At 39.3% G+C, this 143196-nt stretch overlaps 9 protein-coding genes across 12 annotated transcripts; 3 read left to right on the top strand and 6 right to left on the bottom strand.

Annotated features, from left to right (window-relative positions):
• The first annotated feature begins 2135 nt into the window (after nt 1-2135).
• On the top strand, nt 2136-16225 carry bcorl1 (BCL6 corepressor-like 1). The gene is made up of 11 exons (XM_062425552.1): nt 2136-2169; nt 2265-4874; nt 5133-5265; nt 5605-6081; nt 7692-7879; nt 8101-8367; nt 8480-8646; nt 10952-11097; nt 12387-12464; nt 13680-13857; nt 14666-16225. The coding sequence occupies exons 1-11, from the start codon at nt 2164-2166 to the stop codon at nt 15003-15005; spliced, it is 4590 nt and encodes a 1529-aa protein (XP_062281536.1). The 5' UTR covers nt 2136-2163; the 3' UTR covers nt 15006-16225.
• A 15478-nt stretch (nt 16226-31703) lies between these two features.
• On the bottom strand, nt 31704-33624 carry mid1ip1l (MID1 interacting protein 1, like). 2 transcript variants are annotated; one of them, XM_062426090.1, is made up of 2 exons: nt 33485-33624; nt 31704-33104 (listed from the first exon to the last, which is right to left on the bottom strand). In XM_062426090.1, the coding sequence occupies exon 2, from the start codon at nt 33012-33014 to the stop codon at nt 32505-32507; it is 510 nt and encodes a 169-aa protein (XP_062282074.1). In that variant the 5' UTR covers nt 33015-33104; nt 33485-33624; the 3' UTR covers nt 31704-32504. The 2 variants fall into 2 exon arrangements, with proteins under 2 accessions (XP_062282074.1, XP_062282075.1); XM_062426091.1 differs by having other exon boundaries at nt 31704-33099; nt 33481-33592.
• Nucleotides 33625-35950: 2326 nt separating this feature from the next.
• Nucleotides 35951-42647, bottom strand: tspan7 (tetraspanin 7). The gene is made up of 8 exons (XM_062425946.1): nt 42413-42647; nt 39425-39613; nt 39267-39341; nt 39085-39180; nt 38600-38755; nt 38403-38486; nt 36844-36928; nt 35951-36669 (listed from the first exon to the last, which is right to left on the bottom strand). Exons 1-7 carry the CDS (start codon nt 42497-42499, stop codon nt 36860-36862), a joined length of 756 nt encoding a protein of 251 aa, XP_062281930.1. The 5' UTR covers nt 42500-42647; the 3' UTR covers nt 35951-36669; nt 36844-36859.
• Nucleotides 42648-44864: 2217 nt separating this feature from the next.
• On the top strand, nt 44865-53787 carry srpx2 (sushi-repeat containing protein X-linked 2). Its single transcript, XM_062426229.1, has 10 exons — nt 44865-45127; nt 47903-47980; nt 48238-48429; nt 49166-49342; nt 49544-49667; nt 49765-49886; nt 49974-50153; nt 50256-50389; nt 50505-50626; nt 52456-53787. The coding sequence occupies exons 1-10, from the start codon at nt 45082-45084 to the stop codon at nt 52634-52636; spliced, it is 1356 nt and encodes a 451-aa protein (XP_062282213.1). The 5' UTR covers nt 44865-45081; the 3' UTR covers nt 52637-53787.
• Nucleotides 53788-53858: 71 nt separating this feature from the next.
• On the bottom strand, nt 53859-64813 carry sytl4 (synaptotagmin-like 4). 3 transcript variants are annotated; one of them, XM_062426226.1, is made up of 18 exons: nt 64482-64498; nt 63945-64040; nt 62733-62922; nt 61834-62049; nt 61215-61324; nt 60900-61011; nt 60627-60794; nt 60022-60136; nt 59846-59936; nt 59645-59739; nt 58853-58945; nt 58144-58322; nt 57622-57724; nt 56989-57150; nt 54850-54955; nt 54658-54766; nt 54355-54563; nt 53859-54007 (listed from the first exon to the last, which is right to left on the bottom strand). In XM_062426226.1, exons 3-18 carry the CDS (start codon nt 62849-62851, stop codon nt 53859-53861), a joined length of 2136 nt encoding a protein of 711 aa, XP_062282210.1. In that variant the 5' UTR covers nt 62852-62922; nt 63945-64040; nt 64482-64498. The 3 variants fall into 3 exon arrangements, with proteins under 3 accessions (XP_062282210.1, XP_062282211.1, XP_062282212.1); XM_062426227.1 differs by lacking the exons at nt 63945-64040; nt 64482-64498 and adding an exon at nt 64632-64813; XM_062426228.1 differs by lacking the exon at nt 63945-64040 and having other exon boundaries at nt 64482-64542.
• Nucleotides 64814-66774: 1961 nt separating this feature from the next.
• On the bottom strand, nt 66775-70992 carry trmt12 (tRNA methyltransferase 12 homolog). Its single transcript, XM_062426224.1, has 7 exons — nt 70885-70992; nt 70331-70499; nt 69502-69697; nt 69263-69413; nt 68900-69009; nt 68578-68735; nt 66775-67192 (listed from the first exon to the last, which is right to left on the bottom strand). The coding sequence occupies exons 1-7, from the start codon at nt 70935-70937 to the stop codon at nt 66815-66817; spliced, it is 1215 nt and encodes a 404-aa protein (XP_062282208.1). The 5' UTR covers nt 70938-70992; the 3' UTR covers nt 66775-66814.
• A 3404-nt stretch (nt 70993-74396) lies between these two features.
• On the top strand, nt 74397-100691 carry zdhhc9 (zinc finger DHHC-type palmitoyltransferase 9). The gene is made up of 9 exons (XM_062426223.1): nt 74397-75125; nt 85193-85353; nt 89921-90079; nt 92437-92574; nt 93026-93074; nt 94475-94577; nt 98238-98341; nt 98640-98751; nt 100491-100691. Exons 1-9 carry the CDS (start codon nt 74962-74964, stop codon nt 100689-100691), a joined length of 1191 nt encoding a protein of 396 aa, XP_062282207.1. The 5' UTR covers nt 74397-74961.
• Nucleotides 100692-105967: 5276 nt separating this feature from the next.
• Nucleotides 105968-115462, bottom strand: sash3 (SAM and SH3 domain containing 3). The gene is made up of 8 exons (XM_062426222.1): nt 115276-115462; nt 113223-113318; nt 111700-111834; nt 110413-110548; nt 110167-110324; nt 108782-108991; nt 108530-108674; nt 105968-106992 (listed from the first exon to the last, which is right to left on the bottom strand). The coding sequence occupies exons 1-8, from the start codon at nt 115330-115332 to the stop codon at nt 106739-106741; spliced, it is 1191 nt and encodes a 396-aa protein (XP_062282206.1). The 5' UTR covers nt 115333-115462; the 3' UTR covers nt 105968-106738.
• A 2763-nt stretch (nt 115463-118225) lies between these two features.
• On the bottom strand, nt 118226-133377 carry xpnpep2 (X-prolyl aminopeptidase (aminopeptidase P) 2, membrane-bound). Its single transcript, XM_062426221.1, has 21 exons — nt 133154-133377; nt 132480-132541; nt 131962-132072; nt 131797-131860; nt 130953-131057; nt 129203-129289; nt 128890-129033; nt 128076-128177; nt 126728-126809; nt 126325-126526; nt 125535-125624; nt 124951-125060; nt 124671-124748; nt 124176-124247; nt 124033-124093; nt 123726-123795; nt 123417-123521; nt 122794-122853; nt 122561-122637; nt 122350-122439; nt 118226-118890 (listed from the first exon to the last, which is right to left on the bottom strand). Exons 1-21 carry the CDS (start codon nt 133200-133202, stop codon nt 118693-118695), a joined length of 2019 nt encoding a protein of 672 aa, XP_062282205.1. The 5' UTR covers nt 133203-133377; the 3' UTR covers nt 118226-118692.
• Nucleotides 133378-143196: the final 9819 nt, after the last annotated feature.

The following is a 143196-nucleotide window of genomic DNA, read 5'->3' as shown; positions in this document are numbered from 1 at the left end:
TTTTCTGCTGTGTGCCACAACATGCATGTGGTCTCATTGTGCACTGTTCAGATGTGGCACTGGGACACGTGCCGGACAGTGAGCTGACCGGTGTGTTGGAAGTAAGTGACAGGATAATTTGGGTTTCTTCGAGGCTGTCCCCCCTCTCAAAGGTAGACACATGTCAGAGTTGACTTTGTATCGTCCGTGTGTGCGCGGACTGCTGCATACATTTATTGGCCTACATCAGGAGCGGGTGGATTCAAATGTTGTGGCGGAGCAGACCGCGTATGATCGCAGCACAAAGACAAACTAGCTGTGAGCAACTGTTGTGGTAATGAATGCGGACCCTCCTTAGCACTGAGCGGTATCTGCATCGCTGGACACCCCCCCCCCCTTTTTTTCAGTCCGGGTTCGCGTATTTTTTTCCCAGCAGATATGGTGTGTGCCAGTATTATGTGCACAGTATTTGTTATGTTTGACTGACTCTAGGGTGAAACATTTTCCACCACCCCCCACCCCCAAAAAAGCTTTGACATAGATTTTATTTTTGTGGCTCGTCCTTTTTTGTTGTTGTCTCATTTACTTGAAGATGCGCTTGTCTGCGCTCACCTCCACTTTCATACCAGGGGCTGTAGTGGCGTGTGTCACCCCTGAGTGTTTGAAAGCTCGATTAACTGTTTGTTAATTATTATTATTGATAGTTTTGTGGATGGTTAGGATTGTTTAAGGTTGCTGTGGGAAATGTCTTTTGTGGGAGTGTCAATAGAGAAGCAAGTAGGTGGAATTTTATGTCTAATTTTAGACATAAAACTGATGACCTGCACATTAAAAGCTGTATTTAACTGAAGTGTGCAGCTTCATTGTAATCATAAATAATCCCCTAAGCAGACGTGCCTCCAACTACCCAGTAATATACAGTATATCCCTGAACCACACAGGCAATTAGCAAAACTTTTGTTTGCTTTGGATGGTCTACTTTGCACCACCATTCATTGCTTGATCGGAGCAGAACACAGAGAGGCGACAGTAAAGGAGCATTTGAGCTGATTGCCACTAATGGATTGATTATGAACAGGCACAGAGCACAGGCAGAGTGGCCCAAGGGGTCACATGACCCCAAGCAAGACCCTCTGTTTGAAGTGACTGTTGTCTTATTCGAAAATTACAGGGTTAAGTAAAAACTAAGGGCGTTACGGTCACCTTTTTTATCCCAGTCTTTGACAATTGAGTATCTTCTAATGAAGTGTCTCGTCTACTATTTATTTTTGTTATATTTTTGTTCATTTTTTCCTAAATCAGCTGTACTGAGCACAATCAGGCTACAGTAATCCTACATTAAAATTAGCAAAGCAAGGTAAATATTTCTGACAGCTACACAAGTTAAATAAATCGCATCCCACGTTCCTTTTGATGTTTTCCTCTAACTTTTTAACATTGTTTCCAGTGGTATTTTGTGTGATATAAAACTGTGGAGAGGGGTGTCAGTGTGCATCTACTCTGGCAGGAGGGTTTTGGGAGGATTTAGGCTGCTTCTCTTCATCTCCAACCTGAACAAAATAGTTTTAACCAACAGACTTACTGAGTCAAGGGAAAAGTAGAGTCAAGGGTAACCTGCAAAATGACACTGAAAAACATGCAGAACAATGTAGAGGATGATCTGGTAGTTAGTAATGGTTGGCTTTTATGTGTCTGTGCCCAGGCTGATGCATTCTTATTTCAATCGCTGAATATCCCATTTTTATTAAAGATAATTTTTTTTCTGGATTGATCAACACTGACACGCTGTTGGTATTCCCCACTTGTAAACAAATAAAACCAAAAGTAACAACACATAACATTCGTTCCTCAGTTAACCTCCTTTCTCTTTGCCACTCTGATGTATCTCCCTGCTCGGAGGAAATTGTAACATATCTGGCCTCCGAGCCATTCTCAAAGAAGGGAAGTTTTCAATTGCCCAATGTTGGTTTCTCAGAATCAATTACTGTTGCATAGAAAGACCTTTTTTCGTCATGGAGGATTAAATGAAAGTCTTTTGTGTAATTGGAACGAGAATGGCAATATCACTGATCACATTAAGTGTTCTTTTTCTGTTTTCTGCAGCATATCACTGTATTTCAAGGAAAAACTCTCACTTGACTGACTCAGCTACCCTCTGAGGCATGTTGTGATAAAGAAACACCTATGCAGGTAATTGTTTTTTATTACAGTTAGATTACTAGATTAGAGCATTATTTTCTCTTATCTAATTAACACTGGCCTCATGAACTTCTCTTATTACTCAGGTGGATCCTACACTAATGAATGTTGGGGATGGAGGCACGGTGAGCAGAGAGATCAGTGCTCCAAATAAAGCGTCTACTAGTATGGTGGGAAATCCCCCCCAGACGCTACCTCCTGAGTTTCGAGGAGATGTTACCCTCAGTCAGCAAAACAAGACCACTCCAACAACAGACTGTAAGACAGTGAAAGCCTGCCCGGACACTAGCAATTACAACCACAGCCCTGAGCTTCTTCCACCTCAACAGCCCAACAATGCACCAATGTCAGGCTCAGCCCTCACCAACTCAGAGAAGAGAGCAGAGAAAAGGGCAGATCCACCTAAAGTCAAGGCTGATGGTGCTGGGGTCTTCCCAACTCCTCAGTGGTCAAGTGGTGTAAAAGTCAGCCGGGAAGACTCACTCAGTCCCTGTCACAGCAATGTGACATCCAGTAAGAAATCACATACACAAACACAGTCTTTGCAAAGTGCTCCACCTGGGTTTCAGTGCTCGACCATGTTTAAACCAGCCCAGCCTGTTGCCTTCCTTCCCTCCACTAATTTTTCCTCTCCAATTTGTAAAATCACTCTTCCACCAGCATTGGGTCAAATTGCAGCACTAAGAGAAGCCACAGCAAATCAGTTTCAGAAAGAAATTCAGCCTCAAAGCTCAGGTGTCGGAGGGACACCTCTCATGCGGACCTATCCCTATCCGTTCTCTGTCGGCCGAACTCCAGCTGCAGAGAAAAAAGCATCAACATCTAAACTTAAATCTAACCACTCGTCGAGTAAGAATGCCAAATCTGTTGGAGAACATAAGTCTTTAGCCTCGGTGGTAGCCTCACCAGCTATTGCCCTACCATTGCAGCACCCATCGTTACCTTCTGCAGCACCCACCCACTACACGTTGTCTCCCACTGCTGCCATTTGCTGTGGCTCTGCACTGGCCAGCATCACCTCTCAGAGCAGACTGTTGAACCATGTGGAGAAGAAGGGCAACAGCTTAGAAAAGACAACCATGGGCTCTCTAAAAACAACACCTCCCTCTGCTTCAGAGGACCATACTGTAGCATGCTCGATCGAACCAAGGGATGTACCTCTTGATTTGTCTGCTAAATCAAAACGTCCAAAATGCATAAATGACCCTCCAGTTTCTATTATGGAGCCTCATAATAATGAGTCAAATCAGAGAGATTTTCTGAACTCAAAGAGGACTCATTCTACATCTTACAGTTCAGCTGTGCAATACCCTATCTTACCCAATACACACAGAAATGGATCCCATCAAAAGCAATTAAACAGGCCTCAGAATCACCAGGTCCCTGAACCTAAGCCATCTTGGGGAAAGGGATCTTCACAAGACCCCATAAAAAACATCCCTGGAACTTACGTGGGTGTGGCTAGCCCCATATTGGCTTCTACCCTTCGGGGGAAAGATGGGAAAGGGACTTTTGCTGATGAATTTCAGAGTTTTGCTAAGCAGGAGTTTATATCTATAATTGACCAAGGAGAACATCTGGCCTCAGGAGGAAAGAAGCCATCCTGTCTGATGAAGGGCAACCAACATGCTCATAGTGTCAAGCATGTTAAAAACACCAGCACAGCCATAATTAAAAACAGTCCCATTAAAGGAGCCCTAACGACTGCTCTGTTGAGCTCTGCCAATGCTCAGATTAATCAGAAATCTGGAACTGGCAAAACAGCAGTACCATACTCCACCACTTCTGTCAGTCTGGCATGGCAACAGCCGTCTCACCTTCCACACCAAGCATCCTCTGTTCAGAGAAAACTGTCACAAGGATCCGTAAAATCCAAGACCACCGCAGCGGAAGAAGGATCTAAGTTTCAGAGTGCCCATCAGAGCCCGTCCAACACTGAGGATGATAAGTGGGAGAGAATGTCTCCGCTCTCCAACCTTGCGTCCATTGTAAAGCAGCAAGCTCTTGAAACAACAGCACTGACAGGCAAGGGTAACAATCAAGCGCCACCTGTTGCATCAAGAAAAGCTGATGTTCTAAATCTGCTCACGGGGAGTCAAGATTCCCTGTCCAAACACACTTCCGCTTTTGAATACCCACCATACAGGTCTGTGGAAAAATGGACTGGTGTGCCATCTCAAGGGGATTCAACTCAAGCTATGAAAAGACTTGAAAAGGCGAATGCCACTGAGCCTTCGGAGAATACTACTGAGATTCACACCAGTCAGGGAGAACACATGGGACTACAAGCAAAGCAAAGTTCCTCCAAGTCCACAGGCCAGTGTCATATCTTTGGAGGCAATGCATCAACAAATGGGAACAGAATGGAGAGCAAACTCGCCCAGGTGTTAGAGGGGGAGATATTGAAGAAAGAAAGTGGGGCTTCAGAAAGTCCTCCCAGTGAAAAATTGGAGGGCATGGTGGCGTCTATCCTCACAGGCCAGTGCACGGGGGGAGGCGACAAGTTTGAGAAGAAAACAAATGGAACCAAAGAGGAGTCGCCAACCAAAGCAAAAGCTGCTGCCATCAAAAAAAAGAAAAGCAGTCCTAAGAAGCCAGCGAAGGAGAAGTCACCAACGGACCTGCCGAAAAAGGCTGCAGGAAAGAAGAAGCAAGACACGGAAAGTACTCCCACCAAAGTGTCCTGCCAAAAGAAGGTAAAGCATCATATGTGTATGGGGTTTAAGTACTTTTAATGCCTAAATGATCTTTGTGTTTTTCTTGTTATCTCCCTGTGGTTGAATTTTCTATTTAAGCAAATCTTTAATAATGAATCTCACAAATACTATTGTGCTTCCTTTGATAATATGAATCCATGACTGATGATTTAACTTCCAAGGGATTATGTGAGTCTGATGTGATCAATAGTTTCCAATACGGCGTGCTCACTCTGTCCCCTGTGTGCTTTCTTTCAGCAGAAGAAACGATGTGCACCTGTGCTGGAGAAGAGTCTATCAGCAGGTAAACTTTCCCCACAGACTAAAGAGCAGACTCCAAGGGACAAGATCAGTCCCAAAAAGGTTGAGCAATCAACCCGCAACAAACCAGGTACAGTCTTTGTTTCTTAAAAACCAGTGACATTTACTGCCTTGAAAAGTTCACACAGCATACACAAGTTTCTGATATCAACTCAAATGTAGCAATGCTCTCAGTTGTATCAGACATGTAACCTTCTATTGGGCTTACAGTAAAATTGCTTTAAATTCTCGAGATAAATACTTTGCCATCAGCCCATGTTGTATAGCAGTTTGTGTGTTTAAAGCAGACAGAAAATATTTCTCTTATTGTCTGAATGGAATTCTTTTGATGCCTCCGAAGAGATGTCTCACTCATAGCGGCATGTGTAGAAGCTGGTGTGAGAGTAACAATCAAATGTGATTTAATCAGTTGCAGATAGCGACAACGGTCCTCAGAGTGTAGAGACTCCGGTCTCTTTGAATAGCTCTGCCGTATCAAGCAAGGAGACTGAAGCTACAGACAGCTCCTTCCCAAGACTGAGGAGAGGACGACGGCGAGCTGATGAGGCCAGACTCGACCTCTGGGGCTTTGCAACACCTTCTCCTCCACCCCCGCAAATTCCTCCTCCTCCTCCTGCAGATTCCCCATCACCCCCTTTAACTAACACCCAGCCAGCCCGCCGTCCAAGGGGGAGGCCTCGCTCAAACCCCTTGCCAGAGCGAGTTTTTCAAGGCAAGGGCAAAGCAGGTGGTGCGGAGGGTGACACCCCTGCTCACAAGAAACGCCGGCGCTGCCGCAGTAAAAAGTATCAGACAGGGGAGTACATCACTGAGAAAGACAAGTTGGAAGATGGAGAGCACCTTGAAGAATCTGACACCCTAAGACAGGACAGGGGAACTGCAGCAGGTATGTAGCGTCTCTCCAGGGATCAGTTGAGTTTCAAGTTAACTATTTCCCGCCCAGTTTTAATTAAAACTGCAGCTGTTAGTTACAGATGTAATGAGAACAATATGGAAAGAAAGGTTAGTTTAAGTTTGAGTGTGGCAGCTTCTCAGTGTTAAATTCAGGCCTGAAAAGTTGATTATTAATTATAAGGATCATTTTTATTATTTATATAGTTTTTAATTATTTTAAATGATAAAATATTCAATTAGTCATTATCAAGTAAACACACCAAACATGAGTTGGTAAAAGCTGTTCTGTTTTATGCAATTTCGTGGCAGCTGACCAGACTAAATGACAAAATATTTGCATTATTTCTAACATTTCATAGATGAAATGATTCTGCGCTTCTAAAATAGTAACTGATAAATGAATCTGTACTGACAATAGTTGAAGCCTTGTTATGATTTGTGGGTCAAACAGACTGTCAGCTGATTTAAAAAAAAAAAAAAAGCACACAAACACAGTCTATTAACCTTGATGTACTATAAGTGTGTTGTCATGGTTTTTTATGCTGTCTAATTGCCAGATTGTATTTAATAGTCAGATTCAATTGTTAAGAACTATGTTTTAAACATAATTACTGCCTTTATAATTAAGGTATAAAGAAGGCTCACCAAAACAGTATAAAATCTGTTTACACTGTCAGTCAATAGTGGGCCGATGATATACACTGACTGTGAGAAATGAAACATATTATATATTAAATACATCAAAGAAGATATTCAACAACACATTTTCATAAAAGCACAATGGAATAATTAAAACAAATATTTCTGTATTGATATTACTGTTTGTATGTGTGTCAAATATAAAATAGGGCTGCCACTAGCAGTTATTTTCATTATCAATTAATCAGTACATATCACATATCAGTATCAGAAGCTAGTGAAGAATACTCGTTATAATTTCTTAGAGGTCACGGTGACATCTTCAGATGTCTTGTTTTGTCTTATTCCAAGATATTCAGTTCACTGTTGTGTATGACACAGAAGAGCCTCTAATCTTCACATTGGAGGAGCTGCAGCCAGCAAAGGTTTATCATTTTTACTTACAAATTGACACTAACACACAGCTGTAATATTGAGTTCAGTTTAACTTCTAAAGAAGACTTATTATAAGTAAGACATAAGTTAACACATTGTGCCTTTTGAATTTTATATTTATGGGTGCTAAATGTTTGTCATAAACATGAGGCCATACGCACAGTGAGTACAGAAAGTGTTAACGTGTACGAGCAGAGAACTTGCTGTATGACAAACCTTGCCTGACACAGATTAGCCCAGAGCACAGGATTGCAAAAAGCACAACAGAGCAGCTCAGATACTCAGAGAAGGTCTCCTGCTTCAACACATAGATGGCTAAAGCTGTCAGCGCAGGAAGCACAGTCGCATCCGACATTGGCACAAAAGGGCACTTAAAACTACCAAGAGGCTCCGTAGCTGGGTCAGTTTATCAGAAATGAGATGGGTGATGTTTTGCGTGAGGTTGAAATGTAAAGATAGTATAGTTTATGTTTTTCATTTTTTTCGGTACAGCACAGCATAACCTCCAAATCAAAACTGTCATTTCAGATTCACAGACGGATCAGTGTCCGAGTCCCACTGCCTCCAGTCCAGAACCTCCTCCACGGAGACCCTCCTTCACTCGCTCAGGGTCAGTCCGCTACCAGGAGAGCGAGGTTTCTCCCGAGTCCAATGACAAGCCTTCAGGGAAAAGGAAGTTCAAAAGCAAGCACTTATGTGACAGTGATGAGCAGAAGGTAAGATGCTCGCTGATGTCGGCCCACAGCATGTTTCAAATCATACAGAGTTGATAGCAGCGAGGTCCAGTGTGCAATGAATATATTAGCTAACAATGCCCCCCTGTGGCTGGATACATGCTCTGTTTGTGATTTCTTATGATGGCAGCTGGTTTTACACAGCACAGGCTCATAGTAAGACTCAAGTTCTCAGTGCTATAATCAATAAATCTTTCTTTTAGATTAAGACCAAACGCAGCAGCTTGGGCAAGCGTTGTGCTTCACTCGCCCTGGATGATGATGGCGCTGATGTGAAAAGAACAGAAAGCCCCCTGCCCACTGCAAAAAGTTTGCCATCATCTCCATCCAATAAGAAAAGCTTTTCAGGAAGAAGCAGCGGTTCAGAGTCTCCACCCAAAAGGCCTGTTCCCCCAGAAGTGCGTCGGCTGATTGTCAATAAAAACGCTGGAGAGACTTTGCTGCAACGCGCCGCCCGCTTAGGCTATCAGGTAAAATCCCACCTGGTTATTTTGGCAGTAACGCTATAACCTGAATTTTAAATGTGCTTATGTGACAGTCTGTCCTTTATTCCTCTGGTTTTTTTTGTGTTTTTTTTTGCAGGATGTCGTTCAGTACTGTCTTGAAAAGGACATCAGGGAGGTCAATCGGCGTGACAATGCCGGCTACACAGCGCTCCACGAGGCGTCCTCTCGAGGCTGGACTCAGATCGTCCAGATGCTGCTGAAACACGGAGCAGATGTGAACTGTAGCGCCCAGGACGGAACACGGTGAGGCTTCATGGTGTATGAGTGAGAGCTGTGAAGTTACATTATGAAACAAAAGCAGAGTAATACATATTTTAATATATATTCTTTGGTCAGAATATTAGAGCTGCAGCAATTAGTTGATTAACCGTTACTCATTGTATTCATTTTTTAAGCAAAAATCTACTCAAATGTGATTTAAAAATAAAAGTTGTTTTTCTGTCACACATGATAGTAAACTAAATATATATTTGAATTTAAGAGATTTTGACGATATTACTTTGAGCTTTATGAACTTATATCAGCATTTTTCACTATTTTCTGACGTTTTATAGACAAAGCAGTGAATAATTCCTCCGTTGTAATCTTGACTTTCTTTTACGATCACACCTGCAGCAGGTGTGAGGGGCTGTAATTAACCTAGTGACAGACTTATTAAGAGATTGTTTTTTTATGATATAAATGAAAATGATAGATTATATTCTGGTTTAATATCTTGAGTCTAGTAAAGAGTCCAGTCAATTGAGTTTATCTTATAGTACTCAAATAGTGACAAAAATGTAAAAATCCATAAGCAAGTATTTGAAAGTTAATCTTATTTTTAGTGTTTATATTGTTAATCCCACGCATCTGACACTTCATATTCAGTAGCTCTGCAGGTCTGGTTTACAGTTATATGATTTCTGAAAGCCCCTCTTCAGTGTATTTTGGCAGTTTTAAGATATTTTGTATATTTCTAAGTCATTTCATGACAATGTTGATAAGCCACACTGTTCGCCAAATATTTTTTGCCAAATAACTTAATTTTGCGCTCAAAGATTCCAAAATGTAGCTGTTGCTAAAACAGAGTAATGACATTTAACAACAGTAGATCGCTGCAGTCATAAGTCATCCTCATAAAATCCCTTTGTTTTTGTGAATGTAACACAGGCTACTGATAAAGTATCAGGTGTCTGTGTTTCAAACTAAATAACTGCTGCAGATATGCTGCAATAACAATATAAATGATTTATTTAAATTAAACTATCTCCGACCTACATCTGCACAGAAAATAATGTTTAATGTGGTTAAAGCAGGAAACTCAGTAAATTAGTCTGCATGGATAAATTAATGAATGTGGGTGACCCTCACAGTATATGCTATCCACAGCTGCTTTATACTGTATGAAAAGCTTCAATTTCAGTTCATTAAATCTCTGCAGCAGGACTGATATGTTTATAAATGTGAAGCTTCTCAGAAGAGCCGCATCAGAGTGCAGTGCTGTTACATACAACCGTTCACTGAGTTTACCTTCATTAAATCAACTGATGACACCAGACTGCTACAGAATAACCACACACACCTTTACACACATCAGACTGCACTGCAAAGTGTTTCAAGGATAAAACATCACATGTTACTTTGGATCAAAAGAAAGTTGGAAAAGAGGCTGATGAGCTCTGCTTATCCGACGTCTCCATAAAAAAAGCAGAATATGGAGATATGACTGACCAAACACTATTGTGTAACATTAATTAAACTAGGTGACCATGTTTGAGGTAAGACATGTTACTGCTGACATAGTGTTGGTCTGATATAATCACATAAACTGCTTCATCAGAACAATTTCTTTATTTTTTATTTCTATTGTTACTATAGTAACTAACAGTTACTGTCTTTGGCTGCAGATTTGTGGTGATATGCATTCATGTCGTAACACTCTGAACCATCCAGACATTTCCTGAAGAAAAGCTTTCTGATTGCTGGGTCGTCGTTATCACATTTAACTGTGATTGTTACAACTGTCTCAGAGTTATGAGAGCTGTGATGTGATTGGCTGAGACAGTATATGTTAATCACCACACCTGCGGGTCTATACTCACCTTCACTCAGTCATTTTGCACTTTGCGCTGCTGTACATACGTGAACCAAAATAACAGGTGAACATGGAGACGTCCACGCAGTCTGTGCAGCTAATAGCTCGCTGCACTTGGCATTTATTATTCAAATTACAACTGATGGTGCAAAATATTAAACTGAGTATGCTTTTGCACCCTCGCTGAACCAGGCCTGGCCACAGAGGAGGAAAATGTACCAACATTTACGACAAAATAAAGCATGATGTCATTGTTTAGGATAGATGATCCATCAATAAAGGAGCCGTCATGACTCCACATATCTCTGTTACTAACATGTAAGCTGGTCAGGCTACAATATTGCCAGTGTGCTAAAATGGCTATCTGGTTGCCATGGTAACGGATAATGTCCAACTATTAACTACACCCCCCAGGACGTTAACCGTTAAACGGGAAGAAACACTTTAAAGGTGTTTTGTTTGTCGTGTCCGCAGGCCTCTTCATGACGCAGTGGCGAGTGATAACCTACCAATAGTCTGGCTGCTTCTCAACCACGGCGCGGACCCGACTCTGGCGACCTACTCCGGACACACTCCTGTCAAACTGGCACACAGCCCTAGCATGAAGACCTTCCTCACAGGTAAGCGCTTCCTGCTCCTTTTTGTCAGCCTCATCTTCCATCACTAGAACAAGTTTTAAATAAATACACACATTTTTACACATTGTGAAAACACTGTTTCGCCCTCCGGTTAAATTCATTTCTCAGATCATCAACAAACACTTCAGACACAATAAACAGCGCAGCACAAAGGCTATAATAAAGCTAATTGAATCGAGGCATGAGAATAAACAATACAAATATGGGCCTGCCAGCTTCACAGTCACCCATCATGCAATTTGTCAACACATGAGTCAAAGCGTGCCCACACCACCATCCGCATCACATTTTAAACACTGAGCAATAAACAACAGACACACACACACCCACACGCAGGATATAAGAGAAACTTGCTGAGAAAATCTAACATCCACTCAGGTCTCCACATTGACGATTCGAGACACTTTTTGGTTCATACGTGCGGTTCTTGTTTAGTTCTATGAAAACTGAAAACGTTGACATCGCCGAGAAGGTGTGTGATTGATAAAAAGCAGACAATATTTGTGTTTTCAGTGGATTTCCGTACAGTTAAGACACCTGCTGGTCGAAGCTCACCTCGATGACGTGTTTTATTGTGGCATCTTCTTCTTTCACCGCTCCTCCTCCCATTGCAATATTATTCCGCTCAAAACTTATCTGCTGAATTTCAATCAGCTAAAGGTGACGGTGAAGAGCAGCTGACTCACCCGTAACTACGTCAACACATTTGTATTCATAAGTAAAAACCAGCAAACTTCATGAAATGTCCTCGTTAGTTTAAATAAAGCTTTGGTTAAAGGAAAATGGCCCGTAAACGCTTTTGATCATTTGGCCAATGAATGATCAGAGAAATTGCTTTAAAATTGCTCGTCTCTTACTCCTTGTAGCGGACAGAAGGGAAGTCCTCGAGCCAGGCTGTTACAGACGTTTCCTCTCTGTCTGTCATTAATTTTCACGCCGTTGTCGACGGTGTTGAACAGTTTTGAGTATCTTTCTGCGGCACTCTCGATGTTTAGTGGAGTGTGTTCGTGTCACACTGTGCGTCTCAGGTGAGGGGAGTGAAGATATTCGTTAGCTGCTACAGAAACTCACACACGCAGCTCCTGTTTTCTCTATGAGATTGTAAAAAAAAACGTAAAAACAAACTTTAATCAGCTTTTATGATGCTTATTTCTCTTATTTTGTTCCATTTCCCTTTTAGATGATTGCAAAAGCCTTTTTTGTCCTGACAAGCAGGCAACTCTGGTCAAAATATAGCTACGTGACATTTCTTTTTTCTCTTTTTTTTCCAGAGTATTTCACAGACCTGGAAGGCCGCAGTGAGCAGGATCCCACTCTACCCTGGGATTTCTACAGCAGCTCCTTGTTTGGTAAGAAACCATAAAAGCTGGAACTTTCTGTCTGTCGGTCAATCCTTCATTCAAATTCTCTATTTTAATTTGTAAACATGGTGGTTAAAAAATGCGTCGGAGTGCATTCCTTCTTCTTCCTATTAGAAGATTAGAAGGGCGGCTGTGGCTCAGGAGGTAGAGCGGTCGTCCTCCAATTGGAAGATTGGCGGTTCGATTCCCGGCTCCTCCAGTCTACATGTCGATGTGTCCTTGGGCAAGACACTTAACCCCTAGTTGCTCCCGTTGCTGTGCCAACGGTGTATGAATGCGAGTGAATGGTTAGGTTCCTCCTGATGTGTGATATGTGCCTGCCATCAGTGTATGAATGTGTGTGAATGCGGTGAATGAGTTGTAGTGTAAAGCGCTTTGAGTGGTCGAAAAGACTAGAAAGGCGCTATATAAGTACAGTCCATTTACCATTTACCATATTAAAATAATTGAAAATGTATGCTTCCGTAATAATGGAGAAAAGGAGAGAAAGTCTTCATCAGTCCATTCATTTTTTTAAATTATTTCAACTGATTCAATTAATCATCACCTCTCTGCCCCTTTCCCATCTAGCTGCATTTATTTTATACTTTGTAAAATAAAGTTTTACACAATGTTTTCACAGTGTTTGCAAATCAATGTTCTCATTGGAGGTTGAACATTTTTTCCTCCCTAACATGCATGTGTTTCTGTATAATCTGTATGTTTAAATAGTAAATGAATCCCTTTAATTTCTATTTCTGGTAATGTCTGCTGACAGTCTGACAGGTGATACCAACATTTTTTTTCTTTCTTCAGAGGCCAGACTTGAGCTTTTCCACGCATCGATTATCACCTAACAGCAAACACTAAGCTTTCATTTGGTTTTGTCAAAGTTTGTTGCATTTTGTCCAAATTTTCATATCAGTACTTACATTAAGTTGCACTCTGCTGTCGTTACTGAACACTCAAAGGAAGAAAATAATTCCCCCTGGTAATAATCCCTCAAAGTGTCACTAATTAACTTTTTTTTTAAATTTAATTTTATGTAGGATGCATTAACTTTGGGCTTTGACACGATAAAGTTTGTCTCACTGACCGAGACGCTGTAAATCATGTATCATTGTTGATGTGAAGAGTCTGGCCACTAGAGGGCGTCCTAACTCTGTATTAAAACAGCTCATTGGCAGCGCTCCTCATCTCACCTCAGCAATCTTCCCCTCTCAGAGACCGACCAGGAGCCATGCTGGGATTTCCTGCTGTCGGAGCAGGAGCAGAATCAGGAGCTGGAGGACATCACAACAGCCAGCTCTGATCGGGACTCGGACAAAGACTGCCTCGTGTTCGAGTTCTCCTCCGAGCCTCTGCTACCCTGCTATCATGTTCAGGTGTCATTAACCCAGGGGTGAGTTCACAAAGATGAGAGACGCTACTGGAAAGAATTTTTCTCTATAAATAGAAAGTCCACAGCGATGCAAACCTCTGCCAAGGCCGCACGATTTTCTAAATTTGTTATTTTAATAACAGAACAAAAATAAACATGTTGATAAATGAGTTTGGAGAAGGTAAAATTAGGCCTTTAGACAAGGATGAAATTTACAAGTAAGTCACACACTTGACTACTGAGCTACGAGTCATTTAAATTCATGACTCTATACTGCCACTTATAAGCTGCTGCCATCTTTTAATTTAGATGCCGCTGCAGCGTGCGCTCCAGTGATAGGTTGTAATGACAGAAGATACTTGACTGAATAATGATGATACCGCAACAGTTTCATCTTGGAGATCCAATTTTCTGTGTTCAGTATTTCACTGAAATACAGTTTTCAGCTTCTGTCTGAGCAGCTGAATTATGACATTCAGCCTGTTTTCATTTGTTTTGGAGAAACTGGTTGTTTCACTTTTGCGTTTTGTGTTTATACATTATACAAAAAAAAACTGGATCCTGCATTTATCACAATACAAATCAGTTGCATCTTTTTAGGGCTGCAGCTGTCGATTATTTTTGTAATCGATTTTTCTATCGATGTATTTCATCAATGATCCTTGAAATATTGGGTCCAGCTTTAGATGAGGGACCTCAATCGACACATTAGCCCAAAGAAAAGAGACAAAAATGAAGACGTTCCTTAAGGAGGAAATTGCAGCCATGAGTATTAATTCATCGAGAATCAATTATAATTTCAAATATCTTCCACGTTTCTCTCCTGCAGCTTTTGCAACTGGTTCCTCCTGACAGACGTCCTGAAGCGTCTGAAGATGTCGTCGCGGATCTTCCGGGCGCGTTACCCCCACCTGGAGGTGGTGAGCTTGTCCCATGCCGAGCTCTGTCGGCAGGTGTCCGTCAGCCAGGTGAGCTCGGCTTTAGCTCCGCCCTACAAAGGCAAAAACAAGGACGAGGGCGAGGAGGAAGAGGAGGGACTTGTGGATCTGGTGCGTTGCGTCCCAGAACTCCAGAGACTACTGGGCTCCTCTATTCACATCCTGCAGGAGGATGAAGAGGAGGGGGAGGGGAAGGTACTGACAAACACAGGGAAACCATGCAGCCGATAGACTCCCCTCCACCGCGCTACTCCACCGAGCAGACAAACTGTTGAACGATTCAAGTATGTCGACCCGAGTCCTGCCTGCAGCTCAAAGGAAACCTCTCCGTCCATTGTAATGAGGGTTTAACTCCAGATACGATAAAGACTTGACACTCCACCTATAACCTTTGACCTCAGACAGAAGGTGATTAAGTGATCACAGTGACACACCTCAAGGACCTGCACATGGGAGTGGTCAGTGCTGGAAAGCAGCTTTCAGGTTCCTAACTATAGGTATATTTGAATACATGATAACTATTGAGCAAACCTTTTTTAATGATTATGTATGTACATGGTAGTGTATATGTATATCTTGCCATCAGGTTTAACACATTTGGTTATATAAATGTATTCTTGTGGCAAGGGATGGATTATGTTAAGGACTTTTTGTTTGTTCCTGAGGGAAAGCGATATTCTTTTCGACGGGAGATAATCCGAGGCTTTTATCTTGGTGAACTCTTGCGTAAGGCCAGCTTAAGGCCAGCTAACAGAGTCAGGGAGGCCACCGGCCCAGACGGTTTCTCTGTCAACCTGGGAGACCTGCGGAGAAGAGACCACAGCACATAATCTTCACACATAATCACCCGCCTAGTTCATAGTCTCATTTCCATCCTTTCATTTGTCACTTTATTATCCTCATGAGATCATTACTGGACAGATCTAATAGTTATGATTGTGTTTCCTTCACATTTCACAAAGAAAGCAGTATGAAATGAAATGATGACGTTCTTTTGGACCTTTGAGATTGAGAGTTTGTTTACAGAGCTGGACAGATAGTGCTCTCCACTCCCCAGGTTGCTCTCCTCCTGAACTGATACAGAATCCTGTGGATCTCTCTCAGAGGAAAAGTATCTCTGGAGTCCAGAGCCTGCTCCCGCGTCTGAGGAGCGAGACGCCCTCTTTAACTGCAGCCACGACTGTCCCCCCTACGTCCCGATATGGTGTTTCCAGATCCCAGAGTGCTTTGTGTTGCAGTGTTTTATTTACACTGTTTGTTGTGCTTAATTTAAAAGTCATTAATATATTTGACCTCTTGTGTATCTGACGAGCCTATCTATGAAAAAAATTGCTTTGTATGGTTGGTGCTTCATTTTGAAATGTACTTATTAGGATCCCTTTATTCTGAGATTTTCCTCCCTCATTGAAAAACAGTATTTAAAAAAAAAAAAAAAAAAAAAAAAAGCAAAAGTACAGTTTTATTGTACTGGTGCTAAGATAGATTTTGTGTTGACAATCAATGAAGTTTTTGGTTTGAAGTCACAAACTAATAAAAGATATTTAAGATGAAGAGACTTAAGGTGTAAAGAAAGTATAGTTTAACGGGATACAGCAAAGACTGAGCAGCGTGTGAGATCCTGAGAGAGCCTTTTATTTGATTCTTTTATAAGAAATCAACAAGAATAAAGCATGATTGTGGATCATAGTTTTTATCTCTTTGTTTTGTCGAGTAGATAATTATAATGACGGCCGAATTTGATGTTGAGGGCAAAATATTTCCTCAGGTGTATCTCAAATTATCACTTTCGCCTCAGATATTTCACTGAATAAATATTTTTCTCAATCGCAGATAATCATCACTCAGAGATGAGATCATTATGTTTAACTGTGGGGTACCTGAGAGAAACCTTTTTATCACATTTTTCTGACAGTAGTGTTAAAGCTACCCTTACCTTTGTTACATTTTTACAATTTTTTTTTGTTTAGGTTAAAATGCTATTAATAAGGTAATGGCACTCTAAAATGTTAGAGAGATCCACCAGGCATAGAAACTCATCATTATTCCATTCTCATAATATTCTGTGAAAACTGTGATCAATCATATCATTCGGTCCGAATGATATGATTAGCCTAGTGACCTGCCTGTTTTCCCCTTCCGCATTACGCAATCGCGCGCGCACACCCCCACCCGGAAGAGAGTCTGTTGTGGATCCACAGCATTATAATACATCCGTGATCCATGGAGATAGCCGTAAACAGACAGTAGCGACTGACAATGACCGACAAAAGCGGGCCACGGATTCCACCTCTAGCCGCTCCCGGGGAAAAAGAAAACTATATCAAAAAAGGTGCACGTTCGCGGAGGCTGGGGGGGGGTGGGACATAGGAGGGAGGAGGGGTTGTTGCTGTTCAAGTTTTTTCAAAGTGCTGTGTGAAATGCAAGAAAGGTAAGAGTCGATTTAACAGTTCTGAATCAGCAGGTTAAAGGACGGATTCGCGGTTTTCCAGGTGCGTCTTAAAGCGATGGTTCGGTGTAATTGCGACCTAGCGTCATATGCAGCATGAGGTCTATCTAATCACCGCCTCAGCCCTTTTTTTCATTTGATCGCAAATCAGTGGAGTTAAGCTGCGTTCAGACCAAAAGCGTCTGACGCGAAAAAATCGCTTGAATCGCCTCTATCGCGCCGCTTGATCATAAATATACATTTTTGGATCATCGCTTCATTTGCGCTTGTGACGTCGGGAGAAACTCGCCGCTGATTGGATGTCGCGGGGCGAGGCCGCCTGAAAAGTTCAAATTTTCCAACTTTATTCGCGCCGCTTCAGACGCTTGATTCATTCATTCATTCGCTTCAGACGCTTCATTCGCGCCGCCTGATATAAAATCGCGTGTGATCGCGCCATTTACATTCATTTTCTATGTGGACTTGCTGCTCATTTCGCGTCAGACGCTTTTGGTCTGAACGCAGCTTTAGAGCCATCAGCCGAATGGCTTAGCTGCTACTGCTAAAGCTGTAAACATTGTCGAAATCTCGCGCGACCACTGAAATACTGTGTAGTCGCAGATGTTTACAGCTTTAGCAGTAGCAGCAGAGTAAAAGCCATCAGGTAAGTGTTTATTTTAATAAACTCCTGGTGTACTTACAAACTTTCCAATGCATCGATTTATGAGTAAAGACCCTATTTGTACTACTGTAGAAGTTTGATAACAATCCAGGCATTAGTAGTGGAGTAATTTACGAGATACACTGGTGGTTCCGTTAGCGCCTGTACTAAGCCATTCGGCTGATGGCTGTAACTCCACTATTTTGCGACCAAATAAAAAAAAAAGGGCTGAGGCGGTGATTAGATAGACCTCATGGTACATATAATGCTAGGTCGAAATTACGCCGAACCATCGCTTTAAAATAAATCAGGTGTCCACATGATTGGTGAAAGAGGTTTTCCTCACTGTAATCATTCCTCCTGTTCATACTGACTATTAAAATGTGCTTTCAGTGTGAGTGATGGAGGCCAAAATCCACAGTGTGTCCACACAGTCATTAAAGGTTTATCTGAAGCTTATGAGGCTTCAGCAGTCTGAGTTAGTCATATCAAGTGGATATTTGCCACATTTACAATCTTTAAAGTAAAGTATAGGGTGACTTTGGCTCTAAAAAAGACTGTAATGTGGAGAGTTATCTATTTGATTTGACTAATTTGGACAACAGAAGCTTCACATTAGCTTCAGATAAACTTTTAAATAAACAGTTCAAAAAAATGAAGGGAACACAAGTCACACATCAGATATTGAAGAACTAATTATTCAAGTTTAAAATCTTTAGTGATGTACATTGTGTAATGTGTTGAGAAATTGTCTACAAAACATCAAAATCTGGACTCAAGGTTGCTTGCTTGTTTTGCAGAATTTCGACAGTCTTCCGCAGCAGCAGATGTAGTTTGATAAGTTGTCTTGAACAGTCCCACGGTTCTGCCGTGTCAAACATTTAACGAACACGTGCAAACTCAATCTGCTGATGATTACTGTGTTTTATAATATTCAAACTCAGGAGTAGATTAGTTCATGTGTTCTACCTATGGAGTGTGGTTCTACCGTGTGGTTTGACTTTATTTTATCCACTAGAGGGAACCAATGACAAAGACTCTGTTATATTCAATCTGCTGCCTGCTTCTCTCTGTGCATCTGATCTTACTAAGAATAAGTACATGAGTTAATAGTTGCTTCACTGGCACCACTGTTTCACTTCACATTCATCAGTGTCTTGATACCTGAAAAATTCAATCATACCACATAAATAATTCTGCTGTAAGTCCACGTGAGAGCAAACCGCTGCCTGTTGATGTGTCTCCAGTTGCTTTTGGGATCAAAGGAGCATCCAAAAACACACACAGAAAACATAATGAAGTTAACAGCAGCTTTTTACTGTTCGCCGGAGGTGGCATCATGTGAGACATGTTACGACTGCTGTTGCTCCTGCAGAGCAGCTGCTCATGTTGGGAAAGTTTGCTTTTCATATCTAAAACAAACAAACAAACACATGAAGTCTACCTAAAATTCCCATGTTTTTTCTCACTTTTTCTGAATTTAATAGTAATTATCATTGCAGTAAAGGAAACATGCATCTAGTAGCAGCATAAATGCTTGAAATTGATGCTTAAAGTTCCATTAAATCACATTTATTAATGCATTAAAACTTGTATTTGTCTCACATTTTGCAGCTTTGAAAAAATAATAATTAAATCAAACCTGTTTCTATAATTAGAAATACCAGTGTAAAAATGAGCTGCATATTTGTCTGGGCCAATAAAACATAATTCAACATTTGCTCGGGAGCACACGAGCCCACTGCTTGATGTCCCCGTGTTAAAGTGAGATGCCGAGATGTTTCATTGTACTGAGACGTGACATGCCAGCCCCTCGCTGGGCCCCTCGGTACAGACTGTAACCTGTGTAGTAGCCTACCCAAGAGGTTACTCCAGTTCAGTCTCTGCTGCCACTGGGTTTCAGTGGCAGCATGTGGCTGCTGCCAGGTTTGAACATGTTTCATGGAAACTTTTATCAACTACAACTGTAGATGAAGACTGGATTTTAAAAAATAAAAAATAAAAAAAAAGGTTAGTTCAAGATTTAAAGTTAACTTTTGTTGATTTTTGGAACCTTTCCACTGGTGGTAAAGCACAGTCAGAGGATTTAAGCTGTTCCAAGTGAAGTGAATGTGCTGATTATAGGTTTAAGAGTCTCAGGGAAATTTTGACTCCTGTAAATCAAGCCTCATTACGTCATAAATACCGTTGAGCTTTCAGGTCCAACCCCTTCACCAAGCCCCTGCCTTGCCTCTGTGCTCATTGGCCTCCTGTTGTGGGACAGTGGGTTGTGATTGGTTAAAAATGAGGGCAAGTCTGCACAAGACCTACTGACAGACTGACATGGAAAGAGTAAGGGAGGCCAGACAGTTGCACTGTTCTTTCATGGAGACACAAAAGGAAAGGAACGTAACCTACATTTGTCTAGTGTGTATCATTTGTACAAGACGTGTATTAAATTAAAAGTGAGTGTAAGAAAGGAAAGTTATTGCTCTTCATAAACAACAAACATTTTCGCCACATCTAAAATCCTATCTTTTTAATCAAATCCAAACTGTGCCAACACCCTCCTGAAAAGCCTATTCAGAGTGTTCATTATTTCGTGCCCATCTGTACATTTGTTTTGAAAATGAGCTTCTCTCAGCGCCTCCTGCATTGGGTTCACAGAGGACATCTGTTGTCTGTGGTAACGGTGCTTGGACCAGCTTATGTAACTCTTCTTTAGAGAAAAAAAAAACCCTCAGAAGGGGGAAGTCCTGCTCACTCAGCTCGCATCTAAAGCTAAACCTAGATACTTCCTTTTCTCTAGGTCCCCTTTTGAAAACAGCTCACCGTATTGCCCTGTCGACTGCTGACCAGAATCTTAAACAAGCAGGAATAAACACTGTAATCCGTCTCAATTGTCTTTTGGAGAATTTAGTGCTTGAGAGACAGATCAAACTTGCTTTCATCCCATGAGACTTCACAGAGCTCTTTTGTTATGATCAGCAGGATTTAGATGAACGTGTTTTCCCTCTACAGGCACGAATGTCTGCAAGAGTCTGTTGTGTGTGTCTGTGGCTCCAAGTTAAAAAACACTGTAAATCAAACATGTACATGTATGGGTGTTAAACTGGCCTTTGTTCGTGCTGATATGGTGTTTAATTCCCACAGCACTAAATATAACTCAGGGGGAATATAACACATTGTCACGCATTGCCCCTCTCTGTGTTGCAAGGGGCTTGACCTTCTGTAGACATCTGAGTTAGCTTCTGTTTGCAGCCAACATTTTCAGCCTGTCTGCACGTGTGCAGCAAAAGCAGTCAGCCCGTTAAACTAATGAGGTCTGGCTGAAGTTGAGAAACTTTGCACTATGTCTCTAGCTACATAAAGGTTAAATAAAAGAGACAAGGCAACATTTTCAGGAGAAAAATGAAGTGTGGTCAAAATTACAGGTGAAATGTTTTCTTTGCATGTGAAATATGATATGACAGTAACAGTTGAAGCACTAAAAGGAGCTGAAAACTGTCAGCTGAAGTTTAAGAGCTGTAAATGTCAGTTGATGTCTGAGACATGCACGACATGACAAATAAAATCTGTTAAAAATTGATTCTTCACACTGACATGCTCAGTGCACACATCTTAGAGGAGAAGTACACACATTCACACACATTATATGCATGTATAAAATGCATATATTCCCATAAAAATACTTGTGCATTTATGTATCTATATATACATGGATGAAATTACTATTGCTATTATAATCACCAGGTGTATAAAATACAAAGAACAATTGCAGGGACACAAAGATACACTGGACAATTTGTGGGTGTATTGAATTATTAATGAATTGCAATAAAAGTATGAACAAAAAGACCTTGCACTTTGTATTTCAAGCCACATAAAGATTAAATAAACAAGAAAAGGCTAAAGCGTGGTTATGTACACTGAAAACTCCATGTGCAAACACTGTAAACAGGTTTCCTCTTTACATGTGAATTATTGAAATGCGCTTACAGGAGCTGAAGTTGAAGCACTCCAAGTCAGTTGAAGTATAATCACTAAATTCATGTGAAATTTTAATGTAAGCACTGTTTGAAGTTGTGTCACCAGTTTGCATATAAGTGCTGAAAAAGATGAATAGATGAAGTGGCAAACTTACACATAACCACAGACGGCAAGTGAAATCAGATGACGTGTAATTGCTGCCAAATTGTATGTAGGCCGAAAGTAGTTTAATCAACAGTTGAAAGGTCACAACTGAGAGCAGTTTAAGTGTTTAAGAGTCAAAATGTCAGTCAGGATTTTACAACTCTGAAATGTTATAATACTAACAACTATTTTATCATTCGTCTTGTCTATCGGGAGGTCATTAGTAGAAATTACATGAATGCAAATATTGTCTGAAAGCATAAAACAACATAAGGCTTTATGCTTTTTTTCACATCAAAGTTGGGATCATGGTGGCTTCTTATTAGCAGTAGTGTAAAGTAACTAAATACACTGACTCGAGTACTGTCCTTTAAGTACAGTTTGAGATACATGTACTTTCCTCGAGCGTTTCCATTTGATGTTACTTCAGACTTTCACTCCACTGCATTTAAAATACAACACACTGTTAAAAATTAAACCAGTCGTTTTCAACCTTTTGGGCTTTTGACATCCTATAAAAACCAGCGTGTAGTCGGATCATATTTCAGATTTACTAGTTGTTAATACCTAACCGTACAGCTGATTCCCCCTCTAAGCTTCTTACATGGTTTCATTTCTATAAAAATGATCCAATATTTCACAAAAAATCAAAGATTAGAGAAAAAGTCCAAAAACTGAAAACAGATTTGTGTATCAGAACTTTGATTTTTCTTCTTTCCTCTCCCATTAATCATCTCACGACCCCTCAGATTTATCTGCTGACTCTTTGGAAGGGTTTGACCCCTAGGTTGTGAAGCACTGGGCTGAACTAGCTAACGGAAGTTACGAAGGTAACTGTGGCTCTGGCAATCCCTGGATGACTGCCAGAGGCAGTAAACAAAGAGGATGACTCATACCAGTACTGTCACAAGGAACAATACCCATTTACTGGTCAACTGTAGCCAGTGGTGGAATAGCTGATGTTTGCGTCGACCCAGAGGCCAAATTAAGGCGGTAGAACCTCAAGAATGTGCATGGTGCTGTCCAGGATGCCGCCACACAGATCTCTGATAGTTACACCCCACTCATTGCAGACCAAGATGTGATCACATCCCTGGCAGAATGACAGCTATCCTCTGCAAGTTTGCCTGCTACTTTATAAGCCTGTTTGATTGTTTCAACAGTCCAGTGGAGAGCTTTTGTTTAGACAGTCTAGTTCCTTTGTTCTTTCCGCTGTAGCAGTCAAAAAGCTGCTCTGAGTGTCTAAAGCTCTGCGTTGCCTTAGGGCATTTTCACACCTATAGTCTGGTCTAGAACGTGAACATTTCAAGCAAACCAAAATGTGTCATTAAAAAGCTGCGTAGGAACTGTCACTGTACAATGATCAGAAATCTGGTAGGTGGAAAAAGTAGAGTTTTTTTTTTTTTTGCAGGATATTTGACCTCTTTATGTGTTGTAGTCATCATTTGGGTCACATACCAAGCCACAATATATGAACAAAATGGCACATTTGAAGACATTTCAAGGCAAGGTGTTGCTTCATGTTATGTGAAGATGTGCTGCCTTTAGGTGGCTGATAAGGAGAAGGCATCATATTTCGTCACTGCTCCAGGTCAGCCCTCAATTCATGATTACAATACAAAGCTCTTCTTCAACCTGGCTACAAGAGCTGGTTTAGTCCAAAATGTGCAATGTGTTTCCAGCAGTTGGGTTGGATCGAGGTCGGATCACATTCGCACCAAAAATGAACCGTACCAGAGTTTGCTTCCAACCTGACCGAGACCACCTCTTCAACAAGGTCTTGGTTTGTTTGTTTTGGTCTGAACCTGAGTGTGATTGCTGCTTTCACACCTGCCCAAATTAACCACACCGAGAGGGAAACACACAAGAGTTTGATTCAATTTAACTAAACAAGGCAGGTGTGAAAATGGTCTTACTGTACAGCCACAAGCCTGAACTGGACACAGCAAACTGACCCCCATCTGCCCCTGGGATCTAAACGGGGGAAGGATGGTATGTCTCTAGTGCTATGGCCTGGTTAATATGGCTGGCGGATAAAACCTTTGGCAGAAACATTTGGCCACAGTGTCACCCAAGATCCATCTGTCTTCTAATGAAAGCACATAGGACTGATGGAAAGTACAAGGAATTCACTCCCACTTGGCTATCATAACTGCCTACTTTGCGTTACCCTGGGAGGGGGGGGGGCATAGTCTCTTGACACCATGCAGAAACTGTGCCACCCAGTAATGTGCACCAATTGGCCTGCCATCAATGTGGCCAAGGTTGAAAGAAATAGCTCCCATGTATACCGTCAAGGTTGAGCAGCACATTCAACATCAAAAAGAAACCATAACAAATACCACATTATATCCTGTAAAGGGCAGGAGACTGTTGCTGTGTCTCAAATTGTGTACCTCTGTACTTACTCTTCATATTTTGAGTGCATAAGTGCGTTCACATTGACAAGTATGGAAAAATGCAGTGCACTATGAGTACCCGGATGGTGCACTCAAAACGATCAAAAAGTATAGTGTGGAACTATGGACACTGCTCGCCCTCAACAGTTGCCATCTTACAAGGGGGATGGACCACTTTTCAATTCAAATGTGTTGCGCATGAAGGCTAGAGTCCTAACATCCCTGCTATTGTGGTCAGACACACTTGGGTCCTCCGAAAAGGCAGGTGAGGGTGGGACTTCAAGGTGGGACTGCAGGAGTCCGTTAAAAGAACAAGTTGCCAATAAACCAGTGCGTCATCCGGTCCAACCTTAGCTAAAGCAGCCTTGGCAGTGGGCAGGGTCCCTCCTCCAGCTCAGTGCTCCTAGAGAGTTGCCACTTTGTTTAATGATTCCCTTCACTGTTATCAGATGTCTTATGGAAATGTTTCTTTTTTTGAGTATGTGTCTCTTAAGCTGAATTCCTCATCTTGAGCTTTGTTCTACAGGCCACATAGATACCATGCAACCTTTTTTGAGGATTTTGCTGAACTGCTCTCTATAATCTGACTTTGACTGTGTAGGTACTGTTGGTAATTGTAACATCCATGCTGACAGCCCCCAGGACAGGGACTGCAGAACTGTGCTGAATTGTTGATAACTATGGTCTGACTCAGCATGTGACAGAGCCCACACATAACAAGAAGCACACTAGACTTAATCATCTCCATGGGTCTGAACATTTTGTGGTGACTGATGTTGCTCTCTCTGATCATTCCCTTCTTTTCTTATCTCCGTCCACACACATATTCACAGATAAGAAATACAAATGTTTGTGATGCCATTGCACCCAATAAGGTGAAGGTTGTCTCTGGTAAGAAAAGATCTCCATGGAGAAACACTGCGCTGGTCAGAATAGAAAAAAAGTGTTGAAAAGCTGAATGCAGGTGGCGAAGAACAAATATCCAGGTTCATTATGACATCTATAAAGGGAGTTTTCTATTCTCTTAGCTCTTTAGTATCAGTTTTAATTGTATTTAAATGTTTTAAAGTGTGTTTCTTTTGCACTTTGTCTCATTGGTTTTAATGTTTTATGTAAAGCACTTTGGATTGCCTTGATGCTGAAATGTGCTATATAAATAAATTTGTCTCTGTGGGGTAAATGCATGCTTGAAACACAGAGTTTGCCCTTGTCAACATAATTCGTCCCTGTTAGTATCTGGATCCCAGGCTATCACCTGAGGTGGGGAAGGTGGAGCCTGCACCAACACTTTTAGCTGCTCTATTTCTGCTCCGAAAGCTTCCATCTCCTGGTGAGACAGCGTCTCCTTTGCCTTTTACACTCAGGGCTACTGTTCTCTTCCTGTGGCCTGCCTCTACACTTCTATGAGGAGTTTGTGGGGACTAGAGCCTCTATGAGTGAGCCCAGAGATTGGAAGGTCATCACCAAACAATACTGACTTTCCAAATGTTTCAGTCTGATAACATTTGGAAAGTCAGGAGGAGCCGCACAGTTAAATTATTTGATCCCAATTCAAGTTAGAAGTGTGCTAACAGGAAGTTAGCCAGGCATGCGCTTCATATACGTACATATACATATACAGCACGTTCAGTGTGCATTCATCGTACCAGCTCAGGAATGTCAAAACCAACACCAGATTAAAAACCCCAGTATACTGTGAGATACAGAAAGATCTATCTGGCAGTGATAAGCTTAATCAGCAGTGTGTGAACTCGTTGGGCTTGAATGTAACAGATGTTCATTTACAAGAAAAATGTCCCCACTGCAGGTTTAAGTACGATTTTTTGCAGTGCAGGACTTTTACTTGTTGCATTGCTCTATCAGTGCTTTACTCAAATAAAGGATCTGAGTAATTTTTTCACTGCGGTTTACTAGCGAACAAGAACACTTAGTAACCACAAAAGCCTCATGTATAAAGATAAGCCTCACCTACATGCAGCAAATAAACACTGCTGTGGGAAATATGATCTGTGTGTTTTGTGTTGCTTGCAAAGCTTTCCAGTTGTTCCGCTGACAATACAAGCCTTTATGTTAGTGAACAAACACACACAGCCATGCCATTGTCTTGCTGCTGTCTTGCAGATTAGATTAAATGCAGCAGCCGGCCAGAGATGGACACAGGCACTGACCTGCGGAGAACTAATCTCTTCATCTTTGCCTTGCTGCCCACCGATGGCCACGTCACTGAGGGATAACCTGATTGTTATCACCTATGCTGCTTTTCCACTGCATGGCACAGCTCGATTTGTATTTTCTTGCTTGGGGCTCTTATTTAAGTGCCTGGTACATTTTTGATGATTGCTGAGCTGGTACTTTTTTTTAGTAAATCTAAAATACTGCACACCACTGATTGGTCAGAAAGAGTCGTCACTTGAGAGACACGGGACATCCTGCACAAACCCGCCAAGTTACCATAATGGCCACAGTTTTTTAAAGTTCACTGGACTACTTAAACACAAAACTCTCCTGTTTCTTTTCAGCAGTCTTTTGTCTCGCTGTCTTCAGCCTCTTCTGAAACTAAAGTTTTCTCTTTGCTGCAGCAAACGGCCAAAAAAACGATAACTAAGAATACAACCCTTTAGATATACTCCATTGTTCCTGTGTGTTGCGATGAAGATGATGTCACAGCAGTTTCATGTGGTGTCACCATGACAACCAACTACATGAATCTGATCTGCAGTGGAAAACAAAATCCAGGAAAGTACCCGATACTGAAAGTGAGTAGAGTCAAGTAGAGTACAGTCTAGCTGAGCTGAGCCAAGCCAGTACCATGTAGTGGAAACACAGCATACATACTTTATAATTAAAGTAAGCTGAAGAAGTGGCTCACAGAGACTGCCTTTGGAAAATTATAAGGCACAAACACTCAAAAGTAACACAAGATGTCTTAAAACCATCATGCATTGTGTCCATAATGTGCATGACAGAAGATTGCCTTGACCTATATAAGCAACACATGAAATAGGACAGAATTTGAAGTGACAGACAAGGCCGGGCTGAGGGGATTGTTCGCTCTTAGAGACACTCTGTGTCAGGCTGTAAGCTGCTCCAGCTGGACTCCACGCCCACTCGCCTCTTACATAACCTCATGCATTCCTCTTCTATATGTTCTGCACGGAACGGGCAAATACTGATCATGGTGTGGTCAAGATATCGAAGTGACGTGAGCTCTGTGTGAAAGTGTAACTCTGAAGATAGATGGTTTCTCTTCTAGGAAAAAAACAAAAAAGACCCTCTTATCTTATGGATTCAGCACACTGTCCTCCCATGTGAGAGGAATAAGTTTCACCAGTGAGGAAGGCTTTTGTAATCCAAACTGATTTATTTTCTCCAAAACAAAAAACACATAAAATACCAGTCCAGCCCAGGTCTTATCAAAAAGTCGAGGGAAAAAGAGTGAGAGGGGGTGGTGCCTTTGTGTTGGAGGGGTTCAGTGGGAAAGCCTGCGCCTAAAAGGGAACATGGTGTTCCCGACTTCACAGCTGCGTCTCCATGCTGAAAACACAAAAGAAATGAGGTTGAAAGACTGGACAGCAGCTTTCATCTTTGATTTAATACACAGGGGCAATATTTGAGGTAATACTATTTTGTGTGTACAATCAAGGGTTAATACAGACTTCTAGTACAAATTTTAAAACAATATTACAGGAATAGTAACCTCCCCAAAATCCAGAGAACATGGTCCATGAATGTCAGTCCATCATCCACTGGTGTCATAAAACACTTTCAATTTCTATCTTTGCAATGACTTTGTATGTAATTACACCAAATCTAAAACTCACTTTGCGTTCTGTGAATATGTATTTCAAAAGTTTGCCTGCTGGTCTCTTACTTCACTGTAAAGTCCGTTCTCAGTATTTGTGCACTGTCTCCACATCACATTGTGTCAGTGGGATGATAATTGGCTCCAAAATTGTTGTAATGTCATAAATCATGCTCATAGATAGACAGCTTAAACTCAGATTATCAGAGAGCACAGAGAGACTTTCCACTTTCAGCAGATTAATGTGAAAAACTTTGCACAGTTATCTTTCTGTACAGTGAAGCTCAAAACATCCAACTGAAGAAACAAGAAGAAAAACACATTTCTGAGTGAAAGGGGACTTTAACTCCTCACAATGCCCCTCTTCCTGATATCAGGAACGGCCAGAGGCACTTCCTGTGTACTGGAGTTACATAACAAAAACATATGGTCTCATCTTGCAACTTTTAAGTTAAAGGCAGTCAGGCATTAGGTAACACATTACTAACTTAATTTATCACAGTGCAAAGTTTACCTGGAGTTAAACATAAACAAAAGCAAAGCACAGGTCTCCTTGAATGTATTAATCTGAGCTGGGACAAAATGTTGCACAATATTTTCTTTCTATTAACTAAATTCTGGAAAACACATGGATAAATTTCCTGATAAGATTACTTTCTCATTATGTTACATCATTCATATCTTTAGGACACATCATGAGTTATGGAGAGAAATCTCACAAAATCCACTTTCTAAAGAAGTCCTTGCAGAGGTTTTCTGTAACACTGGTGCGGTTGAGGAAGAACAGAAATGTTAATGACATCAGTGGGCATGCTGACTCTTGTTATGTCTGCAGCACAAGGCATCATATTGTATGCTTGAGCAACACACAATGATGTGTGTTTCACCGTCTCATTTTTACGCCATGGCAATGCCTAGCAACACTAACTCCACTGCATGCAGGCGTTATACGTCACAGTACACAACACTAAACCTGATTTAATCACAAGCACAAGCAACTCGGGACCAAGATACAAACACACTTCAACTTTTGTAAATGTTCTCTTGGTGCTGTCCAGTTTCACCTGCAGTTTCAAACTGTAACAGTTGCATATTTGTCTCTCAGTTTCTCTGAAACATGCCTAGATATTAAAGCAAACAACACAATGAATGGTGTTTACCCAGGGAGCAGTGCTGTAACCATAGAAAAGTGCAGAGAAACCAGAGTGGCCAGGTGATAAAGACCAACAGGGTGGAGGCCTGCAGCCAGAATATCTGTACGTGCAGTTGCACTGGTGAAAAGATATTAAGATTATTTATTTAAAATGATTGATCCTTCAGACGTCACCTCCCAGCACCTGTATCAGTTTGGCTTGACCTACCTCATAAAATAATCTCTGCTCCGTCTGCTACTCTGTGATTTTTATCTGTCAGGTAGGACTTTTACAGCCATTGAGCAACAGACATTGCTGCTGGGGTGATGCGTGCGTGAAGAGTCGACACCAGACGCTGACATTGTCTGCCAAGTCTGTGATCACGCAGCCTCATGCAGGCAGGCAGTGTGGAGCGGAGACCTGCCAACCACAGAGAGCTTTGAGAGGCCTTTCAACACCAAATGTATCTCATGTCCCAAGATCTGCTCGTCACATTGCACTGAGCCCGAAGCTCTTGTGTCACCGTAGCTCACAATTCAAGCCAAGACAGAAATATCAGACATCTAACTTTTCACATTGCGCTTTTGTAATTTTTATGGGGCCATAAGTTCATATTGCGCATAAAGTGTCATTAAACATTTTAGAATATCGCCCTGCCAGTGGACTTTGACGCTTCACACTGACTTTTCTAAACTGCTGCTGCTGCGTGATGAGACTTCCTCACAACTCTGGAGACATTTCAAGTCTGCAACGGACTGATTGATTGCAACCATTTGCTCTCAGGTTTCTCAAGTCATTAATGTGACTTGGAAGACTCGTACATGCCGGCAGTCAGATCTGTATTACAGAATATCAGTGTCGCGGTTCACGCCTTTTGAGATTTGTTTGGTTAGAGTGTGCAGGGGAAAACAGGATTTGAAAACAAGCAAATGTAGTCCGAGGAATGTTTGAGGCTAGATTTGAAGTTACTTGATTCACTGCCAAAATACCTGTATAAATAAATAACTTAAATAACATATCATATGATATTTTTCTCATAACCATAAGAATATTACTAGTGGTTGTTCTCAGTGGACTCAATAAAAGATTAAATGATATGAAATATGGAGATTTGTTTTTTGTGTTTTGCAGATTTCAGTTTAAACTCTTTAAATAATAGAAATCTATTTTCTACTGACACTGTCTGTCTGGCCAGCTGTCACCAGTTTGGTGACCCAGTTTATCTGAGTGGGTTGAGGCGCTGACCAGCACAGCCATTTTGATTTGCAGCCATTTGTATGGTCCATTGTGAGGAGGAAAGAGGAGGACTGCAGCTTCGCACCACAGGGCTCATGCAGCACTTTTTATGCAAACTCTCAACCCCCGGCGCCCTCGCTGCTGGTGAGAGAAGCACCAGTTTGTTCTCCCTCTTTAACCGTGTCTGCCCTCCAGTCGCTTCCTGGATGCCCTTCATCACACCACAATCTCTTAATCACTGCTGTGCCTTTGAGAGCAAAAAAAAAAAAAAAAAACCCTTTGCAATCCGGATTGGCTACTCTTGGTGAAGCTGTTGCTAAGGGGAGGGTTGCACACAGTGATGGATAAATGTGGCAGCTGGTGGGGGCGACCACTTTGAGCAACATATATATCAATTTAATGTTTCATTTATACTGCATTGACATCATGTTGATGGTGTCAAAGTAGCAGAAATCAGTGACTGATATCCTTTAAATCTCCTCAAAGAGGTTTTAAAGGGCATGTTCTCTGTCCCAGCAGGGTGCAATCTATTCTTTATCAAGTTCACGCACCTAAATAAAGTCTTATCATATCTAACCGGTCAATGAGCTAGGTTATGGTCGTATTGCAGCCATAATTTCCAACACTGATGATAAGCAGACTGTGTCAATATTAGTCTAAGAAGGTTAACTATTTGTGCATTTTATATCTTAAAAACATGGAATCAGTAAAAAAAAAAAAACGGTTGCTTTTTTGAGTTTGAGTGCTTACTGCACTCTACACTACTGAAGAGCTGCAGAAACTAGTGCAGGAGATTTACTTATCAGCACAACTTCCTATTTGCATTAAAACAGCAATGATATGAAAATAGTGTGAAGTGTTTCAGAGCATGACCTCTTTTGCAGCTTTACACACACACGTACGTCTCCTTTAGGTAAATCCTCAGTAAATCCCCTCAACAACATTACATAAGCTGCTAAACTTGGCTGACTCAAGAACTGAGTAAAGTAACTGGTGTTTCCATGTTATAGCATGTTTAAATACACATTCCTGCCAAGCCCTTGAGGCACCTTACAAACTCCTTTTTCTCAAAAACACGTTTCTACCTGAGTGACAAGAGGAAGAGTAACACCTCTGACATGCTTCCTGTTGACAGTGACAAAAATCAGACAAGCCAAAAGTCAGTTTCCAATTATTTATTTCAGTTTTACTGCTTTATAAAAATGGTTTTGAAATATCCAAGGACAAATAAAATGATTTAATTCATTGCAACACCTTGAAGTTTCCATTTCCGCAGTGAAGACAATGGGAGCCAACTGAACAGGGCATCAGGATATAAAAAAAGTCAAGGCACGCCATGTTACAGTAATACCAAGAGGACAGATGCAGTTAGGAGCCCTTCAGCTCAGCATTAAAATAATGTATGCAATTTAAGGAGGGACAGAATAACCAGCATTCAATTTCTCCTACAGTCAGAAACCTTCTTTTTATTCACAAATCAGACAATCTGGTGACAAATTCATGTTTGAAAGAATTCTTGAAATGAAGACGAGGAAAAGTTTCTGCATAAACCAGAGCTGGGCTTCATCTGGACTTGATTACAGATTCAATAAAACCTCTGCCGAGCACAAAGTGTCTGCACTGACGGACACGCAGGCGACACGTGAAGGCGTCACTGGTTTCAGGTATCTTTGGAGGGGCAGCAGGGAAGAGGAGGAGGAAAAGGAGGAGAAGTTGGAGTGTAGCTACTCAGGAGTGACAAGTCACAAAGTGGTTGCCCTGGTCAGTTCACCGTCCATTGAGATCCATTATGAAGAGATGGGGGACCCCTTCTCATAACACATCCCATTGTTGCAAGTCAAGCAGTCCGGGGGGTGGGGGGGGATAAGGGAAAAAAAGAAGTTATCCAAGGAGGGTTGAGGGTCGTCCAATCACCCTAGTTTCAACCTTCCTTGGATAAACACAAAGAAAAGAATGGAGACTTATCTCATGAAGTTTCCGCCTCCGATTTCTCTCTTGTATCTGTTGGTGAGGTGGTCTGCTTGCATCGTGAGCTTGGACAGAACTCCGAACAGTCCCCTGAGGTGGTAGTGGAACTGATGCTCCAGGTCCGAGTTGTCGTCCAGCAGCAGATCCCCGGTGACGGGCTGCTGCTCCTCCTGCTTCACCGCCATCTCCAGGAAGCTGGCGCCGCTGCTCATCTCCCTCTTCAGCAGCCCCCACTCCATGTCGTTTTTTATGGACTTGAGCAGCAGGTAGTGCTCGTACATGTCCCTCTGCTTGTTGGGGCACGGCGGCTCGTTGTTGTTGGCCTCCAACTTGCTCACCTGCTGCTGTTCCTGCTGCTGCTGCTGCTCGTCCAGCGGCACGTCTCGCAGCAGGCTCGGCACCATGATGGTTTCATCCATGTTGTTGGCGGCTGCGATGAAGCGGTGCATGACGTTGATGAGGGAGTGCTTGTTGCTGGCTGAGTCGCTGCTGATCTGCATCATGTTGAAGGCTTTAGGTTGGCTTGGTTACAGTGTAGCTGGCAGGTGGAGTTACAGGCAGAGCTGCTTGTTGGTTTTTTTGAAGTGGCTGATCTACAAAAGAAATAGAGGAAATGATTGATCAGATGCAGCATAAAAAAACAAATAAAACACAAGAGGAAATGCCAGATGTGAGTTTACACACTGAGCACTAATTCATAACCTGACAGTGTAGCAGAGCGAGGCTGCAGGACAGATGATGAAACAGAGGCAGCTTGTTTCACACATCATCCACAGATCTCTACCTAGGTCTCCAGCACTAAAAAAAAACCTCCCCACAGTGCATTTCGACTGCCACATAAATAACCGCCTTCATTTTGCCGCATTGTGATGCCTCTTTCACATCAGTATGACCTTGACTTCCTGTTGTTAAAACCCTGATGAGGGAATTTTTAAACGATCATTGAATAAATTAAAAAAAGATGCAGACTGACCTGAACCACGAGGTAACCTGAGGAAAATGTCTCTTGGCGGTGCTGCTTAGATTAACCAAGTCGTCTCAGGCTCCGCACACCACCCGCCGGGAAGGAAAGTAAAGATTTCCTTAGCTGACAGTAGGCTGAACCCAGGTTTTATACCACACAGCCGGGTCGGAGTGGAAACAAGCACTAACCCCGCCCTCCCCTGCTGGTTTCCTACAGAGCCGATTGGACAGCAGGGAGGATGAAGGCGGACTCTAATAGCGTCTGATCCAAAACCAACCAATCCACACAGCACATTATCGCTGCCGGTCAAATGTCTTTGTCGACGGCTCTGCAATTAGCTGCACCCTATTTACTGCTCAGGTTGTCCGGCAGTTTGCAGCCTGGAGGTAACAAACAGTGATGTAAGTCTGCACAGCTGTAGGGCTGCACGCTGAGGTTTATCATGGGTGTGGTTTAATCTACTTTAATGTAAAACACACACTCACACACACACAATATAAAAGTAGAGGAATCGGGGTTTTTTCTTCAGTCATTTTCCAGTTTTCAGTTGCCTCCGTTTATTTAGTTACACAACACCGCCACCTGCTGGCTGGATAAACCCCCAAAATAATCTCCAACATTTATCCGTTTTTTAGACAAAACGCTTCATTTCATTGCACTCTTGAGTTAAAGGCGTTTGTCTAACCTGAGAGTGTTTTTTTTGGCTCCTCTTCAGCACATAAGCATGAAGGAAATCCCTCACCTTGATCCGCATTCATGGAAAAGCCAGCAGTGACCAGGAAGCAGCACAGGGGTTTTTAATGATGCTGATTAACGATGAAGTGTTGAGCAAGAGCTATCTGTAATGTTACACCTGTGCCCGCCAGACATCTTTTCATTGACTGCATGTTTCTAATGTTTGTGCCAAGTTTATTTTTACTTGGATATTCTTAGACGAGGCAAAACTGTCTATTTGAGTACAGAAAAAGCAAAGATTTTTGTTATTTAATTGTTAAAGATGTTTTAAGATGCAAGTAAAATACTACTGTGAATAATGTGTCTAATTTGTGTTTTTCCCCTCTCAAAAATGTTCAATTAGGATGTTAAAATCCTTCAAATTTAATCTCAAAATTACATAGAAAATCCAGCAACTCTAAACATGCAAATATGTTTTATTTCACAAGTTGGGTACAAGATGCCTCCTACAGTGTTTGTGCACAGCAGCCTTCAAGTTTCCAAAACCGAAGGAACAAGAGGAAAGAAAAACAATATTTAATGGAAGGTGATTTTAATTACCTGGTGACCAGAGATTTCACTCACCTTATGAATCTGAATGGATCATCATGAATATAAAATGTTGCTCAGAAATCAGAAAAAAGGACTCGCCTGAGAATCATTCAGTGATAGTCGTCCATACATTTATGAGAACACTGCAAACTAATTACTAATGGCTGTTTTGGTATGATAATGCCTGTAGAAACAGGTGGTAATTATTTGTATACATACAGCATGAAAATGACATTTTTCATCCATCTGATGGGGATTATTTGTAACATGCAACATTCATTGTGGCTCCAGTCGACGTCATCTAACACACTGCAAGTGAGCAACATCTATTTAGACCCTTTTTATCCTCAACTGTGCTGAGACTTACTAACTAAACTAACTAAAGTTAACAACAGTGTGATCACTATGACTGGATCTCATCTGGGATTTTAGTCATTATGAGTACAGACTTTCTTCTCTTAAAGGCTTCATTACTGGGATGTTTCTGAGCTCATGTGACTCACACTGGGTGAAATCAATAGTCAATTAGTTTTTGGTCATAAAATACCAAATTTCTATGTTGGCATATATAAACAGCTTCTCAATTTGTCAGTTATCAACCCCCCAATTTACTTGTTTAGTTTCACTCAATTTTCTGATGCCTGTTGGATCATGATTATGTTATTGATCACTTAGACAATGGAGCCAAGATATCCTGATATTGTTGAACATCAGATTACACCAAATACATAAAAAAGGCCTTAAATGAAAGGATTTATTGGTTTCTGACTCTGGGAAAAACATTAAAATCCCCCCAAACTACTTTATCACTGAACCAAGTCACTCACATTTATCTGTGTGATAACTTAATGTCCTATTTTCACTTCTATTAACTGAGCCTCCACTAAAACTGTATGCTTCCCACCTTCAAAAGCCTTTGGTTAAATATATCATAATATTTGATACATTTAATAATACTGCCCAGCCATATAATCAAAGTTAATACCAATATACTGAACTACAACACTAAAACTCCACATTCAAATGTTGATATGCTGACATTTATATTGAATCTTGTCTCGCGCATCGGAAAAGTTAAATGCCTTTCACATTTTGTGTCTGTATAAATCCCTCACAAGGCCTCAAAATAACCGAGTCGTGTTTCTCTGCTTCAGCCACAATATTTTCAAAATATCTTCAAAGCTGTGCAACATACACACACACACACTGTTCAAGATGCTGGAATTCATCTTTATTTTTTTCAAGTATTTCACATGCATCCACAAAAAGAATAACAATTTAACACTGAAAACTGTGATATGAAGTTGGCTGGGCTGCTGTAATTGGCACATATGAATGCAGGCTTTCAAACGACGCTGCGCCCACATGATCAATCGGTACGTTTCCACAGAAAACCGCAAATACTTGATTTCAAGGATGGCGACCTCAGTCTGTCTGCGTTTCACACACACAGAAACTCATTTAGTGTTGAAGTTTGTCAGCTTATTGTCTAGATTTCATCTGCTTAGCTACAAACTAAGTTTAGCAAAATTACAAAAAAAAGCTGCGTTATATAAAGACACAAGAAATGGAAATGTTGACATACTGGTAGAGTTAATTAACTCAAATGAGAAGATAACAACATATATTCTTGATGGATATTCCCTAATTAAATCCCAAGAGTAACAACTTATCTCTGAACTGTCCTTGAATCTTGAAGGGTCCCTTTTCTTTCTTTTTTTTTGGTCAAACTATGCTGCAGACTTCCCTTTTAAATTCCTTTCACATATTCCCTTCTGCTCGTTTGCCAAAAAGTGAGATTGGATAAAAGAAGCAGCGAGAGCGTTTCCCTCTCTAAAAAGTATAATATAAACTAACACAACACAATATTAAAAATCACAGGAGATTCTTTTTGACTTAGTTTGCATCAGGAGCTGCCCGTCAGTGACCTAAAAGACAGAAAACAGATTATTAACGTTGGCATTTGAATGTGAGCTCATTCAATCACTGCTGCAGTTTGTTAGAAGGTAAGTTCACAATCTGCACAACGGTAATTAGTTTCCCACTTGTGTTTTCTTCCCCAATTTTGAATATATTTGACAGCATCGTATTAAAAGTCTTACCTGTGGAAGGTCACCGTTAGACCATCTCGTACTGGTTGTTGGTTATGTATCGAGACAAGCAGCAAGCCAGGAATATTCCAATGAGCTGAGCAGAAAAAATACATTTTAATTTAACTTAAGACAGATTAGTCCCAACAAAACCACATCCAAATTTAATCTTTGTTCTTCTTTCTTTTCTTTTTTTTTTTTTTTTTTACAATCTGGATATTCTGGTTTTAGCTATCAGTTATGATAATATTTTGGTCAATGATAAACTGCTCAGATATGCAGATGCTGCCTCTTTGAACTGGCAGAGCTTAAACCTGGATGCACAAAAATAAACTGATAAATAGGAAAATAACTGACATAGATCCAGATATAAACACCAACTACTTTAGATGAGTTTGCACATTTACCTCCTTAACTGGAGCCTAATTGGTGTCGATTAAATGTATAAAATACTACAGTAACAATATAAAAGCTGCCCTGTGGTCAATATAATTAGTTATACTGGAAAATATGTGATTTTTCTCCTTTTCTGGTTAGTTATTGTGTGGTTTTGACTCAGATTAGAGCTCCAACGTGACCATTGAAGTCAAAATCACTTCTCTTCAGACACATTTTGTGTCTCCTTAAAGTCAAATTATCTGACACGGACATTGACTTCTTTTATACTTGAATGTACAGTTTATAATGACCCTTTTAAAAACCCACGTTACTAAGTGCTTCACAAGGACAGCAAAATAAAACAGACAAATCCTTTAAAAAACGGGCAAAACCAACTTAAATAATAGAATATTTAAAAGAAACTGCACACTAAAGTAAAATCTTGATAATGCACTGTAGATAATGTTTCGCGTCAGCCTCCTAGCAGCGTGTCATCCTGCGTTACCTCCGTCGTATGGAGGAGTGCACGGAGCCTCCAGCTTCTCCAAATAAACACACTATGTTTTCAGTGTGAAAATATTACTCGCTGTAAGCGTCTGGTTCAACTTTGACCTGCGCTCAGTTTTACAATGTGAGGGCCTGATTAGGATCAATATGTGATGTTTGTTTTACTGAGGCGTGTCTGAAATCGCTCTCGCTCACTCATTAATACTCTCATATAAAAAGACACCAGTTGAGTTTACTCCATAGTGAGCAGTAAATTGAAATTTTGGAGATTATAATGTGACTATTTGTAAATAGGGAGTGACTTTGGACACACTGCTTCTTTGGTTAACAGGTTTAAACTGCGGATTCATTCATTTTTTATTTATTTTTGGGAATTTTTGCATCAAAAACACTTTAATATGCAGTATAGAGCAGACAACAGGCCGCATCTTCAGTAGAGGAATGCTGAAACTGAAGCAGCTCATTGACACCTGTTTTTTTTAATGTGACATTTCAAAGTATCCACTGTGAAAACGGGCCTGTCGCTGCCTGTGTCACTGCATACTCCCGTCTTAGTAATGACACCTGGGAGTAAAATATGAACGTAACTGAAAGGAACGACAGCCAACGCTACAAGAACAAGACTGGAAACAGCTACATTTGCTTTAAACCACCATTTAACTCTGAGACAAAAACATTACGTGTACCTGGAAGAATGCAATTCCAAAAGAGATCCCAGCAATGATTCCCAGGTTGGCCTCCATCACAGTGGTCACCAGTGCGAAACAACCCTACAACAACAGGGAAACAAATATATTAGAGTGACTTTTTTAAACCCCTTAAAAACATGGCTGGACAATGTTTGAGCTGAACTGATTATCCTGTTGTGGGGGTGTAAACTCACCGTTGTGTACACTTCGTTCTTAGCCTTGTCGAGGTCTCTCAGGGTCTCCGGTGAGCACTTAGTGCTGTCTTTACAGCAGCTGGTGGGGATGCCTTTCTCTTTAAAGTATGGTGTATTTTCCCAGTCAGTGTAGTTTTTCATCCCACAGCAATGCAGCTGCAAGTAGAAGAAACGCCAACAACAAATTTAATGCAACGGAAAAGTGGGACAGAAATATTTTTAATGGTGTAAAAACATGACGGGTTGTTGCTCTTGGGTGACATCATTACAGATGTTTTTGATTATCTGTTGGGGAAAACAGCAGTGACAACAGCTGGATAGTTTGCACCAGCGCGGTTTCTCTGCTCTACGTGCTTCAGCGTTAGTCGGCCTGCTCTCTAAAGTGTCCTTACATAAGCGGCGAGAATTCAGTTTGAACAGTGAGACACAAACAAAGGTCAGATAAGAGCCACAGCTTCGGGTGTGATGCCAAACCTCCCACTTACAGTCCTCTGGATGGTGTCGACTGCGGCGCTGCTGCTGCCGGTGGTGTTGTAGGTCTGCAATGCGACTTTGTAGGCGGTACCTAGAGTGGCTTTTATCTGGGAAATTAAAAACAAAAGTGTGTTACTGAAGTGTTACATTTCACTCAAAAATATTTTAATAGTGTTTGGCTCCAGGATCTCACCTCATGCCTGAAGATGAAGCCTGACACCCCGGCCACAAGCTCAGCCAGGAACACCACGGTCAGGAACATCGCATACTGCAGGATAAAAAAGAAAAACGTATAAAAAGGGGTCACATGTGAAGAGGACATTTTTAAGGATTTGCTGCGCCTCCACTGACCAGTTTGAGCATCCACGGGCTGCCGCGGCATGTAGCGAAGCAACCAAACAGTCCAAAAATAACGATGGTGGCTCCAGTCCCAATGAGGACATATGGTGCATTGGTGCTCTTCTCAGAAGCCAGGGAGAGGTAGGCCTCCAGGCTCACCTTCCCCCACACCCCCACCGCCAGCAGGAACATGCCTGTGATCTGAGGAGTCATCAGAGAGCCGAACACAAAGACGACAAGACTTTTAGAGCCAAAACCAAAAAGATTAAAAAGGCTCAAACCTGCATGCTTCATTACACACCAGAGCGGTTAAAGTTCAACAACGTTTGAATCCATAATCCTGAATGTTTTTAGTTGCTTTTAATGATTTGAAGTAACACAAATGATAAATAATTCACTGTTTAAGACTTAAAAGTCAAATTTAGAGCGAGGAGCTTCAACATTTCATCAGTTAGACTCACAGCTCAACAAATACAGGAAGTGTTTGCTGAAATGACGAGCCGATCAATAAACGAATCAATCACCAAAAACTGATAATAATAATAATAATAATAATAATAATAGTTAAAATAGTTTGTCAAGTAGAAATATTATAAATTTGCTGTTTGCAACTTCTCAACTGTGAAGTAAGGCTGCAACTAACAATTATTTTCTTTATTTATTAATCTGCAGATTATTTTCTTGATTGATTACATAAAAATGTGAAACTAAATTGCAATCAAAATTTCTTAGAACTCAAATTAATGTCTTCAGTTTTCTTGTTTTGTCTAAAAAATGGACCGCTTTGGAAATATTATGTTGAGAGTCACATGAGAGCAGCGCAGCTAGTCGGAGAAACCAGTCACTGAATCTGGCAAATAATACTCTTTTAATTAAAAAGGAGCACAAGGAGGTGAATCCAGAGAAAACAGAATTTCCATTATTGATTTCCTTTATTAAATCGCTGCTCTCGAGGGAGGAAATGCAGATGAAGAGAAGCAGATGAGTCAGTGGAGAATACTGAAAAAAAAAAGGATGTACATTTTCCACAGTGAGCGTAGGTGATAAACTCTCCTTCCTCTAATGTCACTCATAAAATATCATTTGTTATGTATCCGTCAACATTTCTGTGAAAACACACCTGGGATAAGTCGCTATCCTCGGCCTGCGGTTTAATCATCTCAGCATCTTTTTGCTCCAGCGCTGCCCACACAGTCATTAGCCTGCAGGGACGCATCAGCCCAACCAGCCGAGAGCAATAAATTGACAGATAAGCACCAACCTGAACTTTGCTGCAGCGGCCTGAGGTGGTTGTTTGCTTGGTACAAAGATTAACAGCTGCGAGGGGAGCGACAACTACTCCTCATTTTCTTCTGAAGACTGTTTATATTTTTTCCTTTCATACAAATTGTTCGTCCGCAGCTGACATTCACGTTCATTATCTGTTATTCTGACTGTTATTTACTTTAACTCGATCATAAAATGTTTGTTCTTCTGTAATTCGACCAACAGTCCAAATTAAAAAAGAAAATCGACAAAAAAAGCAACTATCTTCTTCTCTTATCTATTATTCATTCAAGTTGTTTTATAATCACAAATACCAAAGATTATCTTGTTCCAGATGAGAAGATTTGCAGCTTTTCTGTCTCATGTGATGATAAAACAAGGTATCCTTGGGTTCACAAAATGAGACATTTGGAGATGTCGCTCAGGGCTAAAGGAAACTGTTCATACGTTTTTCACTGTTTACTGACATTTTGAGACCAGACAACGATCAGTAGCAAACGTTTGGGATTTTTCCTTGATAAAAGAGCAAGCGATAATCAATTACCAGAATGTCAGTAATCAGAACTTTCAGTCTAATTTCATTATCATTTAATCTGCCAATTACTTTCTTGATCAATCATTTATCCTTTGAAAGGTCAAACATAATATTCAATATTCACAATCTCCCATAGGGTTAGGGTTCCCCCATCCCAAGGTGATGTCCTCATAATTAACTAATTACTTTCATAATTGATTAATCACTAATAGAGAGCTATATGAAAAATATCCATCCCAGTTTCCCAGACACCGAGGTGTTGTCTTCAAATGTCTTGTTTTGTTTGACCAGCGGTCAGAGATGAAATTTACTGTCATGTAAAGTCAAAAGGAAGCATCAAAGTCTCACATTTGAGAACCTGGAACCGGTGTCGTTTTGATATTGTAGCTTTAAAAAATTACTTAAACGATTCATTGATTATCAAAATAGTTGCCATTTAATTGTGTTTTGCAGCTCTACTTCATGTATCTTATTTTATGACAAACCAATCAATCAAACAATCAAAAACCCATATAGCCTACAACATATTAGTGCTGAAACAAACTATTATTTTCATTATCGATTCATCTTTTGACTATTTTCTTGTTTACCTGATTAGTTAATTGGTTCATAAAGTATCAAAAAATTGTCCTCAAATGTCTTGTTTTGTCCACAATCTAAAGTTTTTCTGTTTGTTGTCAAAGTGGCATAAGAAAGACTTCGTTAATTTAATAGTGGTAACTCGTCTAATTGATCAATCCACTAATTATTGCAGCTCTGATTTAGTCAACCACAAAACCACATAATGGAGCCACAACATTTTTTTGCACTTGAAGAAAGACTGATACAATTAATGGATTAACCAACTAGTCGACTGGTCTGATTTCTTCCATCAGTGACACAGAAAACTAAAGGCTCCTTTTCCCTTATGGACACTAATGAGACGTTGATAAAGTAGATCCTCCCAGCAGCGGAACAACACAAACATCTGCTCCAGTGATCTTTTCTCCAACAAGTGGTTCTTTAATTAAGAAGAAAACTAGGCGCACTTTGACTCGTGTGCATTTATCCGGATGTTTTTTTTTAATGTATCTCCGAGTGTGTCCCTGTCTGTCGTGATTTAAAGGACATGATGTGGTTAGCCGTGTTGTGCATCGCCGCTTTTAGCCCATTGTTGCTCCTTTAGCTTGTTGTCCCCCATTACATGTCATGCAACTCACCCAGAATATGAGGCTGTAGGAGATGAGGAAAGTCTTCAGGCAGGTGATCACAGGCTTCGTCTGAAGCCGGCGAGACGGCGGCGACATCGTAGCTTATTTTTCTTTTTACTTTGGCCAGAAAAAGAAAGGAAAAAGTTCACTTCGCAGCGCCCTGGAGGGGAGAAGTGGGGGAGAAAACTTCGGGGGATAAATCCAGGGACAGCGAGGGAAGTGTCGTCACTAAGCCAGATGCCAATTTTTTTCCTCCTAGGATGGCGAAGTCATGACCCACCCTCCTCTTCCTCTGATTGGCTAGTGCTCATTTCCGTCGTTTGGTAGGAGGAGTGTGATTGGTTAGAGACGGGGCAATAATGTGAGCGTAAGCCAATAACAGGCAGAGTAAGGCGGGTTAAGACTTGGCCGTCCTATGGAAAAAATATCGCAACCTAGATTCACTTTCCTGTAGGGATAAACAGTTTTCCTCAAACCAGACCAGCGTCAAGTCAGCGGCAATGTTCAAAGAAACCACCCTCAGCTACAGAGGTCACAATAAAAGGGTGACCTCGGGGATATTAGTATTAGTAAGTGTTTTCATGTTTGCAAACCAGTCTTATAATGTCCATGTTAACCATTACCCAGGGCTACTAAAACCACAGCAGCAGCTATAATTATGGAAGATGAAAATATGATGAGATAAGCTACTCAGTCAACAGTATGAGTATGGAAGATATAGGTTAAGTCTGGCCATGTCATGATTTACAATGGAAAAAACTACATTGTGACACACATTTTATTATTTTGACTCATTATCTCATTGTATAACCAACAGTAAATCTGGTTTGTTACTAGCACATCATTTTGACTTATTATTTATGGGTTTTGACTTTCCATCTCACATCTTATCTTAAATGCAACTTCTAAATCTAATTGATTTTGACCAATGAAACCAACATTCTGAGATATAAGGTCATTATTTTAATGCTGTATGTCATTTGTATGACAATATTTTTGAACTAATTGTATCCAAACTTATTTTTTCTTTTCCCAGCTAAAATTGACTTCCGTGTGCACCATATTTTTTTCCAACATGATGTAAGTAATCCCTTTCAACAACTAATTGAGATACAGCCATCACTTAATGTTTAAGAGTAACAGTTAACTTAACATCATATAAGAAAAATCTTTTTAACTTGATAAAATACTTTTATGCAGAAGGCAAGGTTGTTGACTTCCTGCCTAATGCTGTGTGACTTTACACTCCTTTGCTGTATCTGACGTGACCTAAATCAGTGGTTCTCAAACGTTTTCACTTGGAGGACCTCAAGTGTGACACGAATTAGACCTCCTTTTGATTTGATATTGTCCCAGGTCACCTCTGATAAGATTTTTGCTTTAAGATTTATTTTATTGCCCCATTTTGAGAACCACTGAGCTAAATTACATCATTACTGAGCTCAATTAAATGAAATGACACGTCATTCAATAAAATATATTATTCATTTTATACCATTATCTCAAGATAATCAGATAATCAACCCGTAATCACCAGAAAACTAAAAGTTGTTTCTTCTTATTTCCTATGTTCATCAGAGACGAGGAGTGTCATGCCAGCATGCATACATGGCGTCTTGCCAACTGTAGCAACTAATTTAAACTGAAAATGTAAAATCAATGTGTACCAATTGTTGATCAAAGCCTCAGACTGTACTTCAGTCAAGGTCTAACACAGACAGGAATTGTATTATGTATTATTTATTTCTTTTATCTCATGCACGCTCACATTTTCAAGCAACTAGCCTTCAGCTGGCTCTTAAGGACACGGGTTCAAATCTGTCGTATGCTGGTTCTTATTCCCTCTCTCCACCCTACGTTCCTTTCTCTCATTAAGTCTAATAAAATGAACATGAAACATCCCATCAAATCAAAGTTAGCAAACAAATTGAAATGGGTTACCTCATGAACTCTTTCTTTCAAAGAGCGGCTTATAGAGACAAAGAGTTCTTGATATTTTTCTTAATAAGAAACAATAAGAGGAAATAAATAAACAAATAAAGAAGAGGAAATGACCTTCTGTTTTCTTGTCATAATGGGTTGATTATCTCGTTATCTCTGCATTCAAAAATAATTGCAAGCATGACTTGAAGATTGTTTCCTCACATCTAATTTACACTATAATTATGTTCCACAGTCTATTAGATAATCATACAGACTTCCTATTATGGGACAAATCCTAATCCAATTTGATAATACTTTGAAAACAACTTACTGCATTAAAATAAAATAAAAATACAGCAAATCTGTGATAGCTTGATAATAACATCATAGGAGTAATAATATTCCTAAATGATTTGGGGAGGTTTCAAGTTGTGGTGGGAGGAAACAGACACACATGAGAAGTCCGATGGTGCCACCAAGTGGTTTCATCTTTAACTATGAACTAAACGAATTCTTCTGTGTCAAAAGCTGCGGAGACTCTGCGGAGACAGGAGCACTCTACTCTCCAGCTGGGACAAAAAACAGTGACGAGTTTTTTAAAAGCCTTTTGAGGATCATTTGTTAACTTTGTTTGGATTAAAACTTTGTTTTCTTGTTTGACTTTCGGATCAAGAGAAGCTGTGCAGAACTTTTTTAATTTTTCTTCCCCTCCAGCTGTGTCATCTTTCTTTGTGTCTCTGATTTGAAGTTTGAGTATGACACTCAGCTGCAGTGTTGCTGTGCTCATTTTATATCTCACAGGTGAGTTCATGAGTCTAAACAAAGACGGTAGGTAAACTTTTTGACTAAAATGTCTTCAAATATGTGTCCAAGTTTGTGAATTCTCAGTATTATTGAATTTCAAAATGTCATTTGATATTTTTGCCCCAAACATATCTAATATAACACATCAGTTTACTAGAAGCAGTTCACATCACTGAAAACATTCATATCCCTTCCCTGCAGTTGGGAAATACCTTCACCTCAAAGCAGTAATAACAATTGTATTAGATGCAGATGTGCTGAATAATGGAGCCGACTGGATGAATGCAAATGGAGCCCTGTCCTCCCAGTCAGGAATGAAGAGCTGAGACTGAAGCTCCAACACAACATCTCCCAACATGCAACTGGCTCGAATCCAGTGAAATGAAACCACAAAGGCTGTAGCTGAGCTTCCTTCAGTTCAGGTGCTTCTCTGCGTGCTGACCAGGCAGTTTAATTACAGCTCGACTCCAATCACTGACAGTTAATTACTGAGGAGTCCCCCTCTGGGCTAAGTGTGTTAAATCCTTCATTTAATCCTGCAAGATAATGACGTGACCTCAGATCCACACAGAGAAATACAAACATGCTCAGATGATAATGCAGAGAGACTGAAAAAATGCTGGTCATTATCTGGCCTTAGTCTGAAATAGATGAAACCTCAAATAGGTGCCGTTTGTCAACCATCAGGGGCTGAAAACCACAAACTTGCCTCCAGTATGATTCATCGCTGCTACAGAGACACACATAGAGTTTGCATGTTTTTACCTGAAGTCAGTACTGTGAGTGGTGCCTGGTGTGTGTCGTTGTCTGAGTGTTCAGATTTACTGGCATTGTAAAAATGTACAAGCAAAGGTCCTTCTCACAAAATACATTAAAACCTTAAAAGTGCAGCAGCAGTATTAGTGTAACTGTACTTAAAATATCAAAAGTAAGAACAATGTCCTCTGTAACAGCTACAATTTTTAGAATCAAATCAACATTTGAAAAGTGGTTACAGCAGTGAGATGAATGTAGTGGAGTAGAAGTATGAAGCAGCATAAAATGGAAATACTCAATTGAAGTACAAGTCTCTCAAATGTGCACTAATGCATTTACTTTTCCCCACTGCAGTAGTTTTACCCGCATATGATTAAACGTTTTTTAACTGCCGTATGCACAATGATGCATGTCAGCTGTCAAACACCTGAAATAATGTGTCTGCTTCAGCACTGCAGCGCACACCATCAGACTGATGAGCCTAGCTTGTTTCATTTCCTCTGTGACTAGTTCTCTTTGAGGGGGACTTGGGAAATATGAGTTTGAGGAAGTTTTGCAAAGTGGAACATTGGGCTCATTATGAGAAAAAATGCTGACGACCGGTTTAATTTGCAACATCTCCGAAAAACCAACCTGGAGCTGCTTTAACAGCAGGGAAGTTTCTAATAAAGATGTGATGCATACTTATTAGAAAATGTGCTTACACCTTTAAGTGTTTTGTTGACTTTACTTCCATCTTTTTTTCCTTTACTGTAAATATTTTGTTCATTTCTTCTGATTTTAACCCAACATGTAGAAAAGTGATTTCCTTTACAACAAAATGGGATTGCACATTTGATACATGGGAAAAAGTAAGAAATTACCATAAAACATTGTTATTTCATTTCCTATTTATAGCCAAAAGTCACACACAGATAAAGAAATCTCAATAATGTTATGTCACATAATGATGTTACTTAAGTTTCTTATCAATAAACTGTCATAAAATCTAACAAAACAGCAGAAATTAGATAGGCTTATTTGATATTCAGGAAGCGTAATGCTGCATAAAAAGTAGTGTCAATATTAACCATGACTATGGGGAGCTGTCAAAAATTCTTTGTATTAAGCAATTCTCTTAAAATTAGTAAAAGATACGAAACATCAAGCAAATAAAAACAATGTTAAGTATGTTTTTTGAGCTAATAAAGATGTCCTAGAATCTCCAGTACCCCAAACACATTCAGGGTTTAAGGGAAGTTTATTTGGGAGAGGCATCTGTGTAAGAAAACAGCCAGGGTTGAGCTGAAAGCAAAGGAAGCAAATACAGGAACTGACTTGAGATGGGGGTGGAGGTTGACCGACTGGAAAGTTTGGCACTCAGCTCTAAACATGGAGTTATTTGAGGGGATAATGTGTCTGAACCACAACTGCTGAGACACAAGGGTAACATGAAAAAACAGGATTCACTGCACAGAAAGTCTGATATGGAGACAAAGTTGTGAATTAAGGACATTGTACACTCTGCTTAAAACATAGAGGAAAAGAAATGAGTAAGAGAGCCAACGTCCAAGTGGTTAATGAGAACATGCTGTTTGTCCTAATTTAGTTAGTAGATAAAGTTGTGTAATAATACAATGAATTATTAAGTCTAACATGCTTTGTACTGTAAAACATTGTAACATTCACAAGATTTTAATGCTTTTGTGTTTAAAACCTTGAGGAGTTTCCGTTCGTGCCACTGATTGCAAATCCAGGTGTCGATCTGGAATGTTACTGAGCTGTTGTTAAAGGAAACCTGAAAGGAAGTTATGGAAATGAGATTTTGTGGGGAGATTAATTTTCATGTCAGCCTGTCTGTCTATCTATCTATATATAAGTAATATGCTTGATACAGACACTCAAAGTCATAACGAGTCATAATGTTTTTCCAACCAGACAGCCAAGTTTGGCTTGTGCCAGCTTGGTCTCGTAAGTCCTGTTACACTTCTGTTGCTTTCTGTTTCCACATGTCTCACAGATGTTGTGTTGTTTCAGCTGGCTCGGGGGACACAGTGTACGACACCTACACTGATTTTGTAGAAGAGGACTTCACGCCTCAACTAGACTACAAAGGTACGTGTGAAATAAAAACGCAGACACACACAGGTTCAACACAAACTCAAATATATTGTGTAAGTGGACTTGATCAAATCCTAAACTCAAATCTGCGTAGGCCTACAGTCTGACATCAAATGATGCTGTCGTTGTATGAGGGACATCACCAGGCACCAAAGACAAGTTAACAGCAGATAACCAGTTCAGTATCTTGCTTTTCATGATTAGAAGCCAGGTTTGACACAGATTTGGGTTTGGTTACTCTTTAAAAACAGATCCGCACTGGTGTCATTCTCCACATCTGGCCAATGGGGAGTTGATCTGCCACTCCCCTCGAGGTGGAGCTCACCGGAGCACGTTGGACACCCGCTGCGAGATGAGCTGCGACCGAGGGTACCGGCTGATAGGGAAGAACTCGATTCATTGCCTCGCCAGCCGTCGCTGGTCTGGGACTGCTTACTGCCGCAGTGAGTGGAAGTTCCCATATGAGGATTAATCTGACCAACAATTTATCTACTGAGTGTTGTCTGTGCTGCCAAAGAAAAAGTGCCTTGGTCCTAGGGCACTGTTAATTTTAAGATGCTTTTATTGTCACTGTACTTAAAAAAAAATATTAAATTGCTAGTGCCCATCATAATGGTATTTTGACATACTACTGCATACATACATACATACATACATACATACATACATACATACATACATACATACATACATACATACATACTTACATACATACATACATACATACATACATACATACATACATACATACATACATACATACATACAGCTTCACACAATATCAATCACGATCCATCATAAAACTATACAACAAAACAAAAACAAAGGCAGGTCGATCCTCCATCCTGCTGCCATAAGTGTTAAAATGTGTATTAATCCGCAGCTGAAAATAGTCCCGGTCAAATGCATAATTTACCCCTGTTTGAGTAACATTTGGCGAAAGCTACAGTGCCCTGCTTTGTGAGTAAATTATTTTGGCTTTAAAGAAAGAAATAACTAGATATTTTTGATGTTTGTGAAGATTTACAACTTCAGTAGCAGCAATGGGCTGGAGCCACAGACAGAAGTAAGAGATGGACTAACTGCTGGTTTTGTTGGGGTTTTTTTCATAGGATTCTGTGATTGTTTCAACCCTTTTATGTAACACACTTTTTTTCCTTTATGATGATGTTTCCACAGGGATGCGTTGCCATGTGCTACCCCTCATCCCATATGGCAGATACACCTGCACTGAAGGCTTCGTGGTGGACTCCAGATGTGACTTCACGTGTGACACCGGCTACCGCATAGAGGGGGAACACTCACGCACCTGTCAGCACGGGGGGTCATGGACCGGGGAGCAGCCAGTTTGTTCAGGTACTGGCCAGAAGTTCGAAACAAAAAAAATCTTGTGTGCAATCAAGCTTATTTCCTGCTTGCCTGTTCTTTGGACTGGATCCAAATCTATAGTCTGTTGTATTTTAGTCTTCATACTCAGCTATTCACAAAGCCATTCAATTCAATTTCCTTTCTGTAATGTCACCCATACTGTTGTACTTTTCAAACTGATTGTTCCAGATACTGATCCTCCAAAGATTAGGTGTCCTCTGTCCAGACTCAAGATTGCAGAGCCTGGAAAACTCACTGCCAGTGTGAGCTGGGACCCCCCCACTGCCTCGGATACTGCTGATAAATCACTTGAGTATGTCACTCCTTTCCTTTTGCTTACCTTTCCTGTTCACTTTAAAATAGAATTAAAATTTTGGCCTGTTTTTTCTTTTTTTTTTTTCTTACTGCAGTGTGATATTAGTAGGCCCAGAGCCAGGCAGTGACTTCAAAGAGGGACCTCACATTATCCGGTACAAGGTGTACGATCAAGCCAGGAACAGAGCTGCCTGCAAGTTTATCGTTCGTGTTGAGGGTAAAGCTGACAGAACAGTTGAAGAGAGTCAAACTTTTTGTCTTGAAAAATGAACGCAATTAATTTCCACTTTGTTCTCCTTCCAAGTGAGAAGATGCCTTCAACTTTCTCCACCTCTGCACGGCTACCTTACCTGCTCCTCTGATGGGAATAACTACGGAGCAACTTGTGAGTACCACTGTGATGCAGGATATGAGCGGAGGGGGGTGTCGAGCCGCGTCTGCCAGTTCAACCGCAGCTGGGCTGGAAGTCCTGCTGAGTGTGTCTGTGAGTATCCTACCGCATAAACGTGGCGATCAGGCTCATGAATTTGTAGCAGATATAAATATTTAGTGGGACGGATGTAAATGTGACCTTGTGTGTCTGTAGTAATGGAGATTAAATCAGATGTAAAGACAACAGCTGCTCTCCTGGATCAGTTCTATGAAAAGAGGAGGCTGCTGATCCTATCTGCACCCAACATCTCTGACCCGGACTACCAGATGCAGAACATCATGATACAAGTGAGGAAGATTCAAGCTGCTGGTGACTTTAAATGAGAAATTTAATCGACAGTAACACCCGCAAAATCCTCACAGTTTAAAACTCTCTCTCATGCTTCTCTGTGTTTCCCACCAGAAATCAGACTGTGGATTAGACCTGCGACACGTAACGGTGATCGAGCTCCTGGGCTCCCCGCCACGTGAGACGGGTCGCATCAAGGAAAGTCAACTGACCTCTGAAGTCATTGAGGGTTTGAGGTAACACTGAGATACTTCATCACTTGGTTATAGCGATTTTTTATCAGGGATAAAAGTGCATTTAGTTAAAAAAACTCCACCGTGAAAAGGCTTTGTATAACCCACATTCTCAGGAGTGTTGTGTCCTGACTCCATTTAAATGTCAGACCCTCCTAATAAAAGGGAAGCTTCTTTTCGGTTGACTCGTGAAGGAAAAAATCCCCTCCAAAGAATAACACGATTAAAAATAGCAACATAATTCCAGTGTAGCTGTACTGGAATTTAGACAAGACTTTCTAACAAATAGTAAACATATGGCTTTTGATCCCTAGAAAGTCAATGAATAAGAGATTATTTTAAAGTTCACCATTTTAAAACATTTTTTATCTGATCTACAGGGACTAATTCATCTTAGAGGAGCCAAAGATATAACGTTCTTTCCACTAACAGCAGTGCAGCTTGAGTGAGGGGCACCGCTCACTTTTTCCAGACTGGAAAATCTCTTGCCTATCCTTCAGACTCACACTAAAGCCGCAGCTGAGTGTGGGCAACATACTGAGGCACATTCTCTGGATGTGGTCCAAAGGCATTCTGGGAAATCTAGGAAATCAGAAATCATTGACTGGATTACAGTAGTGGATAAATCTGAGTAGGAATATCTGTTAGGGTACAAGGTTATCCCCATAAAAAGTAAACGTAAAAAGTGTTTCCTTGAGGTCGACAACCCTCAGATTAAAGCTGCATTAATCAATATTTTAGTTTGAACAATCAAATCAAATGTGAGTAAAATAAAAATGGTCACTTGTGGCATTGAATTATTACCCAATTCTGCACTTCCCCTCAGCTCCACAGGGTTTTGGCATCTTTTAGCTCATTGTTTAGTTTTCTAGCCTTTACCAAAACTTTGACCTGCACTGCAACTGATTTTTTTTGCCAGTTGGGAGCGGCCAAAACACATTGTGACAACACTGACATATCATAAACTTTTAACATAATATGGCAAACATGTCAACAAACAGTTTCTTTGTTACAACTCCAGCAGTTACAGAGCAACGTTATAATTCATTTGAATTAATAATTTAACAAGAAATTTCATAACCTCTCTTTTTTGTTTCTTGTAACTCCTGAGGGAAATATCTGGCCCTTTAGCTGCTAAATGCTTCACTATGTTCACTAACTGTGTCTGTTTGCTGCTTGGTGCTGAGCAGTGTGGGTTATTAGAGCTTTTTTGCTGAAAACAGCTGCCTGCTGCGACCAATAATTACACAATGAGAGCAGTGAGAGTGAACTAAAAGTTGTGGATCACACAGCTAAACAACAAAGCTAAAACTTGCCATGAAGTTCTGTAATGCCGAGGGGTCAGGTGATAATTCTCTGTAGTTGATGAGCAATGCCTCTGACATTACAAATTGTTATTGGAAAAATAGTTTTTTATAAAAATGGTAAATTATAAGCTGCTTGAACTGTTTAGGTTCAGTCTACACTCCTATTATCCTGATTTCCAGCAGAAAAGCTCTGATAAACCCACTGTAAATGTTATACAGGCAACTAGCTGGTGAACGCACATTTAACAGCTAAAGAGTGAGAGAGGGTGAAGACTAAGGCAAAGCTAAAAGGAGAGTGAACTGGATTTACATACATCAGATTGTCCAGATACATGAAACCAAATAAATGATCATGTAGTGTGTAAAAATGCAACTGCTTGCTGTCATGTTCACATAACAACTTTACAAAGTGATATATCAGTGCTGTGGTCATGAAATCAATGAATGCTGCTTTAATCATGGCCGTGTATGAGATGGCGGACTGTTCCTTTAATAATATAACAGCTGATTTGTGATTCTCTGTAGGCAGATTTTCAGGATCTCCAGATCCTACTTCAGCATGGTGCTCCTGGATGAGCGCGGACGAGACCGAGAGCGCTTCATTATCCCGATGGCTTCAGATGAGCTTTTCTCCTACATCGATAGTTTCCTGCTGGACGAAGAGGAACGAGAGAGGCTCGAGCTCCACAGAGACTTCTGTGATTAGTTTGATAAAAGCACTCTGGTTGCCATGGTGATATTCGTCAGTATTACTAACACAAGATGAGGAGGGACAAACAAGCAAATAGGTCCAGAAGAACTGCAGGAGGGGAAAAAAAGTGGACAAGAACGCAGTTCGTCATGTTCAAATGTGATCAGTATACGACACTGAAGTGCCATTACTGTTTCTCTGTAACAAATCATCAGCTGAGATTCACGGAGGCCAGAAAATCGTCACCACACCTAAAGAAAATACAGCAGGGGATAAAGCACATATACATAAAAGCATAAAATAAGATTGGATGCATGTTTTTGATAAGCTGTTTTTGTCAAATTATTGCCTAATATTAGACAGAATTATTAACTTATTCAATCAACTCAACTCGGTGGTGTGGGCAGATTCGAAGACTAAGGCAAGTCAAATTATCCAAAGAGCCAACAACCGCTGCTACAAAAGACTACTGACAACAACATGAGCAGACAGATTGCCTTTAAGTCAGCAGGTATTTGAGTGTTTGGGTTTGGTCAATTTTTATTGGGTGAACAGAATATTCAAGGCAACCTTGAGGTAAACATGGATCTGATCACACTCCAGTAGGGAATTAACAGTTAAAATCTACATTTAAATCTGCAAATAGACAAATTTAATAATTTCAAATAAGGCTTTTTATGCTACTAATATAAATATATTTTTTACATAATAGTAGTAACGCAAAGTACAATGGATACATAACAGTGTGGATTAAAACAAGCACAATTTGTTGTATGCAATAGCAGAAATTTTGTGTAACATCAGTTTATAATGGATTGTTTTTCAAAGTATCAGTAATAAAGAAAAGAGTAACAAAATTACACGATTTCTGTGCTGAGTGCTGCGTGTGATTTTGAATTGAGCCTGAAATGAAAAACATATGACTGTCAGTGCTCCTTGAATAAATCAAGAGTTTAGTGTTGTGATGCTTTGGCACATTTTTAACAGTAACATCTGTTTGCAGTCGACAGGAGCCGTGCTAGAGTCCGGGAGGGCAGGTGTGAGCGGATATTTAGTGTTCAGCGTGTCTGCTTACAGCCAATCAACTGAGTCTATTCATCTCCGAGTGCAAGTCTGTTGCAATAATCTTGCTAAAAAAAATAAATCCACAATCAAATATTTGTTTCGGACCCAACAGATTCTCCCTATTTCAGTGTCTTTTGTTTAAAAAGGTCCGGGCTGATGAGTGTGCAAGTCCTCATTTGCCCTTCTCCTTCCCCATAGTGGAACGCAGTGGAAGAGAGCCCTCTGCCCACGAGTCCGGGTATTGCATCATCTTCTGCCATAGACTGACCTCCTCTCCGACGGAGTCCATTTCCATTTCCTCCTTTCCTATTTTTACGGTTCCTGAAGGGGGGAGAAGATTACATAGTGAATGCAGGATTAGTGCAGAGTCTGTTATTAATGACGGCAAATTGCTTTTATTCACTTAAATCACACTGGGGGCAAAAAAAAAAGAAAAAAGACGTGGGTCGGTGCTTCAACAGTAATCTTAAAATATAGCGTGCAATTACCCTTTGAAACAATAAAACAATTTAAACCAGAAAAAAGGGAAGATAACTTTCTGTGCTTATAAAGATGAATTGAATTCACATTTGCTGCAGTAAGAGACATATCTAATTTTCACAAACCTCTCACAAGAGCCCTGAAAAATGCAGGTAAAAAAGCAACAAACATCAGGACGGATCTCTCACCTTTGCCAGAGCTGAGGCGCACTCCTCCCAGGAACTCGTTGCTCCCCATGGCCTCTCGGTCCCATGCGGTGAGCTCCAGACACATCCCTCTCAGCTGCTCCAGGGTCAGCTCCTTGTACACAAACGTGTGGTTGTACTGAGGGTTCAGCTTCTTCTTCATGACTGGAGTCTTCCTCTTTGTGGTCTTTGCTTTTGTTGGGAACAAGTACCTGCAGAGAGACACACAAAAAAACAAAACAGTTAGATTCAGGAGACAGATGGTTATATGGGAATGTAGAGGACTTCTTTTTCTTTATCACAAACCCTTTGACAAAGCTATCTGATGTGCCTCCTGCTTTCATTGCTGTCAAATTCTTTGCCTCTTTAATTAGGACGTGCAGTTCTCCCTCTGCCTCAGTCGCCACCTTTTTGCCTGAGGAGACACACTCAAGGATTTGAGGCAAATTTTATCAAACACAGTCAGAGCTAAACACAGTTTTCTCATCACAGTCTTACCTTTGGTTTTCTCTGTTGTGGGCTTTTTGGGCGTGATATACTTCAAGGAGATCACCAGTTCTCCTTTGTACTGAGCGAAGGCTGAAACTGGCACAGCGGAGGCGGCCTGTAGAAGAGAAGTACACTCAGATTCTTGTGTGTTTCTAATGCAAACAATAATAAATTAAACATGTTATTCCTCCTAACATGTAGGTCTCCACATGGCAGCCAGATGCTGAATAACAAACAGATGTTGATATTTTGAGTGTTTAAAAAACCCCCAATATATCAACAAATAAACACTTAACATGTAACAGAGGTATAATAAATAAGTGCAGCTGCAGGATATTTCCTGGTAAACAACTCGCCTGCATCTGACTCTTCTTAACTGTTATACGTTTAGAAAACATGTAACAACATCTGTTTCTAAATGAACTCAAACACAGTCTTGGTATTTTTTCCATACACTGCTATTTCTATTCCCACATGTGCTAAAATATCCAGCAATACCAACGTATCTGTGATAGCCTTGATCTACATTGGTCTACATCTACTCTGCTCCTCATGAAACCTTGTTTTGCTTTGCTTTAAAGTTTTGGGCCACTCCTGTCATCATACTGTAAACACTTCATGAACACAGACTATCATTTAAGTTTGTCAGGTTGCTGTTGGTTAGTTCAAGCTTGTGACCGGTATTCCTCTTTGACGATTATTTTAGAAGTCATAACCTCGATTAAAGTGTTTTTTCAAGCAAAAATACCCCAAAAATGATTTGTTCCAATGTCTTATTCTTGGGGATTTGCTGTTCTCCTTTGACTTCTGTGATAATAAACAGAATATGTTGGGTTTAATAAGAAAAAACAAGCAAATTGAAGATGTCACATTGAGCTTTAAGAAATTACAATGGACATTTTTTACTACATCTGACATTTTACAGACCAAATGATTGAGAAGATAATTGACAGATTTATTGATAACGGAAATAATTCTTTATTGTAGTCCTAATGTCCTGATCCATGTGCAGTTTTGCACAGATGATTTGGCCTTTTTTGGAGCACTGTTACTGTTGTCTGATGTTTCTTTAAATGTTTCTTGTACATCAAAGTCTGACAAATGATACCAAAGACATTCAACCTAATATTACGCATGTTTGTGGCAATATTCATCTGTGTGTGTCCTCGTGTCTATAGGTAATCTCACATACTGGATACACGTACTCATCAGTTTATATTTTTTGTGCACCTATATGACTGAATGCTAAAAGCCTATTTTATAAACACATTTTATATCGCCACTGACTGCTGATTCTTCACTCCTCTTAATTGGCGGGAAGAAGTAAAAGGCATTTCCAGCAATCAGCTAAGCTAAAACAACAAACAACAAATCTGTTGCTGGTCACGTTCATCATGCATGCTTTTGTTGTGGCTCAAAAACTGACGTTCACAGAAAGGTCTGGTCTCATCTTGAACCGGACCATCTGCAGATTCATTTAGATACTAAAGTTTAGTACGATACAAGGCGACTAAATCCTTGTTTTTACTAGCTTGCCGTCATCTTGACTGTAAAGGAACCAGGAGTGATGACTGAGTGAGATTCAACTCTTCTTTGTTTGGGAGGGGAGAGGTAGGTAGGGAGGGGTTTTTTGTGTGGTGTGTTATAACAAAATGTTCTAAATAATTATTTTTAAATGGACATGTTTGGACTTATCTTCCCATTTATTGTTGCCTTACTGAGTTTATAGTTAGGTGAACCAGGAGACACTTTGTTACACTAGTCTATGCATCTTGAAGAAAAATGAGTCATCTGGTGGTGATCTGTACTCCTCTAGTTCTAATTGTGAGTTTAAAAAGGTACCTTACGGTTTGTTAGATCTATAGTACACGCACAAGCAGGCACATGTACACACACAAATATGTGAGTGATGTAATACACTCGCTCATACACTAGCAAAGGCAGGCAAGGTCACGACTGCTACAAAATGTGTATGCAAACAACGTATGTTTCAAACTTCAAACAAAAGAAAGCACAAAATGTAAACAATCTTTGTTTAAAAGAAAAAATCTTCTACTTTGAAGTCCTGGCAGTGTCTACATGCACATGATGTTGAAGTGAATCTGACGTTAAACAGAGATAATTATAAATCCAGTTGCTTTGATTTACCTTCCCCATGAGCGCCAGTCGCTCTTCCTCTGGAGAGTCAAGGTTGCGGCAGTCCAGAGAGATCTCCACCTCTCCCAGGAAAGTGTTGCGGCTGAGGCGACCATGATGCCAGACTGATATCAGCAAGGATCGAGTGCACAGCTGAGTGCGGCTGATGGAGTACTGTCGGTGGAGGATGAGAGGGAGAAGACAGGATGCATCAAAGGCCTGCCTCGATACTGATACAGTGATGGAGAAGTCATATAATTTTAATGTTGTGGTGCTGAGGGAGCTTTAAATAAATGATGTAACTTAGATTAAAGCAGAGGATGAAGGGATTCCTTAAACTTAGATCTTCAAAAATAAACAAATCCAAAAGCACAGATGTATAATTATGCACAAATTGACTTATCTAGGTAATTTCCTTTAGAGGAGTTTTGTGTGTCGCTTTATTTAAGTTCTACATTGGAAGCTAGGAACAAAATCAATATTTGACAGCAGCTATTCTAATCTGCAGTGTCAATATCAATTTTAAAGTCTTTGTAGGTGTGGTCATTATTTGCAGCAGGCATGGCACAAGGTCACTAATCAGGGAGTGTCACAAAGTCAACACAGAATAAGGTTAACAGTAGCGATTCTTTTCTGAAGCATCACCTTCAGCGTTTCTTGGTAGGTCGGGTTGATGATGTTTCTCTTGATGCTGGTCTTTCTTTTGCTCTGGCGAGATTTATCTGGGAGAAGGTAACACTTGACATAACTGAAAAAACAAACAAACAGAAAGAATATATTATAGCGTGTTTTTTTTTTTTTTTTTTCCCCCTTTCTTTCTCCCATGCAAACAAACTGTCCAGACTCTTGGTGCATTTCCTGACTAAATGCTGTGAAAAATATCTGTTGACATTCAATTTCCTGTGAAACTCATGTAATCACCTCTGGGATGTGATTATTAAGAGTCAGTAAACACAGCAGCCTCTTATCTACACTGATCAAAGTCGTGTTAACATCACTGAGGGGTGGGGGTGTGTGCAGTAGAAACATCTCTGTTTCAGAGCCACAATCAACAAGGCTCAAAAGTGAAAGCCAAAGTTTGAATAAAACATGCTACAAATTGTTTATTTTTTTCTAGATTTTATATCTATTCAAGAGAGTTGAAAAAAAAAAGTTGTGAATATTTACGGGTTACAGATCTGCCGTGAAGCATCACCATAGGCCAGCCCGTGGCACTCCTTGATGAAGACCTGGAGGCTCTGGGTGTGTTCGTTATAGCTCACGGAGAAGGTGATGTCTCCGCTCACCTCCGCACTGTCATAGTCTCCTGCTTCACTGTAAATACTCATCATGCTGCCCAGTGTGCTCTGGAGAAATATGCATACACATGACTTGAATAGATAATTATTAACATTTCCTGTGTTCGTTTTCAGTTTTATTAACACCACATACTGACATTTAGATAATATCTGGATAGACTTGCCCCGCAGGTGTAATGCGACAGATTAAAAGAATTTTCCTGTTATTTTTTTTGCCAACATCTGAAAATGATCAACAGTGAAACAACAAAAACATATATAACAAATAAAAAGCTGGAAGGTTAACAGAAAGTGAGTCTGTGTCAAAGAGAAATGAACAGATCAGGATGTTTCTGTCAATATCTGAATCCAGAGTGACAGTCATTCTGGCCTTGGCTTTGCGCCCCCCGAGGCTTTGGTAACTATAGAAACATTTTAGTAGACTGAACACATCGACTTCACACTTCCTTACTTGCTGGAGGATATCCTGGGGTTATAGATGCTCGATCAGATTATCTAACATCAGTTCCGTTCTGAGAGACATAATGAGCCTTTAGCAGACTAATGCGAGCTGTGAAAAATGTCAAAATGTACTTTACCTTTGAGCCATTCAGGCTGGAGAAACTTGAGGCCATCGTCCTTCTATGAAAGCTAACCAAGCTGTCAATATCCTCCTCCTCTTCTTCATCTTCCTGTGGTATCATAATTAACATTTAGAAGCCTGATTATAAACACACAATGGGATTTCTCCACCAAATCAGATTTTTCTCATCAACCAGACTACTGAGGATTTATGGGAAGAAAACAAGTATGGGCTACCAGGAATCGATTATTTGTGTGTGTGTGTGTAATGAATATAAACAATGGTTGGAAAATCTGATGCAGTGATGGAGCTCAGAAAATATATCTTCACTAACTGTCCCCTGGGGATGTCTCTCCAAACATAGATATTCCCAATACAGTTATAATCAAGTTAAATAGCAGAAGATGTTAAAAACAACTTTAAATGCCAGGTTTTAGTTTTAGCCCCTCAAGATGTTCAACAGATCACACAGGAAATAATCAACCACAGAAGAGGAAATAATAGCCTGAACATAGGACCAGAATTAAATGTAACCATTAAACATGTTTCATTTTTAGCAAGATGCTTAAAATACCTCTTGACCTTCTAATGTGGGGCTCTTAGTATCATGACTATTTGATAGCTATATCTAAAGTAATACTTGGGCATGGAAAAATTATGCAGTAGTGTTGACGATTCTGAAAAATAACATTACAAAGACATAATTGGTAGAAGTTTCAATGCTAAGAATGGGAAAAATTAGGCTAATGCGGCAAATCTGGTTCCAGGCATTTAAAGAAATACTAATTAAACATAACAGTCTAACTACCTGCACGTCTAATCCTGGTACAGACCGGCTCCTGTTGCCCATTGAGACCACCTTTATGTCCGGTTCATCACGGAGATCCAGTGTCGATACATACTCTGTTTTGAACATACAGATGAGAAATGAAGGTGCATTACACCGGCATACTTCTCTTAAGTTGAGGAAGAAGAAACAGCATCGCACAGAGGAATATGAGATGCTCACCAGCAGGCTTCGGGACTCGTTTAACGCTCTTCTTGAAGAGTTTATCAACATCCAACTCCGGGCTCACAATGCCCTGTTTTACTTCTGGGGCCTAGTTGAAAGAAACAGGGAGTCAGAAGAGCAGATAAAACAACAGCATACAGAAACACGTCCATGTCCACCTGAAAATGTCTTACTGTGTTTGCCACTGAGTTGCTGGTGTGATTGTTCACTGCGTCTACCTTTACTGGGACAGTCACACTGGAAACACTGGATTCTGTTGGGCTGTGCTGGACTGAGTGCATCTCATGCCTGGATGGCAATACAACATTTTTTTCATTCAAATATATAAAATGTCACATTTTAATAATTTGTTTGCGACTGCTCAGCTTATTATGTGTATGCCATCTGTGGGCTCCATTTTAACCACAAAGCATAAGGTCACATGAACCAGTAAAAACCATGTATCTGCTTCAGGTTGCCTGAGGTGACTCATGCTACTTAAAGTTATTTTTAGACAGATTTGACCATTTTTAGACTGACGTCAATCAAAGGAACAGAGAATATTTTAACAAATGAAATGTGGTTTGTATTTATCAACTCGCTGCATGTTATCTGGCCCAGTCCTGGTTTTCTCAGCCATAAACTAGACTAGATTTCAAGGTAGTGCACTCGACCAGGCATGAAAGTGACCAACAGAGGATGAAGAGAGATTCAAAGCACTTCACTTCCGCTCTCAAATGCTGCTTTGAAGTTAGTAAGTGATGTTTATGCCTTGTAAAATAACTAAAGGTGAGTTTACCTTGTTAGTTCAGGGGTCACATGTCTAGACTCTGTCTCAGTTTTACTGCTACCCAAGCTGGCTTTTTCTGCAGACTCTGTGTCGCTGTGTGTTGGCTTTGCTGAAACATCCTCCTTTGATTCAAATGACTCCCTTGAAGCAATTGAGCCCGAATTCTCGTCTAAATGACTGTGAGAGTGACAAAATGTTGAATTACTCTCAATCAGTGTTCAGAAAATTGTGAGATTATAAAAAAAATAGTGAAAAATAATGTGAATAATAATGATGATGCACCCTTTGTTAGCTGGCAGATTTTTCTGCCTGGGCCGGGGAACAGGAGTGGTAGTGTCTGGGCTTATCTCTGTACTTTTCAACAGCACTTCTCCCATTGTCACACGCTTATTCACTATAACACAGACAAAAAGTTCAATCACACTGGCTGACCAGTTTAACAAAATGACATCATGTTACTGTTTTCCTCTAACACTTCTTTCCCTCTACTGTTTAACTGGGACATTTCAGTGACTGTGGGCATTTCGTTCAGCCCAGACTGGGAGCTGTTTACATTCCTGGTAACTGCTGATACCCACTTCCTCTTCCTGTACTCACACGGAGGCCTCTTTTTGAGGGAGCTTCTCACTAGGTCATGTCCAGGCATTGTGGAGAAACGATTGACCCGCTGATCGAAGAACCAGTCACCTGTCATTTTCTTCAGCTCCCTGTAAGACCGTTTTAAAAAGTGCCAAATTGAGAAAAAATGTACATTGATTGATTGTGGTTGAATGTTAAATGGTTAATGTTTACCCAGCATGGTGTGACAAGACTACAGTGAGCTCATTAATACTTTGCAAAAGTGTTGCTATGCTACAGTTAATTGTGAGGAAACAGGGTGAGGACGTTACCTGCATGGACAGATATATGTTGGATTATAAACCTATAAATATTGAATATTGGTCAGTCATGTAGCATACCACTGGCACTGGTTTTCCTCCTTGTGCTGTTTATTTATTGTATTTGTTGGTCCATAATGCTTCTAGCATATTTCAAATTGTTTTCTTTTCTTATGCTAAAATAAAATGTATCTATAATAGAACAATTACTGTAGATACATAGCACTTTTTAAAATGGTTATTTTGCCTTAAGTTGATCCAGACATCATTATTGCTGAAATATAGTTACTCATAGTTAGTTATAGTTAAGGGAAAGTGTACATAAAACGGCCTCTTACGACTCTTTGGAACACACACTGCACAGCCAGGATCCATTGGGGAAGACTGTCCGGCATTTCTGGCACACGAGGTGATTGCACAGCTTACACTGGCTGGAGAAAAGAGTCAGCCGACTCAGAGGCTCCAGGCATCGGCCACAACTGCGCTGACTGTATCTTCCACTGCCACGTTTGGCCCCTTTCCTCTTAACCTCCAGTAACTCTGTCTTCAGCTTCCTGAGACAAAAAGAAACAACATTGAACGTGATATCATGCAAGTGCAAGTTTTACAGGATAGATTTGTCCATATTTGTCCTTAAATTACGTCTAAAGCTTCCACTGTGGTTAAGCAACACGGTTTAAGTCAATATCACACACATTTCATTACAATGTGAAAATATTGTGCATCAAAAGAAATCCTCATAATCAAATTTTAGTTCAAGGCAACTAACTGTTGTGTAGCTGAAAACGTTATTGTTGGATTCTTATAAAATGAAAACACAATGTTGTTGTTGTTGTTTGAAACGCTGGTGCCAAAAAGATACCTACATTTTGTTACAGATACCAACACAATGTCAAGTCAATTTACAAGTAAAAGAAGATTTTGATAATGCTCCTAATCCTAACTTTAAGTGCTTGACAGTTTTTGATAGTCCATTCTGTGATAGTCTTTGGCATTTCTGAAGTTCTTGGTGTTTAATGGCTAACACACAGCAGTGGTTATATATCTGCATTAAACTAATATTGGCCCATATATTGCTCTAGGCTCTAATAGCAATAAATATCAAATGTATGGTGGATTGATGTATACTTGAACTAGTTACGTTTACGTTTTAACATCTTTTGGTACACTAATAAATGGTAAAAAGTAAAGCAAATTAATAATTTGGGACAGTTAACAGGAAGTGCTTTCTTCTCACCTCACTCGCTGCTCCTCAGCCTGCCTCAGGTCCTTGTCCCGTTGCAGCACCTCCAGGATCAAATCCTGCTCCGAGTCAGACAAGAAGCCCAGGTTGATCATGTCGGCAGCCTGCGGCATTGTTGATTTTCACTAAAAGCCCTCAGCACAGGTTAACTAAGACAACTCAGTGGCAGTTGCATCGAGAAGGTCTGAAACCGAAACAGAAGATCAGGAAATTAACTGAAAGGATGATTAAATCTCTACTGTGTTTCTGCACAGTCAATCTAGGGGCTGACAAAAACACAGGTAGACTCATGTAACAGCTTACTACCGGGGAGACTGTCTTTTTTATGATCGCATACAAAGTAACCTAAGCATAGCCCTGCTGTAAAAAGAGGAACTTTGTGATTTGACGCCCTGCAATGATGAAAAGACAGACAGAGATAGTAGTAGACTGAATGACCTTTCTTGTTTGCCTCCATGCAGTGAATCTTCCTACTAGTCCTACTGTATAAGTATGCCCTGCAGGAGGTGGTTCACCAATGAGAAAGCAGGCAAACAAAGAACACACTGCCTCATTAAGTGATCTAAATCTCATTGTCAACAACCGACAGCAACTTCATGATGCATAGTTTCGAGATAAACCACTGTAGTCACTTCCTTGTGTGACAAACCCTGAAAACTTGACCACAAAGCCAAAAAAAAAAAGATTAAAAAAACTGTTTTTAAAAAAAAACATCTTTAAAAAAAGATTAAAGATGTTTTTTCAGGTCAGGCGATGACAGGAACCAACTCACAACACTGGAACAAAGTTTTGGCCAAACCCAGATTTCCAAAAATGATAAATGACTTACAGAAACCGGGATGCAAGAAGATTTTAAAATCCCACAGAAAGCCTCTGCCCGGTTGAAAGGTTGTTAAGAGTGGGACAGGCAAAAAAAACATGAGCTTGGCTACCATGCAGGGTTCCCACCCTCTAAGGATACAGAAACCGGGTGGAGTTTAGTAGCTTAAACCATCAAGCTTGACATCTGTCATGTTCCCATCTGAAACTTAACACACCATTTAAACAGCCTTTAAAAGGGAAAAAGTTAAATGAGAGGGGAAAATGTAGAGTAAATAATCAATGGGAAAGCTGCAATCCTAAAAAGCTGCATGTACAACCTTGAATCTTTTTCCTCATTGTTTGAATTCCTGGGGCCAAGTAACTCTAGCATGAGTTCAATAATACCTGCAAGGGAACTTGTCTCGGCCAAACATAACCTTCAAGGAAATGGCGCGTCTGTTCCTGGTGATCACAGATAGTGCTGCACTGAGTGAAATAACCCTTTAAAAGCACAAAACAGACCACATTTGAGACGGAATTCTGTTTTTCTAACTTTTAAAGCATAGTGTAATTAGGTATATAAACGTTTACAAACCGACATAAGAAAGAGGGAGTTGAATTAAACATGAAACTGCTTGGTAGTCGTGTTTATTAAAAAAAAAGATATTAACATTTATCTGCTGCAAACAGTTTTGATTTAAAACCCCGATCAGCTGTTAACGGCTGCGATTTCAACAGCCGAGCTAACCCGACGTTTGGTTGACGTACATTACGTTACCAACTGAAAGCTTAACAAATTCAAGTATATTATCCTTAAAAACACAAAGTTTACTCTTATTTGAGGACTGTCAGTTCAGTTATTTCATTAAAGGCGGTCTAAAACCAGACATACAGAACAAAATGTAGCTAACCTAGTGAACTAATTAAAAGAAAATGACACACCTGTTATTTAAAAGTCGTCTTCACCCCGCTATTAAAGCTCTCGTCACCATGGGCAACGGCTGCATATTCTTGACAGAAAACACACACAAAACGGTTCGTATTGTTAAAAATAACAATACTACAGTGTAACTTAGAGATAAGGACTCTCACCCTTGTAATCCGCTTCTCTTCTTCTTATTGTGGCTGCCTACCGTCTCCAAAACTGTTGACTTTGTGCGCTGGAGGAGTCCCGAGTACCGGAAGATAAGGAAAGTTTGCAGCAGACAGGCAGGAGCGCCTCTTAACATTTTCCATGACAGGTGCATTTCCTTTGCCTTATTAACCACACAAGAGGCTGGATGTGGAAAATTCGACCCATAATGAAGCTGTCCAATACCTCCCTTCTCTCCCAAACTGTTGGGACAACGGGAAGTGCCCTTTTTTCTCCCCTCTCAGACTGTAAACCTGCGAGATGCAATATACAACCAACCCTAAATGAGTAAAGCGAGGCAGTCATTGCTATTGGGTGAAAAAAAAGTCACTACAAATTGTGTGTATCCGTGTATGGTTTCCTACTTTGTGTCATTATTTATTGCCAGGGCGTATGCAAAGTCATAGTGGAACAATACTTAAACAAATGATACCCAGGCTTATAAAAACTACCTGGAGGCACAACAGTGTTAAAGTCTCACTGAGGTAGGATAGTTGTAGCCTGAATTTCCATTTACAACATATCTCTGTTTTTTGAAAACCCAGTAGGATTTTCTTCCCCAAAATATTCCATATGTGTCTTTTTGTAAATGTCATCTTATAGATGGAGGGTCTATGTTGATTTTTAGTTTACTTAGTTTTGTTCAATTTCTGAATGTCTATGGGTTCATGATTATGATTAGCTATCCCATAGACACTAAATAATTGAGACAAGGTATCCTGATATTGCTGTTTGACCTAATTCAGATTGCATTAAATACATAAATTGGTCTGAAGGCATTTATTTGTTTCTGATTCTGGGAAATTGGGGGGGGAAACAAAACAGTAACATTTTGCCAAATTACTGTATCTACTGTATGAACTATCTCTCCATCCAAATCACACACATTTAGACAATTCTACGTGATCTCCTTTTGATAACTAATGTAATATTTTCTCCCTTCTATTCACTGAGCATCCCCTGGAACTATTAGGAGCCCCCCTGGTGAGGTCCACCTCCTACTTTGAAAACATCTCAACTAGGGCATTAAGCTTGAGTGGGCTTGTGCAGACTTCATATTTCATAAGATTAATAATACACTCAAGAGGCATCTGGGAGTCACACTCATACAGGTCATCACTTACTAAGAAAATCCAACTACATCCATCAAAGTGGACTCTTTTGTCAAGTCGTGCAATGACACAAACCGCTACAACAACTCGAATGACCTTTGACATAAATTACTACTGGAAGTATGAACACAGAAACGTGCCCTTATTTGGCTCCAAAAGTTCCCATTGCTGTTTAACTGGGCTGAGCTCTGATCACTGCAGAGGCCATATCATATGATCCACATAATTTCCATACTTGTCACAACCACTAATACTCTGTGTGGAAGCATCTGCATTCAGTATGTTCCTCCACTAATGTGTTCAGGTTTTTCTTCACTTTTCCGTTGCCCACAAGTGAAAATATAGTGTAGGTGGTATTTGTTTATGGGTACACTTTTGCTTAAGTTAGGTGTTTCCTCCTAATGTTCCAAAATATACATTAGACAAGCCAGAATGGAAAGTATGTTAACATAATGTCAACGTCCTGTGCACATTTTTTAAAGACGTTTGGCATTAAAATCATACCAAATATATGAATACTGCTATTTAACAAGTGCTAAGAAGGGAGTTAAATGTGTTTTACAACACACTGATGTAAGAGTCGAGAAGCATAGGTTGTCAGTAAACGTCGTTTTACAAGTTTATATTACACTCAACATGCCCTTGAGCAAGGCACTTAACACCCCAGCTGATCCAGTTGAACTGAGCAGGAAGATAAGGCTTTGGTTGTGGTACGACTTGGCTGCCTTCAGATGAGATTACAACTGCGTGAGTGTGAAGCAGGGCGTTTCTTAGAAAAACAGCCTGAGTGCTCAGTGAACCTTCCCTTTATAAATAAAGCTCTATAAAACCACTGCAGCGGCTGATTTCCTCGACTGCAAAAATGACACACAGAGAAGCAGAAATAATCATAGGAACCAGGTGCTGTGTTGTTTTGTTGCAGTGGAAAACTCTGGTCCCCATAGTTGACTGTTTCTACTCCAGAATGAAACAATATATTGAAATGTTGGAAGCCACATTGTCGGCTCAGTTTCTGTATTTATTAATCAAGTTCAGGATGGTCTGCACTCCAAGTCCAGGACAATGTGGTGAATATGAGGTGCATATGACTTAACATGCTCAATGTGCTGGATGTTTGTTATCCACGATGCACCAGTGAGGTCCTTTAACATTGAGGTGATGCTTTTTGCTGTGTCATCAGCCCAGGCCTGCCACACCTCTCTGTCTGCTTTCTTCCCAGAAACCCTCTGGGTGGCATCATCGATGGCTGGAATGGGTGCAGTGTTCGGTAATGGTGAGGTAACGTTTTGGTGAATGTGTAAAATGCCACCAGTTGTTTTCTTTAGCAGGCGACAGGCGATGGGCCAGCCGCCCTCAGAGCTTGGTATGAGGCCCAGATTCACCCGGTCAGCAACATCACACAGCTGGAGCTAGGAGAAATAAAACACACACACACACACACACACACACACACAAAACTGTTACATTGGTGAGGGTTTTGGATGAGTTTTACTAAAGAAAAACAACAGACTATGTGACTTCTGATGATTATCAAAAATGTCATCTTTACTGTTTTTGCTGCACTTAAAAAAGCTGTTGAAACATATAATGCAAAGCAAAATTGTACAGTGTATTTAGGAGGGGTCTAATGTTTTTTACTCTGCAGAACTTTTAGAAAAGAACAATACATATTTTTCACTGCTGCGATGCCAGAAATCTGCTTGCAATTATGCTGTAATCTTTAAAGACAACTAAAAAACAAAAACAAAGGACCAGACTGCACTTGGAGTACATCCAAATCTAGCTTGTGCTGTGTAATTTTCTGAAGCGTGGCACCCACATATAATTTATAACAACTCATAAGAACTTAGGCCCTTAGGTTTTGAAATCAAGTCTGTCATTGTCACATTTAATAAGCTGAAATAACTATAAAAAAATGTAAAAATCACTCCACATTTCATGACACAAAATCAGCTTAAAATAACTGAAAACAGGTGCTTTGTGGAAGTTATAACTGGTTGATAGTTAAAATCAATAGGCTGTATGAAAATATGGCTTATATCTGCTAATATACATAGAGAGAAACAATTTAATGTTTATCACATTTTTATGATAAAAAGTGTGATGTCAAAAATAAAATTCAGTATCTTCTTGGCCAACTAATTCATGGACAAGTATTTGTGTTTTGAAAAAAAATGTGCTTGTATCAACTGAAACAACATAACTGCGAATCAAAATATTACATTATCATTAAATGACAATATATATCACTGAAATACAGCAAATATGAACTACCCAGCCTCAGCAGAGGTGACTGTCTAAGAGATTAATAAGAATAAGAATAAGAAGTACTTTATTAATCCCTTGGAGGGGAAATTGAATGTCACTTTCTCACAAAGACAGCCAACATACAGCAAGGAAACATGCAAACTCAGGCAGCACAAGTTAAGTGCAAAGCACCACATCAACATCAAACAATCAAACAATCCACAACACTCAGCAGTCAACAGCAATGTTCATTAAAAGAACCTCACTGCACCAGGTATAAAGGACCTTCTAAAATCTCTCCGTAGAGCACCTTGGCATCACTAATCTGGCACTAAAGGAGCTTTTCAGTTCACTAAAAACACCAAACAATGGGTGGTCCCTTATTGTGCAGGATGCTACTGAGTTTCCTGCCTGGTCTCTTCTCCATGACAACCTCTAGTGAGTCAGGAGGCAAACCAATGATGGATCCTGCCTAATGACAACAATGACAGTCACACACTGACAGTCGTGTTTCTTTCCCGGAAATTTATGAATATAAAAACATTACTTTTCGATTATCTCCTTGGTGAATTGTGCAGCGGTCAAACACCCCGTTGGCCACAAGGTTTTTCCGTAGAGCTTCGACTGCGTCTAGGTTCCACTCGCAGGCGTGAACTTGTGCGGCTCCCGCGTGTACCAGATATGGGAGAGTGAAGTATCCAATACCTGACACAAGATACAGTGGTGCTAGTTACACAATATACATTATAATTCAAATTATGTTTAATTACAATTGACAGTACCAGTACCAGATTTATTTAAGAAAAAAGGAAAGTATCTTCATCTACAATATGTAAAAAAACTGACACACATTGACAAAGTTTTCCCACCTGCAAATAAATCAACCACAGTCTCTCCTCTGCAGTCAAATCCAGCTATCCGCAGCTTCTCTGTTACGTTTCCAGATGAGAACATGCATTTAGTCACATCAAACTCGTACCTGCAATAAAAGTGGAGAATTTGGACTCAGGCAAATCAGCTGCAAATAGATCACCACCAGTGAATGGGACTTAATTAATCTTTAATTAACTTATTATACCAAAACAAAATTGGTTGGCAATGTGTGCACAAAATGAAACATACACAATAAAAAAAAACATGCACACTAAGAGAGAAAGAAAACAAATGGTAGAAATCTAAAACACACTCCTCACATGGCATACATCCTACACTACAGGCTCACTCAGGCTCACCTAATCCCATTGTCCACATGTTTGACCCAGCTGTCCTCTCCTAACAGCATCGTCACTACAGGAGACCTAAATCCGTCCCTGGATATTCGACTCATTCTTGCCAGGCGTTTAGCCCCCAGACCTTTGGCTACTGCGTTCCATAGTTGTTTATCTTAAAATGAACACATGAAAAATCTAATAAAGCATGTCCTATTCTGTTACTTTATAAATAAATGTGTGATGAAAGTTGAGGACAGTACCTATTTTCTTCCACATTGGCAGGCAGAAACAGTTGTCTCCCAGCAGGACTAAGTCTTCATGCTGCTGGAAGTTGTGAGGAATATCCCCCCTCAGCTCCTCCGTCCACGTTTCTCCATTAGACTCCAACAGCTGCTCAAGGATTTTCGCTAGTTTATTACCACTCGTCCTTCTCTCCTTCTTTGACTGAATTGAAGCCTGTGGGGAAAATACAGGACACAAAAATGAACTTTCAAGACGCAGCAACTTATGCTTCAATGCTTCAATGCATTTATTGGTTTAAGGCTGCAACTAATGACGATTAATCTGTTGATTATTTCCTGACCTCAAATGTCACAGGCGCACTCTATAACACTTGATTTTACCCTTAATTTTTATTAATATTATTATATCGAATCTATGATTATCACATTTAATAGTTGTGGCTGGTTGGTTGATCTAGTCCGCCAAGTTTCATCACACAAAACACGAAACTCAAACTCTTGGTAGAAGCTAGAAATTGTTAAAATCAACACATTTTGAAAATATGCGTTTGCAAAATTACAGACAAAAAAAAATTCTATTACTAGTTTTGTATGTCAGAAGTGGTGAAACATACAGTCTACAACCCAAATATATTCAGTTTGTTTCCATGGAGGACTACAGACAATACCCATCAACTATGACCCATCAATTACTGATTATTGTAGGTCTAGACTGCTTTTCACACTTTTTTTTTACACATAAAATAAAGACATAAAAAGTCAAACAAAAATAGGACAACAGAGAACAGGAAAAGAAAAGTTTGTTACAAAAAAATTACAGTTGCTCAGTAACATCAGCCCACATTACCTGACTCCAAACTACTTCACAGGTACTCTCTGAGTCCACCATGGCTCTGAGAAACCGAAGATCAAGTTGTGATAAACAAGATTGTAAGATGGGCAGAAGGACAGTCCCATCCGACTCTTTCAATAAGCACAAACTTTGGTCCAGAGCACCTTGGGACTGTAGACATTTCCTGTAAGATAAAAGACATTTAATGCAACATTAAAATGTAATATTAGTATTATAATGGGGATTTGGGGATTACAAATGAAGAAGGAAAACAACCTCAGTAGTATAATTATAATTACAATTATAATTGTGTTGCTGTCTTTCTGTAAAGATGCATGTTTTGTAATTTAATTCTGTAGTTATATATTGTCGTTTTATGTACAGGCTAATATATTGTCTTTGTATCCATATGTTCAACAAAAAAAAATATATAAAGCAATATTATTAAAAGACTAGTAATATTGAAATGGCTTACTGCTCTTAGTTCAATACTTCCCATTCACTAATGTTTACATGCTGCCTGCTAGCCTCGTTAGCTTCAGCCATTCACTAACTAGACAGCTGATTACCTGAACTGCTGAGCATGGCACTGCGACACACGAAGGCAGGGCACACCGTCCATTTATTATCAAACAAACAAATCCACAGTTTTAAAGATGTGCGGTCCAGAGGTACTAATTTGGCCTCTAACTAAAAAATGCAGGTAAAGTCAGACCAGCTGCTTCACAACAACACCAAGTACCGTGTTTCCAGTCGGACTGATATGTGTGAAGGACGATTTACTACACACTTTCTTATATACAGTCTATGCTACACACACAAAACATGAGTGCAAATAAATGGCAAGGTTTAATTTAGTGGTTAAAGTTTGTGTTATTATGTTTAAATTGTACTTATTTTATGGTTTAATTTGTTTGTGCAACAACTAAAATAAAAAGGTATAAATCAGCAGAGGTTGGACAAGCTGCTCACTGTGGCCGACAGATGGAGACAAACGATACGTGGCTCAAATGAGAGTTATTGAGCTTCATGTCTGTGAGAAATATATTAAGTTAAAGTGAAGTACAGCAGTGGCGATTTCAGACCCTTTTTATGGGTGCTCAAGCACCCCTAAATTTGCTCTCAGCACCCCTAAAAATAAATAAATAATTATTGTATTTTTTTCCCCTAAAAATTATTTTATACAAATTTAATTATTTTGTGTGATCATACATTATAGTAGACCACTCTACTATGTATGAATATTTCTTGTTGTAATTTACATTATCCACTGAAATGAGTAGTTTAGCAGGGGGATTGAACACTTGCAGGGCATTGTATGTAAAATTCTCATTAGGAGCTGAGCCCCCCTAAAGGTCTGAGCCTAGAATCGCCCCTGAAGTACAGTAAAGAAAGATGTGTCCGCACGCAAAAATGTTCAATTTTTAATTTATGTTTGTTCCAAGTCTGTCTTATGTAATCATTGCTCACACTGGCTAGATCTGAAGATCATCTTCAAATCTGCTTTCTTTATATGAGGCTTCAGCAGTCTGAGTTAGTCATATCAATGATTTATATCAAATGTATATCTACCACATTTACAATCTTTTTAACATCACATCCCCCCTTTTGTGTTTCTTTGTGGAGCTGTAAAGAAGTATAGTAACAAAAAGAAGGACTTTGGCACTAAAAAAAGACTATAGCATTTAAAGATATCTACTTGATTTGACTCATTTGGACGATTGAAGCTTCATATTAGCTTAAGAAAAAAAATTAAATACATGTTCCCCATCAGTTAAGGGATCCTCTGATGGCCAATATGAACAGGAGGAATTGTTTTTTTGTTACTATACCACCACGACTCAACAGGGAAACACAAAAAGGAATTTAACTAGACAGAGATATATGAAACAATGATATAGTGGATGTATGGCAAATTCCTCACTGGATATTTGATATAAGTTAAACAATGAAGTGAAATTAAATTACACAATGTTCAGTATGAATGTATACACAGTGCAGGCTGCAGATGAAATATTTAGATTTCCAACATTTTTAAAGATTCATGTTCAGTTCAGTAAATACACACATTGTGCTAATAGATTTGTAGACATGCTCTCTGATACAGGATGTATTTTTTTTTCTTACATGATTTTAACAGTTTTGTCTCTCTTTTTCCTATTGTGTTGGTTTTGTTGATGAAACTTATTCATATTGTTTTGTTTTTAACTTGCCAGTCATGCCCCTGAGCTACACAAATTTCCTCTTGGGATATGTGTTTGAATGCTAGTCTTACTATTGTACTTACTTACTATCTTCTTTTTTTGGTCATTAAGATATCAATTTGCTTTTTTCAACATATAAGATCAGCCATTCTCGAGGCTCTCTGTTTAAGATCAAACTACCTCGTCCTCGTTGATCTCTCCTTATGTAACAGAAAGTGGCACCAGAATTTAAATTTGGACTTTTATCTGTCTGCAGACATGAGTACATTTGAACCTGAATTGGCAGGTTGGTCAAAGCAGCGTTAGACAGGTCATGTATTAATAATGTTTTCCTCAGGAGGAGAGGTAAGCAGCAGACATCCTGACTGGAAGCACAGAAGCTTTTCTACCTCTGGTCTGTCACTCATGGACAGACTGAGAGTGAAGGATGTTTGGTTCTCTCTCTGCGTCGTTAATGGTCCAGACCTCCCCCTGCTGCCTCTGATGAAGTGCCATCTCCTCTCCTCTGTATTGCAATGAGAAAGCCATTATGGCTTTATGACTGAGCTGAGCCAGTATTCAGCCTTCTATCTTCTTGTATCACTTTTAGCAGGACCTGTTACAGTAAATAGTCTAAATGGCAGATATGAAAGTCATTATTAGTATTACTGACTTATAGTTAAACAGTTAGAGAGAATAATAAAGGATAATGGTGAGATAAATGCTCTTTCTCTGTTCTTTGTAGATAAACGTTTTACTTTTGAAGAATAGTTATAGTCAATATATGATTATTAATTACATTATTATGTTAAAAGAGTACTTCCCTGACTATTTTTTGTTGTTGACATAATTCAAACAAGAATCAAAATCCCCATATTTCAACTAGAGGAAGTTAATAATATAACAGTACATCTTCATCATAATCTTCCATTATCTAACATGCGTAAGATTAAATATGAAAACTTGTTTCAGGCAATTCACTGTTTAAAATGTCACATATGTTTATGGTTAATAGAAGTAAACCTAATTTTTTGAACACAATATGAGAGATTAATTTCCAAAAGAAACTCTGTTCTGTTCAATTATCAGAAAAAGTTGCTGATTGATATTCTAATGATTTATAAATTGCCATAATATCTTTCTCGTTGCAATACAGAGGAGAGAAGATGGCACTTTATCAGAGGCAGCGGGGGAGGACTCATCAAGCAAGCAATCAATCAATCAATCAATCAATCAATCAAACTGTATACAATTGAAACTTTCATACAGTTTTGTACAATACAAAGTGCTTCACAGATGACTGACGAGCTGATAATAGGACAACAAAAGTAAACAGAAAAACAATTTGAAACTAATATATACAAATACAAATTTTGAAAATCATCTAATTAAAACAATACAAATTTATAATAATAATAAAATACAGTAAAATACATGTAAAAATAAATAAATAACATGAAACACAAAGAAAATTTGAGGTGTAAAACCGAAACATGACACTAAAAGTAGACATATGTTGTTTCTACACAGGTAACAGGTGAAGGTGATGCAGTGTTACCTCTGCTCTCTGGAGCCTCACACAGCTACACCTGAGGGATTAATGCATCCGGTGTCTATAACCAATTAACTTCATTAATGCACTCCTCTACAGGCTGTTCCCTTGGGCCCCACCGCAGACGAGCAGTTCAGAATATTAATGTGATCTAAATATGACCTTTATCTCTCTTCTTTGTTCCCTTTTTCTTTCACCTGTCCTGCCCCTTTAAGATTAGACATTTCAATCTAGGCGTGTTTCCTGCTGCCATTGACTAAAAAAAAAAAAACCCAGAGCTGGCATCCTGCAGGGAAAGAAAAGCACATCAGACAGCCTTACATGCTTGCTTCCACACCGGCTGTGATTATTGTTAATGTCGTGAAGGATTTTTTTTTTCTTACAGGAAAGCTTATTGATCATGTCCAGCTACATGATCGTATAATGTCAGTGAACGCGGAGCAGCTCGCCTGTGCGATCATTTATGATTTATCGAGATGATATGAATGTCAAGCGGTCGAGGTCCGCTCGCCACGGCTGGATTTTCTATCTTTATGGTGGGGAAACATCTGCCGCAAGCGTTTGGGTGAATTTCTAATAATTTCCATTATTGACTGGGGATTGAGGTTGTTTGTAGGTGTGTTTTTGTGCAGTGTGGGAGCCTCAGTGGGAATGACATGCTGCAGTAAAGACGGAGAAATTGGAAATAATATGGATCAGAAATCACTGATGATGTGACTGCGACACTTGGAAAAGAAAATGCTCCACGGTGGTCGACTTGTGCAGAAATCATTGCAAATGGATTTTGTGTCACATTGAACAGCATTTTGAGCGCAAGACCCTCCTCAGCCCCGCCAGTTTATTGTCTGAACAACAGCTCGCATTAACCCAGAGGAGGACTGTGTGTGGTCTGAGCTTTAACACAGGACACCATGTCGGCGGTGATGATAACGAAGAAGGTGCGAAAATGGGAGAAGCTGCCGGGTAAAAACACTTTCTGTTGCGATGGAAGGGTGATGATGGCCCGGCAGAAAGGAGTCTTCTACCTGACTCTGTTCCTCATCGTCGGGACCTGCTCTCTCTTCTTCGCTTTCGAGTAAGTCACGTCCTCTGTGTGACTGTTCATGGGTCATGAACATGTCAGCATATCAACATTATGATCTGAAGTCACTTTAGGGCTCCTTAGTCCACAGTGCATAGTAGCTGGCAGCATGTGTGCTGAGTAACCTCACCCCACCCACAGTGTTTTATGATATTCGTGGGCTGCTACTAACAATACTTTTTTCATGATTAATCAAGCAGTCTATTGTTTCCCCAGTTAATGAGTCATCTTTTTGTCCATAAAATGTGAGAAAGTACTAAAAAACGCCCAATATGATTATCCAGAGACCAACATGATCAATTAAAATAGCTTGTTATATGTGATGAGCAGCCCAAAGCACAAACATGTTTAGTTTACCAACACATATCATTAAGAAAAGCATTACAATCATCAGATCTGAGAGGCAGGAACCACCAAGTGTTGGTATCTATAGGGCTGAAACGAATCCATTAATTTGTTGATTGGGTAATTTCTCGATTAATCGGTGAGTTGTTGGGTCCACTAAATGTTAGAAAATGGTGAAAAATGTCCATCGATGGTTCCCAGAGCCCAAGGTGACGTCCTCATATGTTTTATTTTGCCCACAACTCAAAAACATTCAGTTTACAGTCATAAAAGGTTAATGAAAACAGAAAATATTCATATTTGAGAAGCTGGAATCACAGAATTTGGACTTTTCTTGCATAAAAAAAATGAAAAATCAATTAGTTGGCTCCTAATAGATTAGTTGACTGATCATTGCAGCTCTATTATTAATTAAGCTGTTTATTGTTTTCCCAGATAATAATCAATAGGGTTGTCTATGAAATTTCAGAAGGTAGTTTAAAAAAAATGCCCAGTATGACCCCAAGAGAGCAAAGTGATGTGTTCAAATAGCTTGTTTTATCTGACCAGCAGTCCAAAGCACAAAGATATTCAGTTTACTATCATGATAAAAAAATTATAACAATCATCACATTTAAGGAACCAGGAAATGAGGGCTTCCTTTAGTGGAAAACTGCTTATCACAATTGATGGCTGCAACTGTTGATTATTTTCTTGATTAGTAGATCGATTAGTGATTGATTAGTTTGTTGGTCTATAAAATGTCAGAAAATTCTGTAAAATCACTGTTCCACAACCAACAGTCCCAAAGACATAAGTTTACTATCACAGACAACCAAAGACACCAGAAAATAATCACATTTAAGTAGCTGAAACAAAAGCAGTTCAGCATTTTTTCTTTAACATTATTCAAAATGATTAATCGATTGATTGATTTAGATGTTGCAGCTCTAATCATAGTAGCTGCTGCTTCATTTTTTTCATTGCTTTCAACAGTTAATCGACTTATTGTTGATTTCGTAAACTCGCCTCAACAATTTCTGGGGTGTTTGTTCTGAAATGTATTCGCTGTGATTCTTGGGATCAGTGTTTCCGTTTGCGGCCACACTGTAATGAACTGTTACCTTCCTGTTTGGCCTTCATTTGTATCATTCAGCCTGTATCTATTCTGATAAGCCCCAAACGCACTGTGGATGCATGTTTTTATGCTCTAAAGTCACTCCCTTACAAAGGAAATGTTTATGACTGACCACATACTGACAGGTTTAATAATTAATAACCATGGCTGTCCAGCTTTACTTCTGGTTCAGGAGAAGCAGAGCTGCTTTTTTTGTTGCCTCAGCAGTTCTGTCTCAACCCACTACTCGCACAGCCCGATGGACTCATTAGCCGGCAAACACCGTCAGCCGGCTCGGGTGCAGCGTGTGAACCTAAATCCTGTCAGTCAAGCTGTGCACAGGGGTTTGTTTCTAAAATGAAGAACATGACTATGAATGGAGGTCATAATGCAGTGCTGCTTCTCATTCAGTTTGCACCCACTGTCAGTCCTTATTTCCTCTTTCTTCTCAGTTTTTAATGGATAGAAGAGGCACGATGATTTAGCACAAAATGCTGCACTGTAACACAGTAACCCTTTTTGACTGTAGGCGTGTATGCAGCTACCAGCCAAGGATTTGGAGCAGAGGAGAGCAGAGCAGAGGACAGAAGTATCTGCTCTCACATATTCAGGCCCTTCCCCTTCTCTATCTGCTGTGCACTTAAATGGCCTTCAGCTTCCCTCTTGAGTCCAGACAGAAGGAGCTGTTGTCTGGTTCAGAGGCGATACCGCTCAGCATCCGCAGCCTGGAGGAGGCTTTGCGGTGACTAATGGCTGGAGGGTTGTTAGCATGCTGTGTTCATATTACAGCGGAACATAATTATCTCTTGTGGGGTGGGTGGTTATTAGCGTTGAGATTGGCCCGGACGTCATGGGTGTCATTTTCAAACTCGCCATTACACAGCATGTTGATACATATCCGATTTAAACCTCAGCGTAATAACCCTGTGCAAAAAGGACCTGAGGTTTAATGTATTCACAAACTGACAATTAGCAATATGTTTAATAGAAAGACCAATATAGTTAGCTTGTATAGGGGCTGCAACTACAGTTATTTTCATTATATGTATTCATCTGCCGATTATTTTCAATCGTTCGACTTAATGTTTTGAGTGAGAAATGGTTACAATTTCCCATACAGGTATTCAAATTCTTGTTTTTTCTGAGCAATACCGTAAAACCCAAAGATATTCAGTTTATCATCATGTGATGAAAAAAACCACCAAAACATCTGGAAGAAGCAGGTTATTTTTTAAATTTTTTAATGAATCATTTATCGAAAGTTTTGCCTATTAATCTGTTGATGAACTAATCGATTAATTGGCTACTCATTTTTGCTCAAGCTCTATGGTCACTGTTCCAAAAACAATATACATAGCCATAATTGATTAAAAACTCAGCTTGTAAGAGGTTTAAACTACAGTCTACTGAACAAACATTGAGACAAACATGAGATTGCATTAGTATAATGTAATTTTAAGAAGAAAAGCTTTTTTTATACATTTTGCTGTAGTTCATTTTGTTATCCTTGTTTTTGAGGGTTCATTCCTCATGTGGGCTTTGGGTTAAGATGTGAGTTACAGCACGACAAGGACGGGAGAACAGAGAGGGCAGTGTCCTGGCGTGGGCTGGCTTGTATCCAACACCAGCCTAGCAGACATCTCATTTTTATCACCAGCCATCGGCACCCGTGTGCAGGGAGTCCTCTCTGTGCTTTAATTTGTGCTAAATTGCGGAAACGAGCGGCTGAATACACAAATGGAAAGACCCATTTGGAACAACTAAACAAATTACTCACAGAGGAGGTGCACGCAGCCTGTTTTTTACTTGCTGGCCTGAATCAATTTTAAGACTTTATGTCCTTATACTGTTGGTTTTGTCCCATTAGCATCCTCTCCTCCTTTTTAAAATTTGATTTACATATGTATCACACTGGGCATCATATTCTGTGAAACTGAAATTACCTATGATGTATAGAGGTGCTTTGAGAATCCTTGCAGGATATATTAAAATATATATATGTCCAAAGGCTTTCTCACAGTTGGATATTGGTTCTGGTTTGGTTCCAATTTGTGCATTTGTGCATATGTGAGTGTGGTGTGTGTGTATGTGCATACATGCATATGCAAGTGTGTAGCCTCCTATGGAGTTTGGATGAAAGAACAAGAAACTGGAACACAAGGACAGTGTGTCATCTGTCCGTCCACCGCAGGACGCTGAGCTGCCAGGCCAGACAGGCATATGTGCATGAAACACAGTGATACTGTGTTTTTGCCTGTGTGTGCTTTTGCTCTTTGTACATTCATATGTTGCAAGGTGGAGGCTCTTTATTTGTCTGGCTGTCCACCCGTCCTCCAGTCAGCTTCAGCTAATGTGAAGGTGTACTGATGAAGGAGGAGAAGTGTAGGGCTGGGCCTGTAGCGCAGCTGCAGTCAAGAGAAGAGCTTGTAAATGACCCCAGAGCATCTAACCCCACCCAGCCTCCCTGTTAGCCAATCAGAAAGCGGATGCCAGCCTTGGCTAAATGAGCAATAACATGATTTATACCCTATTCGGAGTGCATGCTCCATTTACAGTAATAGTGATACACAGGCTTTGTTCTCTGAAAGCTTCCCTGGCAGGAGGAGAGTGCTGGTTTGGTGTGGAGGATGAAATGATTTTGCGTACATATTGTGCTATACGGATAAGGACATGTATATGTTTCCTCAATGTGTCTTTATGTGTTTAGTCCGAGATAGATGCTTCATATCAGATGTATAGAGATAGTTTCATCTTTCACTATAATTGTTTTTCATGTGGCTGAAATCAAATCATCAGCTTTATCATTTTTCTTCATTTCACTTATTGAATATTTTGTGATGCAACATCTGTAATCTGAGCTTAATGCTAGAAAAAGGTCTATGTCCCCAGCTCTCATGTTTCATCTCTCTCATATGGTATTTAAACGTTGCATAACAAGGAAGAGTGATTTAAACCGGACAGCAGATTGTACCCTTAGTGTAACCTCTTTCAAATGCAACCGCACATTGGATTAGGATTTCAAAGAGTTCAAAGCTAGCCTCAGCTTGCCTCTCAACTGCATTGTATTTCAGTCACAGAGCTAAGCATTCCATTTTCCAAAAAAAGAAATACCCAGCTGTCTTTAAAAAACACTGAAGGTCATTTAAGGACTCTTATAGCTGATTTGAAGGTATTTCTACAACCTTTAAGACTAAAGAATTTTCTTTTTATCCCAAATTGTGCTTCTTTTCCTAATCCAAACAAAGGTGGTAGACAAAAATGATGTGTGTCCTTTCTCAGTTTGTCCAAAATAAACCAAAATTTAAAAGATTATCGTCATTAATATTGGTATATATTGATGTTACTTTCCAATATTTTCTATTTTCATTTTGCTCATGTTTTATAAAAAGAGCAAGGACATTTATCAGTTCTGGCTACCTGAATTAGAGATTTTAGTCACAAAGAGAAATGGGTTAAAGGGTGCTTTTCCTAATTTTCAGTCATATATACAATATCGTATCATTATCATATTAAATGTGGCTAAAATGGCAAATAATTATGTAAACGCGTGTAGCAGTAATCCCTGTGAACAAAAAACACTGCTCTGAAAAATGCCCTGAGTACTCGGTTTCCAAGGTTTTTTTCTGCTTTCAGCCTGAGCCGAAATCAGTTTGTGTCAGATTTCTTTATGTGGTCATCTGCTGCACACCCAACACATGAGTCCACAGCTGGAAATAGTTCCCCTTTTAAAACCGTGAATATTTTTCATATGCTTGGTTAGAAGAGTCTTAATTGATTCTGGAAATACCTTTATAACAGTCGTGCTGTTACATAACTGTTTTTATGTATTTTTCTGAAAAGGGAAGCATAGTTCCTCTGTGACTCTAATGATATAATAGAGGCTCAAACTGGGGCCAGGTCTGAGCTGATTACATCTGTAGAAAAGAGCAAACGTCTGAGATTTTGACTGCAGTGAAGTATTAAACCCTCCTCTAATCAGAGTATTTACCGAATTCGGTAATGGAGTGCTTTTGTGTCTAGATGTAGAGCGATGGGAGAGAGCAAGTACGGCTTGTGAGCTTTTATTTTCAGCAGTGCCCCAGAAACAAGCCGAGTCACAGTTTACAGATGTTTGTATGACATAGCTTGTGTCAGAGGCCCACGTGCATAATTCATTTCTAGGATGATTCATGAAAGCCTGTTAACAGCTTACAACTGTTAAGTATTAACAAAGGTAGAGCTTGAAAAGCCCAAAAAAGGTAAACTGTCATGAGTCACCAGGACACGACACAGCGATGTGTTAATCTGGGGTTCAGGGGGTTTAATGCGCACAAGTCAAGTTGATTTTAATTCGACGATATCCCGACTGTAGAAGCTTCTCATTTGTGAGCTTGTGTTATGATCCCGTGTTAAGAAGGGAAATACTGTGGATCAAAGTCTGTAGTAGACACACCCTAATGCATCTAATGCCCGCCTACCCCTTACTCTATACACACACACACACACCACACACACACACACACACACACACACACACACACACACACACACACACACACACACACACACACACACACACACACACACACACACAGTGAACTTCACACCATGCATGCAGAATAAGCAATGGCTATCTTATTTCTTATATAATACTGCGTGGCTCAGTGTAATTGTTTAATATGTTTAATGTAACTTCCTTCCTTTATGACCAGCTGATTGCAGGATGTTCTGCAAATGGGGCTTCCCTTCATTATACAATAATACTATTAAACAATATTTATATTCCAAGTCAGATGTCGAGTTAAATTTAATAATCAATATATTTTTGTTGTGTGGTTTTGAATTTATGCTCTTCACAAGTTTACAGTGAACTTATCACCTCCTAAAGAGACTAGACTCACTGTGGGCCAATCAGTAACCAATATGTCCTGTAATTGTAGAGATAAAATAGCAAAAATACAAAAATATTTACAGAAAGTATTTCACCAAAAATCCAATCAGCTGGATTTGCTCCAGATTAACATTTGGACGTATGAGTGTCAACCGATAGTCTCAACTTCAATAAGTGAAATGCTATAACTGAGTTAAGATAGCAATACCACTATATTTATCAGCAAAATGGACTTTAAAGTGTAAAGTTACTCACTAAATAGGAAAAATGGCCTTTGTCAGTGTTGTTAATACTAAATTATAATGTATTATGTCGTCTGTTGGGTTATTATTATTGATTCAATAATTGAATTTTAAAGTTGAAGCAGCCTGCGATGGAGCTAATTCCATTTGTATATACACAAAGCGTCATACTTTATATACCTATTTTAGATATTCAATATATTCTTTATGTTATGTTTGCTTATAAAATTATTTTTTATTATCAATTAATCCTATGATGATTTTCTTGATTGATTGTTTTAGTCTATGAAATGTCAGAAAATACAGACAAATGCCAGCATAAAGACTTCAAATCACTTGTCTGACCTGCAGTCAAAAACGTAGTGCTCAAATAAATGTACCTTGGATTTGTGCTTTACTTGTGCAATACTTCACCACGTGTACTTAGTTGCTTTCTACCACTGCGACCGGTTTATCTGGAGACACAAAGAGAGAGGCATGAGGCTGAGTGAGGAAGAGAGGGAGTGTGTAAGTGGCATGTGAGTGTCGTTTGGCGATCTGATTGATGGCATTGCTGATGAAAACATTTTCCCCTCGTGGACAGAGGGCCTGATTAAGTTCAGGTTTTCTGCTGCCTCTGCGGTGACTGATGAACACACAGCGTCACTGTGCCAGCAACACCCTGCTCCTCAACAGCAGAGGAAATGGTCACATCCAGGAAGGACTCACAGCCTTGATGGGAAGCGATGATAGAGTGTGTCTCAAATACCTACAGGTCATCATTACGGGAATTACACTTCATCGACAGGCCGCCTCGCCTCAGTCTGAATCCACTGGCTGCTCTCTGCTGTCTCTGCGCTAACAAATGGGCCAACAACAACAGTGGAAATTTCCATTGATTTGATCTCTGCTCCTTCTTTCCATTAGTGTGAAAAAAGGAACTGCAGGGAAACTGCTCAGGCCAGTCCAGCAGGTGTTGTGTGTTTTTGTCAGAGCTCAGGTATGCTGACGTACCTGGTTCATCAGCGTGAACCAGGTACGTCAGCATGAGTATTACTCAGCTTTAGCTTCAGTTCAGTCAATTTTAAATAATCCAAATTAGAGGCAAACAGTGTATCTGAAGATTCAAGAAGCTGGAACCAGCAAATATTTTAAACTTTTGCTCGATGTTATTTGGGTGATTAATCATTTATCAAAATAGTTGCCTAATTCATTTTTCTTTTAACTGCTTTTGCTCTAATTATGAGATATGTAATGAACTGTGCAGTCCATAAGTATTTGGACAGAGACACATTATTTATTGTGTTGGCTCAGTATTAGAGCACATTTAATTTTATCTGAAGATAACGATAATAAGGCCATTAGATTAGATGATGCTAAAATGATCAAAGAAAAACTTAACTCAAGCAAACATAGTAATGAATATATATCATCTTGCTGTTGGTGACTCAATCGTTTATAGGTCCTACTCGTTTATGTAGCCGTATATGCAGTCTTCTGGCTGATAGATGATACAGATAAATGGATGGTGTCCTTATGGGATATTATATTTCACACAAATGCATCTTGTTATTGTGTATTGATAACTGATGATTTCAAAAACATGATTTATATGTAGGGCTGCAACTCGTGATTATTTTTCTAATCCTTTAATCTGTGGATCATTTTCTGGATACTTTAGTTAATTATTTAGTCTGTAAAATGGCAGGAAAGGTTGTGATGTCCTCTTCATGATATACAATACCCACAGATAAGTTTAATTTAGGCAAGGGGGAAGTTGTAAATTCTCTATTTGAGAAGATTTATTGGATTTATACTTAAAGCCTGACTATAAGAGCTTAAAGTCATGTTTCAAAAAAATATGAAGCATGCCTCAAGGTTCAAGACTTTAAGACTTTAATGTAACACACCCCCTGAAAATCTTGTTTTTCCTGAACTCCAGTGTTTATCATCTCACCTGGCTGCTGTACAGGTGTACTCTGTAACTTGACTCTGTGACGTAAGTTTTAGTTGTTGCTACAGGTGCAACAAAACAGACTCTGCACTGAGGCACACCCAGCTGTCAGGCAGGCTTGACACTTTCAACCAGAGAGGGCAGCAAAACACTGCTTTCACTCATTAAAGCAGCTGTAATTGATAAAGTCAGTGTATTAAATGACAATGTGTAATGTGAGAGGTGTCGCTCATAGAAATAAGCCTATAAAGAATTATCACCACGGCTGTATGAAGCTTTATACTGAGTTTCAGATCAGTGTTTAGCTGTCCGGCCCGCAAAAAGCTCTAAAAACAAAAAACCTGCTCAACAGCAAACAGAAACAGTTAACAACTAGTTGGTGAACATAGACGAACATTTAGTAGCTGGATATTTCCCCTCAGGAGTTACTAAAGACCAAAAACTGTGAATATTGGACTTACATTCACCAGATGGACAGAAACACGACTCCAAATGAACAATAATGTTGCCCCGTAACTGCTGGATGTGTAAATAAGACACATTGACTATATCAACTCAAGTGGGGATATGTCATTGTTGTGTTCGCAACTTGTTTCTGCTGCCACCATGCAGCCAAGAAATGATCACGATCTTCATTAGTTAGACTCATTCTAAATATGTCAAATATAATATAATTTCAACCATAAGAGCAACTGCTACATGGTGCTTCAGAGGAGTGCTTTTAAAATGTCTCAGTCCACAAAAGTTTTAATGCTTTATATTTCCTCCTTCCTTATAATAAACCATACTGTATGCCGGTTGTGTGAGCATGTTTTATACGTGACATACAGTATAAAAGTATAAAAGCCTTGTAAAGGACATGACACTGTACTTTGAAATCCTGTAATGCCACATTAGTGTTGCATTTTGAATATATGATCCCAGCCACATGGGAGGGGGATGAGGCTGTGTAGTTAACTATTAATAACTGCATGCTGAAGCTGCTGCTGCTACTGCTGGTGCTGGTGCTGGTGCTGCTGCTGCTGTCGCAGAACTTTGCACTGCAGCTCACATCTGTTGTTGCTCTGAGCAGCAGGGTCTTTTAGGAGGAGCCCTGCTGTCTGTAATTTTAACGGTCTGGAAAACAGAGTTATGCTAATGTTTCTCTATTCTTCCAGAAGGTGTGCAGTGTTTGGCATCATGTTTTTTATTCGCGGCCGTGACTTTGACCCAGTCCAGAGGAAGAGCTGCTCTAACGGCTCATGACCTTATGATGAGGACACCAGTTCAGGACATGTTTGGTGTTGTCATGTCGTGCCTCCTCTGAAAGCGCTCTCAAATTTCAGTTTTCAGGTTTTATCTCTGCAGTTATAATCGTTTGAACGTGACCTGGAAAATTTAACGTATCCAGAGGGAAGCACCCACCAGAAATATGCTGATAACCTGTTGACAGCTTCGCCATCAACGCTGTCACGCTTGTTGTTCTGACTCTATTTTTCTTCTGCAAAGACTGGCTTAGTGCTGTCACAGAGCTTAGATGTAAAGCAAAAAGAAGGGTCATCGTGTTTTATTCATAATCCTTTTCTCCTCCTACAGATGTCCGTACCTGGCTGTCCATCTGTCCCCCGCCATCCCAGTTTTCGCAGTTGTGCTCTTCCTCTTCGTGATTGCCATGTTACTGAGGACCAGCTTCAGTGACCCCGGGGTGCTGCCGCGGGCCTTACCAGAGGAAGCCACATTCATCGAGATGGAAATTGGTGAGTTTACGGCGATCGTTCACAAAATAGTTTACAGATATTTGTCTTTATTTTTAGTGGACTATGAAGCACTTACTTTCTTAACCACCTAAGCTTTTGTTTCCACAATATTCCACTTCAAATCTTTCCCTATAACAGGAAATACTCATGACCTAATAGGAAACATTAAAGTTAAGAAAACATCTGTAGGTATTATTCAGGACGTTGTGGGTGGGACTTAATCACTGAGGTGGGTGGGACTGAAATGTTTGGTCATGAAACAATACAGTTCAAACAATTGCACCTGAATACCCGTCACCTTTTTCTAATTGAGCACTGGCCACTTCAAACCAGTGTTTGTGTAGGATAGATGTGCAGAAAGCACTCACTTCTTTTTATGTTCACAAGTCCATAAAATTGTAGATACTTTCTTCTACACTGGACTCACAACAGTTTGAAGAAGAGCCCATTTGAGCTGGAAGTATTGTACTCTTTCTAAATGTAAGGCAGAATATTTTGCAAAGTGTTGTAAGTTCTTGGAAGGCAGAAAATGTTAATTTAGGATCCCATCACTCAGAGCAAGAAGCTGATTGAGAAAAGTTAAGTTTTGTGCTTTGGTGAAACATTTGACTCCAACATCCCATTTGTTAATCTGGCAATTACTTTCTTGCTTAATTAAGATCAGAGAGTTAAAACATGTCTAACACAATATTTAGAGCACAAGATGACATCACTTAATGTCTCATTTTGTCCAACAAAACTTGAATATATTTGATTTATTATCATGTTAAATCAAGAAAAGCATCAAATTCTCACATTTAATAACCTGGAAACTCAAATCTTTGGCTTAAAAAATTAATGATCCATTGATTATCAAAATAGTTGCCAATTAATTTTCTTTTGAAGAAATAATCGTTGCAGCTCTCAACATTTCCCACCAAGCAATTTTTTCATTAAATATTTTGTGTTTGTATGTTTGAGATTTTGACCTGAATCTGAAATATACTGAAGCTATATGAACCTGAAGAATGCTTGTTGAGGAAACATTTTTAGAGTTTGTAATTTTCCAGATACCCCCCCAAATAATGTTGCTGACAAAAGCAGAAAAGAGTAGAGCAAGCCAGCTCAGAAGCTTCCACTTCCATGATTCTAACCTGGCTTAAAGGTGCATGTGGCCTCACCTTTTGTAATGTGACTGCAGTCCAGCACCTCACCTTGAAGCGTGTCTAGCTATTATTCATAATCAGTACTGATAATGCCACCAGGCCCCAGTCCCTTATCTTCATCCATTCAAATGTTATGTCAACAGGACAAATGTTTATTACAGTGTATGTTTGTGCTGTTCCATCATCATCATCCAGGTAGTCGTATTCAGCTCAGTTTCCTGTGTGTTGCCGGAGATGTGGACTGCCTATAGATGAAAGTAGCTCAAGTGAAAATATTTTGTAGGCATTAATACTTCATCATATAGGCTTGTTAAGCAGTGAGAGACAGCCTCGGCCCTGTTGGTTTATTCATGTTTGTTGTGCTTTATGTTGCTAAAGGGTTGGTCTGCTCATCTGTGGATGTAGAGCTCAGTCTGCAACACTTTCATTACAAAGGCTCCTGTTGTCTCATTACCCAAATCAAACTGCACGCTGTTTATTACTAATGACAACAAAGCCTTCGCAAACAAGCCTTTTGTATTCATCATGTCCACTCCGCAGACCGTCCAGACTCTCTTTATATCTGGAGGAATAAGCTATTCTGCGATACAGCCCTGCCCGCCTCCTCCCTGCATCCTCATCCTCTCCCTTCTTCCTTCCCTGCCTGTGTGGCTCTTCAATGTTTACTCTTTGTCTCCGTTAACGATTCACAGCGTCCTTCAGCCAGACCTCGTGCTCTCTCGCTCCAGACAACAGGCATGGGTGGAGACTGGTCTCTGCTCATGACAGAGGATGGCTGTAAAAAGCGAGGCTGAGGCACTCGGTCCTCAATGGCAATCTGGCCGCCAGCGCTTCTCTCGTCATCACTGTGACTCATACCACTCGCTGGATGACAATAGCCTGGTAGTCGATTTAGCTATTCTTGTGATGAACCTGGTGGGAATTGTAGCCCCTATACTTAACCCATATTAGGAAATACGATTGGAATAATCACTATTAATGCTTGTAGTTTCATTATAGATAAATGTGTTGATTCATCGTTTGGTCTATAAAATGTCCCACAGACCAAAAAGACATTTTCAAATCGCTTGTATTGTCTGATTAACAATCCAAAACCCAACAATGTTTAGTTACAGTGATCTTAAATGGAGAAAAGCAGCAAGTCTTTCATTTCAGAATCTTGAACCAGCAAATATTTGGAACATTTCCTGTGAATAAATGACAATTACTAGATTATCACACTTATTGATGACTCATTTTCTATTGATAGACTAGTTGTCTAATTGTAACAGTTGTATTTGATAAAGGAAATTAACTATACATGAATTACATGAATGTCTGCCAGTATCATTGAGGACACAGATGTTATGTCTACAAATTATAATTTATTTAATTGTAGGAAAATAAGTCTGATCTATAACCCTGCAGTATGCACTGCTTTAACAACCTAAAATTCATCTTTAGCTAAAGGTACAACTTTTGATTTAGGTCGTTCATCAAAACAATTCATGATGTGGGATTTGAACCCACTTTCACTCCCAAACTCAATACAGGCTAACTCACTTATTGATCTTTTCTGATGTTGTTGAGTTTGTTTGTATCAGTAATCCATGTAAACCAATATTTAAAAAAAGAGGACAGGCTGCCCGCTGGCTGAAATTTGGTTTTTGGAATTTGATTTTGTCTGACAAAGGCCTTGCTGGTCGAAATGACTCTGTAGTTGGTAAATTTCAGTGTCTGGACAGCCTCTCCTTTTGTGTTGTTGCTGCTCTTTGTCCTGCACATATATCCAACGAGGGTTTGATATGCAGACCATCTAACTTTTTTCTTCGTAAACCAGCATAAACATGCCAAAATCTAAATTCTTAATCATTAGAATTATGATCAGAAGATAGACATTAAAAAATACTTCTTTTTTTGTCCAGGTCAATAAATCCCTTCAGTTATATTGTAAATATACTGTAGAATTTGTTAATACAAATGATGGAAAATGGTGCTTAGGCTGCTCTAGTTTCAATCACCCCAATCTCCCACTACCTTTAGGTCACACAAACATAAAACAAGCTCTCATCTTGTTCAACACCTAGGGTGCAAAACCTGTCACTGATTGATGGCCTCCATTTCTTTTACCGTCCTTTCTCACAGGCCAGCTAATATTTCACAGCAAACCTCAGAACATTCATCACTCAAAGACTAAATGGGTTACATGGCCATTTGAAGCACATGTACTGCGGCAGCTTAAAGGATGCACTTAGTTAAAAATTTTCCATCCCACACTTATAGCTATTATACAACATGTTTTTTAATGTGTTGGAGTTAAGGCTAACAGAGGAGGCAGGTGTGGTGATTTGGGATCCAGAGCTCATCCTGAAGCTGAGGCAGGCATGCTGATAAAGCGGCCGCAGCCTCGGTGCTTTGTCCCTGTAGCCTGTTAGCGACTAGTCCCGCGGGGGAATGCTAATATGAGGAGGGGCATCCACTTGGAATATATAATGCCACCAGCAGACTGAGCTTTCCTACCCGAGGGAGTGGCATCACTTCCTGTGAGTGATGAGTCATTAATTTTATTCTCTGCTGGTTTATCCCAAAAGCTACTAATCTAACATCCTGCACACAGGTAATTGTTGCTGTCAGAAAAAAATCATTTCATCGCATTTATGTCTCATGGATGCCAGTAATATAAGCTTGTAAATTTTGTTTTATTATTACAGAACAGGGAATGAGAAACATTTAATCTAGTTGATGCAGGATCTTCCTCAACTCGTCTCAGAACATTCTCTCCAGTCAAAATAGTTTAATTTCCACAAATATCAGTTTATTTATTATCTTAATTTTTCCAGAGGAAGTCAGATGAGCAAGCCCGCTCTTTTCCATCAACTCCACATTCACTCCACAGTGCAGCATGTTAATGATACAGTTACTCTCCTGAGATATTTCAGCCAGCATCCTTCTGGTCATTAGCCTGTCTCTCTAACCTCTCAGCTCTGTCCTGCAGCATAATTAGAAATTCCCAAGAAAAGTGAATGTCTTACATAAACGATGTCACTATGAAATATGATCATTTCAGTGTTATGAAGGTTAGTGGATGCCCTAACAGAGCGAGACATGCTGCATTATAGTGTGGCTAGTAAAAACCTCAGCAGTGGTAACGCATAAATACAGCATCATAAATACCATATTGAACCGATGTTGTCATTCACTGACGTTCTCAAGGTTCAGCTGTTCAGATTTATACCTAATTTTTTTCTTGTCCATGTCACCTCAATCTCACATTTCTCATTGCCTGCTGAAGGAAAATATACAGCAGGTGCACCTGTAGAGGCTAATTCAATTTAATGCAAGGAATTTCAGCTTTGTGAAACTAATAATGCAGATTTTATGTCAAAAAATGTGTTAATTTATAATGTTTGGGATGACAGTTTGTGATGTTTTTGGTTCCACAGAGGCTGCCAATGGGAACGTCCCCGCAGGGCAGAGACCCCCACCTCGGATCCGCAACGTTCAGATCAACAACCAGATCGTCAAGCTCAAGTACTGCTACACCTGCAAGATCTTCCGGCCGCCTCGCGCGTCTCACTGCAGCATCTGTGACAACTGTGTCGGTAAGTAATCGCTTCTGATCGTCCGTCAGTTCAATCAAAGGCTCTTCTAAGCGGCAATAAAGATCATTGAGTCTATTTCAGTTTTTCCGAAATAGAAAGGTGAGTAATGTTTTCATGAGTGGGGAAAAATAGCTTGCCAAGCTTGTGACGTTCATTACTGAAGCCTCGACCTAGATTTCCTCTCAGCATTTATTTGTCACAGTGATGAAATTATTCAAAACTCATAGCTTTATAAATAAATGTTGGACTAATCAGACTGAGTGCAAAAGTTTTGGAAAACTGAAACAAACTTCATGGCAGCAGGTTTTTAAAAATGTGATGTGCTTTGAGGTTTGACGGCTGTTTGAACTCTGTGTGTGTGTGTGCGTGTAGCTGTGTCATCTCAGCACGCTGCAGAGCTGCAGTCATTTGGCTGCTGCTGATTGAGGAATGCATTTGAAGGGAGTGTAGACTCACAGACGATATGAGAGGAGACAGTGGAGGCTCAGTGAGGGAATAAATGCTCGGTCACTGTGAACACTGGTTCGTCTGTGTCCACCTGCTGTAGAAACACACACACACACATACACATGCACACACACACTCACACACACGCATAGGCCAAGCATGACACAGCAGCATGCTTCAGTGCTGCAGTCTTATCCTTAGTTTTATTCTGCTGAAAGTCTCTCACAGACTATGCAGCATAATAAAAACATAGCCAAACCATTTCATACATTTTATTTGTTTATACCCGGAGACATTTCTGGTTAATATATTATGAGATGTCAGATAGTCTGGACGGAGACATTTAAAAAAAAAAAAATTGAGCCATACCCCAGCACATTTGGATTTTAAATTAAATACTGACTATGAGGGTGAAATGCTAATTTTCAAATTTAATTTAAGGGTGCTGATATAAATATTGAGTAATGGTTGAAGTATTCATGTCCTTAACTTAAAGGCGCCCTAGGGAAGTTTCTAGTAAACAAACAGTGTTTCTGTTTACATTGAGAGTTTCTCACCAAACTGAATGTGTGTTTCCTATATGTTCTTACAAACTTGTTGGATGCATTTCCATCCTCATAAATACCTGTAAAGCTGATTTTTTTTTAATTAAAAAGCACAAGTCTTATTCCTCGCAACTCCATAAGGTCCCTATAAGAAACTCCAAGTAAAGTCTTGCGTTCGAAATTTATAAATATAAAATAAAAATGCTATCATATCTTATTATGTATAATGATACTGGATTACTATATATACAGTATAAGCAACATTTCAATGTTTCAACTGTCTGAGGAGGAGTTAATTCTTGCTATTTTAGGTACTGTTTATGTGCCCATTATAGGTTTTTATAATGTTAAGATGCAGAAGTAACAAGCTGCCAAATATGAGTGAGCAAAGTGTTAGCATGCTTTAAGGGAAGTTCATGTTAAACGGTCCTTTCACGCCTTCCTGATGTCAGAAATGGTTGGTCTACAATCATTTCTGTAACTTTCTGAAACAACATGCTGACATTCACACCCACTTCACGCAGTGATTCGTGAGGCTTGCGGAGGTGAGAAAGTAAGCAGCGTTTGAAAAGGTCTTTTTTTTCAATCTTTACAAAACTATTTCTGGCACATTTGAGTGCAACACTATGCTGCCTTCCAGAAAAGATTGCCAGATAGTGTCCGCCTTTATCGCCATATTTAAACAATTATTGGATCTTGGCTCTCTCGGCTCGGGTTGGACAACACGTCATACAAACTAGTTCTTATCAACTGAATTCCTGGTGCTTAGTGTTGAAATGAGGGTAAACTATGTCTGAAAACCCAGTTAACCCAATATGGATGTAAACACCCTCAAAGATCCTTAAACCTAGGGGGCAGCAATGAAACCTCGGCTGTCATTTCATGCCAAACCCAACTAGAATATAGTTAAAGTTGAAGTAGTTGAAAATATGCCAAACTGCTCTTTAGTTTTAAAAATGATGCTTTTATTTGGACCTTATATCTAGTAGACCCTCCACAACTTCCATTTGTGCCTCGATATTTACTGTTTATTGATGTGAAACTCCATCTACAGAGTGCCTTCTGCAGAGAAAAGTGTAAAGCAAGATGTTTATGTCTGCTGTTGGTTTGACCCTTCCCTGCTTTCATCTGGCTCTCCTCCAAATGATAAAAGAGAAGAGGGAGAGAGGAAATGATCACTATATTTAGACTACAGATTTACAGAAAGTGACGCACAAATCAATGTTTCAGAGAAAATAAGCAAAGCTGATAGTGGTGTATTTTTAACACTCGTTTGATTTCCAAAAGCATAATGTCAGCTGCCTAAAAAAACTGCCGTGCATTTTACATATTTTCACAAACTTTATCTTCCCCCCCCCCCCTCAGATCGTTTTGATCACCACTGTCCATGGGTGGGCAACTGTGTGGGCAAGAGGAACTACCGATACTTCTACCTGTTCACCTTGTCTCTCTCCCTGCTCACCATCTATATCTTCACTTTTGACATCGTCCACGTGGTCATGCGTAAGTATCCTGTGGCGTCAGATTGGAGACAGATAGCTGAAAGAATGTCACAAAACAGGAAGGACGTCCTCTGATTCAAGCTAACTAACAGCAGAACCGAATATATGCAGCAACACATGCACATGTGCTGAAAATATGACCTAATTCAGACCGGGCGTTTCCTGGAGCATGACATGACACGCAACAGCAACTGACAGCTTGACATGATTCCTCTTTCATGTATCCTCCTGCTTCCTTGTCTGTCCCTATACAGACAGCAAGAGGAAAGAGAGACGAGGAAACCGGAGTGTTTCGAATCAGGATAATTAGCTTTGGGCTTGTTATCTTAATGCTGCTGTAATAAGTCATAATGGAGCATTTTAAGCAGAGTAAAAAGACAGAAAGCAGCAGGGATTTTTTAGGAAGTCTATCTTGTCTTTTTTAACCTCTCTCTGTGTTGCTTTGTTCACAGGCTCAGTGGATAATGGCTTTTTGAAGACTTTGAAGGAAACACCTGGAACATATCCTTTTAACCACTCACCAAAAAAAACAACTGTGTGTGCTTTGTTTGCCAGATTTTCCCGGAATAGAAAATCGAAAAAATAAAAATCAGATGCTGTGACACCCCCATTTGACCGTTTGTCAAACCCCTCCCCTGAACAACAGTTGCCCAGTCAGAGCTAACAAATACAGAGGTCTGTCAGGCTTTGGATTTCTTAACATGTTGATGCATGGAGCTGTAAGAGAGTGCTACTACAGATGCATTTAAAGAGTTTGCATGGTGGTGTCTTTTTTAAAACCCAAAAACAAGGAGAAAAGTGTAAAGAATTTAAATATACAATGCATTTATCTGCTCTAAAGTTCATTTTTGTAATCGTAACTAACTAGTTTAACTGTTAGTTTGTAGGGTTACAGGTTACGTTAAAAAAATCCATGTTCACAACCATTCACATCATTCACTGTGGCAGCTCGTTCTGGATGCTATCAGAGCTTTAGCTAATGATATAAGCTCTGTCCTGCTCTTTATTAGAGTTTGGGAAGCTTGCAGCCATTACCTTAGAAGGTTAAGTTTACCAAATATACCATTTAGTCATCATCCTAAACACCTTTTCTCTTAAAGTTTAAACTGACAATCATACATCATATGTTTAAACGAAATAACAGTCTGATTATACATTTTTTCATTATCATACTTATAACATCTGGACCACTTACTTCTACGGTGCTGTTTCTTTGACTTTTTACATGAATCGTCCACTAGCAGGGATGATTTTTGCTTTGATTTCTGTCTGAATGATTAACATGATATAATTAATGTAGCAATAAGGTGCATATTTAAGATGCCTTTGACAGGATTTTTAAATGAGTCAGTTGGAAACATTTAAAGGTCAGTTTTCATGAGTTTTCAACCAACTCATGCAGCAGCTAATATTAGCTTATTTACTGATAGCTAACTAGCTACAAGTGATAAAATCTGCTAGCTTTTGTCTGTCTGTCTGAAATCAATTCTATTTACACATTGCACTGTTTCATTATAGAGAGTTGCCAAACCAAATTTCATTGTAGCACCACAATGACAATAAATATATCTTATGTCTTAATTTCTGTAGTTACAACTGATTCAATCTGCTAGCTATCTTTGTCTGAAATCGAGAACACATTGCTCAAAATCTATGAATAGGCATAGCCACAGTAACTAATGGCAGGCGGTACTTCTAATAATATAATATGACCAAAACTTTTTTTTACTTCCCTTTTTAAGAACACTTTGTCACTTTTGGCTCTTTTTTCCTGACCATCACTGCTTCAATCATGTTATGTAATTGTCCACCATTTTATGGTCAACTGCTGTCCACTGTTTGCTTAGTGACCACGTGTCAGGCAGAAAACATATGTTGCTGTTTTCTTAACTGGACGTCACTGTGCTGGAGGTATTGGTGTGTTTCTTCACCTTGTGGTCAGTGGTGGGACTGACCGGCTTCCACACCTACCTGATCTCTCTCAACCAGACCACCAATGAGGACGTAAGTGCTCCATTTAAATACCCTCAAAAAGGCTTTGTTTTTTAAAAACATTTGAATATTATATATATATATATATATATATATATATATATATATATATATATATATATATATATATATATATATATATATATATATATATATATATATTTGTGTATCAAGGAAGACTTCAAGTTGTCCATATTGACCTACATATTAAGGACTTTGTGGCACTGCTCATTGGTGCTCACTTTTGCTTTCACCATCATTTTTACCCAAATTATTGAAACTCAAGAAGTACATGCTTCAGTCTTAATTAAACAGGTGTGAATGTACATTTACATTTAGGTACAGCAATCCCAGAGATAAAAAAAACGAAGATAAAATCATGAAAGTTCTCAAAGTGCAGACATTTTTCCATTCTTCACATATTTCACATAGTTAAGCTAAAGGTGTAGTCGAGGTCAGTGTGAAGATTAGATTTAGAATGTAAGGGTTGAACGTTGGGCACATATCGAAGATAAAGTGTAGTTTTAAGAATGGAGAATGGTAAATGTTGTGATCAGGCAGCCTGGCTTCACGTGACTGGAAAGATAAACATACATCAGTGGGGTGTAAACACTACAATTTCTAAGAGCACAGCTGTTTCCTTGACAACGGCACTGCCACGTTCAGAGCTGATGGACACAGGGCTGGTAAAGTGTAGCTTGTTAAACAAAGCTATTATATTGTAAGTTAAAGTAAACCAACTAGAAAAAAAACTGTTGTGAACTCATATAAAAGGGAACTGAGACTGTGAAAACATAAGCTAGATTGTCTATTTATAACTGCACTGAGATTTGTTTAGTCTTTCTTTTTTCTGATCAGATTTCATGTGAAGTAATGAAGCAGAAAGTTGACACTTTTGATTATTTTTTCTGCTTGCAATACACCCTATTTTTACCCAGTTTAGCCGCACTGAGACCAGAAATCTCTTTACAAGGGAAATGTGGCCAATACAGCAGAAGCAGTTTGAGCCAGATGATAAACTGGCTGCTAAATACTTTGAATACTAAAAGCAGCAGTCAGACTCGTCTTTGGTCACCAGCAGGCCGACACATTCTGAAGGTTTAAATATCTGCACAAATAGCTGCTACTTATATTAATGTGATGATCAGTGGTCAGATTTAAGTACATTTACTCAACTACTGCACTTTAGTACAATTTTGAGGAAGTTGCACCTTATTTGAGTATTTCCTTTTTATGCTACTTTCCACTCCACTACATTTATTTGACAGCTTTATTTACTTTTCAGATGAAGATTTAACACTGGATAAAATAACAAGCTTTTAAAATACAACACATTGTTAAAGATTAAATCAGTGGTTTCCAACCTTTTTGTCTTATATTGTCTTACAAAAAGCAGTCTGCAGTCGGGGTCACATTTTTCCCTCTAAACTTCTCACATGGTTACATTTCAATAAGAAGTATTGATTGCAGGGACGCATTACCATTGAGTCATTATTTAGTCACCACACACACACACAGAGACACACATATTCAGGGTGATATAAAGCAGCTGAGGGTGATGCAGGTGGATGAATCCACAGAGGGAGTCATTTATGTGTCTGTGTATACTACTGTTAACACTGTGTATACTTTATTAGAGGCTTTGTTAGCCCAGGTCTGACTGCAGAGGCTCAGACAAGAAGCAGCAGCTCTGGTGTTGGTAGGAGGTTCTAGTTGGCTGAAAGCAAGAGAGTGTACTCATACTTTGTTGTAATGATTAATTTATTATTCTCCCTTTTTCCTTCCTCTGGGATGGCTGGCCTCATTTTTTTCATTTAAACAGTAATGAAGCTCTGCAATGTGCACCTTCAGTGTAATGTTGCTACAGGAGATTGAAACAATGGCTGTCAGCCGGGCCGTTTCAATATCTGTGATTGGCCTAATAATAGATGCATCGATACCTGTAGGGGCCGGGCAGGCTGCCAAAAACACTGCTGTGGATGAGAGGAAGAGGAGGGGAATAAATGGAGAGAGAGAAAGAGAGAGAAACAGTGGAATAAAGGCGAACAAGAGAAGGCACCTTGAGTGTTGTAGCCATACTGGTCTCCCATAGGATGACACGTGCTCTGTCAGCCTTGTCTCCAGCCACACACACAGTTACACACAGGCATGCAGTATTGAGGTACCTTGTGCGCAGACTGTTGACCTACATCTGCAGCAACTAAAATAAATCAGTTTTCTTTTCTCTTGTTCTCAGTTTTTTTAACCTTTGCCAGCAGGTCAGTGAGTACAACGTTGTGCAGTGCAGTCAAATGTTCTTCAAACACACAATTTCCAGAGTTACAAAAGATGGCAAATTAATATCTGGCTGAGTTTGGGGGAAATGTGTATGAAATTAAGCACAAGGAACCAAGAATAATAACATTCAGTGAAATAGTGCAGCCAAAGAAAAATAGGTTCTGTGTTTAAAAACATCATGTAGCTTGAATAAGTTGTTAAAGACTTTATTTAAGTAGAAGAAAAGTGTAGTTAAAGTATTGCAGTAAAAGTAGTGGTTTGGTCCCTCTGGCTGATATATTATCATTTACGACATCATTAGATCATTAATACTGAAGCTTGTTACTGTTGTAGCTGCTGGAGGTGGAGCTAGTTTGAACTACTGTATGTGCAGTTAGCTAGTATAGTCCAGTTGTTCTCAACCTAGGGGTCGGGCCTGTCCAAAGGGTCACTCGATAAATCTGAGGGGTTGTAAGATGATTAATGGGAGAAGAAAGAAAAAAACAGGAAAGCTCTGATACACAAATTTGTTTTCAGTTTTTGGACTTTGTATCTAATCTTTGATCTTTGGTGAAATATTGGATCGTTTGAACATTCATTGAAATGAAACCATGTGAGAAGTTTAGAGGGAAAAATCACTATTTGGTTGAACTGTTAACAACTCATAGACATCTGAAATGTGACCCTGACTACACACTACTTTTTGGAAGACGTCATTTTTAACAATGTGCTGTATTTTAAAAGCTTGTTATGTGATCCATTGTGTCAATTTCTTCAGAAACTAAAGCTGTCAAATAAATGTTGAGTAAATGTACTTAATTACTTTCCACCACTGGTCCTAACAATGTAATATGTGAAACTGTCAGACAGTGAGGAATTGCTTTATTTTTTTCTCCAGCCCAGCCGCTAAAGGGAAAAGAAGAAAACTGGGTGCTGAAGGGTTTAAATGTTCCTCTGTTAGCTGCCAAATGATGCATAGGACTGAGTGACTATATACAGTGCAGTGTTGGAAATTTTTATTTATTTATTGGGGAATCCTTTGTACAATATTTCAGATTTTTCAATGAATTATTAAAGCAGTTTTAATCTGTAGATGCCATGCTGCTTGTTCACACCCGTAGGCACATAGAGCTCCCATTAAACCAGGAATCATTAAATCCCTGACAAGATCCTTTTTAATGGGTCAAACTCAAGCCTGTGGGAATAACATCTAAAAATGGAACTATGCTTTTGAATAAGGTATAAGCCCGAGAAGTTGTTTTCAAAGAGAACTGAGCAGTTCGCTCTGTTTGGCAAAATTGTAAGCAAGTCAGGATTGTTGGCAGGAATCGGTCAGTGTATAGATGTGGTTTGGATGTTGGTTCATAGTTTTGATGATACTGTCTCAATCATGGGTGTTGATTTTGTTTTTGTCAGATCAAAGGATCCTGGTCGGGGAAGAACAGAGTGCAGAACCCATACAGCCACAAGAACATCATCAAAAACTGCTGTGAGGTGCTCTGTGGGCCGACATACCCGAGGTAACATCTACACTGCTCTGTTTTAGAACGGCAGGGTGCATGAACATGTTTCTGCTCACTATCCCCCACAGTCACACTGAGGGGGGTTAATTTATTACGTCTTAAATGTCTGATTTAAATGAGAATAGTCTTTTTCCTGTGTTAAGTTTTATATCTTCGGCTTTCTTCCTGCTGTTATCACTGAGTTCTGTATCAGTGCCTGTGATAGATTAGACTTTATCCGACTTTCCTGCACCTCATCCTGGTGAGTAACGAGCAGGATGCAGTTAGTGACTGATCGTCTTGTCTCGCTCTCCAGCGTCTTAGATAGACGAGGAATGATGCAGGAGGATTCGTCTGTTTCTGCAACGCCTGCTGCACCCTCCTCTTCTCCCTCCAGCAGCAGCAGCAACCCAGTGACACAAACCACGGTGAGCCAAAGGAGTACACACACACGCACACACACATACACACACACACACACACACACACACACACACACACGCACACACACACACACACACTTTACCCTCCCCCTTAACACAGTTCTCTGACTCCAGCTCTAAAGTGCATCCAGCATGCAAAGCACAGAATACTGAATACAGAGCAGACATAACACAGAGTCTAAACCAATTAAAGAGAGCGCTGGGGAGAAAAGGGAGGTGTGTGTGTGTGTGTGTGTGTGTGTGTGTGTGTGTGTGTGTGTGTGTGTGTGTGTGTGTGTGTGTGTGTGTGTGTGTGTGTGTGTGTGTGTGTGTGTGTGTGTGTGTGTGTGTGTGTGTGTGTGTGTGTGTGTGTGTGTAAGAAGAACTATGGAGAGCATTTCTCTTACTGAAGTGACATTGACAATCCATTTCCTGACACATGGATGTGCAGCCATTTTGTGCTTCTTTAAATAGTTGCCATTATGTTCTCACTGATAATTGTTCATCTAATTTAATATTTTCTGCTAGGATCTGTCAAAATATTCACTAGAGCATTAACCTTGTTTGTGCTGTGAATACTTTGTCATATTAATATGTAAATATGAGGTGCTGCTTACAAATCATGTTGATATTAAACTGTTGAACTGCCACATAGTGCAGAACTTCATATTATTAAGCACCACAATTATAGCTGCTATAGGAAATCTAGTCACAGTTGATTAATCAGAAGGTGAGGTTGAAATAGCTTTCATTTATTAGTGTAACAGAGTAGCTGACTTATACCACTTTCAGTACTTTCTGCTTAAGTATCTAAACTAAGTTAATTCTGAAGTATCATATTTCACTGCATTTAAAGTGATTATTTGTAGCTTATTTCCTTTATTATTTGATTGGTCACTTGGTCTATAAAATGTCTGAAAATGGTGAAAAATATCAATCACAGTTTCCCAAAGCCTAAGGTGACATGTCCCGACTAAACAAACTGGAAAATATTCACATTTAAGAAGCTGGAATCAGAGAATTTGGACATTTTTTTTCTTTAAAAAAAGTAACTTTATAAACCATTAAATGGCAACTGTTTTGATAATCAGTTTATTTTCTGTTGATCAACTAATTGTAACAGCTTTATTACAGAGCACATGTTGTTCACATCTTGAGCATCACAAACAGACAATGAAATGAAAAATAATCAGATTTTAATTTGTCTGTGTGCTTTATTATTATTATTATTATTATTATTATTATTATTATTATTATTATTATTATTATTATTATTAGTAGTAGTAGTAGTAGTATTATTTAATTTCTCTAAATTTTAGCATTAAGTCTTTCCGCTTCAAATTCTATAAAATCCTGAAAAAAAACTTGGTAACTTCTACTTCTACATGAAATGTCATTAACATTATTCTACCTGAATAATACCCACAGCCATCATCCTGATGTTTAATCAGATGTTAATGAAATTCTTTCCCACTGATATCTGTATTATAATGTTAGGAGAGAAACACAGATTAACACAAATTAGTCCAATGATTATACTGACTTATCATTTATAACTTTACTATTGGAATTCCTGAAGAAAATCAGAGCTGATGGTGTTGATGGGATCAGACCAGTCACACACAAACACACATTTCTCGTTGCATGTGTGTATTCACTACTGCAACACCTTTGCTGCAGTTCAGGTTGAATCAGTGTCATTTACTGCATTTGCGTTTTTTCAGAGTGCTGTCCTCTGCCTACAGAAAACCACAGCTCCACTCATCCCTAATGAGCACACACCTGAAGATGCCAAGCCTAGCATCGCTGCCTCAGCAGAGAAGAGCTGCTCCCCCAAAGAGGAGCTCCCTCCTGATTCCGAGCTCCCTCCTGATTCCAAGGTCCCGCCTCTTGCTTCACCCGAGACTGACGCAGAGGCATCCATCATCAAGGACAAGACCCATTAGACACGTGAGGGGGCGGCTTCCTACTTACGTGGCCACTCCCCCGGCATCCTGCTCGGTCAGAAACTGGAAGATTAATAATCAATATCTGAATACTGTGCAGGCGACTCCTGCCCTACATTCCACCAGAGGAGCAGAGTTTCTGCTGCAGCTCCTCCTCTTCCCTTCTCTCCTTACAAAGTAGCTGCAGAGCAGTTTGACTGACACTCTCTCCTGAAGGAGGGGGGTGTGATTTAATGCAAAGTCAGCAGCTTCCTCCGTCTCCTGACCACTGCATGGAAAAGACACACAGGGGGAGAAGCTGCTGGGACGACTGCAGAAAAAAAACAAAAAAACACCAACTCCAAGCGAGAGACATCCCTGCAGCTCACCTGTGAGCTCGCTCTGATTGTCAGTACTACTTTCTTCTTTATTTAAAATTGCATAATGACATTTAATTGTGAACGGCCAGTGCAAATATACTCTAAGCAAGTGTCTGGCAAAGACAATATTACTTCTGGACATGTATAAAACTTCATGCATACAGTACGGTCAGTTTTTCAGTTGAGCACACATTACATGCCCTATGCAAATCATGAGAAGCAGCTTTGTGATAAGTGTGGGTAAAACGGTTACACCTGTAAACATATGTTTGAGTACACATGATGTCCAGGAAGGGGGAGGACATGCTAATCCGTAGCTGAGTTATCTTAAAGGCTCCTTCCAGGCAAGTACAAATCTACCTTGTCTGATATTGCTGCATTCAGTACTGTTGTTACGTGCATCCTTTTTTTAAAGCGATCCGATCCAGACCAAACGCCTGTCCTTCCATTTTGTATATCGTCGAAGATGAAGTGTGACGTCGGCACTCTGAAAACGGATGAAACTGCTTTACGTACAAGTTAAAGTCTCGTGTCCGGGAGACGCTTTGCCAGGGTGTGAGTGAGGCGAGACCTGACTTCTGATGATCGTAGACACTAGTAGTAACAGTGCCTTATCATAACGGTTGCACTATCACATGCGACTGAGGTCATCCAACAGAGAGCAGAGAAACCCTTTTGGATCAGTTCAAATCACAGATACAGTGTTAAATGAGAAACATCAACATTTATACTCTAACTAGTGCAGTGGTTCCCAACCTTGAGGTGGGGACGCACACATTGGATTGTAAGATAAATCGAAGGAGTAAAGAGATGATGAAAAAAGTAGCTCAACATGATGGGAAATATGCTGATTTGTTTCCTTGCTGAGACTTGGATGAGGAGATTGATCACGTGTGGAGTTAGCTTAGCTTAGCATAAATACTGGAAACAGTGGGGAAAAGCTAGCACCTCTAAAACTCACTAGTTATCATACCATATCTTGTGTATAAAACCTGAAATGTAGAAACAGTAACTTGTGGTTTTACATGGATTTATGTGTTGGAAGTAACTTCCTGTCATTCCTGTACATTTCCTAGACAGGCTTGCTGCCTTTATGCTAAACTAAGCTAACTGCCTAGCTTCATATTTATCACACAGACATGTGAGTGATATCGATCTTAACATCTAACTGTTGGCAAGAGAGCAATTAACTTTATTTTCCCAAAATGTTAAACTATTCCCTTAATCATCTCTTGACATCTTATATTTATCAATCTTATTTAACTCTCAGCATGATAAATGTCTTTTTAAATTATTACTTTTAACAGGAGATAAAAGTAGAAAAAAATGTATTTATGTTGCACAATTTTTTATATGTGCTAATTTATACTTCTTTCTTGTGAATTGCTGTGAATTTCCCTCTCAAAATTAAAAAAAAAAAAAATCTAATTTGGGAGGTAGAAATCACTCTGTGGTTGAAGAGCTCCTGTGGTGAAGGGTTGAAAGTAGACAACACTGCGTTTAAAGGTTGGGAACCACTGAAAAAGAAGCAAAAACTAAGCAAAGCCATCGTTGAACTGTACGTACTTTAAGCAGGTAAAGATGTACTGAAACCCTCTCAGCTGATGGCCGAGGAGGAAAGATAGCAGGTAAGTTTTTATTTTTCAGTTTTTTGAAAAGGTTAAGTGCAGCCAGTGTTAATTATTCTTCACCTCCTCCTGCAAATCACACTCGAGCTGATCTTCCTCAGAGGTCCTCTCTCTTCCGCCCTCTATGAAGACGTCTCTCATATTTAACTCTTCCTCTGCTTCTTTTGCGTCTTTGCTGTGACAGTTATTCCTGCGCCCAAGGCCGAGGCAGCTCCCACTGCAGCCGTCTGCGGCAGACTCATTATCACAGAGAATAAAGCCGAGGCAGAAACAGAAACAGAGAGAGAAAGAGAGATTTTGATCCCTTCTTTTCACACATCTGTGTAGTTCAGACGGAGCACAGCCTACAATGTGGCGCGAGTTTTATTTATGTTTTGGTCACAGAGATCGCTGAAGGGGAAAAGCATTCACATGAAGACAAACAAGGGAAAGTCGAGCTAATTCTTAGTATTTAAATGATGTTAGCTGATAGCGAGAGTTTGTAATAGTGATTGTGTTGTATGCAAGACAAGAGATAGTGTTTGTGAAGTATACTTGTTTAGAAACTCTAGTGTGTCCACAGTATCGTATCAGACTCTGATAGAAATCTGCCCAAGATTAGTTATTTTACGACTCAAAATAGTCTCGATTCCTCCTCATCCCCTGACGATTTAAACTAAAATATTCCTTCTGTAGCTATTGTCCGGCCAAGGCAATCAAAAAGTGGAAAAATTACTTTTTAGAAAGTTGGGATTGTTGGTAGTTGTGTTATTAATTTTATTGTAACATAGCAATGTAATGAAGACTGATATTAGACACTTTAAATGAAAGATGAAACCTAAATGTTTATGGTCACTACACTCAGATGAGACAGGGCAGAGATAATGACACGTCTCCATCAGCAGTATTGTTTCCATGAAGTAAAGACACGTCGTTGTTGAATGTTTGTATGGAAAGTCCTCCAAAAAACGAAAAAACCCAAACAATTTCCGATGAGGAGTACTTCAATCAAGAGCAGTTTTTAAAGCTGAACTGAGTGGTCTTTGTGGAAAGTATCTGAAGACAGTTGAGAGTATCTTGATCGCTTTGCTGTCACCGAAAAAGCAAGAATGTATGTGATTGAAACTCTATAAAAGAATTTTAAAGGGACTGTTGAACTTTTAGTTTTTAGCTCTGAGGGTTCGCAGTCGTAGCAACGACTTGCGAGCCTTCAGAGTGTACCAAGCTGAGCTCTTGTATGTATGATTTTTGTGATAAAACTTCATGACGCGATCAGATCCGAATGCTCTGATCAACCTATTACATTGCATTATGTATACAGATACAGTACTATACCATCAATGGAACTTATTTATGTTCACTTTGTTTAGTATCAACACTGTGATTCTATGTATTTCATTCAATTTACTCCACTTCTTTTTACATGATCGTGTCTGGTAAATAAACAATATTGTCTTATTATTATTTGTGGTTAAAAGATGCTTTTTTCCCTTATTGCTGTCCGTTCAGCTACCAAACGGTCTCTGTTAACTTCCAATTTATTCACTATTGTCATTAAATATTTAAAAGCGGATTTGATTTGTTTACAGGTAAAACTCCAGCCATTGTGTATGACTAGCAGGTTTTTATAAAAATGCCTAAATGAAAACAAATTAAAGACACAAAGTGACATAAAGTGAAATACGATACACATACTTGAATTTCCTTTTTATAAATGCACTTACTACATCCAAATTAAATGAAAAAAACCCTGTTAAATTACCATAATTAAGCCTTCAGTGTTCAATAATTGATTTAATTGTTTTTTCCATTTTGACGCTCTTTTCTGTGCTGCATTAAAATAGAGCACAACACAAGTGAGCAACGTTAAGAGAAAGTATTGCTTGTCAATGTCATCCAGCAGAGAGCAGCATAGATATTAAGTACAAATTGCTGTTGTTAGTTTTCATGAGGAGGTGCAGGGTCCTTTTTCTTTTTTAAGATGGAGAAGCACTGTTCATGCCAAAATAAAAAAACAAACAAACCTAAAAAATCAACCGTCCAATCCCAGCTTTAGTGGGTCAGGATCGTATGCGGGGCTTATCGGCACTGACACAGCATGCTTTTCATTTAATTATGATATACAAAAAAAACCCTGTCTTTTAATATGATTTGTTTTTTTAAAGGCTTTTTACATGTTCCGTTGCTTTTTAGCAGCCTGTAATTATCAAAAGCAGAACTTCATTTTTCTTTGTAATGAGGAGCTGACGGAAGAAGAAACGTCATTAATCATATCACCCACAGACATTTTCCTACTACTAGCAAAATTAACTTCCTGTTCACCGTTTAAGTCTATTCTTTTTCATTATTCCACCTTCCTCTACTTTTATGCATTGCAGTCCAATTCAGTGTTGCTAGCTGTACCACAATGCAATTCTCTCCTGTCATTAAATTAACATGGATCTCTCTACTTGAGCCTCGCTGGTCAATTGCTTAATGGGCCAACCAGGTACAAGACCAGGAGCCTGAAGGTTCAAGTGGCCCCTAAAACCTTTCAGTGAAGTAACTATTTGTAAGTTTATTGCGTGGGAGAAGGGCTCAGTCGAAAGGTTCCTGGTGACCTGAGAGGTGTAAGATGCATGTGAGGTCATGTGAGGTGAAGGGTGGTAAAGAGGAGCTTTTGGGTTGTTTGTGCCCTGGGTCCCTTTATTTTATAATCTTTCTGTGTTCATCACAGTCGTGTATCAATATTTCCGTTTGCAGCTGTTACTAAAGACCAAGAAGGAGCTTTAACTGAGCAAACATAACTTACCAAAGCAGACAAAAACACAACCCAAACAGGAAGAGACTGTGGTGAGCTATACCTATTTCATATATGTTGATATATGATATATTCTATAATAATATTGAGTAGGAAAGAAGTTTATTCTTAACTTTGAAATAGTAGTTTGATAAAATAATCTTAATCCAATGACTACAAGCTTTAAATAGGTAGGATTTGTTCGGTTGTCATGGAGACATCTCAGCTCTATATTTAGGTCACGCAATGACATCTCCATGACAACAGAGCTCACTGATGAAGGTGTGAGATGTGGCAAAAAAAATCCCTTGAAAACGCAAATAAGTGGACCTCGAGTTGAGATAATTTATTCAAAATGCCCATTATTAATCATCCAGGAATGATGGAGATGTATTATATTTAATTCTGTGGGTTCTTTTTTTTCATCAACTTGCTTAAGACAATGAAACTGCAACAGCAAGAATGATCCAGTTATTATAAAAAGGTTTAATTTCTAACAATGGTTACACCATCAGAATAAATACACTCAGTCGATTATGTTTTATTTCACTTATATTTTGATTTATTTACAGAAACATGATTGATATGTACCAGAACCTTTATAATGTACCTCAAATACATGAAAAATAACTGGTTTAGTTCAAGTCACATACAAATATCTCAAAGCACTTTACATTCATATTTGGTTCAGGACAGCACAACACGGAAAAACCAAAAACACTAACAAACTTGAATGCTTCATTGTTACCATCATAAACTTCTTTGAGTTTATTTCAGCTATCTTCCATGATGTCAACAACACACAACAACAAACTTCATAATTAAAACAACAAGCTGAGACATATGGAGGAGAATTGTGCTGCTTGCTTCACAGTTCAAGCAAACTGAGGAAAACGTAAAATATCTCAAAGTACTTTACATTCATATTTGGTTTAGGACAGCACAACACGGAAAAACTTGACCAGGTACGTAAAAACAAAACTAAAACACTAACAAACTTGAATGCTTCTTTGTTACCATCATACACTTCTTTGAGTTTATTTCAGCTATCTTCCATGAACACACAACAACAAACTTCATAATTAAAACAACAAGCTGAGACATATGGAGGAGAATTGTACTGCTTGCTTTACAGTTCAAGCAAACCGAGGAAAACGGAAACTACTGTGTTCATATTTCAGCCTCATACTGCTCTCTTGACACCGGTCTGCTTTCTTACAACGCAGAAATGTTTGTTTTCAGCATTAAGTTTCTATCCACAGATTCCCGGAGACCCAAGAATAAAAAAAATAGTTTGACTTCTCAAGACCCTTCGTCCACTGTCAGCTCCTCCAGCTGTTCCTGCACAGCGTCCAGCTGCTCTGTTTGCTTCTCCTGCTGCTGCTCTGACGCTTCCTCTTGTTCACTGGACTCTTTGTTTGTCTCCTCCTCAACTATCTTTGGCTCCTCACGTCCATTCTCCAGGTTCTCTGAGCTCTCAAAACAGCCTGAATCTCTTGGCTCCTTGGCGTCCTCCACAGATCTGTCCTCCTCCTCTGGCTCAGACTCATCTTCAGCTACGCAGGGGTCAGAAACTCACATTTTAAAAAAGAGTGTCTCAACACAACTATTTTTTATTTATTCTAAACTCTGAGAGGTGATTTTATCTTGTTCAGATACTTCAAAAACTTTAAGGCCAGTTTGTGTCAATGATAAACAAAAGTACCAAACCTGTAAATATAAACTGCTCTCTGTTTAGTGTTTACGGTTTTATGATGATTCAGATTATTTATTATATATATAACATTCAAGCTGGTTGACTGCAGCTGTTGGTGGTCAAAGAGCTTTTTACAGCCATAGTAGAGGCTGCTGTAACACAATCATCCTATCATGTGCACTCTGTTGTTTAGAGACTGCTCACATATCTTTATTGAGGATAAATTACTTTAAAAGAACACATTAAATTGTCATCTTTCTTGAATTTGTAATCTATATGTCTTAGAAAAGGTCTTAAATGTATTGCTGGTGAAGAGAGGCATAACTCAAAACTGATTTCAGCTTTGTTTTTCTCTCTCAGGCTGTGTGGTGGTTACTATGAAAAAAGAAAGCAGAACAGCTGTTTGTGGTTTCCTGAGTGTTTTTTTGGGGCAGAATGACACCCCACTTACTCGTAGGATATATGAACCTTTTAAATGTTGCGATGCAGTGATACTGAGTGCAACATCAAACCCTTTACCTTTTACCTTTTATTCAGAATAACTATTTCATATTTCTAAATAGTCCATTTTAAGCTAATAAACTGGAGTCATTATATGTTGCTTTTTGAATAAACTAAACAATCATCCAAACAAAAGAAATATATCAGACTACTGGTAAAAATGGTCCATGATGACTAAGTGAGCATCAGCAGTGATTATTCATAGATTTAAAAACAAGTTTTCTGTATTTGGGATGAGTAGGATCAGTGTTTTCATGTAGGTCAAAGGTCAAACAGCCTTTTCTCAGGCAAAAAAATAGTGTCCCACATGAAAATGTTCTCACTAATAACTAATAACTTTCAGTGGGTCATATTGCAAAGAGTTCAATCTTTTGATCTGGATGGTATCAACAGGAGGGTAAAACTTACCCTCGGCTCCTCTGATTAACATGTTCAGTGTACTGCTGCAGCTAATTTCAATAGGAGTCCATAAACTGTGTCAAGCATATAGCTGTTGCTAGGGGACAAGTGTTAAAATGATGTACAGTGTAATGATTTGTCTGGAGGAGAGACGAGCTTAGGCATCAGGACAAAATATGATTTCTTACAAGTCACTGAGCATAACTATAAAATGTGTGTGTAACGCTGTGCAGCTGAGCCATGAAATGTACCCAATTATGTAGCTGAGGCAGAAAAATTATGATGGTAGCTTAAAGAATTCCCCGAGGACATATTTAACACTGAATCTGACATCTGAGTGGCATAAATGACTCCAAAATGTGTACTTGGATGATCAGCACTGACTAAACTTTATTGTGTTTTCTAAAATTTAGAGAATAATTTCCTTATTGCAAGATGGTGCAGTAGATTATCATCATTATAAAAGATTATTGCAGCTTTATAATGTGTATACTTACAGTCCCTGAGCAGTTCAGTGGCATTCAGGATCTTTGAGCGCTGCTCTTGGTCGGTGATGTTCAGCTCGTTGAGGTGAGACTCCTTCAGCCCTGCAAAGTCCTCCAGGGTCTGGAAACCATGCATGGACAGCAAAGAACTGAGCTCCTAAAACATAAGAACAGAAATGTTACTCAGATTGAGACACAGAGCTGAGATTAAATTTGCAGCATTGTGACAAACAGTGCCAACATCAGCAAGAATTGTCATTTTACCGTCAGACGGATGCTGTCCAGCACCTCCTCCAGACTTTTGGGTTTGAAATTGGATCTGCGGACCTTGCTGCCACGTTTCCGCCTGGATGGGGGGCTCTCGTCAGGCAGGAGGTTGACGTAGATGAACTTAAAGGAGCCCATCTTGTTGTTGAGCTTCCCTGTCCATGTCCCCACAGGAGGCTTCTCGATGATGTGGATGATGTCACCTTTCTGTAAGAGAGATGACGCATGAAGACCAGGCTAAGTGGATAAAGGAGACAGATGAAAGGAGGAACAAAGGAAAATCCTCGAGAGCAAGAATTATTCTATTAATCATTCATTTTAAAATCCTACTCTGCTCAGGATTTTTGTTGCTTTGTTCCTTCAGTCAGATGTTTGAGCTTCATTGTGCTCAATGAGAGCGACAACTGTTTTGACTCTAATCTGTTGAAGACAGAAAGGGTCAAATCTGAATTTAAGGGTTCGGCCTAGGAGCAGGATTTGTAACATCACAACTGGTTTGGAGCCAGTTGTGGTCCAGTACACAATTTTACACATAAACTTGAAGCCTCTGTTTACAGTGAAGTAGGAGATATCTTATGATCAATAATTAAACATTTAAAATAAAGAAAATATATGCATATTCACAGATTTTAGATTTATTTATTTTTAACAGCTAAGTGATTTTTTTGTGGAAAAACCAAATCAAAACGCAAATTCTTAGTCAAATCTGAGCAATATCTTGGTGTAGGAGGGTGAACGTCATGGCTTCTTTTGGAGGAAATGTGGAGGAAATATCTTGTTTGTTTAGGTTAGCTGTGTTTGATTATATATGTATTACAGATATTATGTGTGTATATGGAGAGGTTGTGTGCTGCTATACGTTTTCTCAAATGCCAAAGACAAATTTTTCTCAAGGGAAAAAATAAAGGCTAATTTAATCTAATCTAATATTCATATAATTTAAAACATGCTTGAATGGGATCTTGAACTCTGAGAATAAAGAAATCAACACTATTGCGCTCTATATGTCATAACCATCTCAGTTATCTATTCACTTCATTCTTCCAATTACTGCTTGCAAATTTGAAACAATTACTTGCAATGAAGCAGATTAAAGGAAACAAGAAGTGAAATGTGAATGAGCAAATAGCTGCATGATTAAACATCATTTCACAGACTTTTATCATTGTGTATCGTTGTGTATAATTTGCACTGCAGTCACAGAGTCGGCGCTGAAATTATGTTGTTTTCTCAAACAAGCCGTTGGTAATCTGTGCCTTTAGCAAGAATGATAATCAAAACAACCCTTCTTGTTTCACATGGTTAACAAGATCCCCGGGGACGACTTGACGAGACAACAGAAGAGGCCGAGAGCCAGATTAGAGACATGGAGGAGGACTTACTTGGAGTTTCAGTGACTCCACATCATAAGGGCTAGGAGTGAAGTCAGTGTGGACCACAGCACGGCCACAGAAGGGTCCGTTGTAAGAAACTCCATTCTCCTCCAGTCTCATGCTGTCCCTCTGACTGTATCCACTGTCCAAGCTTTGTCTGTCACTGCCTGAGGTGAGCAGATAAGAAGCAAGGTCAGATTTATTATGTGCCTTCAGATGCTTGCAGGCAAACAGCATACAGTGAGGGAGACTTACTGCCGGAGAGCTGGCGGGTGACGGGGCTGGGCATGGTGTCCCCGGACCCCGTGGAGCACACAGACGTCCTCTGTCCTGCACTCAGGTCCGGGAGCCAGTCAGAGGAGACAGGAGACAACTCCTCACCACTCTCCCCCTGCAGGAACAAAGGAAGAAATAATGACGAGGTTTTCCTAACAGACTCTGGAACTAATAATAACATCAAATGTATTGATCAAAGTGTTGAATTCTTGCACACAGTCAGCACTGAATTTATTAGATACAATTCATTGATCAGTTTGCGAAAATTGTGTTTTTGCTTGAATTATTGAACCAACAGAAGTTATTGCTTTGAGGACGTTACATAAAATGGTTTCCTTATCAATACAGACCTTCAAACATCAACTATAACACACTTTAAAATTATAATGATCAATAATTTGTTGTTTTGTGAGTTCAGAGTGTGAAAGCACCATCTCCTCTTGTTTCATTCTGATTAAACCTTTTCATTTACTCTCTCTTATACATTTCCTTTTAGCTAACATACAAGCTTTAAATTGTTAAAGGATTAAAGTTGTCATTACAATGTAGTTTTTATTTGCCAAAAAGGTTTTAAGGAAAAGACACAGTAATCAAAGACAACCACAGAGTTTGTTTTTTTCATGATTCAACAGAAACACATTTATGTGGTTAGGGGATGCAATTAGTTGTGGTTAAGTTACATACAGAAAAATAATTTATTCATTTTTAACATGTCTGAGAACAGCTCAATGACCTGAGACATAGCCTATATTTGACCAGTGACCAGAGATGTTTCTCAGCTGACGAGTCACACTGAAAGTTTCCCCCTTAAGTCTTACTGTATCTTTTCCTTGTTATTTTTGGAGATTGTAATTATTTTTTAAATTGTTTTACCTCAAGCCTTGTTATATTTTCTCCATGCTACCTTTTATCTCAACTTATAACATGCTGTGAAGCACTGAACCGAGATTCAGGTGCATCAGGGCAAAAGATCAGACCTTAAAAACAAGACAACCGCTCTCCCTGCCTTTTGTTTTTCAAAAGCGCAGTACACACATTTGTCCACTAGATGGAAACAATATTCATCTTTTTGTAACATCCACAGCTCTCTGTTTGAAGTGTGATACATTTTTCCTCAGTTGTCAAGGTGTATTTTTGCCTCAGCACAGTTCAGTTATGTGTCATATTTGCTATCTTAAGTGATTAAATGTATTAACTGTGCTGAGATCGTCATATATCAATCAGGTCCCTATAACTACTGTGTAACTTTATAACGACAGTTTTTACCCCTTCTTCAGCCAGAGCCTTCTGTACCATCTTGGATGTTTTGCGGGTCATGGTACGTGAGATGACGTTACGCCATTTCTTGCCCAGTTTGCTGCCACTTTTTGCTGCTTCCTCTGCTGTTACACCGTCTGCCACCTGAGAGGAGATTTAATAATAATAATTAGCTTTTTGCAAAACATTATCAAAATCAACAGATGTTAGAGGTTCTGAGATTATGAGGTGCAAAGTTTGAAGTAAAGTTTGAATGTCATTTAACTTATCTATGTCATCGACCTAAATTAACCCTCATAATGGCCTCAGCTGCCAGGTCAAAGTCACTTCTCATTTACACACACACGCGCGCGCACACACGCACGCACGCGTGTGCACACACACACACACACACCTGCACTTTACTGTTGCCAGATGTTTGAAAGCACACTTTCAGAAAGCGTTACCAAAAATAACTCCTTTTACAGCCAAACAGTGCTCCGTAATCAAAGCTGATGATGTTTTCAGTATTTTCATGAGGCAGTTAGTCGCAGCAACACTTTCTATTGTTTGAAGACACCGAAGTTGAGGCCTCTGTAATTTGCAGATGAAATGTTATATTTAGAGAGAAGAAAACATTAACCATCATTATCTTGCTGCTACAATCTGGCAGCTAGTGGTTTATTTTATGATAATAACACACTTTGGAAGTGTTTACCAAAGTATTTTTTTGTGGAATTTTGATAAAATACTCATTACTCAAATTATGTTGTCAAACCTGAAATTTTCAAACTTTTCTTGCTCTTGTAGACTGTGGTTGTAACGTTCCCCTTAAAAACTGAGATGTTTGAACGCTGCAAGATTAAGCTTCATAGACTGAAGAAATAACAGTTTAGCTGCAGAATAAAACCAGCAGTAACCACAATGACAAACATACGAATGCCACAGAGGCAGTAAGGGATGACAGTTAACAGTTGAATTTGCAGCCCCAATTTCGATATCTGGGGGGGGGGGGGTCTGACTCCTGGTTAAATGCTTGATGCTTCTGCAACTGTCTGAGGCTCTCTGCTTGACTGGCTCATACCAGAGGACATCCTGTCTACATGCTGCTGTCATCTGGCTATGCAATGCTTTGTCTTTCTTGTCTTACTTCCTCTGTTCTTCTACACTTCTTATTTGTGCTGCAACTTCCACTCACGCCACACAGAAGATTACTGGGAAGTTATCACAGTTTTCAGAATTTTGACGTGTTGATATTTGCACACACATACAGCTGTGTGTCAAATCAGGAAGGACACACTTCTGTAACAGCCATAACTGATTATTTCTACTTTGTGCCCTTTTCTGGATGCAACTTTGAAGCTGGATGAAATTGTTCTCAGCAGGATGAATGAGGAACAATGTCACAAAATACCTTTAGGAACTGCCTCTTTAGGAACTTAAAACACAATAAAGTTTAGGAAATATATAGTTCCACTTTCCAAAACAGTGATGTATTGTGTGTCTAATGTTGTGTGTGTTTGGAAAGAAAAATGAGGGACAGCCCAACTTACAGTCTCTTCCAGGTGAAACTCTTTATCTGACACGACAGGAGAGGTGGGTTTGGGCTTCATGAAATCCTTGAAGCTGCTGGACCTCTGCAGCGTGAGCTGTGAATACATAATGAATACTGTTTATTTACAATTAGGATGAGAAACGGAGCTATAACTAACAATAGCAATAAAACTGTCATCACAAACAGAAAAAACTGAACAAACATGTCAGTTGGTTGGCTGGTGGCTTTTAATGCAACACTGATAACGCTGGTCTCATAGCTGAGCACGTACAACATATTTTTATCTCCACCAATGTGTGAAGTGAATGAATCTGCAGAGTGATTTCTCAGAACTGCTCATGTGTCTGCTCACACACTGCTATCAAAGATAAAGACATGAGGGTACAGTACCTGTTTTTGTTTTTTTTTTTTTTTAATAATGTGCCGACAGTCAATGATGACGAATGATGATAAATGATGAGACAGGAGTTACTATTAATAGTTTGTATTCATAAGACAACATTTAATTACCACAATGAAGAAGTCTGGCTTTTAAACTAATTAAAGAGACAGGAGCAGGAACATTTTAAATGTTAGTGACACTTCACTTTAAGCCCCCTATTTAGCATTTATAATCAGTATATTAACAGCTGTGTAAATGACAATATAGTAAAATACAGTTGTAATAATATTAAATATGTCTTCATAGCAGAAGTTATAATTGTCGACAAATACCTTATTAAACATTTAAGAATGTCCTTATATCTGCTTATAACTGCATTATATGTGTTTAATGTTAAATAATGGTAATGTAATGTACACTTAAATGCTTGTAAACTGCTTAAAGGGGGAATTAAAGTTTCAGCCCACTGCTACAAGAAGGTAAAGTCATCATTTAAGTGTGAACGAATGGCAGATTTGGATAAACAAAAAACAAAGTCTAATGCATGACACACCATTTGCATGAAAAATGAAATTTTTACTCTTTTGCACAATTTGCACATTAAAGAGTTTCTCCTGTGTCTCTGGTGGAAACTCTTTGTCTAATTTTCCATGCAGAAAATACCGCATAATCTTATCGCAGCACATCCTTCTTGATTCTTTGGTGTAACCACAGGAAACGGGCACAGCTTAAGCAACTGCTGGCAGCCAATCATTGCAGACATCCAGTCAGTCTACGTTTGGCCTGAAAAATTAAACCACCAATGCAGTCAAGGGGACAAATAACCTTCATTATGGCTATTAACACTTTGGCAAATGTCTCTTTTTCCTGTCACAGTCTTCCCCCCTTGAAAAAAACCACACAGCCTTCAGTTAAATCAATTCTCTAATATGGCTGAGTGTTGAGGCGTGACAATGTGGCCTCGATCATTGTCGGTGACAATTACATGTTAGGAGATGATTGCCGAGAACAAAGGCAATGAGATGTGTAATGACAAGGCCTGAATTGGACCACACAGGAGGAGAGCTGTGGAAGCAAAAAAGGGCACTGGTGTCAAGCGTAGGAGGATTTCTGTCATGGTGGCAGCTGGAGACGCAGGCACGGCGAAGCCACAATGCCTGCTCTGACTCAAACTACATCTGCAGCAATGATTCACCCGACCAGAATAGAGGAACTTTACTTGTCTAAAAGAGTGCAAAAGATAAGTTGAGGCCAGGGGGGTAGTTAGGTGAAACACAATAAAAATGTTCAGGTTTTAGGCAAACAGATCTCACTGAGCTTTAAGCTTTGTGTGTGTGTGTGTGTGTGTGTGTGTGTGTGTGTGTGTGTGTGTGTGTGTGTGTGTGTGTGTGTGTGTGTGTATGTGTGTGTGTCTCAGTGGTTTTTCTTCAGCTTCACCACAAAGGTTTGCACTACGTTGTGCAGACATCCTGTGTCAGGATGATGTGCAGATAAAGACAGCTTTACGTGACCAAGTTTCACGTAAGTATTAACAGCTTAACACATTACAGTTATAGACGTGATAAGTTTGTATTTTATAAAAACTCAATTTGAGCACAGCCACTTTACTCTCCTCCACCTTCTAAAACAAACCAATATAAAACAATTAAAAAAAAACCCAACAACTCACCTTCTTCTTCTGCACCTGCTCCTTCTCCGAGGCATTTGAAGGCCTACGCCTCAACATCTTTTTCCTCTTCTTCAGTGGTCCTGAAGTCTCTCTGAACAAAAATCCAAGAGAAAGAGAGCCACTTCTGATCGGTGAAGGTTTCTGTCCCTCCGCTGTTACTGCTCTCAGATTGAAGTTTCCCCAATTGAAAAACAGAGGAAGGCAGAGCTGCACTCCGCGTAGTCGAATGAAGTGCAGAAGCTCAAGAGGAAGTCACGTGGCCACACAGAAACTAAAGAGGCAAACCCTGTTTTTGGTGCTTAGGGTTTACACACAGGCTACTGGATGTTGTTGCATGTTTTTCTCAACCTTGTGCACTGTATGTGTGGTCAATGTTGAACTGACACACATGAAACAGTAAGTGAAAATGTTGTTACAACTCATTTTTCACAGTTATTTGAACTGACACACATGAAACAGTTAGTGAAAAATGTTGTTACAACTCAGTTTTGACAGTTAGTACAGATATATACTTATATTTATATATATTTTTAAGCTTTGAGGCTGATAAAGGTCAAGAATAAAGTATTTGTTCTGTGATTTTGCCTCATGTGAACGAATAATGACTTACATTTTACACGTTCAGTCTGGAGAAAGCTCTCAAATGGGTCCTCAATGAAGAGCAACGGTTTTAAAAGCATGCAACCTCTTGCCTCCTACTGTATCACAACATTTCTCCTTCTTCAGATATCAGTTTCAGCTTTATCAGTTTACAGCAGCTCTTGATTTGTCTTCTCTGGTCAGTTGTTTCTCCTTCTCTCTAGTTTTTGCTACAGTTCTCGAATTAGCATGTGTTTGTCATTGCGATCGACATGTGAAAGTGAAAGACACCTCAGGATGACATATTTAGAAACTCAGTAACGGCTTTGCAGCTGCAGCAGAGGCCTGCCACAGCAACAGGAGGCCATTACAGAATCACAGTATGGTGTTCAGAAAGTCCAGCTCATCCAGCAGAAAACATTTATACAGAAAACAGTTTCTAAGGCCAGACGCATTGTGACACTGTGAAAACAGACAAAAACAACTTGAGTGACTAACAGAGATGTGCGTGCTTATGAATGCACACTCAGCCTGGACGACGAAGCAACACAATGATCGTTAAAGCTGAGAAGGAAGTATAATGCTTGTCAGGTTTAGCTTGTTATTTTGGTGTCATTGCAAACCACATGACAAGAGAGAAGATGCCCTATTTTAGTTTCCTGTCACTCGACTGAAGGTTGGCAAGTAGATATGGTCTTCCTGCAGATTTTACACAAATGAAGACAAACAAAATTTTGATTTCACAGGTCGTTTAGTGAAAGCTAAGATCATGCTGTTCACTGTAGCCGTTTACCCAAGTAAAAGTGCCAATAATACACTATAAAATACTCAAAACTACGCACTGAAAATGTTGCTTAAGTAAATGTGCAGTATTAACAGTAAAGTGTACAAAAAATATAAAAAGTAAAAGTACTCATCATATAGACTGTATACATTTAATTATAAAGTATATTTTACTTACATATATTATCAAATGATCTCTACTGATGCTGTGCGTAAGAGGCAATTTGGTGTTGTCATTTGTCAGCGTGATGCTACTTTATTTAGCTTAATATACTGCAACTGCACAGCAATTTAATATATGTTTCAAAAATGGATCATATATTTTATCTACTAGTCAGTAAGGTAAATTTAGTGGTGTAAAAACGACAGTATCGTCCCTCTGAAATGTTCTGGAGAACAAATACAAATGATCAGAAACTGGACATACTCAAGTGAAGAACTTCATAAGTGTGCCTAAGTAAGGTACTTAGAGGTACCCTGTGGGTGGTTTCACCTCTAGTAACACTATAACAATGTGAATATTTAACAGTAACAAATACGTAGAAGAGACTTTAGTTCCCAGAGAACAATGATCTCATCATTTTTGTTCCTCTTTTTTGGAGCCTTTTTTTCACCACAAAGCCGAATGCAGAACAGAAATGGAGGAATATGTCTTCTCTAAAAACTGTCCGGCTTTTTGTTTGACCTGCTTCTTAATGTGCTTTAAATGATAATCACGTTTGAGGAGAGCTTGCACATGCAGGGTGCGGTATGCTCACAGCACATTCACACCTTCAAGACATGCCGACAAAACTGTTGCCAGGCAACTGGACGGCTGCGGCATGAGCTCTTCACGTGTTGAAGAAATCAACCACAAGTACGGCTCACAGCTGTTTAAATGATGAAACCACTTATCTGACATGGCGATGGACGGGGAAAAACATTTTAAAAGTGGTAAAATAAATAGTCAGAAAAGTAAAATTAACAATATAGTACAGTGTAAGAATACTCCACTGAGAGTAGAAATCCTGTATTCAAACAGTTTGAACCTTACGGTAAAGGGTTATTTTTTGTTTTCTGTATTATTGAGCCCAAAAATTTTATAAAAGAAAATGTTCAAAACTCAATCTCAAACTTGGTGCTATAAAATTTAACATGTATAAAACCAATCAGTGCCCAGAATGTAGACTGGAGGACCAATCAGGTTCCAGCTCTTTGCCATGTGGCCTCACTTCTCTGTGACTGTGGTTAAATGAGATGAGAAGTTCTGAAACCTCCAAACTGATAAAAACAATAATTATCTATGACGCCAACACAAACACAAACTGAATACATTTACTAAAATCCAGAATATGATCAAAACCAGGATACCCATGTGCGTGTTAACTGTATTTGCTCTTAGTGGAATCATTATGGTAAGATATATACTTTATATACTACTGGGAGTTTTATTCTGTAGAAGTTATATTTTATAAGCTTGCTCTTTATGAAAAATCTGATTTATAAAGTAACTTGTCAGATAAATGTAGTTGAGTATGTGTGTGTTTGTTTTGTGGCGAAGTATAAAGCATTAAATGGAAATACTCAAGTAAAGTAGAAGAATCTCAAATTTGAATTTAGAAATTATACTGTTCTTGAGTTTATTTAGTTTCAAACACTGAGTTTGGTTGTTTAATTGTTGCAGTTTAAAAAAAAAAGAAAAAAAGAATTATGACAATAAAAATCAAATCCTCAAGTGAGTAGAGCCAGCAGCTTTAAAAGAGTGTTACTTTAATAAAATAGAAATTATAGTGGCTGGTCATTCAAATGTCCAGTTTAAAAACTCAAAGCTTAAAACATTAAAAATCACATAAAATATTATTTTCAAACTTTGAACACCACAACATCAGACATTTACCCACCTAATTAAATTATTAAACAAATATATTCTTTAATTTAAAAAAAAATCTACATTACAGTGCATCTCTCAAACTGGTATAGCTGCGTTGTTGTCAGTAGAGACTGCATAGGAGTAACATTAATGTGCAACCCTGCTGAGAGAGGAGTGAGTGCAAGACAGATGGAGAGAGGAGTTCCTCAGATGATGTGAAGGAGAGCGATGGCAAGAGCGATGAGGGTCAGAGAGGAAGAACTGAGAGATGCAGACGATTCTGTTTCTGCAAAAGGTTCTGTGTGCAGGAGCATCCACTTTTTCTCCTCAGATAGTCCCTGTTTGTCCAGCTCGGGACCCATCACCTTCCGGATCGTCTCATAGTATTTATCCAGCCATTGCAGCTAGAGGGAGAGGAGCCAGATCTCAATGAAATTCATAAACAGGTCAAAAGATGTACACTGCTAATTATATTTAATATTCCAGCTACATCAGATGAACTCTTCTCCAAATTATTCCAAAATAAAAATAAAAATATACGGTGTTCCACAGGGATCGATACTTGGACCACTTTTAAAACATAAATCATCATGGCTATGCTGACAATGGTGGAAAAACTACCCATTGGACTTAAGTAGAAGTAAAAACACCACAATGTAAAAAAAATACTAAATATAAATATATAAATCCTATTAAAAGTGAAGTATTATTAGCTAAATGTACTTAAAGTATCAAATGTAAGTACTCACCTGCCCCCAAGCTTGAAATATTATATTTTTCACAGTTATACATTATTATTTTTATTCAACATATACAGTATGTAGCATTTTACTGGTTAAGATGTTTACTAATTTTAATTACTTCATATACATTATATATGTCTATATTAGGGCTGTCAATTGATTAAAATACTTAATCACATGTTTTTCATGAGTTAACTCACGATTCGTCCCAAATTATCCGCACATTTTAAATTTTTTCCTAAATGTACTTTTAAAGTGATATTATTCAAGTTTTTATTTACTCTTATTAACATTTTTATGCAAATATATGTTTATTATTATTGAAACAACCCAGAACAATGAAATACTGCATGCTACCTAAATCTGCTGTCAGTTATTATATCAGTTAGGAACTAGTTACATTCACTCACACGTTAACGCACGCACGCACGCACGCACGCACGCACACACACACACACACACACACACACACACACACACACACACACACACACAAACACACACACACACACACACACACACACACACACACACACTTAGGGCCTGATTTACTAAAGGTATTGTATAGAACATCTGGCAGGGCTATGGAGCTGAATTTGCCATTTATAAGACTCTTTTCTTTATTTATTTCTGCTTGTTATCCAAAACGTTACTGCTGCATCGCTTCCTTATTTCCAAACTACAGTCCAAGGCAAGGGTCAAACACAACATGCACACATTAATCGAGCGTTAAGAAAAAACAAATAAAAATAAATGTGCAAGACCTGTTATTAACAGCAGCTGTCACCATACATAAAGAGTCAATGCAGACTACTACAGTATGTCATATGAAATGTGTTTTTTGTAAGGTGTCACACACCATAAAGGATGGGAACTGCTATTTGGTCTTTAGCAATTTATTGTATTTTATATGGTTTTTAATGTAAAGTCTTAATCTAAAACATAACTGATAACTACAGCTGTCAAATAAATGAAATGGAGTAAAGGGTAAAATATTAGCATTTGCACTAAAAACTAAAAACTTTACATAGTTACTGCCACTGTATACCGACACCACTGAAATCTATCTTCCTCTAACAGCTTCTGCTTTAGAAGGCAAGAAACAAAACATAGAAGTTGCTTTCACACGTGGTTTTGTTGTCTTGAAGGCTGTTTTGATCACTGAGCTGCAGAGAGCTTTGCCGGAAACATAAAAGGGGATTTTACAGGAAACAAGTACTCATAGAGTAGGAAAATTAAAGCTTGATGACACTCTCTAATACCCAAAGGTATTTACAAATTAAATCAGGAAACAGATCTTATCTTTGGGGAAGTAAACCTTTATTAAAGCTGGTTGCAATCGTTTCTGGGTATTTATTTTATATGTCAGATAAGATATTAAAAAAAAAAGACATGGTGTTGAATTTGCCAGTAGCTTCTGATTATTTACTCAGCAGTTATCTAATTAAGAAGGGATCATCACAACCTAAATGATACACTGAATTAATGAATTAAAGGACAACACCAGAGCTCCTCCAGCTTTGGCTGTTGACATCAGAAGAATGGAAAAACACTTCAGACTCACTAAGTCTGGTTAGAGATACTATCTGTGGCCAGGTGGTTGAAACCTTTGCTGAGCAGCTGTGCAACATCTTTCATTTTATTTTTACACTATCTTTTCAGCAACAAAGGGTTCCTACGTTCTGGAAATATTCCACAATTGTCTGAGTTGCTAAGACTAAACTCCCTGCGACATGAAATGACTTCAGGCCAGTAGTGTTGACATCTTTAGTTATGAACACTAGAGAGGCTCATTAAAAACAAGGTTTTATCACAGGTGAAAAATCCCTTGATCCCCTGCAGTTTGCATATAGGTCTGGCAGAGGTGTGGAAGATGCTACTATCACACTGCTCAGGGCTTAAATTTCTCAAGCATAGAGCAGCTTTAAATTAATATAATACATAATTCAACACATTGTACACATTTCCTCCTGGATAACCTTTCAGGCTCACAAATCTTTTCTTGCTTTTATCCCTGCACTACTACATTTTCTGTATCGCTGCCTTGAAGAGATTAAAGCTCACGTCAGGCTGTTGTTTACAGATCTCTCCTCAGCTTTTAATACTATCCAGCCACATCTGTTGGCAGGAAAGCTAATTCATCTTTTTTAAACTGGACTCTAATCTGGTGGGCTGGATACTGGATTCTTGACTGATAAGGTGCCAGTGTCTGAGGTTAAATTGCTCCTGCTCCACTCAGCTTCACTCTTCCACTGGTTGCCCTCAAGGCTGCCGTCTCTCTCCACTACTCTACTTGTACACCAATGACTGTTGCAGCAACTACACCAACAGAAACATTATCACGTTTGTGGATGATTCTGTGATTGATTTTATGTCTTTAAGTGGGGGAGCAACATCGGGCCTCTGGTCAGTGATTTTGTATCTTGGTTTGTATCTTCCTCCAACTAAATGTGTCTCAAACTAAAGACGTGATTATCAGCTTTAGAAAGACTCTTCCTACTCTTCTATTAACCAGCTGACATTGAGCTGATGGACATCTATATAAAAAAGATTACCTCAGTGTTGTTCTCAACATGTAATTGTTTTGAATATCGAGTTGCTTCCGGAAATCAGTTTTAATGTTCAGCATTGTCGCAACAGGGTCAATGGTATCATCAAAGTGGCAAGAAAGACTTCAGGGAGCGGCAGTTAACTGATCTTTATAATAGGAAGGTGTTCAGAGAGGATAAAGTCCCCTCGTTTGAAGTCTGAATTATTACCGTCAGGTCATCAGTTGAAGGTGTGTGTTATGAGGACTAAGAGATAAAAGTTTTCCTTTGTCCCTGCTGCCATTCAGTTGTTAAATGATAGATAATAGATAGTAGATAGATAGATAGTATTGCTTATTTGCACAGACTGCTTACTTGACTTCTGCACTTTTACCTTGATGCTAAATTAACTGCTTTCAATCACTTTGCCCACTACGTCCTGTTGTTTGTTTATGTGTCCATCAGTGTCCATTTGTGTGTTTTTGCATATTCTGGCTGCAAACCAATTTTTCTGCAAGGGACAATAAAGATACTTTGAACTTTGATATATGAGCCAAATAAATACTAACTAAATTTGAGGTATAATCCTTACCTGTACTGAGCTAAGAAGAGAAGTGTCAATCAGCTTTCTGTCATATGGAACCAGCGACACTGTGTCAAAGGTCAGGTAGTTATGACCATACTGAGGAAGAAAGAAACACAAGTCTTATTCACAAAGAAACAACATCACATTGCTTATATGAATTAAAGACATGATGGCAGACTATCATAGTTGCGACTTGATATCTACCATCTGTGGTTACCTTTGTAATAATGGGTACAATCACTGCAACATCTTCAATGCGGATACCAAAATCATTCTCCTTGTAATATCCAGGTTCTAAGATGAAAACAACATCAAGAAGATATTTCTTCACATGTACATTTTCTGAGCTACTACTGCTACTAATTATACCACATGTAAAGTTTATTTTCCTTAAAATGATCTCAGTGTTGGGTTATCTTTAGAGGATGTGGACTTATAGAAATATCTCACCTATAGATGTAAACATGCCTTCTCTGAAGGGAATGTTGTTGGTTTGAAAGCCAACTGGCCCTAGAAAAATAATACAATATTACATTATTAAAAATTCAGAACATCAAAAAGTGAGTGAAAACAAAGCTTAAAATATATTCTACCTTTGTTGTAGCAGCACTGTTATGCATTTTATTATTAATGGAAGTTTGGTGTTTTACCATAAATCCATATTTATCCTTATTTTCCTGCAACCTAGCATGCTGTTCTTTGGCATTTACTTGGAAAATGCAAAAAAAAATTCAAGATTAAGTTGTACACCCTATGGCTCATTCTCCTAAATTATTCATAGGTTTTCAACTTTTTGTCAAGAAAAGTAAGTGTAACATTAGAAGGCTGTTTGATTTCAAAAATTAGCTATGTGCTCAAATGTGCAAATCATTTACTAGCTTTTAAATTTTTTCACCCCCAGTTATTAGCACCACCATGTAATGAAGCTCAAATTCATGTAAAATCTCAAACAGCTTCTATCATACATGCATTTGAAATATTTTTCCGAGGATGGATTTTTGTTTTCAGTTGTGTTATTAAATGTAACATGAGTTTTAAATTTGTAAAAACATGGAAAATAAAAAGGGCCGTACACTCATGAACTCCAAAGTAATTTCCAACACCGTGTCCTGTGCCGTGGCCGTAGTTCAGGCCCACCTCCCACAGCGCCCGACGACCCAACATCTCCATATTTGCACCTGTCGATGGACAAAAGCCACACAGAAAGCTCTGAATCAAACATCCTGCTGTAGACACGTCTGCTCAAAAAATAATGGCAAAATAATAGAGAGAGAATAATAATAGAGAAATAGGGCTCTCTAGTGGTTAAACTGGGAAAGTTTCAGGATAGAAACACTGAAAACTGCATTTTGACCTGTTTTTGAAATGAATTTCCAACCCACCTCTTGTCCCTGAAGGAAATATGGTTCGAGATATTTCAATATTTCCCATGAGCACTCGAGTGAAGGCCTCCTGTGAAGTTAGGCATTTGGTTAATGGCAGAGAAACTTTGTTTAAAGGAATATTTTTTAATTATGTGACTTAAAGGATATGTGAAAGAACAAGTAATATTAGTGCAAAGAATGAAAGTCTCAATGGGGGAAGTTTTTTTATAACACTCCACTGATGAACTGCAGTATTAAACTCTTTACCATCTCTCATGTTTTAATGAAAAAAATTAAATATCCCTTCAAACATTCACAGCGTCACCTTCTGCATTGCTGTTGGTGTTCCCCAGTGAACTGTCCGGGTGATGTCAGTGGTCCCATCTCTGTGGTGAGAGACAACATGACTCATTTCAAATGCAACTGACGTGAAGTGAAACTGGAGAGTCTACATGTGTTTATACTCACAGATACTGGCCACCAGAGTCCACTAAGTACATCTCATCAACTGTCAGCTTCCTGGTGGTGTCTGCTGTTGGGCTGCAACACAGAAAAACAGGAAACTATAGAAACAATAGAAACAACAGAAACACGTTGCCTCATTTATGGTGGCTTTAGGCCACTTAAAGGTTCATACAAGTGTTTAAGATGCTTATAGGGAACCGATCTAAATGCAGATGGTGTCATTATTCTGTAGTGATTACACTACATAATATAATATCATAATGATAAGTTAAAGCAAGAGATGTTTCTATTGAAATCTCAGTTGTCTGAGTTTTCTTTAACACACGACAATGAGAGGCAGAAAATCAATTTAAGAACCTCTGTTAAAAGGCAGTAAAATCACATGCAAAACCACTTCCATGGTCCTTAAAGACTGTTGCAAGAAACACAAAAATTAGACAATCTAAGCGATGAAGATGAAGTCCGAAGGGTAAAGGTAAGAATGAGAGTTGATTTTACCTGTAATGGGCAAGTGCAGCATTGGGTCCACTTGCAGAGATAGTCTCGAAGCTCGGGCCCCTGTTGTCCTTCTGTTTGCTGTAATGATATTCATATAAGCTCTGAAACCCAACTATTAATGAAGTGTTATCATAATTACAGTATTATAATCACTAGACAATCACATTTTTGTCAAATAAATAAAAATAAGTGTTTTGCTGGCTTTCCACTTTCATTTTACTGTATGATAGATTTCCTGGCTTCCTGTTCAGCAGATACTATATCTCTTCACTACACTCACCTGCGGCATTTATCGACATACGCTGCAGCAGTCATCTCAGTCTCCTTCCCCTCGGGCACAGCCTTCTCCAGCCACATCAGCAGCTGGATGACCGCCACTGCATCTCTCACCTAGACGGAGCCACAGTTACCAGGCGAGTGTCAGCTAACATACTCTCAGCATCAATCACAACTTCATAAAACATACAGGCTGAAGCTTCACATGACATGACATGGCAGCTCAGACAGCTCTGGACAGGGTGACAAATGTGTGAAGTTGTATGTTCACTGAAGTGTTCGAGCGCTCGATGAAATTCATTCATAATATCCTGCCGGTTTGACAACGAGGACTGATTAATGAAGTCAGGGAATGATAACACTTTCACATAAATATTTTAGAGACTTACAAATACAAGAGTTCACAAGTATGCATTTGCATGTACAGTGCATTTGGAGTGTGTGTGTGTGTGTGTGTGTGTGTGTGTGTGTGTGTGTGTGTGTGTGTGTGTGTGTGTGTGTGTGTGTGTGTGTGAGAGTGTGAGTGTGTGTGTGTGTGTGTGTGTGTGTGTGTGTGTGTGTGTGTGTGTGTGTGTGTGTGTGACATACGTGAGCATCCCTCAGGATTCGCTGCTCAGTATCATCTTTCACAGCTTTAGTCGTCAGCACAGGAGAGTAGGAGCTTGTCATTAGTTTATCCTACATGATGCAGAGAAACAAAAATAATTGAAGCAAAAAAAATATAAACTATAAAATGATTTATCCTGGAGAGGCCCTTTTCTTCTTTCTGATATCTTTTGTATGCATTTACTTCCACAACACTGGATGTATTATTGCTGTTGTAGAGGAATATATCATTTATGAGTCACTGGCAGCTCAGATAATGTGGTTGATGATGTTGCAGCATAATTGTGGTTTGTTAAAACATAAACTTCTTTCACATATGCAGTTTAATGATCCACAAATTAATGAATTTGTCTTATTTAAATGATCTTAAACCTGACTTTTGTTGTTGAAAGATAACGTGTAATATTGTCATGTCATCTATATGTATTTATCATACCTGTGAGTATTATTTTCAGTGTGCAGCGGTTAATTTGATCTTCACTGAATAATGAAACGTGTCCTACAAGGGACACGTTTCATATTACATATAGTCATTTGATCCATTGCTAATATGAAAATATTGATTTGTGCAGCTTTAAAAACACAACACAAGTCAGAAATATCCTAGCAGCAACACATAGTGCTTACTTAATACAGCAACAACACAGCAATACAAACAATCTTTAAACTGTATGTACACAAATGCATGCAAGTTTATGCATTTACAAGATTTAAAATATCATGATATAAAATGACAGTGACAGTGTTTCATGACAGAAGTGAGGAGACATACCTGTGGTGTAATGACTTCATAAAGTGCGTAATTTGTGTACTCTGTACCAATCCACACTTTCACTAAAGGTTGGGCCACAAAGGTTTTGAGTTCATCTTGGACAGAGTTGTAGTCTTTTAGCTTCACACAGAGGGGTCCATTACAGCTGGTGTTTAGGTACGTCTTCAGTAAATCTGTCATTCTGGTCTCGTGTATAAAGAGCCTGGTAGATATGGATGTGTGATAGAGGAAAAAGTAAAAGTGGTTCATAAAATATATTATGGTTAATAGAAGAGAATCCCTATATGTCATTATACATAATAAACACTGACAACAGATTTGTGTGGAACGGATCTAATGAGAGAAACAGACACATCATTTGAAAGAAATCCCACTTGTTCTAATCCCTGAAAAATTGATTTACCAGATCTCATCCATCGTCAGCAGTGTGTAGGAGTAGAAGAAGGGATTGTATGGGATGTCGTTGCCACGCAGATTAAACAGCCCTGAAAAACAAAAAAAAAGCATCACCCCTGAGTGTGAGCACAACAGCTTGTACATTCATTTATATCATCCCTTGGATCCACCTGAGCCAAGACACACTTTGTGCATCTAATGCTTAGGTCTGACGTACGTGACTTTCACTGTGTTCCTGTCATTGAACAGAGACTCACTAATTATGAAATCAGGAGTCAGTGTCCTCAGCCGTCTTCCTGTGTGCTTTATGAGGTAGATGCTTTTGAATAATGTACTATTCATTTACAAGGTGCTGAATTGAATAATCAGATTATCAGATAGCAACGAATAATAGATGACAGATCATTTCATGTTATATTAAATGTCTTTTTATTATTATTATTCTAATCTTTAAAATATTCAAAAACATTATCAACATTTATTTTTTTTAAAGTAAATCTAGACTGAATGTTTTTGCCTTGAATATCTTTTTACACGATACGAGTCCTTTATTGGGATATTTTGATCATTTTCATTAGCAATCATAATTTTAACAATAATTTAAGTATGATAATATGAACATTTTTTGACATGTTTTTCTTTTTGTAGTGATTCTCATCATGGGATCAAATTCATGATTTACCAGTTATTAAGTTAAGGACGAGTGAGTAGGATTTAGTGGCATCTAGTGGTGAGGTTGCAGACTGCAACCGAATAAATACCCCTCAACTACCTCTCCTCTTCCAAGCAAGCAAGTTTGTCTGTATTGGGCTACTGTAGAAACATGGTGATGCATATAAAGGGCTCATTGTAAGCTAACTAAAACACACTTATTCTTATTTTCAGGTGATTATACACTAATGAAGACATACTTATGATTATTATATTCCATTTCTGCCACTAAATTCTACACACTGCACCTTTAAGTCAAGTTCAAAACTATTAACTGACTATTTTGAGATTAAAATCTAATTATATTGATGATGGCAAGGAGTTACATAATCCCCCCCAAATATTCACGAGACACTGGTCTTAAATGTATTTGTTTTTCAGGCTCTGTGTTTCAGCACATTTAATCTGAACTAAATTAATGGACACTATATTAAAGTGCCAAGTCTCAGCTTTAATTTGAGAAGGTTTATGTCTACATGGAAAATACTGTGTGGGAGATAGCCTGAGGAACAAAAAGGCTATCCAAACTTTACTTACTAATACTGTCTGCGCTGTATGTGAGGCTTATATTAACGGCATCTTTCAGTGAATTCATTGGTGGCTCAAGCAAACCAATTTTTTGTTTCTTTGGCAAAGTTACTTACAAGCTGTTTCATCGAGTGCTGACAGCAGAAGAGCTGTGGGCTCATAAGGATTGTCCCTCATCTGGTTCCGTATGTGCTCCACTTTCATCTGCCAGGTCCTTTCTGTGAATGCACACACACACACACATTTTACTTTTATTTACGTCCAAACAGCAAACGCTTGACACATGACTTGACTTTCTCCTCAGGAAGTTAGTGCAGCGTTCCCTCTCTAAATGTGAACCCTGCTGCCACACACAGCAGCGTTTTTTTAGTAACTTGGCCTTTTTCTTTGACATTCTTGTCGTCTACAAACTGCTCATTACTTTATGGACTCTACCCAGACTGCCAAATATGAACACAAGCAATTACATCCAAGCCATATGACACAGCATTTTAAAGTACTTAAAAACCTTTATCCAGATTATACTCAAACACACACACACATGCAAGCACACGCAGACCATTAGTTTTATGATGCTCTCCATTTGTCCTTTCTTTGACCATAAAGACTAATTGGGCCCAAGGGAGTCCAGATGACTTCCTTATAGCCTTATAGCCTTTTCCATTCCCTCTTAGTGAGTATTTGATTTGTCAGCCAGCCATATAAACATGAATGAGCTGTTTATGACTGTGTTTGCGGAGTGGCTTATTGCTTTTTGTCCAGTTTTCAGGCATTTATCAGCACATAGATAAAGGGCACCACACAGGCAGACCAGCAGACGACAGTATGTGTGCGTATAGTATAGACACAAGCTCTCACACACACACACACAAACCCACACACACACACACACACACACACACATACACACACACACACATAGAAACTTACTTATAACCCTGTTAGGCAGGGGCTCGGGTTGGTAAGTTGGGATGGGCGGCCTTTCCTTCCACACCTCGTCGACCAGGTTAAGAGGGATGGACGCCATGGTGCGATTGCTTGACTCCAAGTTGATCATGTAGCTCTCTTGCGTTTCTAATGGAGGAAATTGCAGTTGATTAGATGATACTGAACCAAATCAATCATAAGTAAACAGTCTGCATGGCGCCTGGAGGCTCTGTCAATACATTTTTCATCTTAGTTCGACGAGCACTTTATTGATGTTAACCCAGACTGACAGGACGGAGACAGAATAGAGGCTTACTGAGGGAGAAGAGGAAGGGATCAAAGCCAATCTTGCCACCCGGTGGGACCTCAGCGATGAGCCACTCTGCGATGCTGCTGATGGACACTGAGGAACATCACACATGACAGACTGTGGTCAGGTTATTATTGACTTTAGAGGATGTGACAGAATAAATCCAGCCTGGCTACCTTTGGTGATTATTGTGATACCTCATAACTACATTCAAAATGCACAATCTCTAGCAATGTGATCATGATTCAGAGAACATAAGCACTTTCTGACTAAACTAATCCAAATGTGAAAGTTTGAAGGCACAGTGTGTGTGTCATAAAGCAGTAATTTACAAAAATATATAAATGATTATGTTTACACGTAGAGAAAGATCACTTTCTGGCCTGTATTCTGTGTTTTGTCACTGGGTGCCAGGAGTTAATGATTTAAGAGAGTTTCTTTTTAAAATAAAGTATAAGACTGGTGTTGTTGTCTTATTGTCGACAAATCCCACAAAAAAATCTGAACCAGTGATGTGTTAGCTCGTCCTTAAATACCTCCCAATCTTTTCTATGGTTCCCAAAACTGAAGCCCATTAATTCCAACTGAAAATCTTTTAAAACATTTCTAAAAAAGGTAAAAAAGTGTTTTTTTGAAACCGCTGGCCTCTGTGTGTTTTAGCAAATGCTACTCAAACAGGAGTAAGTTTGAGCTGTGGATCAATACACAATTAATGAGCTTGTGGAACTGAGTCACAATAAACTACAGTGCCCATGTTCACTTTAATGAAGAAACATTACAATTACACAGCCAGCGTGGCTCACTGATGTGTTTTAATCGTTTTTGCACAGCAGTGGATGTTATATGTCAGACTTTGGCTGCACGCACAAGCAATATTTGGTGCTAGGACCAGTTCATTGTTGGTTTTGGACTTTCCACTGAAAGATTTGTTGATAAAACAAATAAAGAATTTCACCAGATTTATCCTTTAAGAAAACAGACAAAAGCAACTTATAAAACACACTAAAAAGTATGACAACACATATATGGCATAAAAAATATACACAAAAACAGAAAAATAAAACAGGTAAATAAAAAAGGCACTATAAGTTGCTTGTAAAAGGCTAAAGCTCAGTGTAGCCAACATCTCCAATTATATTAAAAATACACATATTGAACATAGCTGCCAAATTGAAACATTTTAGTTACCTGGAAATTCCCTTTTGTTGGATTCAAATCCATTTAAATGTTTTGAAATTATGTACCAGTTAAAAGTTTGGACACACTTTCACATTTTAGGGAATGGGGAGGTGTATCCAAATCTTTGACTGATACTGTATTTGGGGAATTTTATGTCTTCCTTTGAAAGCTGAAAGATGAGAGTTTTTGTCTGTTTTTCTGTTTTAGCCACATACATTATGTGTTGTTAAATTGGAAAATTCTCGTTTTGTTAAAATAACCACTTGTACATATGCATGGGTTTTAAATGACAGAGTTGACGTTTCACTTCAACAAAAGCTGATTTATGTTAAGTTCAGAGTTTTGCAAGTACATAAACACCAACGTCATATGTTCTGTGTTAGAAGTGTACAGAAAAACAGAACATTCACTGAGTTTATCTTGTTTTTGAACTATTTTTATCATGTGAATCCTGTAATAATAGGCTCAGCATTTATGAGGCTATATTTAGACAGGAACATCAAAACCACAAAGATTTGACTGGAATCCATATGACCTGCGTTGTCATAACAAGTAACAACAATATGATCATGCCCACCATCTTTTTCCAGCTCCCAGTTGCAGTCCATCTGTCTCTCAGCCTGAACCCAGTAGCGGCTGTCTGTCCACATCGCAGCCTTGGTCCGAGTAACTACGGCAGTGCCTGGGGAGAGGCAGGACAGCAGCTGCGTTATGGAGAGGCCAATAGGGACAGTGAATTACAACCGCCTATAAATGTCAGAGTTGACTTCGAACAATGCGTGATAGGCCAGCTAATCTTATAAAATATATGTGTGTGTGGAGGAAACAGGTTAAGAAGAAACACAGAGGTGTGGGCAACCTGGTGATGTGTGGTGGATGTATAACCAGAGCTTGTAATCCTCTACATTGTTATTCCATTGCTGTTCCCTCACATGAGAGAGATACATTTACAATAGGGAGCAACAGCAAAGAATTTCCCAGACTGTGTCTGATTCTTAATGGAGGTCCGCAGACAACTGATAAATGAGTCAATTGACAGAAAATATGACTTTTTAAAAAGGAGTTTGTTGTAATCAGCACTTCACTGATTTGTAATCTGTCTTATCCTTTCATCCATGGCAAAGCTGAGTACAGAGATATGTATGGTCATTAATTCTTACTGTGTGAAACAGATCTTATGATTTACTGGTCAAGTTACTCTGAGAGGGAACGCACTGATGAATGAGAAGATGCAGTGATGCAGTGCAACGGCGCAATGAGAGCGATGAAACTGAATTGAACAAGAAGCAGGCTGTGTAGTGGGGATGTGGGATGAAAGTAGAGGAGCTGCATGACCGCGGCACTCAGACGTGGGGAGTTGAGTCATGGGGAGGAGGAGAAAGACGACGAAGAGGAAGAGGCAGGAAAAGATTGTACTGTACCTGCGGAGCCTGTAAAGCCGGTCATGAAGGCCACCCTGGCATCACGTGGTGCAATATACTCACTCTGATGGAGAGACAGAGTAGATGAGACTCACACACACAAATACACACATACACACAAGGTTAAACCCTGGGGATATTAATTATGATGGACAGCAGATGTACCAGGTGAGCGTCAGTGCCAGGGATAATGTAGGCAAAGATATTCAAGGGAATCATTTGCTCTCGTAACTCCTTCAGCTGGAGAGTGGTATTTACTGCTGTGCTGGGGAGGTACTGTAACACACACACACACACACGGACACGCACACGCACGCACACACACACACACACACACACACACACACACACACACACACACACACACACACACACACACACACACACACACACAAACACACACAGACAGACAGAGAGAGACAGAGAGTGAAAAGTCTTTAGATTTAATCAAAACCTGAAGAAGTGCTGAATCAGCCCTTTCTGTATCTCCCACTGTAATCATTAACTGTTGAACATGTGCAGTAATCATTAACCATAACTGCATAAAACTAATGCAACATGTTTCATGAGGAGAAGCTTTCTTGTTTGAGGTCATTTTTATGACTTAATTTTATGACATTTATTCCACTTCAAAAATAAACCTGTTGAGCTCACATTGCATCCAGTGATTGCATTAATCTTACCGGCGGAACCGCAGAGCAATTCCTCTCAGTCCGCTCAGAGGGAACAGCACCAATGGTGTTTCCTGAAATGAGAAGCACGTGGTGACAAGAGACAAATAACACAAAGGTAGTGACTGAGCTGAGCTGCTCTATGTGAGCACACTGTCAGGTCAGCACAAACTGACTCAGGGACTGTCAGAGATTTATATGGACAAAAACACTCAAAGGTCAATCAAAGGAAAGGACTCAACAGCAACTACAACTGGAGTCATGGAATCAGTCGATATAGTGTAATGTAATCATGTCCATGTTTGTTTGTAATCTGTTAATCACACAAAAAGGCAAGAGTATTAGATAGAGCCTTTATCTCCTAAGATCAATTTTTTTGAATTAGGATGAATAAACCAACAGGCACAGAAAGAGCAGATGGCAATTTGTTCTGCGTGACAACGTGACCACATATTTGTATAACTGGAGGGTTTTAAACACATGCAAGTCTGATTTTAATTGCAAAGCATTCCTCTGATACTAAACTGTAACAAGAGAGCTGTTTTGGTTTTTTACTTTTATACCACTTCAAAGTTTGTCATTATCATAAACAAATAGAAAATTGATCTTCACTGTCTTCACTTGGAGAACAGAAACTTGACATTTCCACACACAGAACAGTTTGAAGAAAAACAGGAACTTTTTACCTGTAAGTGCAGCCAGGGACAGAGCCAACAGGCAGCCATAGAAAGGCATCTTGGGACCGCGAGTCCGTCACGAACAGAGTCACAACACAGAGTGGCTACAAAGCAGGTGCTCCGATGTGTATGCAGCATATGTGAGAAAGTGGGTGTGGGTGTCTGGTGAGAGATTGCGAGTGGGTGTCTGCTAGTAAGTGTATGAGTGTCCCTCTCTCGCTCTCTCTCTCTCTCTCTCTCTCTCTCTCTCTCTCTCTCTCTCTCTCTTCTTTCTCTCTCTCCTCCTTCCTCCTCTTCTGCCACCACTCACTATCTCCTCCCTCTGCGGCCCTCTGATAGGAATCATGTGCAGTCTCTCTGGGGGTGGATCTTGGCACTCAGAAACATTTCTTTTCTTTCTGACCTAAAATATAATGTGTCAAGCCACTATGACCACCCGCTTTCTTTCCCTTCCTCCATCTGACAGAGTTGCTCAACCATTTTTTTTTTTATATAGCATTGTGTTGCAACTCAGCGGCTAAGGGTTAGAAATTCCTACTTATATGCCCAACTATCCATTACCAAATAAAAAAAACACACTTGTACTATATTAATTTTAATTATATATACCAATTAAATGTGAGATGCCAAAGCTGCACTCATGCAGGCAGGATTATTCTGCACGACATGGACAAGGCTGTGTAATAATATTTGACTTATCTTTGCATATGAATGCATGCATGAGCATCTGTGTCTGCAGATCTATAGATCGCAGGCAACTTCTTGTAATCCCTCAGAGATGTCCATAGAAAGCATTTGTACTTGCTTTATTTTTAAATCCTTGTATTCAAGCCAAATGCCACTTAGCTAAAAGGAGACAGATGACGAGGAGGAGGAGGTTGAGGAGCAGGAGCAGGATGAAGGAGGGTAGGGGAAAGAGTGTATGACCAGACATTTATTACAGCCGAGATACAGCGTCTGTTTTGCCTTTGTTTACATAATTACCTTTATTTACAATGGGGAAGAATGCATTATTCAAGTTCTCTAAAAATGTTAAATTTAAGAAAAACTTAATTTTAATCAGCTACGTAAGTTTAAGTAAGTAAGTTTTTAAACTCAAACACTTAAAAAATAAAATTGATATATTTCAATCAGGTTTTCGGATGCATTACAGCATAGATACAGCACTGCTTAAAGTATTGAACGATTTCTGAACAAATGTCAACAGCAACAAGCCTTTAGTTCTGATGATTTTTGACCTGAGTGTTGTCTTTAACATTGTGGACCACCAGATTCTTGTAGACAGATAAAGTGAGCATGTTGGCCTATCTGGAATTGGTTTGTAACTGTTTACCTTGTATCTTTGTGGAAGAATTTTTTTTGTATCTATAGATGACCACTTCTCCAAACACTGGGGGGTTACTTATGGGATACCACAAGGATCAATTTTACAACAATTACTTTTTAATTTGCACATGCTAACCGCGGGCAGTGTCATCAGGAGGCACGGCATCTCTCTCCACAGCTATGCTGTTGACACTCAGCTATAAGTGGCCGTGTCTTCTGATGACACAGAGGTGACTGACTCAATTTTTAACCGTATTTTAGATACAAATGCCTGGGTGTCACAAAAATGGTTTTACAGCTCGACCAGGATCAAACACAAGTACTGAAGATTGTTTCAAAGGTTCAAAGAGAGAAACTGGCCTCCAAACTAAACACACTAGGACTAAACCCAAGCAAAGACACAAAAAATCTTAGAGTGATTTTTATTCTGATTTTAATTTAAAGACTCACGGAAAGAGCATTTTGTCATTTGAAGAACATCTCCAAAGTGAGGTCATTTCTCTCTGAACAACACAGAGACTGATGAACACGTTTATAATTAGCAGACTGGACTATTATAACACTCTCCTTTCTGGTTTATCAAAGAATATAATTAATAGGCTATAATTAAGTCAAAATTATTAAAAAAAGTGCTAAGATCAGGAGGAGAGTACACATTACAGCTATTTTAAACTCTTCACACTGCCTACCTGTTAGTTTTCAGACTGATTTAAAAATTATTTTAGCAGTTTATACGGCCTTACATGGCCTTGCACCAGACCAACTCTCAAAAATGCTTTTGGTGTATGAAACAGGAGTGCCTCTCACATCCTCTGGTTCTTCTTCTTTTGCTGTTCCACAGAGCAGAACAAAAACTTTTTGAGAGGATATAAGAGGGACTGAATATTTAAATAAAAAAAAGAAAAGAGAACTAAAAACCGTCAGCCACACATTCCAGACACCTTAAACCAAAATACACAGTGGACAAACATTTATGAAATTTAAACCAAACACACAACAATAAAGGGACTAAAGACTACAAATATGCTCTCTCCCAAAAGAAAAAGCTCTCGTATAATATTCCCTAAAGTGGTAACCAAGGAGGCAAACTCTTAAGTTAAGACTTTCCAGAAACAAAATGCCTACAAACAAGCATTAACAAACCACATAATCACAAGAGGTAGCAAAACAAAAGTGTGCCAAATTACCACAACCATTAACTTGGCTCAAAGCTTGACAACGGAGGGGAGACCACACATGAATTGCAACTAAAATCCATGTATTTTATTTAACTAAAAGAATTAGTCTCTAAATCCATTTTTAAAATTTTGTCATTTGCTTGTAAGCACTTTGAATGGCATCTTATTTGTTAAAAAGGTAAGTTTGATTAATTAATTGAAGAGCAACACTGCTAAAACATATGCAATTCATATTAACCATGCCCTCAGTTAGCTCTCTCAAAGTACTGAGTATTGAGCTTTAGGATCTGTTGTATATTCCCTGAGAGTTGAGCAGCATGTCAAGTTCAGTATTGAATGAAAGTTGTGACAGAAGCTGATATGCAAAACGTGATTGATAAGTTCCACATCTACAGGTGAGAAATGATGATCCATAAAATAATAAGCTCATGAAACCTAAATAAACACAAGCCAATGATACTCTCTTCTAATACTGAGAGAAGGCCATCCTACACTCTGCTAAAGAGTGCAATGATGTGTAGTGTAAGTGTCACCTGTCACAAATCTAACTGTTGGTGATAAATGGCCTCTGGAGGTTTTAGAGTGGAGGCTGGTGAATGATTATTCTGCATAGCCAAGTGTAACATCTTTTATCATTTCGATTTTACAGTAGGATAATCTTTCTGCTTTGTTGCCCTGTGTGAAGCACTTTCCTTTTAGTAAAGTGCTCTAAAAATAAAGGTTATTCTTCTTCTTCTTATTATAAACACAGACAGTTAGTGCACTGCTCTAAAACCTTCACAGAGCTCCAGAGCGGTCTGTTATTGCTGGTTATTTATGTGGTGCATCATATTGATGCACATACTGTACAGCTTGTGATTTATTTAGATTGCTTCTACCTTGTGTGAATACATTTTGATCAGGTAACACCTCTGTGGTGCACTTCGATCCATTGGCTTTGATCACAGCTTCAAAACCTGGCAAACCATCAGACCACAGTGTCAAAATGCAGAAGTAGACCGCAATATAACTTAGTTAATATACAGTGATAGTATCTCTGTTAATTAAAGGTAGACTGGATGAATATGAGAGGGAATAGTAATGCTTGTTAAGAGGGAGTTTTCCTTATTGGAATAAAGGGTCTAAGGACAAATGTAGGGTTGTATTTCTGTACAGATTATAAAGCTAACTGATTTGTGATTTGTGATACTGGGCTATACAAATACAATTGACTTGACAAAAATCAAACCTTTATTTTAAACTGATCATTTATTCACTTTGTGAGATGAGCTCAACTACTGCCTTTAATCAAGGAAAGTACAAGTGGATATGGAAAATAAGGTGGATATAATGTGCTACTGGATATCATTTGCTTTCATTTTATTAGAAATATCAAAGTACAGTCCTATAAATAGTTGCTTTTAAATCAATGTGGGGCTCCAGTGCCACTCTCAAAGCAGTAGCTCTGCTTTGTTACACTTGCAAGTGTATTATTAGAGATAAAGTGACCCCGATTTTAAGTTGGAATTATGTTGAACACATTCAGTGAAGGGCCGTTAATACACTGCAAACCATTGGATGAGCTCTAATCAGTGTGAAAGCCACAAAGTGAAAAAGCACATATTTGAAATCTCTATAATTACTTTAAGATAAGGCCAAACATGGCTCTGCATAGCTCACATTTAATAAGAAGTTATAACTGCATAATAACAGAAATGGATAGGATTGACTTTCTAATTTTTAGTAGTTAGAGGAAGATAATGATTCAGGTTTTTACACAAACTTATATGACTTCAGACTGTAGAAAATATCTACCAAACAGCTTAAAGTGAAAGTTTGGTAATAAAGGACGGGTTCAAAATGTTTCTGTCTTAAAACGATATTCAGGAGCCCAAATGAACATGGAGACATGCTTTTTTCCCCATAATCATTCCTCTTGTTTATACTGAATATTAGAAGATGCGTTCATAATGCACTTACAATGTAAATGATAGAGGACAAAACCCACAAGCTCCTTTCTGTTAAAAATTGTATCCATAAGTTTATCTGAAGCTAATATAAAGCTTCAGCTGTCCTAATGAGTCAAATAAAATAGATATCTTTAAATGTTACAGAGTTTTTAGTGCTAAGTCCTACTTTTTGTTACTATACTTCCACCAACATGCAAACACTGTCTATAAAAAGATTGTAAATATAGCAGATATCCACTCGATATGACTAACTCAGACGGCTAAAAGCCTCATAAGCTTCAGATAAACTTTAAATGCATTGTTGCACAAAATGACTGCGTGCACACACTGTGGATTTCGTCCCCCGTCACTTACAATAGCCAGTATGAACAGGAGGAATAATTACAGAGAGGAAAACCTCTTTCAGTGTTCATTTGGGCACCTGACTGTTGTTTTAAGACAGACTTGAAAAACTGTGAACCCGTCCTTTAATCACATTTGCCTTGACTTAAAAAGGCTTTTCAATTTAACAGAGCTGCAGAGAATAATAGATCTTAGATAACTCACATCCAGGGCATTCACCTTCCATCTTTATTGTCTGCACTTTTAATTTTGATTCTAAATTCTAAATGAACTTATCATAAGATTTCTTTAATTTATCTTGTCCAACAGCAGCAATATTTTCCCCCAGTTCTAGTGTGGTTTTCTTTTTGTTTCAATTTCAGCCGATTTTCGTTTTAACCAAATAAAACAAAATCAAACAGCTTCTTCAGAACATGTCAAAGAGACATAAGTATTTTCTTAAAGAATGAACAATATGACAGATGCACAGTCTGGTAAATCATTGTTTCTGATGCAATTAAACATGTGATTCCTATACTTTCTAATTTGCTTGATAAATGTGTCTTGATCTTAAGAACTTGTTTACTTCTACGTTGGCTCTTTAGAGCATTCTCAAGTCTAACTCTTAGATTGATAGATACAGGTCCAGAGTATACAGGAACGGACAGAAAAAGGCAGTCAGGCAGATCTGTAGGCTGTCAGGGACAGTGGGACTCTTCTCAGTGCTAAACATGAATCATGAATCATCAGACACAATGTCCAATTAGTAATGATCAGTACATAATGAACATATTTTTCACCCATTCATTTGCTAAACAAAGGATAAGTGGACCTATTTTTTGTCCCAGCGTGGTCGCGATGAAAGGGAGGCCTGTTGAAAATGTCATCTTAGCACAAATCTCATCTACACATGTTCCAAAGAGCAAGACTGCTGATCCCACAACATTTTAAGTGGCATGCATAAGAACAACTGAGGGAGTGTCTCTGCACGCCTGAACATAACCCTTTGATATGACAGTGCAGATCAGATCAGCAAATTGTAGCCTCTGACCTACATGGACTATGTTTTGAGGCACGAGGAAATTCAGGGTCATGGTCAAGAAAAAAAGGGTATAATAATGCTATCCCATGTTTGTGATTGATAAACAGTGTGTCTGAGTGTGTGATGAATGTTTTGTATAACAGACTAGTCTTGCTGTTACCTTGTGTATATAATTTATTGTCAGGTCTCTTTTGCAAATATGCAAAAAAATGAAGTCACAAGTCAAACTCAGTTCAGTCAAAGTGAAAAAAGACACTACACTTTTGTTTCTTTTTTTAACTATTTAGATAGTGTGAGCTTCCCCAACCTTATGGATGTGCCCTAATGACTTGTGGGTTTTTTTCGGGGATTTTTCTCTTGCACCACAGGTAGATTTGTCATTGAAAAGTCGATTAATGGATTAGTCAACCAAAAGAAAATAAATCGCAGGCTACTTTGATAATTGATTTTATAATTGTGTTTAATCATATTTAAGAAAATAAAAGTCAAAATTGTATGGTTCCAGCCAATTAATATAATATAATAAAATTATATATATTATTTTCTGGTTTCATTAATCCATAATAATCTTCGGATTGTTGGTTGAGATAAAATAAGACATTTAAGGACATCTCTTTGGGCTTTGGGAAAGACTGATTTTTCAACATTAGACCAAATGGTTAATTAATAAAGAAAAATGATTTATAGATAATGAAAATAATTGTAGCGTCCTTAGTTTACACAGAAATATCTCGACAACTATTGGATAGATTTGGTAAATTAATCTTTTCCAAAGAATGAATTGTAATAACATCAGCATGTTACAATTAAATCTAGATACTAATTTCTTCAGTCACTTTCTTATGACTGTAGCTTTTGGCTAAGAAGATGTTGTCACGTGGCGTCCAACTTTCCTTTGATGTTTCGACTGTGAACCACAACGTCCTCCAGTTGTGGGTCGGCAATGAGCACCAGTCACTGCCTTCTTCTCCTGGCTTCGAGCTCAACTTCTCCAGCCTGTTTCAGAGCCAACAAAAGCGTCTTTCCACTGCCTCCCTAACCCTAACCCTAACCCAGCCTGCGAGCAGCTGTCTTCCTCTCTCTTACTGCTACTCCTAGAGCTATGATCATCTTCCACACAGACTGCACTGTGAAACCCTTGCAGCCAACCTCCACTGAAAATAGTCAGGCCTGCCACCCTTTGTCCCTACATTGTTGTGACCAGGACCCGGTACTTGGTGGCTTTCCTCTCCAAGGCCTCTTTGCATTCATCTTCCCATTGGACCGAAGTTCAATCATCAGGATGGCTTCTCTTCCTCCCTGATGTCATCACCCTGTCAAGATGCCATCTGTATCTCCCCTGGCTAAGTGCAGTCTTACACCCTGCCAGTAATAACGTGCCTCTCCCTCCACATAACTCACACAGTGGGTTCTCCCTCATTTCCCAACTGTTCAGGTTTGTCAGTGTTGGAAGAGTGACATACGATGATCAGAGGAGGAAAGAGATGCAAAAGGGCTCATGATATTCTGCTTTGGCAGGTCCCACTTTGTCCAGGCCACTTGTGATCCCAGTTCCATGGCCTGCAACCTTTTCCCTTCCTGCTCCATGTGTCAAATTTTGGCTTGAATCATGCCCCCTTTCTGCCTTCAGTCTATTTTGCCCTGTTGCTGGAAGTGGGTGGTCCTCAGTCCTGTTCTCCTCACGCACAGGTTCCTGATGCTGTCCTTCAACTTAAGTATGTTTTTTACCTGTGCCAATGATTTGTCAGCTGCCCACTGATGTCCTGGTCTTGTGGTGACACCAGTGCCTCTGGTTCTTACAAACAGCAGTTCAACAATCGTATCAGTATTGAGGGCAGTGGCATGTGGAAGAGCTGCATCTGCTAGACCCTGAGAAGAAGCCATGCATCCAGGACCCAGACTTTCTAAAAGGACACATGGTCTTGTTGGTTTATAAGAGGAAATCCAGGTGCTGTTGCTGTCTGGCACAGTGTTGAATCAGGCTGGAAGCCCAAGAGAGAGCGAGAGCCTACAATATGTCCAGTATGTGTCTAATGTCCAGTAGATTGATAACCTAGCATACAACGTGGTTACTGTATGTAGAGGAAGCTAAAATGATTGCCTCAGCTGAAAACCCAAAGATCCCTCCTAGATAGATCATACGGAAAGTGACAAACAAACTCTGGCTTCTTATATTGTGTCCTCTTCTGTACAGCATAGTTTTTCCCCTTCTCCAGATGTGAAAGCAGCTGTAGCAGGTTTAACACATGGGCAGGGTGGAGTAGAGTTGCAGCCACACTCCTCCTCCCTGTCAGCTCAGTAGAGCTCAATGAGAGGGATTGCTGGAATAAATCCCACTACTGTTCATACTCTGGCAGAGTTAAGATCCAGCAGGCAACATGTCCAGGATGGTCCTGAATGCTGACAGTGACTTCCACAGTGTTAAATGGTTTCATCATGGTTGGATGAGCAAACATGTCAATTTAAAGTGTGAATGATATGATACGTGCTGAGTCTATAGACATGAAGCCTATTTGTGTTATTTAGAGGTCATCTGAGATGTCACTGTGTTTCATGGGCAGTCCTGGGGGTCAAGCTTAGCTGACACTTGAGGGTGGGCTCACCTGAACCCGTAATGACCAGTTTTCAACATAAATAGCACCACATCAACATCCTAGTCATGACTATATTCAACTTGGTGTTTAGCAATGCGGAAGTTAATTAAAACTAAACAAACATGGAGCCTCATGTCAACCACAGTCCATTACTCAATGTAATTAAATCGAGATTTAATTTAATTAAAACAAATTCAATAACTTGCCAGGGCTCAGTTCAGGGTTGATAACGACTAAAATATGGTGTTTAGATTCAAATAGGCTACACAAACATCTGTATTAGGGATGTCCCGATCCAGCTTTTTGCACTTCCGATCCGATACTGATATTGTAGCTTTTAGCATCGGCCGATACCGATACCGGCCGATCCAAGCATGTATTAAAGATTAAAGATATTTACTTATTTTGTTGTTATACTCATGCTGAAAAGGGTTTTACTCTTAAGAACAACTAGCCAACTTAATTAGGTTAGTTTGAATAATCCACAATGGTTGGTAATGAGAAGCTGACCTGTTTATTCTTAACAGGGTTAAATAAACACAAAATAATAAATAGTCAATTAACCACACAAACTGAATTTGCATCAGTGCTCTGCTCTTGAACAACAAGAGTGTAAACTGCAATAACTAACAAAAGAGAAATGTGCAGAAGGAGGCAATAAATCCCATAAGGCCTAGTCAGGTGGCCCTCCTATGGTGAGACATACAACATAAAAACTTTAGAGTAAAGAAATACAGACATATACACACAAAAGCTAAACAAAAAAATAAAAAGTGTAACAAGAAAGGTGACAAATTACCAATGAAGTTGCATACCATTAATAAATTGGGTTCTGTACTCATGTGGGGGAATGTCACTAATAAAATGCTTTTTATCTTCTCAAAAATATCACCAGAGTGCAGCCATTTCTCTCTCTCTGGGTGATACAGAGATATTAATGCATGCTTTTATATCCAGCAGGCTGCACTGTAGTAATCAGTGCAAACAATATTGTAAACTGTATTAAAAAAGCAAAACACACAAAAAAGCTGAGTAGAAAATAAATAGTGGGATGCTGGACAGGTCGCTAGGTGTGCTGAAAAACGCGGACTGGATTTGGGGGGGGAAGCTGAAAAAAACTGGAATGGATTACCTACAGCGGTGCGCTGGAAAACACGGACCGGAGTTTTGAAAACAAACTGGATCGGGAGTCCGGATCGGGATTTTCCCGTGCAGGCCGATCCGATATTGATATGCATTTTTTTGCTAATATCGGCGGCCGATCCGATCCAAATATCGGATCGGGACATCCCTAATCTGTATAAAAGATTTTGGATTATAGCAGGTACTCCAACATGTGCAAATACTAGGTTTGTGCTGCAGATTCCAGGAGCTTTAAGCAGCAGCACTCATACTGTTATTATGAGTCACTGTGAGTCTCCTCATGCTGCCTTTTCTGTAGCAACACTACAGGTGGACAATATACAGGCATGTACAAAAATCTTTAATAAGAGAGGCCCTCACAGTCACTGTACACAAACTAAATTTACAAGCCCACATGCTTGTTTGTACAACTTTCAACACTTTATGTAAATGTCCTCATCACCCAATAGATTTACTGGTAATGTAATGGCCCAAATTTAATTAAATGGATAAAGATCAA

Source organism: Scomber scombrus, chromosome 9, assembly GCF_963691925.1.
Source record: "Scomber scombrus chromosome 9, fScoSco1.1, whole genome shotgun sequence".
In the NCBI taxonomy this organism is placed as follows: domain Eukaryota; kingdom Metazoa; phylum Chordata; class Actinopteri; order Scombriformes; family Scombridae; genus Scomber; species Scomber scombrus.
This window is presented reverse-complemented; position numbering and strand designations above follow the sequence as displayed.

What these genes read in the sequence shown, in the direction of transcription:
- bcorl1 (XM_062425552.1), top strand. An exon ending in CCGCCCGCTTAGGCTATCAG is followed by an intron (nt 8,368 to 8,479) that starts GTAAAATCCCAC and finishes TTTTTTTTGCAG; the next exon opens with GATGTCGTTCAGTACTGTCT. An exon ending in CAGGTGTCATTAACCCAGGG is followed by an intron (nt 13,858 to 14,665) that starts GTGAGTTCACAA and finishes TCTCTCCTGCAG; the next exon opens with CTTTTGCAACTGGTTCCTCC.
- mid1ip1l (XM_062426090.1), bottom strand. Translation starts at nt 33,014, where the DNA reads ATGATGCAGATCAGCAGCGACTCAGCCAGCAACAAGCACTCCCTCATC.
- tspan7 (XM_062425946.1), bottom strand. Translation starts at nt 42,499, where the DNA reads ATGTCGCCGCCGTCTCGCCGGCTTCAGACGAAGCCTGTGATCACCTGC. An exon ending in GCTTCATCTTCAGGCATGAG is followed by an intron (nt 39,181 to 39,266) that starts GTGAGATCCTGG and finishes TTAATTTCCCAG; the next exon opens with ATAAAAGCCACTCTAGGTAC. An exon ending in TCGACACCATCCAGAGGACT is followed by an intron (nt 38,756 to 39,084) that starts GTAAGTGGGAGG and finishes TTCTACTTGCAG; the next exon opens with CTGCATTGCTGTGGGATGAA.
- srpx2 (XM_062426229.1), top strand. Translation starts at nt 45,082, where the DNA reads ATGACACTCAGCTGCAGTGTTGCTGTGCTCATTTTATATCTCACAG. An exon ending in GCTCATTTTATATCTCACAG is followed by an intron (nt 45,128 to 47,902) that starts GTGAGTTCATGA and finishes GTGTTGTTTCAG; the next exon opens with CTGGCTCGGGGGACACAGTG. An exon ending in GGAGCAGCCAGTTTGTTCAG is followed by an intron (nt 49,343 to 49,543) that starts GTACTGGCCAGA and finishes TGATTGTTCCAG; the next exon opens with ATACTGATCCTCCAAAGATT.
- sytl4 (XM_062426227.1), bottom strand. Translation starts at nt 62,851, where the DNA reads ATGCCGCAGGCTGCCGACATGATCAACCTGGGCTTCTTGTCTGACTCG. An exon ending in CCTCAAAAAGAGGCCTCCGT is followed by an intron (nt 61,012 to 61,214) that starts GTGAGTACAGGA and finishes TCTGTGTTATAG; the next exon opens with TGAATAAGCGTGTGACAATG. An exon ending in TCAGATAGCTTTGTCAAAGG is followed by an intron (nt 54,564 to 54,657) that starts GTTTGTGATAAA and finishes GTCTCTCTGCAG; the next exon opens with GTACTTGTTCCCAACAAAAG.
- trmt12 (XM_062426224.1), bottom strand. Translation starts at nt 70,937, where the DNA reads ATGGACGGTGTGCCCTGCCTTCGTGTGTCGCAGTGCCATGCTCAGCAG. An exon ending in GTGAAGTAGTTTGGAGTCAG is followed by an intron (nt 69,698 to 70,330) that starts GTAATGTGGGCT and finishes TTTTCCCCACAG; the next exon opens with GCTTCAATTCAGTCAAAGAA. An exon ending in GCCAATGTGGAAGAAAATAG is followed by an intron (nt 69,414 to 69,501) that starts GTACTGTCCTCA and finishes GTTCATTTTAAG; the next exon opens with ATAAACAACTATGGAACGCA.
- zdhhc9 (XM_062426223.1), top strand. Translation starts at nt 74,962, where the DNA reads ATGTCGGCGGTGATGATAACGAAGAAGGTGCGAAAATGGGAGAAGCTG. An exon ending in TCTCTCTTCTTCGCTTTCGA is followed by an intron (nt 75,126 to 85,192) that starts GTAAGTCACGTC and finishes CTCCTCCTACAG; the next exon opens with ATGTCCGTACCTGGCTGTCC. An exon ending in ATTCATCGAGATGGAAATTG is followed by an intron (nt 85,354 to 89,920) that starts GTGAGTTTACGG and finishes TTGGTTCCACAG; the next exon opens with AGGCTGCCAATGGGAACGTC.
- sash3 (XM_062426222.1), bottom strand. Translation starts at nt 115,332, where the DNA reads ATGTTGAGGCGTAGGCCTTCAAATGCCTCGGAGAAGGAGCAGGTGCAG. An exon ending in TGGACAGCATCCGTCTGACG is followed by an intron (nt 108,675 to 108,781) that starts GTAAAATGACAA and finishes CTTATGTTTTAG; the next exon opens with GAGCTCAGTTCTTTGCTGTC. An exon ending in CACTGAACTGCTCAGGGACT is followed by an intron (nt 106,993 to 108,529) that starts GTAAGTATACAC and finishes ACCCCTGCGTAG; the next exon opens with CTGAAGATGAGTCTGAGCCA.
- xpnpep2 (XM_062426221.1), bottom strand. Translation starts at nt 133,202, where the DNA reads ATGCCTTTCTATGGCTGCCTGTTGGCTCTGTCCCTGGCTGCACTTACA. An exon ending in CTGACGATGGATGAGATCTG is followed by an intron (nt 126,527 to 126,727) that starts GTAAATCAATTT and finishes CATATCTACCAG; the next exon opens with GCTCTTTATACACGAGACCA. An exon ending in CTCTTCTTAGCTCAGTACAG is followed by an intron (nt 118,891 to 122,349) that starts GTAAGGATTATA and finishes CTCTCCCTCTAG; the next exon opens with CTGCAATGGCTGGATAAATA.